Source organism: Xenopus tropicalis, chromosome 2 (genome assembly GCF_000004195.4).
Source record: "Xenopus tropicalis strain Nigerian chromosome 2, UCB_Xtro_10.0, whole genome shotgun sequence".
Taxonomy (NCBI): domain Eukaryota; kingdom Metazoa; phylum Chordata; class Amphibia; order Anura; family Pipidae; genus Xenopus; species Xenopus tropicalis.
Genome location: NC_030678.2, coordinates 90,709,739 through 90,852,667, shown reverse-complemented (window position 1 = coordinate 90,852,667; position 142,929 = coordinate 90,709,739). Strand labels below are relative to the sequence as shown.

The 142,929-nt window shown below is 39.1% G+C and overlaps 10 protein-coding genes across 15 annotated transcripts in view; 8 read left to right on the top strand and 2 right to left on the bottom strand.

Moving 5' to 3' along the window:
• Window positions 1-13,270, top strand: part of mfsd2a (major facilitator superfamily domain containing 2A) — a 19,551-nt gene extending 6,281 nt beyond the window's left edge. The window contains 11 exon segments of the mRNA NM_001079167.1: window positions 469-595; window positions 703-781; window positions 1,150-1,322; window positions 1,954-2,044; window positions 2,135-2,256; window positions 2,638-2,721; window positions 3,193-3,276; window positions 3,979-4,091; window positions 5,406-5,549; window positions 5,816-5,992; window positions 12,730-13,270. Of these exon segments, the coding sequence (NP_001072635.1) occupies window positions 469-595; window positions 703-781; window positions 1,150-1,322; window positions 1,954-2,044; window positions 2,135-2,256; window positions 2,638-2,721; window positions 3,193-3,276; window positions 3,979-4,091; window positions 5,406-5,549; window positions 5,816-5,992; window positions 12,730-12,784 (1,249 nt within the window). The 3' untranslated portion in view covers window positions 12,785-13,270.
• Window positions 13,271-15,918: 2,648 nt separating this feature from the next.
• On the top strand, window positions 15,919-33,071 carry cap1 (cyclase associated actin cytoskeleton regulatory protein 1). Of its 2 annotated transcripts, none has more exons than XM_012956688.3 (13): window positions 15,919-16,179; window positions 19,173-19,271; window positions 19,374-19,474; window positions 21,466-21,543; window positions 22,441-22,584; window positions 23,354-23,439; window positions 26,632-26,737; window positions 26,813-27,002; window positions 29,066-29,256; window positions 30,813-30,936; window positions 31,021-31,103; window positions 32,080-32,223; window positions 32,325-33,071. In XM_012956688.3, exons 2-13 carry the CDS (start codon window positions 19,175-19,177, stop codon window positions 32,406-32,408), a joined length of 1,428 nt encoding a protein of 475 aa, XP_012812142.1. In that variant the 5' UTR covers window positions 15,919-16,179; window positions 19,173-19,174; the 3' UTR covers window positions 32,409-33,071.
• Window positions 33,072-34,329: 1,258 nt separating this feature from the next.
• Window positions 34,330-44,103, bottom strand: ppt1 (palmitoyl-protein thioesterase 1). 2 transcript variants are annotated; one of them, NM_001006874.1, is given in 9 exon segments: window positions 34,330-36,307; window positions 36,953-37,024; window positions 37,111-37,209; window positions 41,169-41,259; window positions 41,335-41,437; window positions 42,467-42,537; window positions 42,671-42,798; window positions 43,464-43,573; window positions 43,712-43,853. In NM_001006874.1, coding segments are annotated over 9 exon segments (900 nt in total). In that variant the 5' UTR covers window positions 43,815-43,853; the 3' UTR covers window positions 34,330-36,184.
• Window positions 44,104-55,897: 11,794 nt separating this feature from the next.
• Window positions 55,898-60,619, top strand: eef1a1o (eukaryotic translation elongation factor 1 alpha 1, oocyte form). Its single transcript, NM_203970.3, has 7 exons — window positions 55,898-56,170; window positions 57,523-57,702; window positions 57,793-58,089; window positions 59,173-59,323; window positions 59,566-59,822; window positions 60,112-60,346; window positions 60,428-60,619. Exons 1-7 carry the CDS (start codon window positions 56,027-56,029, stop codon window positions 60,547-60,549), a joined length of 1,386 nt encoding a protein of 461 aa, NP_989301.1. The 5' UTR covers window positions 55,898-56,026; the 3' UTR covers window positions 60,550-60,619.
• A 17,400-nt stretch (window positions 60,620-78,019) lies between these two features.
• Window positions 78,020-86,123, top strand: rpl11 (ribosomal protein L11). Of its 2 annotated transcripts, none has more exons than XM_012956992.1 (6): window positions 78,020-78,101; window positions 79,116-79,263; window positions 79,754-79,860; window positions 81,251-81,382; window positions 84,107-84,217; window positions 86,044-86,123. In XM_012956992.1, exons 2-6 carry the CDS (start codon window positions 79,140-79,142, stop codon window positions 86,071-86,073), a joined length of 504 nt encoding a protein of 167 aa, XP_012812446.1. In that variant the 5' UTR covers window positions 78,020-78,101; window positions 79,116-79,139; the 3' UTR covers window positions 86,074-86,123.
• An 854-nt stretch (window positions 86,124-86,977) lies between these two features.
• eloa (elongin A) lies at window positions 86,978-107,597 on the top strand. Its single transcript, XM_002933844.5, has 11 exons — window positions 86,978-87,103; window positions 93,322-93,378; window positions 94,243-94,355; window positions 94,800-95,763; window positions 99,484-99,592; window positions 99,689-99,850; window positions 101,184-101,281; window positions 102,894-103,074; window positions 103,371-103,482; window positions 104,500-104,675; window positions 105,915-107,597. The coding sequence occupies exons 1-11, from the start codon at window positions 87,032-87,034 to the stop codon at window positions 105,974-105,976; spliced, it is 2,106 nt and encodes a 701-aa protein (XP_002933890.3). The 5' UTR covers window positions 86,978-87,031; the 3' UTR covers window positions 105,977-107,597.
• Window positions 107,598-107,698: 101 nt separating this feature from the next.
• Window positions 107,699-113,699, top strand: pithd1 (PITH (C-terminal proteasome-interacting domain of thioredoxin-like) domain containing 1). Of its 2 annotated transcripts, XM_002933845.5 has the most exons (6): window positions 107,699-108,040; window positions 108,690-108,733; window positions 109,022-109,099; window positions 110,433-110,537; window positions 111,321-111,429; window positions 113,536-113,699. In XM_002933845.5, the coding sequence occupies exons 1-6, from the start codon at window positions 107,849-107,851 to the stop codon at window positions 113,635-113,637; spliced, it is 630 nt and encodes a 209-aa protein (XP_002933891.1). In that variant the 5' UTR covers window positions 107,699-107,848; the 3' UTR covers window positions 113,638-113,699. The 2 variants fall into 2 exon arrangements, with proteins under 2 accessions (XP_002933891.1, XP_004911675.1); XM_004911618.4 differs by lacking the exon at window positions 109,022-109,099.
• Window positions 113,700-114,101: 402 nt separating this feature from the next.
• lypla2 (lysophospholipase 2) lies at window positions 114,102-121,087 on the top strand. The gene is made up of 9 exons (NM_203956.1): window positions 114,102-114,288; window positions 115,933-115,964; window positions 116,758-116,823; window positions 117,266-117,313; window positions 117,408-117,478; window positions 117,552-117,625; window positions 117,803-117,904; window positions 117,989-118,162; window positions 119,823-121,087. Exons 1-9 carry the CDS (start codon window positions 114,211-114,213, stop codon window positions 119,871-119,873), a joined length of 696 nt encoding a protein of 231 aa, NP_989287.1. The 5' UTR covers window positions 114,102-114,210; the 3' UTR covers window positions 119,874-121,087.
• Window positions 121,088-121,289: 202 nt separating this feature from the next.
• On the bottom strand, window positions 121,290-131,380 carry gale (UDP-galactose-4-epimerase). Of its 2 annotated transcripts, none has more exons than XM_031895856.1 (11): window positions 131,203-131,380; window positions 126,388-126,520; window positions 125,549-125,664; window positions 125,307-125,420; window positions 124,998-125,174; window positions 124,239-124,352; window positions 123,806-123,872; window positions 123,113-123,198; window positions 122,777-122,854; window positions 122,547-122,661; window positions 121,290-121,680 (listed from the first exon to the last, which is right to left on the bottom strand). In XM_031895856.1, the coding sequence occupies exons 2-11, from the start codon at window positions 126,506-126,508 to the stop codon at window positions 121,622-121,624; spliced, it is 1,047 nt and encodes a 348-aa protein (XP_031751716.1). In that variant the 5' UTR covers window positions 126,509-126,520; window positions 131,203-131,380; the 3' UTR covers window positions 121,290-121,621.
• A 100-nt stretch (window positions 131,381-131,480) lies between these two features.
• fuca1 (alpha-L-fucosidase 1) lies at window positions 131,481-141,399 on the top strand. The gene is given in 8 exon segments (NM_001015860.1): window positions 131,481-131,853; window positions 134,113-134,247; window positions 134,337-134,474; window positions 135,261-135,366; window positions 136,467-136,667; window positions 136,759-136,949; window positions 139,711-139,810; window positions 140,394-141,399. Coding segments are annotated over 8 exon segments (1,380 nt in total). The 5' UTR covers window positions 131,481-131,485; the 3' UTR covers window positions 140,535-141,399.
• Window positions 141,400-142,929: the final 1,530 nt, after the last annotated feature.

The window sequence follows — 142,929 nt, the reverse complement described above, 5'->3', positions numbered from 1 at the left end:
AAGTGTGCCTGATTTTTCACTCTTCTGTACATGCACACACAGACTGTACCATAGAGAGGATTCACAAGAAAATGACAGCGTGGTACTGATTCACTGGGTGCATTTGGTAAAACTATGATGCCACTGTGGGGACCCTGAAGTCCTAAGACAGGATGGATGCAATAGCAGTGGTGCAGGAGCATGTTGGGACACAAGTTCCTTTAATAAATGTGCTCTTCATTACATCCATTTTAAAGTACCAGCGGATGCATTAATAAATAAACCTTGTAGTAGAATGCCACCTTAATAATGATGGCTGGTTCGTAGCTATTGCTTGTGTTCCTTACTACATAGGGGGGATTGTGCTATATTGTGCTCATAAAGCAGTCAGCCACACTGCATGCAGACACCCCACTATGAACCTCACCATTTAAAGGGAATTGCTACTGATCCTTCATTAAATATTCTTTCTATATCTCAATTTCACAGGGTGGTCTTTTCTACTCCTTTTGCTGTGGTTTCGTATCTTCTCATTTGGTTTGTACCTGGCTTCTCAGGGGTTTCAATGGTTATTTGGTACCTGGTTTTCTACTGCCTTTTCCAGACACTGGTTACGGTAAGAAATATGTGAGGGGATACAGTGGAATGTTGCATCCTGCTTTATGTAGGAGTATTTGCCCTGGGGTAAAATGACTTCTAATATATATTTTCTCCTTTTTATAGTGTTTCCATGTACCATACTCTGCTCTTACAATGTTCATAAGCAAAGAACAGAGCGACCGGGATTCTGCCACAGGATATCGTAAGTCTCGTCCTCCCTATCTCTCTTTTTCCATATTCAGTACCACAAATGGAAAATCTGGGCATTTTGGAATGCTATATTTTATTCAGTGTTTCCATGTTTTTCTTTTCATTTGGGGAATCTTTCTCGATATGTTTTCAGTTAATCTGCAATATTAAAATAAACATGAATTCTGCTTATTTAAGTCATTCCTCTCTCCTACTTTCTGTTCTATCCTACTTTTTTTAGTAACTTCTAAATATGTTACTGTTTGCCTTTCTCTTGCTATTATGCTGATGGTTTTATCCTAGATTTCTCATAATTCTTCTTTCCGTACACTTCTATTTTGTGACACAACATAAGACTAACAGAATTTCTGTTTCTTTCAGGTATGACAGTGGAGGTCTTAGGTACTGTTCTGGGAACTGCCATACAGGGACAGATAGTAGGCAGAGAGAATACACCCTGTGTAGAGCACATTCGGGAAACTCACCTTTATAATACTTCTGTGATTATGGAAGATCTCAACATTACTCACGATGTGGAATCCCTTTCCAGCACAGTGAGTTTCTGAATGCCTCTTTATAATATACATGTTTAAGCAGTTTCATCTTTGTTTCAACATTTGTGTGGTACTTAAAATTAATTCTCACTTACAAATCTGCATGAGAGACATGAGACTCCTTGAGGGCATGCACATTTTTGTTTTTTTACTGTTTGTGCAGTGAAATCTAAAGTCATAAAACTCCCACATTTTGTTCACACATGGGAAGTACACAGAGATTATTAAAATATGTATTCACATTTATGATTGCATGGGTATTAGGTGCTATTTAAATTAACTGCAGGATTAGCTTGGAGTGAGGTGGTATTTTTTCCCCAATCTCTTCCAGCTGAGGTGTTTGATACAAGGTAAGGTTCAGGGATTGGATAATATAAAGTCTCCTTACAAATAATATGTTTTTATGTATGCATGTTTATGAAGATGACTTCAGTTGAGCCTGAAGTTTTCTTCCATGCAGTAAATCCCTGATTAATAGATTAGATTAGTAGATTTTAGGGGGATAGTGCCTTCTTGCTGCTCAATTACTTTTTCTCTTCCCTATTTTTCAGATTCACCTTCTATCTTAACTTGTAGATTACTGATATGCCTTATCTAACATGGTTCCATTAAACCATTTCTGTATTTACAGAGGGATGCCTACATGATTGCTGCAGGAGTCATCTGTGCAATTTATGTGCTATGCGCTATTATTTTGACTTTAGGAGTACGTGAAAAAAGAGGTGTGCATAATACATGACAATTTTATTATTTTATTTTTGTGCTTCCTGCCTTGCTCTCCTTGCAATACATTTTATTTCTTTACCTTACAGATGCTTATGAACTGCTGTCAGACCAGCCCTTCTCCTTCTGGCAGGGTCTAAAGCTTGTAATGTCTCATAAACCCTATATTAAGTTAATTACTGGCTTCCTCTTCACATCTTTGGCTTTTATGGTGAGATCAATTTCTTTTATTTTTAATAGCTTACGCAGGAACAGGCCTTACCATATGCTGTATTCATACATAGTAGAATGTTTATTAGTAAATATATGGGTAGTTAAGAACTCTGGTATTGTAAATGCAAACTGGGATAAGGACTTTTGTCCCTGTCCTTTTGAGTGGATAGTGATTGGTGGCCTGATGAGTTTCAAACAGTAAAATTGATGTGTCTTTTAGGCCTCCCATTGTATAAAGTAGGCAAGATTTCTGTTGAAAAGTATTCTTGCTGTTATACTGGTATCTGATGCAGTTGTAAATGCTTTATTTGCTACTGAACTGTAGATGCAAACATTCCTAGTTATGCTTGTCAACACCTTCTAATCTTTTGTGTTTCAGCTATTAGAAGGTAACTTTGCTCTGTTCCTAACCTATACCATGGGATTTCGAAGAGACTTTCAGAATATCCTTTTAGTTGTAATGGTGAGTCAATCTCCTGTCTTTAGGTAAAGACCTGCAACAAAGTAACATTTCCAAGGGCATATCTAGACACACCTACAGGCACCACTGCCCTTAGAGATTTTATGATGAAGTGATGATTATTGCATGCTTTACATACACTGTGATTTTCTTTTACCTATATTTTTACTCCATTTCCTTTATTCAGTCATTTGGAGGGGTTGAACTTGATACTTAACTGCATAACTATTCTTTAACCGAACAGTATACAGATCTATTCTGAACAATAAAAGGCACTCCCATCTTTGAGAAGTTCCAAAGTTATTGTTTAAGCAAACATTCTGCAACTCCATATAACAATTTGACCTGAGGTCATCTTTTTATCATTTAACTGATTTTTGAGTGTTTAATTCTATTTGTTTAGGGCTTATTCCTTATGCTTCACCAATTCATTTTTATCTCTTGCCTTATGATGTAATCTGTCTCCTTTCTCAGCTCTCTGCAACTCTGACGGTTCCTTTCTGGCAATGGTTCCTCACCCGTTTTGGAAAAAAAACTGCAGTCTATTTTGGGATCTCAGTAAGTAAAAGTAGAGGTAATATAAACCAGCTACTGACAGTGGGAAGAGAGCCTAGCCATGTACTCAGCACAGAAAAAAAGGCAGGAAACTGGCACAGCTTTTAACTGATCTAAGTAGTGTTACACTGCCTTCTAGTGGACAACGCTATGTATTTCTGTTTCACATAATTGGTTTCTCATTCTAATCAGCATAGTATAATTTAAGGGAATGAAATTCAGGACCTGACAAATCAAAAGTCTGTTACATTTTTGATTTGTAATAGTATATAATACATTTTCAGTAAAAAAAGACATCTAAATCATATGTACCTCCCCAGTTCATCATATTTCCTTCTCTCCACTGCTATCTTAATTTCAATTTTATTTTTGTGCCTTTTGATCCACCCCCAATCTACTGTTCCTTTCCTGCCCTATTTAGTATATATGCCCTTCATACAAAGACAGTACAAGATTACTATCCTAAGCTACTGGCACCCCATACTGCATCACATACTGCATCATATGGGACTAATGCATATTAGAGTACAAGAAATGCTTCATGCATTTAGAAATTTTGCTAAAATAATAGGAGTGAATAGCAGGCAATTTCTTTTTACTAAACACACATGTAAATCATGTCTTGAGGTATAGAGATAATAGCTATTAACAAAATGCAAGTTACACTGTTTATCTCTGTCCTACAATATGAAATCTCTTTTGCAGTCTGTTATCCCCTTCCTGATCTTGGTGGTGCTGATGGAGAGTAACCTAATTCTTGCCTATGTTGTAGCTGTGGCTGCTGGACTCAGTGTTGCTGCAGCATTCTTACTGCCTTGGTGAGCAAGTGTTTTTAATTTTTTTTTTTTCTTCAGAATCATTTCTTTGCCCCTATTTTTTATTTGCCTTCCAATGGTCATATCCTTTCTTCTGCCATCATCCTTACTTCCAGTCATTATATACGTTTCACCACTTTTGATAGGTAATTTTACTTTTCCTTTTTAAGCATCCTACTCCAGGCCTGGCATTCTTTCCATCACCTATATTGCCCCTTTTAGCAATTATTTAAGTGTTTAGAGAAGTGTAATCTGCTTACTCTGGAAAACTATCATGTCTTTGCTCCCATTCATCAAGCCATCCTTTACTAAATTTTTAACATTCAGTCTGCCATTCAGCTTTTGTGTGTATATATATATATATATATATATATATATATATATAACATACAAAAAAGACCAGCGACACTGGGATTTTCTGTATATGCACATTTAAATATATATTTTTTGATTTGCACAGAAATCCCAGTGTTGCTGGTCTTTTTTGTATGTTGTGTTATGTTTTTAACGTGCACCTGGGTATGTAATTAAAGTGGAGTGCCACCCTTCTGGTAATATATATATATATATATATATATATATATATATATATATATATATATATAAAAGGACAGAGAGCCGCACGCACAAGGACTTAGTGATTGGCGGAAAAATTTATTTGAAAAAATCCAACGTTTCGAGTACTAACTGTACTCTTCTTCAGGTTTGTCCCTGAAGAAGAGTACAGTTAGTACTCGAAACGTTGTAGAAGTAGAGAGCCACACACACAGAGACTTTGCAAAAAAATATAAAGTATTTATTGAAAAAGATCTAACGTTTCCAGCACTAACTGTGCTCTTTTTCAATAAATACTTTATATTTTTTTTGCAAAGTCCCTCTGTATGGCTCTCTGCTTCTTTATTATTACTTTTACCAGCACACAGGGCTTTTGATCCTGTATAGGGTGTGCTCCATTTTGTTCGTATGATTTATGAAAGTCTTTTTAGAGTCTGCCTAAAAAATGTTTTTTTTGTAGTGGGGTGCTCAGTCAAATACAAAATATATTTTCAGACTGGCACACCCTTATTAAAATTCTATGTCTTTATTGTAAGCACATTGCACAAAAAAACAATGTTTTGGTCCTCATTAGGATCTTTCTCAAGGATAGCAATTAAACTAACTTAAATACACATCAACAACATATATATATATATATATATATAATATAATATATTATGTATTGTTGTCTGTAACAGCCCTGGCTTTGTGCTTGAACTTACTTAATGCTCACACTTTCTGAAACAACTCTGAATATCCTTCAAATCTTTCTTGCTTTAGGTCCATGCTTCCTGATGTAATTGATGATTTTATACTCAAAAACCCAGATTCTCATGGACATGAACCCATTTTCTTCTCATTTTATGTCTTCTTCACCAAGTTTGCCTCAGGGGTATCTTTGGGCATCTCCACATTAAGTTTAGAGTAAGTATAATAAAAGTGGTAAGGGTCGAACGGAGAGTATTAGAGGCAAATTAAACAAATTAAAACATAGCCTAGAGAGAAACTGTAGTAGAGACAAAAAGTAAAGATTATGACAAGATAATGTATGCAGCATTGTGATAATGAAGAGAAGCAAGAAAATAGAGAATTAGGTGCATACAAAGTGGACTGTGTACAACATGATGATGAATGAAGCTGAAGGCATTTTTTTGTGATCTGGAAGGCTCATCCCAATTGTACAACTCTAGTTTTGCAGGCTATCAGACACGTGCTTGTTCCCAGCCAGAACAAGTGAATTTGACCCTGAAAATGCTTATCTGTGTAGCCCCAGTGATACTCATACTTCTTGGACTTTTACTCTTCATACTATATCCCATCAATGAAGAGAAGCGAAAACAGAACAAAAAAGCCCTACAGCTCATTCGGTAAGTATCAGTTATGTAACTTACAAAAAGCAATAGTCGTACATCTTTGAAATATATTTCCTGAAATGTCAGTGCAGATGTTAATATCAGTGATGTAACTACATATAAGCAGACCCTGTGGGATTAGGGGGTTGCTATTTTTTAACAATAACCCCTAATAATTTTCTTTGTGTATACTCAGGGACTAATAGATGAAAGGATTCAGTGGTTTACTAACACCTTAATCTGTCTAAAATACAAACCTATATTATATATGATAACAGGTAAGATTAGTATTGGGTTAACTTAGTAAATAAGTAAATAAAAAAGAGTCAGTGGCCTAACATATGTCTTGTGTTTATAAATCAGTACCACAGCCTTTTTGCTTAAGAAGGAAAAATGGAGGTTTATTGAATGTTTTGTTTGATTTGTTGTTTTGTATAAAGAGGTACAATCTAGAAGGAAATATTCCAAAAACAATAGCTATAATGTTCTCAACATTAACAAAAGTAATCACAATTAATATCACAAGTAATTATACACTTTCTGGTGTAAATAAACCCCCCACCACCCGTTTAAATCATTGTTGAAGTTGGCAGCTAGCAGTGGTCACATTATAGTGATTGTCTATAGCATCTTAAAGGAACAGTAACACCAAAAAATGAAAGTGTATAAAAGTAACTAAAATATAATGTGCTGCTGTCCTGCACTGGTAAAAGTTGTGTGTTTACTTCAGAAAGTCTACTATAATTTATATAAATAAGCTGCTATGTAGCCATGGAGGCAGCCATTCAAAGGAGAAAAGGCACAGGCACATAGCAGATAACCGATAAAACACTATTGTATTCTACAGAATACAGAACTTATCTGTTATCTGCTATGTAACCTGTGCCTTTTTTCCAGCTTGAATGGCTGCCCCCGTGGCTACACAGCAGCTTATTATATAAATTATAGTAGTGTTACTGTAGCAAACACACCAGTTTTACCAGTGCAGGGCAACAGTGCATTATATTTTTATTACTTGAAAGCTTTCATTTTTTGGTGTTACTGTTCCTTTAAGGCTGTAAACATAAAGGGGTAAGAATATTTTTGCTTTATATATTTATACTGGCATATAATATACAAATAAACAGAAATACAAACTCGCTTCCCTCAGTATTGGAAGGTTTCTTCCAAACCAACCAACCCGTGTCCAGTGTGCCCGTAAGATTAAGCTTTCTGCATCTTCTGCTAACCCTCTACTTTGGAAGTGATTTTGTGCAAGAATAGCTAATCTGCTTTGCTTTCTTTTGTGTGTGTGTGATGCTGGTTATTCCTGTGCCAACATGGAAGATTTAGTACTGAAAGTGTGAAAAGCATTCACACAGTTATTTCAGTGGTAATGTTGCTGGAAAACCTTTTAAAAAAGTCTTTTAAACAGTCTTTTGATTAAAACAGGCACAGGTATTAAACTAAAGCTTAGTATTTAGCATTAACTGCTATAATATTATCTCTGCAATGTTACCATTGTATAGGAAGAAGGCTGCTGTTATTTTTTAGCTAATCAATTGAACAGAAGCATTTCAGTTATTTTTTAGTCAGAAACCAGTTCTCGTTGTCTTCTCAAACTCTGTATTTAACAGTTAATTAGGAAGGGTGCGTGAAACATAATTTTTACTCTCAGAACCTTGGCCATAAAGATTGTCTTGGCCTTGGCCAGGCAGATGTAGCAAATTATGCCGCTTTTAGCAAAATATCAAAAGAAATACATATTGCATTTTGACAAATTGTGCTAAACTCAGTCATGACCCTCATCACTCCACCTAAAACAGTGTAATCTGTTGATGTCACTGCCACATCCACTCATATTATCAGCCTGTCCCCATTAAGCCACAGCTGTTCTACCTTTGAAAAGGTAGTCAGGGCCACTAACCCTGGCAGCCAAAAAACTATTGCTCTGCGAAACCACCATTTTATTGTTATTGTTATCTCATTCAAAGGACTACCTAGTTGCTAGGGAAAATTGGACCAGATAGTTGCTGAAACCAGAATTAAATAATTAAAAAAAAAAAACCAAAAACACAAAATTAAGATTAAATGCAAATAGTCTCAGAATATCAGTGCCTTTATCATAGTAAAATGTAATTAAAAGCTAAACCATTTTTAGCAATGCCAGATCTTTTTTATTACGTTACATTTACGATTTAGAAAATAATTTGACCCACTCATAAAGACAAGCTATCCAGAAGGTCTCGGGTCTTCCCTGGCACACACTTGTCATCCTGACAGGCAAGCAGCCAAACATAACTGGAAACATATTTCCATTTAGCAGGTTCTACAGATGATAAAGCCACCTGGGCAAGAACAAAGTACAAGTGGTAAATATAAATGGTGATATAAATCAGACCATCTATTTAACTGAAAAATGTAAAAAAGATACAAAATAATATAAAAGAATTTAAAAACTATATAACCAACTGGCACTCACTGCACTTATGGCCCATGACTTTATCTTATCTGGTGCAGCAGTCAGGAGAGATGACATGTTTCACAGCAGGCCCTTATAAATCATTCTCCAAATCTGTCTCATTCTAGTTCAGGAAACAGGATACGTAGCTCTCTAAAAGCAAGTTAATGTTATTCATACATAGCAGACAGACAGGTAATACCGAGGTGCACACTACTGCTGATCTGGCAAGAATTTTGTTGCTGTCTCCCTAATTATTATTAATCCCAACAAACACATAAAGGAGAAATACATTTAAAGGTAAAATGCCTATTCTATGACCATCACACATAGACAAATGTAAAACATTGTCTGTTAGTCTTAGAGTACCTATTATATATAAATCAAAAAATCCCCGTTAATTATCAACAGTCAAAACCACATAAAAATTGGAAATTTTCTTCCTATCTATATCTAATGCTTCAGTATATAAATACACAACACAGCAAAACACAATTACATAAAACTACACAAAAAGTGTGCGTTGGGTGGATTCTTTGTAAGGGAGTGGTGTCACAGTTCTTGGTGCTGTGGGGAAGTGTCAGTGGTTTGGGCAAGAAAAACATCAGCAGTTGTTTGCACCTCAGTCTTACCTGACAATTATGCTATGTATGAAGGAAATTATGCTTTGAAGAAGCCTCGAGTATCCTGTTTCCTGATCTGGTGGGCCTGTTTTGGAGAAATGTGATTAAAGGCTTTCTAATAAAGTTGATTTGGAAGACAATGGAAGGCTATTTGCTGCGAGTGTCCAAAAACAAATGGTATATAAAATACCAGAACTCAGCGCTCCTGGTGGAAAATCCTGGAAGAGGAACACTTCCGTGCTGTTTTGAAAAACCAAATCGATGTGCAGCACCCTCTTTAGCCAACCCCTTTGATTGGGTCTCAGACCCGCAGTGCAAAATATAGATAGTGAATCCACTCCCACTTGTACTGTCACTCTATCAGCTTACCAGATGGTAGTGAATAAGGGCCAAACATAAATGGGATAACTTTTGCTTGAAGGGAAACGTTATCCCATTTATGTTTGGCCCTTATTCACTACCATCTGGTATGCTGATAGAGTAACAGTACAAGTGGGAGTGGATTCACTATCTATATTTTGCACTGCGGATCATTTCATAAACGTATTGCACTATATGTTTTTTATTCTTTCATGCGCTTGCATCACTACATTTGTCTATTTACTGCGAGTCCAACAGTGTTCTTGCCAGGAAACTTGTTCTGTGATTGGCAGTTGTGTTCATAGTGTCTATATGGAGGGACCCAGATGGATTGACTGTTTGCCTAAACTTCAGACACATACAGGCAGGTTTGTTGGTTCCTGATAAAAATTACTCTAGTGTTTGTGTTGTCTGAATGTGATCAGGAGAAATTAGCTTTACTGGGGCAGTGAATGATGAACGTTCTCTGTAAAAAGAACTGCAAAGTACTGCATAATAAGCACACACAGACCTATATATATATATAATATATAAAAAGGAGAGCACTCTCCAAAACCAACTCTAAGCCTGGATGCCGGGTTGACATAAAATGACATAGCACTCACAGGACTTATTGAAAAAATGAAAAACAATCCTTTAATTGGATTTTACACCAATAATAGGGTTGTTTTTTTTTCCAATTAGTCCTGTGAATGCATAGTCATTTTTGCTATTTGTGTGTGTGTATCTATATATATATATATATATATATATATATATAATATATATATATATATATATATATATTGTGAGATATACAAGGAGTAAGAACACTGTTTTGTGTATTTTTCACCAGTGTTAAAGGTGGAATACCATTAGCACCAGGTAACATGCTTGGTTTTGCAGCAGATAATGCTGTTTTCATGGTAGCGGCTTAGGAAAAGCTGGATAAATGAGAAAGGAGTAAATGGAGGGTGAGAAGGATAGGTCCTCTATTCCATACTCCATTTAGTATTTTCAGTTGGCCGGATTAGGCTGCAGGTGATGAGTGGGTGATTGACATTGGGGACTCAGAGAGAGGGGTTCACTCTTAGAGCAGGGCACAGAGTAGGAAGGCTGCCTGCCTGTGTAAGGAACTCCCAAAGGGGCTGAGGGTGCTGCCTGCCACTGCAAGGAGCAGAGGGAGCCATAACCAAGTGAGGAGTCACCCAGAGAAGTGTTCAATACCCAAATGAAGGGTCACTGAGAGAAAACTTCTCACAGAGCAGGGCACAGGGCAGGAAGGTTGCCTGACTGTGTGAGGAACTCCCAGAGGGGATAGGGGTGATGCCTGCCACTGCAAGGAGCAGAGGGAGCCATGACCATGTGTATGAGTGCTGGAAGGACAAGGCGTAGTGAAAAGCCAAAGTGTGCCAGAGGCTAGTGAGCTGGTATCGCAGGAGGGGAGAGACAGCAGTGAGTAGCCCGAGTATTCACCGTGGATGTGTGAAAGTCATTGGGAATGGTGAGAAGTCCTGGGAAAAGGTTCCAGAGTGTGAGAGTTACCCTGGAACGTGAGAGCCCTGAAGAAAAGACAAATTATAACCATGTTTGCTGATGAACTGTGAACTGTTATGTTTATGTTGGGAGGAGTGTGCCCAAAATAAACTTTTTAAGAGACAAACGTAATGTCACTTGTAGTGTCCCTGTCTCTTATGCTCCTGATCTGCATACCTGCCTACCATAGTCAATTCCCCCAAAAAATTACATGTACAGGCAGACATCTTGTCACTATATATACAGTGTGTATATATATATATATATATATATATATATATATATATATATATATATATATATATATATATACTTTTAAATATCAGTAGTTGAATAAAAAGCCCTGTCTGTGCTCCCTGCCCTTTCCTTCTACTTCTCTCCCTCCCTCTCTCTCTCTCTTTTTACGTGCTGATGTGCTGTAGCAAAATGAATGAAGTGATTATTAGTTCATGATAAAAAGACTAGCAGATGGGCCATATGAATGACTAAAGAACTTCAAGAGGCAGGCTCATAAGCAAGAAAACTAGTATATTGTGTCTTGTCTGTTATGCCTTTTTCCCATTCTACATTGACATTCCATTTATGTTTCTAGAAAGCTCCAACTCTCTGCCTGTCCCACTAGTACTAGACTAAGATCTAATGAGTTAAAGGAGACCTATACCCTAAATAGAATATTACTAGAAATGCTGTATTTTTATGCTTTTCTTTCATAATCTAAATTTTTGCTCTTCACTCGTGGGTCAGGTCATTGTGGCTTGATAACACTGACCACTGCATATTTCAGTGATAGGCTGCAGGTAGTAGGCAGGGGGTTTGGTTATACAGAGGTTGTTTTCTCTGTTTAATCAAATTCTGTGTATGTAGATATGTATTGCTCTGGTAAGACCTAGGTAAAATAGAGTTTATCCACTTGAATAGGATAACATATTTAACAAGAGGCTGCAACTATAGAATGTACAACAGTAAGCAATGTGACTGACTGAAACAGATAATTCCTTAGGAAGGTTAGCGATTACTCTTACTCTTTCTCTCTTGGGGCAAAGTGCTTACAAAATAAGAAGGAAAAGGAGAGAAAGTTACCATGCCACTAGCCTGAATAACTTTGTGCCAAAAGCAAAGGCCCTGGAATTACATTCCAAGAGCACATGACAGGATAGGGATTACATAGTTATGATTTAATAACCTTTAGTAATAAGTGCTTTCACTATTCAAACTGCACTAGGTCAGTAAAAGCAAACTGAAAATTCCTATGATTTCTGCCTTTGATCCAGGGTGAAACATTTCCATGTCTCACACACTTCCATGAATACTTTGGTTTATTTTGTTTTATACAGAATTTTAATCTATCTGAACTTTTGAATCACATATTTTTTTGTAAGTTATAAACTATTTTTATAGCTTGTGATGGAAAATCTAAAATGTTTGCTTTTTCCTTTTAACTTGCCCTCAACTACCTTTTTCTGGTAGCACAGGTTATGGATTTGCTACATGTGTGTCTACTGCACCACTGTTTTTGCGAGCCATTTAGGCATGTGGTATAGTTAAAATTTAACCAGCTGGTATTTGTAGTTGTCCCATAAGACACCATAGATCAAATTAACGGTCATTACTTTGATGCTGTAAATCACATTTTATAACTTAGGCTTTAAACTTGCTATTGTATTTCCTATGACTGTACAAGAATGTGCAAGTATTTATTAATAATCCTGCCTCTACTCTGCCTACCCATCATAATAATTTTATTCCAGTTTGTATTGTTTATTTAGCAGCTTGAAGTTTTTCTGCTCTTCTCACTTTTTTTTTCCTATCCCCAGGGAAAGCAATCGGGACTCTGATTCAGACTCCTTAGAACTGGCAAGCAATGTATGACCCAGGTCTAGTGCTGTGTTAGTAGTCACAAACAGAAAATGCCAAGAAGGACGCATTACGCCATAGGGGAGTGGATACCAGTCATAACCTCCCTGTGCTGCTTCCTCGGGACTCTTCTTGTTCCTCTTGGGATGTGTAGCATCCCTGGTGCTATAAATGCTAGGCACACACTGAATGCTGCGATCCTACATAATGTTGCACTAACATAGGGATAATGTATTAAATTAATTGTGAATTTTCCAAGTGGTGTTTGTATATAAAGACTTAAATCCCTTGATCTTGTGGGAATCAAAGAATAACAAGGTGCCTTTATTCATAAATATTGTTCACTGTACACATGAAACAGACTTTTGTATATATTTGCAAGGTACGCTTGTGAGACCTTCCTACTTGTCAACAAACACTGGTATTTGATCACATGTCTGTATATATTAAGTGTATGCATTTGTATTTATATGTATGTATTAAAACCAAGTCGGTCCTTAAGTCTCCCTTTTAAGTATGGTTATTTGAATGATTTCAGACCACAAAACACATTTACAGTATCATGCTGTACACATGAGTACTGATTAAGCCTATAGGACCTTTAGTAACCCAGGCATGCAATCATATTGAATGTCATTTGTGATATTGCCAGGCATTGTGAATGGAGAGGTCCATGAATCTGGTTTTAAATTGAGAACTAGAGAACCAAAAGGGATAAACAAAAGTGCAAGTACATTCACAAATTCACATTCACAAATGTTTAATGTATACAGGAAGCACATATTACACCCTAACTGTCCATATTTTGTATAATTAAAATGCAATTCTAAGCAACTGTCCTGTATATATTAGTTTTAAAACCAATGGTATTTTACAATTATTTGTAAATTTATTTACAATTAAAACAGTATTTGCATGGAGTTGCTATTTAATAGAGGAAGCTTAAAGAGAGAGTGATTCATGAAGGATCAACAGAACAGTGTCTGAAAACAAAAGCAATATTTAAAATAAGAATAACAATCATTTTACCAGACTGAGTGGTTAAGATCAAAAAAGGCCATTATTAATTCTTTCAGAAAACGTGGCAACCCTTCTCACAGTAAAGTACATGAGCCGATTTCAGCTGCAGATATGGGTTCTTTTGATTGAGCAGCTTAGCCTTATGGGCACCAACGATGGGCCTCCCCGACCAACATCTGGCCTGAAATTGGGCAGATCTCAAGCGGGCAGGTTCGATTTTTCTGCCTGATCAGGGACCACATCTGCTCATTTATGCAGTCCCCAGGCCGACCGCTCCTATGCCCGCTGTTTTAATTCAATTGTTTGGCCCTAGGTGGGCTATCAGGAGAAGATCTGCTCGCTTGGCAACCTATGGCAATTACACACAGAGATACTTGTAGCCACCTACTTATTGTAACCAGAAAATAGACAATACTGATAATTGTCTCTTTCTGTGTTTTAGTGGAGACAATTCTCAGTATTGTCTATGGCAGGGTATTTTCTGGTGTTTTGTAGCTGCAACAAGTAGCTGGCTACAAGTAGTACCATGTGTCATAGCCCTAAATCTGTTTTCTGGTTGCATTAGTCTAGATATTTTCAGTTGTAGGATAGAAACCATCACAAAAGGAAATAATATATAATCCACACAAAATAATGAAAATTGGCATGCTAGTCGCCTGTGCTAAATTTCCTCTGCTGTGGGCACCTAATCTCCTGCAAACGTGTACTTTTTTTTTCTGAAGTTACCCAAAGTGTGCCTCCTGAGGAAATAGGCACCTTTGGACATACAAAATGGCGGGTATGTTTTCCCACTGACGATTTACATATTGCTGGTAGGAAAACATTTAAAGAAGATTATGCACCCGTGGTAGTGCAGATTTATCACGGGCAACTAATCTTCCTGTGTAGCGCAGAGACACATGGGGCAATTAGTCTTTTTAAAAAGTTGTGGCGACCAATTAGCGCGTCCAAACCAAGCATGATTAGTCACAGCGGCTTGCACATTAATCTATGGCAGTTAAATCAGCAATTAGACGCCTAGTTTTTTAGGGCTCTGGCACACGAGGAGATTAGTCGCCCGCGACAAAACTCCCTGTTCGCGGGCGACTAATCTCCCCGAGTTGCCTTCACCTGCCATCCCACCGACGAAAATGTAAGTTGCCGGTGGGATGGCACACGCGGCGGCGCGACTTCGTGCAAATCGACGAAGTTGCCTCGCGAGGCTTTTTCGGTGATTTGCGCGAAATCGCGCCGCCACGTGTGCCATCCCACCAGCGAAAATATAATATATATTTTTGCCGGTGGGATGGCAGGTGAAGGCAACTCGGGGGAGATTAGTCGCCCGCAAACAGGGAGTTTTGTCGTGGGCGACTAATCTCCCCGTGTGCCAGAGCCCTTATAAGTCGCAGTAACTAATCGCTTTAGGGCAGTGGCACATAAAGAGATTAGTAAGCCACGATAAATCCTTGTAACCGTGGCTGATTAATCCCCCTAATGCCATCCCACTGGCTTCAGTTTAATTTCTGGAAACCGAAGTGCCGCGTATGCCATCTCACTGGCAATTTACATTCTTGCCAGAGGGATGGCATTTAAAGGAGATTAGTCGCCCAAAATAGCGAAGATTTATCGCAGGCGACTAATCTCCACGTGTGCCACTGTCCTTATGTGTCTTCACTAGGGTTGTCCGTGTACTGGAAAATAAACTGGCCTTTCTGTATTTTTATTTCTTCTCTACTAATAACATTAACATACAGAGGCGCTGTTACCATGAGGCGAGTTGAGAAACTCCCCTCATGCGGCAGCGCCCCCAAAGTTACAAAATGCCCTAAACACTCTTAGTATGGCATTCGCCCAAAGTATTGGAGTTCTGCTTGCATATGAAAAATCGCGCGATTTCTTTGATCTCAGTAGGTACTACCACCCGCCCAGTTTGATGTGCTGTCAGTCACCGCTTAACCCCAGCCCCTCCTCGCATCATGTTCGCTCTGTGACCATCTTTGGTAACAGATTGAAGAAACAGATACACACGTTGGTGGTTCGTTCTTGTCACATGACCGGAACAATAAAAGCGTTCCATGAAAATAAAGGGCAATTGTCATTTGCAATGCAGAATACTGGTTTCCGCCAAATAGAATGGCAGAAATAACCCTATCAGACGCAGGCAGGATAAAAAATTACATCGGGTATGGGTTTATCGCACCCCAGTTATATCAACTGTACATTATTGCCAGGACTAAATGTGGACTCAAGGATATGACTGCGTTCAATTTACAGCGAATCGCACACTGGGCTCCTCCTCCAAGATAGAAAGCCCCTCCTTCTTATTATCACACGGAAGTAGCTTGGAAGGAGGCACAGTGGGAAGTGGCTGCCGGAAGTGGGGCAGTTCTAGAGACTGAGAATCGGTGGAGGTGAGTAGGGCGGGGCAGGGGGAACCGGTACCTTATGTAGAGTAGACAGCAAGGTGTTGTGGGCACATTGTGTGTGTAAAACCTGTATGGTAAGTGCTGGCTAGGTAATGTATAACTGTTATATACATTTTTTTATTTTTATGTAGTTTTACTGTATTAGTATCTTCCGGCGCAGCTTTCAGCTTGACTTGAAGCTAATATACACTAATATAATTATTGTAGGTATTGCATTCTCAGTGACTGACACTTTTAGGCTCTTTAGCCTGCTCTGATGCTTGGGAAAAGTAGTTCAGTTTCAGCACTGCCCTAACTGGAACTAGTTACAGAGCCCTTGGCACAATCATGTTGCTGCCCCCCTAACCTATGGGCATAAGACTTTTATATTGGTACATTGTAACTGCTTATCAGCCAGTGCTCCACTGCCTCCCAACCCTTTTGAGTAATAACTAGGCCATTGGCTGCCAGTTGCCAAACATTCTTACAGATGTTGTACCTTGTTTTGTTGCCTCTGTGCAGCTTGAAAAACGTCCAAACTGTATGCCTGATTTACATGTATGAAGCTGCAACTCACACATGTGTCTCTTTATTCTTAGTGTAGGATTCACATTATAATGGACTGGGTAAACTGTGACATTGAAATGAGTTAGAAATATGTCTTGCAACAATGTTGCTTCTTTTGCAACAGTTTTGCTTCTTTCCAGTTATTTGCCTTCAATGAGGCATTTTGGCAGCAGCTTGCACTTCTGTCATTATTATATTTGTTCAGGGTTTTTCTCTGGCTGAATATTTTTAAAATCTCTTGGCCATGTCTTTTATTCATACATTTGCAAAGTATACAGCACTTTATACTGAGTACAGGGGAATGCTTTCTTAGTTTAAAGCCGTAATTTATTCATAGCTTCAAAATGAGGAAATGCAGTTGTTTTGTAAGAATTTGCTCCCTTGCTAAATCAGGCTGCATAAGCACTATTCATTAGCAGTATCTCTGTTCAAATGTTAATTATGTGTTACCTACAATGTATCTTAGACTTTTTAAAAATTGTGGGTCAGTAACTTGTGTTTTAGGATCCAGTCAGGTGTGAAATCTATGAAAAGGTGACCATGATCAGATAAAAAAATAGTGTCATTATTTACATTTTTCACCCAGAGGACTGAGTGTTAATATTACTTTTTTGAGATATGTTTCTTGGTGATACTCCAAATGGTATTAATGCTAACAGAGTTTACTTAATTGTAAGTAATTGATTATAACAGAAGGGCTTGCTGTAAACCTTTGTACATCTTGGTGAATCATCCCTGTACCTGAATACGGATAACATTGATAATGCTGGAAAGGTTAACATGTGGTTTTTGGATCCAATAAGTTGAAATACGGGTGAGGCACATTCTTGTTGAACACAACTGATGCTTGCTACAGATTTTGTTGTGTGGTCTTTGTTGATAACTTCTGTATGAAAGGTATGTTCAGGGTTTTGCTCAGACATGTTGAAGTCGTTCGTACAGGAGCCCTGTAGATGTAAAAGCAGTTATTTTTAAGCTAAAGGTTGTGACCTGCTGCATCCCTTTGTATAGGTTGTCCTAGTAATACTCCATTAAAGACTAGTCCCACCGGAAGTAAAACTATAGCCATAAATATGCTGTAAATGATATCCAGAGCTTAGTGATGTCATTGGTCATAATCAGTTCTTAGCAATATAATTTGTCACATGATTCACTGAACTTTGTTTATTATAATAAATAATGTTTTCCCTGTTGTACCCCATGTTTCTTTACAGTAATGGTCTTTATAGCAGCCTACACTTCTGCAGAAGAAAATGATTATATATATATATATATATATATATATATAATATATAGTTATAGAATTGTTGTATTTAATTATATAATTCTGCAACAACACACAGTTTTGGCAAGTTCATAATACATTTAAGGATTTTCTGTTTCTTTCATATTACTGGTCTCATTGATTATCATTGGATTAAAGTCTACACACTTGTAATAAAAGTTGGTAAATTTTGTTATTTTTATGTCTAAATTGCAACCTGATTCGGTAGAGCTCCTCCCTCTTAAATTCTGACATGGTTTGAAAGCATAGAAGTTGTGGGCTGGTGCTGGGTACTAAATGAGAGTTTTGTTAACCCTGTACTCCTAGGGAGTTCCCCTTTCATTCTCTTTCCCCCTGAAGATAGTAGAATTGCTTGGGGGGACACCAGTCTTAATTAGCATAGGGCTGGTGGCTGTGGAATGCATAAGAGCAGTACTGTGCAATATGAATTCAAACTATTCTACAGACTTTTGTTGCCCTTAAATTCCCTTTTGAACAAAAATTTGGGCTACAAAAACATGCTTAGCTGTTAAATGACTACTTGTTCTTGTGTGAAAAGACATTTTAATGTTTACAAGCGTAATGACAAGATGTCCATTGTCTTATTGAATGTAAAATATAATAATGAGTCCTTGTCTCATTGAATGTAAAATATGATATGTGTAGTTGGATATGAAATTTGCATGTGTTGCTTTTTTTTAAACAATCTTTCTTTATTGTTTTTCTTAACAAGGAAGGGGAAGGGGGTACAGAAAAGAGAAAGAAGGGTGGGGGAGGGCAATGCAAAGTACATTGTGACTGTCTGCATGTGTCACTTGATAGGTTTTCTAAGTGCTGAAAAGGGCAGAACTAGCAAACTGCAACATAAATTGGGTTTATAAATCAGCTTTTCTTATTCTGGATAGCAGTTTATAACCCTATGTTAATGTTAAAACTTAGTTTTTTCTGTTCCACTTTTAGCTATACAAATGTGTGTGCACAAAGATTTCCTTTTTCTCCTTTAAAGACTTTCAGTGATATATAGTTCATGTCATTGCAGTGTTTATCTTTGAAGCCAAGCCAGAGTCATTGGTACAGTCTGTTTATATTCTTGTATTTTTTAGAGGTGACATCACTTTTGTAAAAAACATTATTCCTCTCTTTTTTAAAAATCTTTATGCTCTACCAGTCATGGCAGATATTCACGGCCTAGTTGATCGTCTGGAGAAGGCTGTTGCAAAATTGGAGATTCTTGCTGCAGGTTCTGGTGGGGATGTATCTTCTGCAGGTTAGTGGAATGATCTAGATCAGTTGTATGTTTCCAGCTACTTTCTATTGTTTTATAGGTATAGCTCATCAAATGTATTCTAACTTATTCTTATTCTTGCAGATACAGCTGTATATGTTCAGGCATATGATGATATCATTAATGGACAAGTGGCGGAATTCATGAAGAAAAGCAAAGAGATTGGTGGGGATGTTGAGAAGCAGGTTAGTACAGACAAAATATTTCCAATAAAAAACAATATTTCTGTAGGGTAGGAAGTAAGTTAACAGCTTGTTGTATTGAAATATCCATTTAAGCTTATTAAAGAAATTCTTAGAGGATGTGTAGCATAGGTGTTAAAACATACTCAGTGGGGAAGATTTTGTGTTAATTGTGTATTACATAGCTCTATACAGTCATTTTTGGGGGGGGGGGGGGCAATGATGCAGCAAACTTTTAGTGTGAAGAATGAGTGGTTTGGATGATTTTGTCAAAAGCATAATATTCAATGCTACTGGAATACTAAAACTGACAATTAGTATTTATGCGAGTGTATAGATAGGTCGGGATAGGTGTAGGTGTGTGCTAGGTTTACTTGGAAGGGTTGAACTTAATGGACTTTGGTCTTTTTTCAATCCAAATTAACTATGTAACTATGAATTGCTAATGTGGTGCCGTTATTTAAAAAGGGATCCCGTTCTCAGCCTAAAAAATATAGGCCTGTTAGTCTGACATCAGTAGTAGGAAAACTTTTGCAAAGGGGTAATAAGGGATAGGGTACTTGAATACATTGCAGTTCACAATACTATAGGTTTGTGCCAGCATGGTTTTATGCGTAACAGATCTTGCCAGACTAATTTAGTCGCCTTTTATGAGGAGGTGAGCAGGAACCTAGATGCTGGAATGGCAGTTGATGTAATCTACTTGGACTTTGCTAAAGCGTTTGATACAGTACAACAAAGAAGGTTAATGATCAAATTGAGGAATATTGGCCTAGAACATAATATCTGTAATTGGATAGAGAATTGGCTGAAGGATAGATTACAAAGAGTGGTGGTAAATGGAACATTTTCTAATTGGACCAGTGTTGTTAGTGGAGTACCGCAGGGGTCAGTCCTTGGTCCTTTGCTTTTTAATTTGTTTATTAATGACCTGGAGGTGGGCATAGACAGTACTGTTTCTATTTTTGCTGATGACTCTAAATTGTGCAAAACTATAAGTTCCATGCAGGATGCTGCCACTTTGCAGAGCGATTTGACAAAATTTGAAAACTGGGCAGCAAACTGGAAATTTTTCACGGTGAGGGCAGTGAGGTTGTGGAATGCCCTTCCTAGTGATGTGGTAATGGCAGATTCTGTTAATGCTTTTAAGTGGGGCCTGGATGAGTTCTTGAACAATCAGAATATCCAAGGCTATTGTGATACTAATATCTACAGTTAGTATTAGTGGTTGTATACATGTATACATAGTTTATGTATGTGAGTGTATAGATTGGTAGGTGTGGGTGCTGGGTTTACTTGGATGGGTTGAACTTGATGGACTCTGGTCTTTTTTCAACCCTATGTAACTATGAATGGGAAAATAACTGATGCCACTCCATCTTTTGTGCAAGTACCAGTTGTCTTCTATCCTACCTGCACCTCAAGCAGATGGACACTGGTACTATCAATCATACGGCATGCTGAAACAGATGTGTAGATGTATACACCTGTGTGCCCAATAGGATCATTGCAGGGAGAATGTTAAAGGAATACCAACACAACATTAAAGCTTTCTTTGCCATCTATAGAAACTGATGCATCGCAACAGATTCGCTCATCACTAAACAGTAACCTAACTTTTGCTGCTCCATGATAATAGACCAAAAGTTTAGGAGCTGTCATTCCCCAAATAGGGCCTTTTTAACAATCTAAATGCCGTCTCCAGAATGCTGCACTTTATCCCTTATTTTATACTCTCTTGGTAGTTAACTTATATTATCTTTCTATGTTTATTTATATTATTATAATAAATGTAAAATCAAACATTTATGTGTTGAGGCTGATTAGGTGGGGGTGGGCCACTCCAATGTGTTTTTGAAATTTTAGAGTGGTCCTTTAGAAAGCACTGAACCCCAGCCAAAGGTTATATTAAAAGAGGGATGGAAATTTTGGTTTGGTTGAATTATTTTTATTGTAGAATAAAATCAGTTCTCTCTCTCTCCCCTGACTTACAGGCTGACATGTTTATGTCAGGCATACAATTGCAGAGAGCAATTTTGGTGATGGCCTCTCAGTATCAGCAGCCAGCAGAGGTGAGTGACTTTTTTAATGCACATAAGTCTCTTATACATTTAGAAATTTGTTAGATAAATGTCTTTGCTTTAAAGAGATAGTGACTCCGGAATTGATTGATTGATTTATTTATTTTTACATCATAACATTGTGTTTACATGCTATTTATAATTTTTCCATAATGTATTTGCCAGATGCTTTTACATTACCTATCTGATTCCTCATGTATCCCATAACTGTGCAGCAGTAGTCCGTTAACATTAAAAGCTATAACTGACAGGTTGAGAATGAGCAGTCAGGTTGGCAAAACAGTCAGGTTTAGGAACTTCAGGTTACAATTACTTACAAAAGCAAAAATATCTCTGAAAAATAATAAACATGAGCTATAGGTAACTTTTAATGTATATTAATATTTTGAATAGTAGATTTTTAGTGTCCGTATCACTTTAAGTGCAAATTGTTTAAATCTGTGTATACTTTAGCAAAAGTTAGGACATTTTTTTGCAGTAGGATATCTTTTAGTATCCTTTTTATATTTATTATTATTATCCTTTTATTTACATAGGGATTAAATATTCAGCTGCACTTTTACAAAGATTATACATCATTCACATCATCCTCTGCTACAGTAACTTTCCTGTATGTTTTTAGAGTGTGGAGGGCATTTATTTTGCCTTTCTCGATCCTGAAATTTAAAATACTATCTGGTGTCTAGGGTCATAGACCACTGGAAACCAGAAGCCATTGATTGACTGAAGGGTCTGTATTTTTATTATTATTTGTGACTGTGATTGTAGTAACCAGATTGTCATTTTTTAAGTTGAAGCTGTACAACTTTTTTTAGTATCTAGTTTGTGTTCATATAGAAAGAAAGAAAATCTGTTAAATTTGTTCCTTCATACTCCTCTCTCACATAGAAAGATCTCTCTGCTATCCTTGCCCCCCTCTCTGGAAAAATTCAAGCTGTGCAGGATTTTCGAGAAAAGAATCGAGGAAGTAAATTGTTCAACCATTTGTCTGCATTAAGTGAAAGTGTCCCTGCCTTAGGGTGGGTGGCAGTGGTAAGTATTAATTTCATATGATCTTTTACTGCATGTTATTTCTCTAATGTTAGAGTGGTCAAAGCTTTTTACACTATGTGCAAAGTGTATTCTTAAGTTCAGTCTTCGCTTCCCTCCCCTTAGACCATAGTAGTGTTATGAGTAAATAAAAGCCATTACTGTATGGCTCACCATTAATTCCAAATCATCTATAAAGTAGAATGTCACCACTTGGTTCTAGGTTCCATTAGAAAGACCACATGCTTAGGAACCTATGGTTTAAGGCTATGATCTCCAACCAGTGGCTGGGGAACAACATGTTGCTCACCAGACCTTTTGATGTTGCTCCCAGTGGCCTCAAAGCAGGTGCTTATTTTTGAATTCCTGGCTTGGAAGTTTTGGTTGCATAAAAACCAGGTGTACTGCCAAGCAGAGCCTTCGGTAGACTGTCAGTCCACATAGGGGCTACCAAATAACCAAACATAGCCCTTATTTGGCACCTCAGGACACTTTTCATGCTGGTGCTGCTCCCCAGCTCTTTTTACATTTGACTGTGGCTCACCGGTAAAAAGTATTGGGGACCCCTTGTGTAAGGCGCTGGTTTTTGGACTTCCCCTTTGGTCCCCCAGATTGTTGTGGTAATTTAATAGTGTTTTTATGTAATGGACATATTGGCCTGCATACAGCATTTGTGGACCAGATTATAATGAAATGATCTAATGTGAAAAGAACTATGGGCATTAAGCAAATTGTGCTACGAAGGTGAACTGCTTAAATCTTCTTTTCCCAGGCACCTAAACCAGGTCCCTATGTGAAAGAAATGATGGATGCTGCCACGTTTTACACCAATAGAGTACTGAAGGAATATAAAGATGTGTAAGTTGTCCTTAACACCAAGCCATTATATTAAATATTTAATTTGATAGATCGATTGCTTCTTTTTTAGAATTCATGACATCTATCGTGTAATTTAATTCTGTATATAAAGCAGTGTTACGGTGGTGTCTATTATAAGCCCTTTTTTTTTTTTTTTTTAAAGGGGTAGTTCACCTTTAAATTAACTATTAGTATGATGTAGACAGTGATATTCTGAGACAATTTGCAATTGATTTATTAATTTTCTAATTTTGTTAGTTTTCTGTTATTTAGCTTTTTGTTCAGCAGCTCTTTAATCTATTATTTTAGCTGCTGTCTGATTGCTGAGGGCCTTATTTGCCTAGCAACCAGGCAGTGGCTTAAATGAGAGACTGTAATATGAATAGGAAAGAGATTAAAAAGAAAGATAAATAATAAGAAGCAACAATAAGAATAATAAGAATTGTAGCTTACCTGAGCAATAGTTTTTTGGTTGCTGGGGTCAGCGACCCCCCTTTGAAAGCTGGAAAGAATAAGGCAACTAATTAAAAAACTATAAGAAATAAATAGTATGGATCAATTGCAAAGTTGCTAGGAATAGGACATCCTTAAACAAATTAAAAGTTGACTTAAAGGTGAACCATCGCTTTAAAACGATACTGTTTAGGATTACATTTTGTTCATGTTTTAACCCAGCCTATAACAAAATATTGATGTTATAATATTCTGCCACTTGGTGGTGCCTGCAGTAAAAACTAACAGCAGATAAAGCTTTCTGCTAAAATCCTTGATAACTGTAATTGCTGTAAAGTCTCCAGACACTGGTGAAACTCTCGGTATTCTTTTCAGTTGTTTTTAGATAATGCACAATAACTTGGAGCATATTGCAGACGTATTGCTTCTTAAATGGAGTCTGTTATAATTTGTGTTTATTTGTAAAAGTGTTTATTTGTTGCCTACAAACTGTAGGGCAAAGACACACAGAGCTTCTTAGAAGCAGCTACTTGTCACAACTACTAAACGCCAGAAAATGCCCTGCCATAGACGGTAATGAGAACCCACATAGATACTTTTAGGGCTGTGACAGACGGGGAGATTAGTCGCTGCACGACAAATCTCCCTTGTCGCGGGCGACTGATCTCCCCGAAATGCCATCCCACCAGCTAGAATGTAAATTGCCGGTGGGATGGCATATGCGGCATGGCAATTTGCCAAAGTCACGGAAGTTTCCTCTCAAGGCAGCTTACGCGACTTTGGCAAATTGTGGCGCTGCGTATGCCATCCCACCGGCAATTTACATTCTCGCTGATGGGATGGCATTTCGAGCGACTAATCTCGCCGTCTGTTACAGCCCTTATAAGTTATTATCAGCATTTTCTATTTTGTAGCTGGCTACAAGTAGCTTGGTGTGTGTGTTAGCCCTAAATCTTGTTTAAAGGAACAGTAACACCAAAAAATGAAAGTGTTTTAAAGTAATTAAAATATAATGTACAGTTGCCCTGTGCTGGTAAAACTGGTAAGTTTGCAACAGAAACGCTACTATAGTTTATATAAATGAGCTGCTATGTCAACACGGGGGCAGCCATTGAAGCTGGGAAAAAGGAGAAAAGGCACAGGCACATAGCAGATACCAGATAAGCTTTGTAGAATATAATGGGGTTTTTATCTGTTATCTGCTAAGTAACCTGTGCCTTTTCTCCTGTAAATGGCTGCCCCCATGGCTACACAGAAGCTTTATTATATAAACTATAGTAGTCTTTCTAAGGAAAACACACCAGTTGTACCAGTACAGGGCAACATTACATTATATAGTAATTACTTTTATACACTTTCATTTTTTGGTGTTACTGTCCCTTTAAGAGTCTTCTAGACACTGTCGTAATGGAGGATGAAATTGGCTTTGCTTAGCTTGCAGTATGTTTGGTATTATACCTTGGCATTGTGCCATATGAACAAGCAGGAAATAGATTGCTCATATAAGCATTGTGTGTAGTTCTCGTTTAAAGTCTTCAGATCAGTGAAATTTCAAGAGGATTGCTTTTAGTATCACTTGACCCTTTAGGTTACTCAGAGGATTATGCAGAACAAAGATCATTTAATAATAGTCGCAGGGAATCCCTAACCAGTTTCTTTTTATTGATTTAAAGGGTCTGAAATACTACCAGTCTTTTTAGCCTGTTGTGTCAGTGTGAAATGCTTGAACATGGTTTGCTGCTGTTATGAGCTATAAGCCTGCTGTGAGTGTTCCTTTAATGAGGTAGAATAGTATTGTTTTACCCAGACTGGAAATGGCTAGTTAAGATCATTAAAGAGATGTGTTGGAGAAATGATAAATCAGTTAGTGAGAGGAAGCACATTAATAGAAGTATGTCAGAAGTTAATTGCTTTTGTTTGGAAAGACAGTCTCATGATGATTTATGTTAATGAATTACCGATCTTTATACCAAAGGATGAATGATATGACCAGCCAATAGTTACATAATATAATATATATAATATCTTGGCAGCCTTTATCAGAGTCCAAAGTCATAAATGGGTGGGGCAGCAATTAGAATCAAATGTAGGAGTTAATGGCTATTTGCTATTTTGGATAAAGTTCTATCCCCTTAGGGGGTTATGTAATAAAAGGCTCTAAGTTTGCTCAGGAGCAGTAACCCATAGTAACCAATCAGCAGGAAGCATTTTCTGGTCACCTGTTTAATAGCAGACATCTTATTGGTTGCTATGGGTTACGGCTACTGGGCAAACGTAGTGCCTTTTATTACATATGGGGTTAGTCTTAGTTTATGATTTTGATAGGCTAAAAATGTATTCACTTTATTGCCCCAGCATATTAATATTAGGGATGTGTGATTTGCCCTGAACCCATGGGAGGCGGGTTAAGGTTGAAATTTAGGCAACCGAGTGCTGGTCAGACTGGGGAAGTACACTCCTCCCAAAGATTTCATCTTTTGGAACCAGAGGTACGTGCAGAAGTAGCATACAGGGTGTGAAGACATGGGTGTGGGTCCTACAATGGCAACTCACCATACAATGTATATGTTACCCTGTCATGAGCTAAAGGGGCCCGAAACACTGTTTAACCAAAAAAAGGGGTCCTTATTCTAAAAAGATTGAAATGTTCTGTTACAGGTGTAAAGTAAATATCTGAGTGTATTGATAAGCAGTAACTGCTACCAGGTATGGACCTCATGAATTTTCTTTTGCGTGCAGGGATAAGAAACATGCTGACTGGGTGCGAGCATATTTAAATATCTGGAATGACCTGCAGACTTACATTAAAGAACATCACACAACTGGTCTAAATTGGAAAAAGACGGTGCGTAAGGCTCTCACTTTTTAGTATCGATGGTGTCTGTTTTTGATAAATTACCATTATCCTGTACATTCTTAGGGTCCCAAGGCTTCAGGTGTCGCTCCTACTCCTGCTGCTCCTCCAGCACCCAAAGCAGGTCCCCCACCTCCTCCACCTGGTGGTCCTCCACCTCCTCCTCCCCCTGCACCAGCCTCTGCTCCAGATGATGACAGTGTGAGCCGCTCCCAGCTTTTTGCACAGCTTAATCAAGGAGAGAAAATCACCAAAGGTAAAAAGAGGAATGTGTTCAAGGAATGGAGAGAGAGTGTGAGATAAAAAAAGAATGCTCTATATCAGTGCTGTCCAACTTCTGCGGTGCCGAGGGCCGGAATTTCTCTAGCATACATGGTGGAGGGCCACTAATGGAAACCAGTTTTGACCACTCCCCTTTTTGAAACCACACCCACTTCAAACCACACCTATTTTATCACAATGGTGGTAGCAAAGCAAAATCCCAAATGCTTGGTCCTTACTGTGGGGATATCAACCATCATTCATATGTGAAAGAATTATGTTATGTCATATTAAGATATACCCTTAAATCCATATGCCTCCTCCTCTCCTGTGGATAGCACAGCAACCCCCAGTACACCTAAGTACACCTTAGGGACCATTTAATGGCTATTTCCAACTGCTAACTCCCCCAACAAACCTCTGACAGGTTGCTGCCTGTGTGTGCCATACTCTACCTGCCCTTAGCTGCCTGTGTGTGCCATACTCTACCTGCCCTTAGCTGCCTGTGTGTGCCATGCTCTGCCTGCCCTACCCTTCCTGTGTGTGCCATACCCTCACTGCCCTATGCTGCCTGTGTGTTCCATACTCTACCTGCCCTATGCTGCCTGTGTGTGCCATACTCTGCCTGCCCTTAGCTGCCTGTGTGTGCCATGCTCTGCCTACCCTATGCTCCCTGTGTGTGCCACACAGGCAGCATATTCCAGGCAGTACCTACATGGGTACCTACAGTACCTATGTCTGAGGTGTGAACAGGGGAACAATGGGGGTGATTACAGCCTGAGTCTGAGGTGTGAACACTGCAGGGGTTGAACAATGCAGGTATTAAATGGTGTGAACAACACAGGGGATTACATGTTTAAACAATACAGAGGGATTACAGCCTGAATCTGAGGTGAGAACCATGCAGGGGGGCAGTTAATCTCAGTACTGATACCATTTAAAGCTTACACAAAGGTAAGCCATCAAAGCAGACAGACAGGTGGGGGGCCACACAGAGGGGGGTCACGGGCCGCCAGTTGGACAGCACTGCTCTATATTATTGGATACTCTAAGACTAATGCCACACAGCGCTGATTCTCAGCCTGTGGAGTAACACAGGCTGAGAATTGGCCCCTACACTGGCATCAGCTTTTTCCCGTACCTGGAGCAATAGCATCCCTGGGTGCAGGCACACATGCTAGTATGTGTTTTGTATCAAAATCAGCTCTGTGTGCCTGCACCTGGGCCAACACAATGGCTCCAGTAAAGGCTGATTCTCAGCCTGTGTTTATCTGCAGGCCAAGAATCAGCCCCGTCTAGCATTAGCCTAATTTCCATTTTGTGCAACCTGATAGGCCTTGCCCCCTGAAATAGAAAACTTTTAACAGATGCTGGTAGGAGTATTTATCAGTGAGGTGGGCGCAGAGCCAGGCTGGGCACCTAGCTTAAAGCAAGTGGGGGGAAAACACTAGCTTACAGTTCAGTTTAATCTTTTGTATGGGAGTGTTTCAGCCTTCGTATCATTACAGACTGGAAGCAAGCAGGGAGTGCCTAAGATTGCTTTTTGCTGTTACTTGTTCTTCTGGTTCAGGCCCCACCCCCAACAAGCTGCACTGATAGCACGATCATACAAGGCTCAAAGGAAAGCAGATTATATAAAAGTCTATATAATACAGTCATATGAAACAGTTTGGGAACCCCTCTCAGCCTGCATAATAATTTACTCCACTTTCAACAAAAAAGATAACAGGGGTATGTCTTTCATTTCCCAGGAACATCTGAGTACTGGGGTGTTTTCTGAACAAAGATTTTTACTGAAGCAGTATTTAGTTGTATGAAATAAAATCATATGTGAAAAACTGACTGTGCAAAAATTTGGGTACCCTTGTAATTTTTCTAATTTGAATGCATGTAACTGCTCAATACTGATTACTGGTAAGCACTTATTTATATTGGGTGTATAATAATAATTGTTGCCTAGTATGATTGCACATCAGGCAATGCATTATCCTTTCTTTATGCATTCTTAGCACATACAAAAACTTTACATAGATGTTTTTTCCTCCCTTCTTCTGATAGGTTTGAAACATGTTTCTGACGACATGAAGACCCATAAAAATCCTTCTCTGAAGACTCAAGGAGGTCCAGTCCGCGCCGGTCCCAAACCCTTTACTTCACCTAAACCCACAGGTTTTGGTGCCCCAGCAGCAAAGCCTGTTGTCAAGAAGCAGCCTCCTGTGCTGGAGCTGGAGGGCAAGAAATGGAAAGTGGTGAGTTATGTGATTAGAATGGGTATGTTGTTCATAGCTGCTCTGGCTAAGTGATACATTGACTGGAAAATTGCACTTGCCTGTTGGAACAGGTCATATCGGTACTAATTTCTCCTCATAGAATCCACTCACAGTACATGAACTAGTCTCGGGTAGTTGCAATCTAGTCTCGGGCAATCTTTAATTCCATTTTATGACCTTCAGCTCTACAGTTTTTTCCTATCCGGGCTCTCCTTCAGTGTCTGGTGTAATCTGCCTTTTGTAGACTTTCTCATTAATTTTCATGTCTTCATTGCTGGTTGCAAGGCGATTCAATTACTGGTGGAAAGGCATTTTGGAGAGATTAGATGCCTTTGGTAATAGAGATTTATTGGGCGCAACTAATCTCTCCATGGAGCATTAGCCCAAAGTAAGACAAAATTACTGTTTGCCAGGAACAAACTATATCATGAGTACCATGAAATTTATTTAAATAAAAAAAAGTAGCTGCTACCATGAGGAGGCAGGACACTAAAAGAAAGAAAGTCTTTTGCGCAAGATACGGTCCACAGCAGAGATTAAATATCATAAAAAATGTAAAGGTGGGCCAGATTGAACTGGTCCAATTGTTGGCCCTAGGGCATTTTTCTGGTCTGAATGCACTGAATTGGCATGTTAAATCTGCAGTATATGGGCACATTTAAATCTAATGAACTCTCCAATATAGATAAAGTAAAAATGTTTAGTAGTTCCCTCAGATTAAGACTAGGCCTAGAGCCAAATGGGCTGGGTTGACTCTTCCAGTGTGCTGGTTTCTGTAGATGGCTTCCCCCATTCCTTTCCCAAGGTCTTTTCATAATATGCCTGTTTCTTTCTTCTCTGTCTTTGACTATTGAAAAGATATTTCTGTATGTAATCCAACATTGACTAACTTTAGTGAAAGGAGGCAGCTCTGGCCTCTGTGCTGCACATTCAGGGAGCAGTCTGTGGGGAACACGCTGCAGATGCAAGTTAGCTCTTCCTTTCTAGAGTAACGCATTATGCATACCTATAGGGACACAGAGTTCTATTTTTTCCTTCTGCAGTCTGGAGAATGCACTGCAGCTTTATAGGGGGTACTCCTTTCAGGTTAAACATGCTCTCTCTTATGTGGACATGTGTATTCCCTATCCATTTCTGGAAAAGGATTGTCAGGTTAACACAATGCACAGTTACATACAGCAGTCGGTGACCGTGCAATATTTTACAGTATAGTTGAAGTCAACTACAGCCCTCATCATTCTCCACAAAATCAAAATATCATTGAAACTATACTTCACCTTAGCTATACACTTGGATGGTGTAGCATTGCCGGCTTTCTATTCTTCACTTGCTATGCAGCAACTATTACTCTGAAGCAGAGGGAAGAGATCACTAAACATGACTGAAATACCTTTTCTGATCTCATTTTTGCTTCAATCTACTCCGAACGTTGCACAGTGACCTACTTCTCACATCTCAATTAATGTATTACACAAATCCTACGCAATAATTATTATTCATTAATAAATGCATGCCTTATACATTTTCCTCAACAGGAGAACCAGGAAAATGTGTCTAATCTAGAGATCGCTGACACTGAACTCAAGCAGGTTGTTTATATCTTCAAGTGTGTCAACAGCACCTTGCAAGTTAAAGGAAAGATCAATTCCATTATTGTGGGTAAGAAGAATGGGAAAATTATCTGTTGGGTGGTTTTGTATCTAGTGGTTGTCATAACTAAGGTTTAATCCACTCTTTCCGCAGACAACTGCAAGAAACTTGGGCTGGTTTTTGAAGATGCTGTTGGTATAGTAGAGATCATTAACTCAAAAGATGTTAAAGTGCAGGTAAGTGAAAAATGCACTATTTCATGTGACTTAAAGGCCAAATCCTGAACTAAATCTGGGATCTGTTGAATCCCTAATTTATATGCATTTGTAAGGTTTTTATGCCATCCTGCACAAAAAAGCATGCAGGATGTTACTGTGTATGTAAATGGTTCACCAGTGACTGCACATTATTGTCCAGATGTATTGGTACCCCAATATAAGACTTTAAACTTGGTAAAAGAAAAAGGTTATGAAGGAATTAGTACTTTACACAAAACCATAGAAAAAAATGGAAAACATGAGTTTGCTCAGATAGTAATGTGCGCCTAAGATTAAACCTGTGGCTGAAGGTTTTGTTGCTGTAAGCAAAGTGAGGCGCCAGTCATTTATGGTCAGTACTGGTGCATGTTCATGTTAATGTGTTTCTTAGTATTTGCTTTATTCAGTCACTTGTGACATGTATTACTGTAGGGCTGGGGTTCTCAAACATTTCTCCATCAAATCAGTTAGTTCCCAGGCCATGCCGTCTTCAATATCACTGCTGTAATTTTAAACGTCACAGGTGTCTGCAGACATTACTGTTGAATTTTTATTTTCTTTTTGATTCCTTGCCTCTGTAATATATATCTTACACAGAAGAACTGCAAAGGAGTTAATCTTAGAAACAAAACAAAATTGTTTAAACCCTGAATCAAGGGAGTTTTAGATCAGAAGAGAAGACTGATAGTATGGCTGGCCTACATATTGAGAAACACTTGTAAAGCTAACAATACACAGTAATAGTTCCTTGTTTGTCATGGTTACCAGATGGGGGGGGGGGGGCCAAATCAGCTCGATCCGTTTGTTTTGCAGACATTATAAATGCCCCCATCCAGTCACTGATCTTGTACTTGGCCAAAAATAATTTTCTGGCCAGCCTGGAAATACATCACAACTCTGCCACATGTCATGCTAGTGCTGCTAATAAACTTTACCCCCAATTTTCCATTTGCAGGTGATGGGGAAAGTGCCAACAATATCTATCAATAAGACTGATGGCTGCCATGTGTACTTAAGCCAAGGCAGCTTGCAGTGTGAGATCATCAGCGCCAAATCCTCAGAGATGAATATTTTGGTTCCTACCAGTGGAGGAGAATTTGTAAGATGTTTTTATATTTCTCTGTGGGTGACATTTAGGCATTTTATAATCTTTTTTTTTTTTTTGGTGTATTTTAAATTTTTTTGTTTTTTTATTTATAGAGTGAATTTCCAGTGCCAGAGCAGTTTAAAACTGTGTGGAATGGCCAGAAGTTGGAGACCACAGTTACAGAAATTGCAGGATAAACACGGTTATTTGTCTGCGGGAACAGACCACGGCCTGGACACTGTGTCCTCTATATTTTCCTGTGTTCTCTCTGCTGCTTATCTCGGGGATTATCCTAGCTGTAGCTTAGAAGCCTCTTGCTCACAGCTATCTTCTGCATAGCATCCTGCTATATGACACCTAACTAGTGCCAGAATCCCCTTGAAGAGCGCCCTTGCTATTCACAGCTATACCTATTCCCTTATGCCCATTCCAGTCCATGGGGCTGCAAAATATTTGCTGTTCAAATAGTGGTTGGATGACCAGTAGATGGTTAATTGGACCAAAGTAAAAAAGGGTACAGAGCACTTTGGTAATGGTTTTGTGTATGTTGTTCTCCGACTGCACAAAAGGACTATTGCAGCCCCTATATACTTAATATCTTGAATTATCTTTCCAGCACTTCTAGGGTTTTGTTTCCCCCTTAAGTCTTAAAAAAAAAAATTATGCAAACTTTCCTTATTTCTGACCTATAACTTCTACTGATCCAGAAACTAATGTTATGCCAATGTGTACTGAACATTTCGTGCTAAGTGGGCTTTGACCCACCATTAAGGGAACAGGTGCAGCCCCTGCACAAACTATGGAATATACAATGAGTTTACAAATCAAGCATTTTATTAAAGAATCAATGTTAAAAGAAACTGTCACAATTGTGTTCATTTTGTAGAAAAAAAGCATTACTGCTGGTAGAAGTTGTTACAGTTTGACTTTTCATTGGGTTACATATGTATTTGAAAACAAGCAAAGTACAAATTCAGTTTATTGAAGTATCTGGCACACAAACCAAAGCTGTTATTTTTCTCTGTGAAATAACTGGCATGCTGCTTATGCCATACATTGATGAGTAGTCCATTAATGCAGGACAGGGTCTTATGAACTCAATGCACTAATACATACTATCATTTAGGCAGACCGATTTGTCCTGGTACTTTTGTATATCTGCATGGGAATTTTTCATTCACACCAACTATCATTTTTTTGTTTATGCTACCTAACCTTTAAAGTGCCAGTATAAAGGTGTGTCCTCAGAATTTTTTTTTTTTTTTGTTTGACATCCCCTTTAACATTTTATATCTTATCTTTGCTGCTGCTTGATATTTTCATTTTTGATTGTTAATGTAAGTCATAGCTCAAAAGGGATCAAAACCCTAAAAAATGAGTTGATTTAAGTTTGTTCAAAGTTGACCTTTTTTCAGTAGACATTGCCTTTTAGCTCAGCTGCTTTTCGAAGGTTCAGTGTCAGTGATCCTGTCTGTGCACTCTCTGCACTTCTGTATTCAGTAAAGCCTGGTATTAACAGTGTGATAATAAAAAAAATCTTAGGAGCCGCTTAACATAGAAAATAAATGTAAATTGCGAAAGTGCTTACCCTAAGTACATTTACTTCAATTTATTAAGTTAAAATACCCGTTACTGACAGCTGCAAAAGGCCAAAGTCATACCTGGCAATATAGTAGGCAGAAGAGAAGCTCAGATCTGGACTGGGCTTCAAAATCGGTCCTGGCATTTCAAGCCCAAAAAGCCCCTGCCAGCCCAATACTGACTGCAGCATCTTGCAACAGCCCCTTCTGCCATTTGCCAGAACCCAAAGCCCTTATCTGCAGCTCTGTGTAGCTGCCCTGACAACCAGAACTTTGGGCACTCTGCCTATACACAGAGCAGACACCTGCCTGAAAAAAGTGATTCTTGTCCTCCGTTCCCCCCACCTTCCTTTTCCAGATCCCCTGTCACTTTGCTGGTCAGTGACGCATCTTCCCTCTCAGGTGTTTTGTCAGGATTGAGTAAATGGTAAAATCTTATAAGGCAGGAAAACAAATGTAAACAGTGTGACAGCCTAAACCCAAATCCTGAAGTTCCTAACTAGTGATGGCTCCACTATTGGAAAGAGAAATTAGTGCATGGTTTTTAATTATCCTTTATTTATTTAGCACAAACATTTATTAAAGAATGCTTTTATAGGGTTTGTTCATCATTTACACCAGTCTCTGCATAGTGGAGCTTATAGTTGACCCTATCACATCACATGTACATAAGAGCAGTTTTATCAGGAACCAATGCACCTGCTTGTTTTGGGAAAAGCCCATGCAGAAACAGGGAAATCATACAAACTCCTTGCAGATATTGCCCATTTGAAATCAAAGCCAGGACTCAAGCAGCAAGACATAGCTATATGTTTCTGTAAAGTCTGGAATATCACTTCCTTCAAGGAGAAGGAAAGGCTAATAAAGAGTTAATCTCAAGCTGCAGGCATACCTTCAGATCTCTCAATAGTGCCCTTAAGTCTCCCCATATTTCTCCCGTGGATGATCAGTAGCCTTATAGGAAAAAAAATGCTGAGCTGTGTAAAGAAAGTTCCCATAATGCCTCACTACTGCACTGAGACCAAAACCCGTGTACATGCTCAGTTTGTAAGACTATGAGGAAGCTTCCTGCTAATTGGCTCAGATTCACATTCCTAAGGGGGGGGGGGGAGCAGGAGAGGGGAGAGAGCTGCGTGTCTCTGGCACAGGAAAACAGAGACAACAAATCTTTTGACAGGGGACAGAGTGCAGCATTTCTGTGAGTGCTTATGGCTGTATTTACATAGACCTTTCTGATAAAGCTTACTTAGTTTTTACCTTTCCTTCTCCTTTAATTAGCTGCCATTAAAAGAACCAGTGGCTTAAACACTAGTTTAAAGGTGTTATTTCAGAGAATATCACAGGCCGATACATTTTAAAGATCACAATAAAAACAGTGCAGTTTTTCAAAAATATCTTGCTTTTTTTATTGGTCAGTTAAAATGTATCAATCTACAGTACAGATGCTTCTCTGGCACTACTGTTAGAAAAGAAATTTACATCTACATTAGTAAATAAAGACATTTTATCTTACAAGAGCCCTGACTAAAGTGCCTTCATTTAAAGGACATGTTTCAGAGGGTCACTATACCTCCCATTCTTCTATAGAATACCTTTTCCGACATTGTTTATAGTATCTCTGTCACCCAATAATTGATATTTAAACTGGGCTTTTAGCAATATCTAGGAGGGCAACTAGATATTCTCCCCAGCTTTCAGCTAAACTGATCTTTAGGCTGGGCCTTGCTGGGCCTTACTGAAGAAGGGTGGAAAAAAAACACAGGGAACTGCTACTCTACAAGTTATGGGAAACTCAAATGTGGCTGTTATGGAAATTGCCATAGCATAGAAATTCCCCCTGCAATGTAAAGTCCCATTATGGGTCAATTTATCTAGCAATGCCTCTTTTAACGGATTATACAATAAGTGGTCTGTGGAAATGATTGCTTAAGCTCCCCATACACGTGAAGCTTTGCTCGCTTGGCGAGGTCGCCTCGCGATATCGGTCACCTACGGGTGGGCTAATTCGATCGTTTGGCCCTGGGGCCAAACGCTCGAATTATAATGGCGGCAATGGGGCAGTTGGTTCAGGGGCCACATCAACGAGCCGATGCGGTCCCCGATCTGACATTCTTTTAACCTGCCTGATCGATATCTGGCCAATTTCAGGCCAGATATCTGTCAGGTATGGCCGTAGTTTCTGCCCCTACACGGACCGAAAACCTGCAGAATCGGTCCAAGGGACCGACATCGGCAGCCACAATCGGCCCATGTATGGGGACCTTTAGACAATCTTAAACTGCAAGCTGAGCCATTAACAAAAGGAGAGCATTTCATCTCTTAATATTTTCATTAGACAAATACACAGGCAACATAAAATTAAGCTACAGAAGCCCTTAAAAAATAGTGAAAAATCAGTGCAGAAAGGGAATGATATTCTTGTTAAACCACTCTTTTGAGAATTGTAGGTGATTTCCTTCCACCCCAAGGAACACCAGCCTTCCTGCTTTTTCCATTTCCTTAAGCCCCAAACGGTCCTACAGCAAAAAAAAAAAAAAAAGTTTAGTAAAGCTTCTAGGCACGGCACCACCACTGACCTTAAAGGAACAGTAACACCAAAAAATGAAAGTGTATAAAAGTAATTACAATATAATATACTGTTGCCCTGCATTGCTACAACTGATGTGTTTGCCTCAGAAAGACTATTATAGTTTATATAAGTAAGCTGCTGTGTAGCCATGGGGGCAGCCATTCAAAGGAGAAAAGGCACAGGTTACTTAGCAGATAACAGATAAACCCCCATTATATGGGGCTTATCTACTAGTTATCTGCTATGTAACCTGTGCCTTTTCTCCTTTTTTCCAGCTTGAATGGCTGACCCCATGGCTACACAGCAGCTTATTTATATAGTAGCTTTTCTGTAGCAAAAACACCAGATTTTTGCAGAGCAACAGCACATTATATTTTAATTACTTTAAAACACTTTAATTTTTTGATGTTACTGTTCCTTTAACTGTACAAAAAGCTGAGAAAGCGACAAAAAGACTTTAAAGGGATGTTAGGTATTCTCATTATGTAAACGTGTTTCACTATATTTAAACACAAGAGGAAGTTGCCGAGTGGAACAGTTCCTATGAGCATGCCAGTGAAGCAGTGTAAGTTTTATTCCTGCAGTTGCTTACCTCCATGTACAAATTGCTCTCCTGTAATGTGATGGTCTCTTTGCTTTGTCCTGGTCTGTAGAACCCAAACCACTAAAAACAAACACAATGCTGTAAATCCATCTGACTGAGGATTGCTAGGATACAGGAATACTGTTAAGGTTAAATGGATTTCTTACTTCTGTATCTGGAGGATCTACCATGGTGTCGTTAAGAAATTTCACCATCACAAACTTTTCCAACAGCTGAAGATTCTGTTTGTAACTCACATTCACATGCTAAGAAAAACAGGACATAGAGCTTGGGTTGTGGATGGATACTGCTCAGCAGAGGCATTCTACATTTAAAGACATGTTAACATGCATACATTTTCCTACCTTGTATATAAGTTGGGTATATCTCCCCCACACCACACTGTAAACAACAGCAGCTTTCACCCAGTGGCCATTTTCCCTCTGAAACATTATCATTGACATTTACACCTGCAACCAGCACATGCAATGAAAAATGCAGTGAAGAATGCACAGGGGTCGCCTAAGAACATTGAAAAAACATATTTCCGATGGTTTTAGGAATAATTTTATGGTTGGGGGTCACCACAACATGAGGAACTGTATTAAAAGGTTGCGGCATTAGGAAGGTTGAGAACCACTGTTCTAGGGAAACCAGCAGTGCCATTTAATTGGCTGCTAGACTGGAGGGCGTGTTTGGTAACCTGAGTTGAGAAGAACTGAGCATGCTCAGTAGCCAAAGTCAGTTCCTAAGGGATGGGGCCCAGTGGGTTAGAGGAGGAGAAGGAATCCCAAGTGATTAAGGGGATGCTGCAGCCTTACTATTAACTTTTGAACAACCTGAGTGGCAGGTATTTATAGATTTCAAAGAGGCTGTTCACTTTTGTGTGAGGAGTTTACATATCCTTAAAAATATGTAGCTTCTCTGTAGAGGGCAATCAGTCACATATTTAAGTACAAATCGGTGTGAAATTTAAAATGTTGGGGGGATTAAAATATATATGTTACTTGAATATGTATTGTGGGTGATTCACCTTAATGGTAGTATCAGCAGCACCCTTTTTATATATAAGAGATGGGGACAATCTCTTATATATAAAAAGGGTGCTGCTGATACTGTCACTTGCACAGTTTATTTAAATTCCGTCTGCTGTCACAAAGGCAGCTATGCTACGGTATGTCGTACATAAAAGTATCTAGTGCTAAAAAAGTCACTAAGTGCTAACATGTAACTATCCAAACCATTGGAATGGCCCCAGTTTTGCCCATATTCTCCATAGACTTTATTTTGTAAAATCCAGTGTTTCAACATGTCTATAACATTATCAGACTAAATCATAATAAAGGTTAGACAACACTGTAGTGTGGTACTTGTTTAAAGAAAAACTATCAATGCACTCCAAGCTGAATTCCAACTTCCAGCGAACATGATATTTCAATATCTACAACGAAAACATGCCTTCCAGTCACAATTCCCCATAACGCCAATAGCCATTACTGAAACCACACTGGAGCGATATCTCTGCCGACCCGACTTAGTGAAAGTGCTAACATATATGTACATTGTACTAATTCAAACAAATACCATCCAACAGCTTAAGGTTAAACAACAATGGTGTGAAGACATACCAGATTTAGAGGAAGAGATGTGGAAAGACGTTCTAAATCAGGTACCCCAAATCACCATCTCAAGTAGGGATAGATATGTACAGATTAAATTCCTTAAAGGAAAAGTAACGCTAAAAATTTTTAACTAAAAAATCTATTCTACCGTCCCCCAATAATTGCCCTATCCTGAAAACTATTTGTTATTTATAATGCTTTAGAAGAAAATACCTGTAAAAAACTTGGCTTCCGGTCATTTCAACAAAGGCGATATGGCGATGCCGGGAAAGTTTCAGGGGATATGGCCATGCAGGAGAAAGTATCGGGTGAAGTTTAACTATGCGGCGATCGACTGATCAAGTCTAGCCTGACTCCTTCCTATACAGAAGGAAGGCTAGACTCGATCAGTCAATCGCCGCATAGTTAAACTTCACCCGATACTTTCTCCTGCATGGCCATATCCCCTGAAACTTTCCCGGCATCGCCATATCGCCTTTGTTGAAATGACCGGAAGCCAAGTTTTTTACAGGTATTTTCTTCTAAAGCATTATAAATAACAAATAGTTTTCAGGATAGGGCAATTATTGGGGGAGGGTAGAATAGATTTTTTTAGTTAAAAATTTTTAGCGTTACTTTTCCTTTAATAGAGTGTATCTCACCCAGCAAAGAGTGGCTAGAATATACCCTGGGGCCTCCGACCAGTGCCCTAAATGTCTTAATGAGGTGGGGTCCTTCTACCATGTCTTTTGGGAATGCCCAGTAGTAAAGGGATTCTGGCGGAAGGTGCTTAGCTATGCTGAGTTGGCTTTATCACTTCCCAATATTCTGTCGCCCAGTTTGTGTCTGCTGGGCATACTGGTAACACTACAGCTGGGACCTCCAGCTAAGTTATGCTATCTGCAACTGCTATATTATGCCAAAAAGGCATTATTACTACACTGGAAAGCTACAGGACCACCCTCGCTGAACTTTTGGAAAAAGCTTATAAACGACTCCCTACCAAAGCAGAAACTGGTATACCAAGCTCGCGGATGCCCGAACAAATTCGAGGCCATATGGGGATCATGGCTTATGGCAAACACACCACCTTAACAGATTCTGAACAGTCAGTGAAGGGATATTGTGCTGTTAAAGGAATAGCACAAATGTAACCCTCCGACTTCCCCCCAGCTCACTCCCTTCCTTTTGCTTTCTTTCTCTTCCTCTCTTCTCTCCACTCCCCTTGACTCTCTCTCTTTGTCTGTCCTAAAGGGACTGTTCCTTTAATGTTGTTGTTAAAAATTAAAAATGTAAAATAAAATCTTAAAAAAAAAAAGAAAAGAAAAATGAAAAACTAAGCCCTAAAAGAATATACTGAGCTTACTTCACCAGCCTTAAAGTGATACTGACACGAAAAAACTACTTTTTAAAATATGAATCTACATAAAAAGTTACCTATAGGTCATGTTGATCATTTTTCACTGATAGAGCTGCTTTTGTAAGTAATTGTTCTTGAAGTTCCTAAACCTGACTGTATTGCCGACCTGACTGTCCCTTCTCAGCCTGTCAGTTATAGCCTCTAATGCTAACAGACTACTGCTGCACAAATATGGCAGCCCCCTCATAGAGAAAGATGGGGGATCAGATAGGAAATGTAAAAGCCTCAGGAAATACATTTATGGCAAAATTATAAAGCTCATGCAAAGACAATGTTATGAAAAATATAAAAAAAGGTTTAATTTCTGGTGTCAGTATCACTTTAAGGTTTCAGCATCTCTTTAGCAGCAATGATTCAGGTCTTCAGATTTGTCACAGCAGCTCCCCATCTTGGATTTTGTTAGGAATGTAAGTGACACTCACATGCTCAGTGTTCTCTGGGCAGCTGTTGAGAAGCAAATCTTATTGGTTGCTTCAGAAAATAAGGCTGGCCTGTCATATAAGATGATTCTGCATTGGTTTCAGAGTAGCCATGCAGTAATTATCTGTATTTATTACTATTCTATATATCCAGTGTATTGTGAGTGGGTCCCTATGGTCAGGTAAGTGACAGCAGCACAGAGCATGTGCAGTGAATCAGCAGAAAAGATGGGGAGCTACTGGGGGCATCTTTGGGGGCACAGATCTCTGCTAAAGGAATGAAGGTGCCTTGGGCTGGTACATAAGCTCAAAAGGTAATGGACAATATTTCTACCCTTCTTTAGTTAAGCATTAGTTCTCCTTCAAAAACTTTTAGTAGCAGCACCTCACAATGTCAATCTGGGGTGGACAATTCTTTTCCACAGAAAATCCATTAAAATAATGAATATAAATAACTGGGATGTAAGTTCAAAAGAGACTTTTGTGTTTGTGTTCCCATTTCTTAACAATATTATGAATCAGCCTTAGTACATACATGATTAAGTACATACAGAAAAGCAATGATGAACCTATTGTATGTTAACCACATTTCCTTGGCATCATATATAGCAGTACATCTAGTCCTGTATGCTGGGCAGTATGGACTTCAAGGAAAAGGAAATTACCACAAATAAAATGTCATTTTACTTTTACAGTTTATTGTTTCATTATAATAACTACAGTGTGGTTGATAGGAAAGTCCTGTTTTCAGCAATTTCATTATGCTTTCTTTGCTTTTTACTCACCCTCTCCTGATTGATGTCTGCTAGGAAAATACTGCCGTTTCTGTATTGCTCTTCATTTATTGGGTCATGCCAGTATTCAGCTTGAACCAGACTGTAGTGAGAAGGTAATGTCTAAGTATTTCTGCATATCCTGCATTAGAAATATTTTATCCCTACTTATACTCACTAATCTTGTACTTCTCTAGTGTAGGCACCATAATTCAGGAGTTTTCTTATCAAGTCACACATATGGGAAATTTCTCCTGGACATCGTGGAAATCCATAGACTCCTACATAAGATAGAGAGTCAGCCACAGAAATGTAGACATTACATTAAGGGATGGGGATATAGACAATATATTAAAGCAGATGGAACACAGTATGCCACTGTGGGAACTGTTCTTTTAACTGCAAACAGGGTAGCTTTAGTCTGTGCTTACTGGCGTAGACATGAGGTCAATGTACCCCACCCTACACCAACAGCCATGGTAGCACCAAAACTGTAGTCACAAATACCAACTTTTTATTAAAAAGATCCCATAGGAACATTGCATCTAAGTGAAAGTTAACAGAAATGACAATTGTTGTAGAGCTCTTTTTACCTGTCATGAAATGTGGGGGGGGGTGGCCATATGCCGGGTCTTCCATTAAATGCTGGGGAAGGCTGGCTGACTTTCAGCACTCTGTAGTCAGACTAAGCTTTTGAGCAGTTATATAGCCATAAATTGGGAATTTGGGAAAAATCACTATGTTATTAGGCACCGGGGATAACACACCAGTGAATTACAATATACAAAAATGGTCTGTATTCCTTTAAAAGTGTCCCCAAAAACCTACAGCTGCATCTTTGGCATATAAAAAGTTAACATAAATATAAACATGTTAACAGTGCAAAGCAATGCATTTGAGTTAATGTAACATTTGACTTAGTTCAACAGGCAAAAAGAACTTATGATCAGACAAAATCTAATCAGTGGTGTAACTATAGAGAAAGCAGACCCCACGGTCACGGGGGTCTGCTTTCTCTAAGCCGCTCTCGTGTTTGCAGGGGGGCCTGGCGCATGCTCGATACGCCACTAAATCTAATTAATGTTTCCTGAAAGAAGAACTGTTCAAGAAATCATGTAATTTGAGAACAAAGTCACATGCAGTGCAATGAAGTTTAACCCAAAGTAAATGATTCTCATTTATGCAACTAAGAATTACAACTAATCAGAAATATTCTTCCCGCAACATTAGTTTTCCATTCCCACAATGTCCTGTATTTGAGGTGTATTGGAAAGTTTACTGTAAAAATGAAAAACAAGTGTATGCTATACCTTGATGTTGTCCTCCAATAGAAATCAGGTTTTTCATGGGTGGAGAAGGACATCTCTGAGCCACTGCTCTCCTAAAAGGACATTAAAAGTCACCTCAGTGAGCAACCTGCTCATACTGCTTGAACATAAACCCAATGTGTTACCTGCTCACCCTGCTTTAACATAAACCCAACACACGTAGAAGTACAACAGACTCCAACTTACAAGAACTGCCCTCCCTGGGAAAATCCCATACTGTTGTATCCATTTTTCAGGTTAGGATTTTGAGCTAGCTCTTTACAAACACCATCCACTTGTTCGTTCACATTAAGGAAGAAGCTGTTTTTCATGTCCTAGTGAAAGGTTTAGAAAACAAAGAATGACAAATATTGTAGGTTAGATAGCCAAATAATGTATATAGTGTAGACTAGGTCTACAACAGATTCTGGGCATAGATACAAATGTACACAAACAACATAGTTCCATATATTTATGCTATTTTATTGCATGTTTAAAGTGGTTGTTCACCATTGAATTGACTTTTAACATGATGCAGAGCGTGGTAATTCTGAGACAATTAGCAATTGATCTTCATTTTTTTTATTATGTATGGAGTCTGAATTATTTAGCATTCTGTTCAGCTGCTCTCTAGTTTGGGATTTCAACAACTATCTGGTTGCTAGGGTCCTAATTACCCTAGCAAACAAGCAGTGGTGTAAATGAGACAGGGATATACATAGAAATATACATAGAAAAGTAATAATAACAATAAGTATAAAGGTAAATATTAAAAAAAACTATACAAAATAAAGACCAACTGAAAAGTTGCTAAGAACAGGTTATTCTATAACATACTACAAATTTACTTAAGAGTAAACTACCCCTTAAGAAGGATAAGTTTTTATGTTTGTTTTTTAACTATTATGACACCCTACAAAAGTCAGGTCCCAATGCAATACTTCCTACTGTACATTCAAGGCTTGCAGACGGTATTTGTTCTATCAAACTTTATTCCTACCTCTGGGATGCTGTTCCCAATCTCCAGTGAAAGAACATATATGCCTGGAATCTGCTCCTCCACCATTTTCTTCACTGCCCCCATACTGAAGGGATTGCAACAGGAATCACCTGAGGAACACAAAGGATCAGAACTGAACTGAGCTGCTCTGAAATGTTAATCGCTCCTACTAAGGAAGCTGAGCTAAACTTGAGTTGCTACGAAAAAGTTGACATTTAGTATTAAAAACACTGATGTCAGTCCCTCACCCATTCCGTGCCATATAACTAAAGGTACCGGGTCCGCTTCTGTCTTCCCATTGCACAAAGTCAGTAGCAGAGCTGTCAGTGTAAGAGCCCTACACGCTGCCATTCTCAGTAAACATATAACCGGTCACGTGATAGCGAGCGCTCTTCAAGCCTTTGACTGGAAAGAGGAAGTAGCAGTGCATGGCGCTCCGCTGCTACACGCCCACCATCTCTGGCCTCACTAAAAATTCATAGACTGGGGCGGAAAACTGACAGTGATGAAGTTCTGTTAGACTCTGTTAGAGGCTATCAGGCTAGCAGCAATAACTTGATATTCTTTCGAATCCTTAACCGCGGGTTAATCGAGTTTCACGCATGCGCAGTAACCTTCTATGGAGGGTTTAAAGGGTGTTAAAGGAGCAGTTCGGTATAAAAATGTAACTGGGTAAAATTGAAAAAAAAATAGCCTACGCAAACTAAAAAATGCATACCTCACAACATTTTGAAATTGGAAAGAGGGACAAAAATAAATGCTGCATGCAGGGCAGTGATTTTTTTTGACCTTGCCAGTTTTTGCAACCACGCCCCCTAAATAACACTCCCATTTGAATAAATTTGGCAGGCTATTTAAAGTTTAAACACATTTCTGGGGCTTTTGGGGTCTGGTTTTAGGCTGATGTCAGACATGGCGTATTCTTGGCAAGCCAAAAAACGCTTGCTGAAAATACGCCCTCCGCCTCCTACGTGTGCCTGCACTGGAATGAATGAGATACGCTCCAGCAGGCACATGTAGCCAAAACATGCATAAAAACGCGAGGCTTTGCATTCTCTTGCGTTTTTATGTGTATTTCAGCTACATGTGCCTGCACCCCAGCGTATCTCATTCATTCGGGTGCAGACACAGGTAGGACACAGATACAGTAGCTGGACTATTAGAAATTGCCCTTTAAGCTGCAACTCTCAGTTCCCCCAGAGACATGTTTAACTTATTAGTTATACAGCGCTGTGGAATATGTTGGCGCTTTATAAATAAATGTTAATAATAATAGTTACAATTGTATCTCAGTGCAGGTGGGGCTGTTTACCTTTCTGCCAAAAGCTACTTATTTAATTAAATGCGAGAAAACAATGTTTCGAAGTGCAGCTTAAGCTTGTTAACTTTCTGGGCTCTCTGTCAGAACTACTTTTTTATTAAATTTGTCTCTTTAGAGTTCAGTCCAGCAGATCAAAGGAAAATGAGGGACTTTTCATTAAGAATCCTGGACTGCCTGTCAAAAGAGGGACTGTCCCACGAAAATCAGGACAGTTGGGAGCTATGAAAATGTAATGAATATAGTTACTTAGGCAAAAATTTAATCTATAAAGGCTGGAGTGAGTGGATGTCTAACCCAGTGTTTTTCAACCTTTTTTGGGCAAAGGCACACTTGTTTCATGAAAAAAATCACGAGGCACACCACCATTAGAAAATTTTAAAAAATTTAACTCTGTCCCCAGCAGCAGTGCCCCCCTAGTACACTGGTGCCCAGCAGCAGTGCCCCCCTAGTACATTGGTGCCCAGCAGCAGTGCCCCCCTAGTACATTGGTGCCCAGCAGCAGTGCCCCCCTAGTACATTGGTGCCCAGCAGCAGTGCCCTCCTAGTACATTGGTGCCAAGAGCAGTGCCCCCTAGTACACTGGTGCCCAACAGCAGTGCCCCCCTAGTACATTGGTGCCAAGAGCAGTGCCCCCTAGTACATTGGTGCCCAGCAGCAGTGCCCCCCTAGTACATTGGTGCCAAGAGCAGTGCCCCCCTAGTACATTGGTGCCCAGCAGCAGTGCCTCCCAGTACATTGGTGCCAAGAGCCAGCCCCCCTAGTACATTGGTGCCCAGCAGCAGTGCCTACACGCGACCGCACACAGGCCCTGTTATAACGTTGCGCCCCGTGCGTACTGACGTCACCCGTACACACGGGGCGCAACCAATGACAGGGCCCGGATTTTTTTTTTTAAAGTAAAAATTGCGGCCCTGCCTACGGCACACCAGGCAACATCTCGCAGCACACTACCGCGGAACAGTGGTTGAAAAACGCTGGTCTAACCTAATGGGCAGAGCTCTGCTTCCTCCTTTACAGCTCTCTAAGCTGTTAGCAGTCAGTATGCTGTGCCTGTCATTAAACACTGAGGGGATCAACACTGTTGTGAAATATTTGGGGCCATCTGTGCATGGCATGAAATGCATGCAACCACACAAGCACTTGGGGGGGGCACTCATGTCTGTTGTGAAATGTTGGGTCCACATAGTGCCTGTCATGGCAGGCTGGACTCCCGCTCTTAAAAAGAGAGGGCCAAACTGTTCCTATCATAAAAAGCTAGGGGCCACATTGTGCCTGTGATCCACACTGACTGTCATGAGGGGGCTGGACTCCCACTTTTGAAGACAGGTGGGCCACTCTGCTCCAGTATAGATTTATTGAATGGCATAATTACATAACAAATGTGCCGCTTTATATAACTCTATGTAAGTGACTCATTTAAAGAACCAACCCTTGTCAACTTTATTTCAGTAACTTTTTAAAGCACAAGTAAAGGCAAATTCACTGGGGTACAAGCGCAGTAGAATAAAAACTGGACTCTACTACGCATGCCCCCTATCACCACAATGGATCACTGGGGCATCACATAAGATGGAGGAGAAGCACCGAAGAAGCACCCTGGTCCGGTGCACTTTTCAGCAGACAGAAGCACTGACCCGGGTCCAAAGGTTAGCGATGGTTCACTGGAGGGTGTGTAACACATTGGCATCCCCCAATGAATTTACTTTACTTTTTAAATGCACATGGAGCATTTAGGCATTTATATATTTAAACAAGAAAAATTCATGATTGCCCAGTGGGTACTACATTTGGTAATAAAAATATAATGAAGAATACTGACCTCTGCTGGGGGGGGGGGGGGGGGGGGGTGAGAAGAAATTGCAAGTACACTGTGCTTCCCCTGGCTTTGTAACTGTTTTAGAAGTGACCATAATTTTGAAAGAGGATGTGGTAGCCCTACACTCATTACTTCCCCTTGCCAATTAGCACATGCATTGGACAGTCTGTGCATACCTTGATCAGAGAAGCGGGGGGCGCGGGGGGCACAGCTCTACCTCTGGATTTAGCAGCGGGTATTAAAAATGTTTTTTTTTTTTTAATATAATCAATCAAGGGTCACCCACCTAAAGCTGCTTCCCTAGGTTCAGGTGCATCTAAAGAAAATACAGCCCTGGGAACAATAGATTTCTAACCAAAATGGTTGTCTGTGGATGTCCAAAATGAACAGCAGGCAGGTGGATGGTAGCCAGCTCAGGAGCAAAAATTGGTTGAGAAGGCAAAATAAGATGATTAAGGGCTGTGGCAGACAGGGAAACTAGTCATCCACGACAAATCTCCCTTGTTGTTTCCTCTGAAGGCAACTTCCGCGATTTCAGGGAAATCACGGCGCCGCGTATGCCATCCCACCGGCGATTTACATACTTGCCGGTGGGATGGTATTTCGGGGGGGTTAATCGCCTGCAACAAAGGAGATTTGTCATGGGCAACTAGTCTCCCCGTCTGACACAGCCCTTAAAGGTGGCAAATGATTAGGAAGGAGAGTCTTTCACATTGAGAATTCCCGCCAACAAAAAAAAACTCACCAGTGGTCTCAGCAGATAAGGGTCTCCCATCCATGGCCAAAAACATGTAAAGTTGTCAACTATGGCTGGAATGGGATAACGTGCAACAAATTTAAAATCCATAAAGTTGCTTGTGTTTTCCAAAGAAAAGCTTGGATTACTTGGATTTTCGAGTTGCACTGGTGCTAGTATCTGCTAGGGATTGTGGCTTTTTGGGAAGAAAGTACTACCCCACCCAGATGTGTTTGCTCTGTGTCTCAATTTGTCAGCTTTGGTGTCGCAGAGCCGCATTTAAAAGGTAGATAATTAAATTATCAGTGTACTGATAATTCCTCTACGTAATGGTGCTAAAGTGCTTATCTGGGCACTGGTAATTTAATTATCTACCTTGCAAGACCCAGGTAGCTTCAGTTTTCCTGTTTGTCCTGAGTAGCTCAATAAATTATTAACATTATTATTAACATTTATTTATAAAGCACCAACATATTCTGCAGCGTTGTACAATAAGTGGGTTACATACATTGGACATACAGAGTAACATATAAAGCAATCAATAACCGATACAAGAGGTGAAGAGAGCCCTGCCCAAAAGAGCTTACAATTTTTTTTGTTTTATAGTCAAGCTGAGAGAAGATCTGCTGCTATACAATCCTGTGTCTAGTTGCACTGACAGGCATAGCGTTGGCCTGAGTGTAGTTACACAGAACAGGAATGGCCCGAAAATGCATTCTTTCAGGTTTTTCAGGACAATCTCCACTCCATGTAGCTGCACTCTGGCTAAAGGTGGCCATACATGTTAAGATGCGCTCGCTTGGCGAAGTTGCCAAGCGAGTGGATCTTCTCCCGATATCACCACCTAAGGGTGGACGATACCGGAAAAATGTAGGCTAATTCTATCAATTATAATGATCGAATTATAATGGGAGCAATGGGCGCAGTCGGTTCGGGGACCACATCAACGAGTCGATTCGGTCCCCGATCCTACTAAATCTTTTAACCTCCCGAATTTCAGGCCAGATATCGGTCTGCATGCCCCTTGTTCCTGTCCCTATACGGGCCAATAAGCTGCCGAATCGGTCTAAGGGATCGATATCGGCAACTACAATTGTCCCGTGTATGGCCACCTGTCAGTACAGCTACACACAGGAGCATAAAAGATTGGATTTGCTTCTCTCCACCTGCCTGCCAACACAGATGGTGGAAAGCAGGCCCTAAGCTTAGTGAGCTCTTTTAACCAAAAACTAAGGAATCTCCTGTTTGAAAAAAAAGTGGCCATACGCGGTAAGAGAAAAATCAAGCCTGCCCAATCAAAATCTGATGGGGGGGGGCTGTTGGAGGCTCTATACACAGGCAGATAAAGTGGATGCTGAAGCTCTGTGCAGACGGGGCAAACAGCAAAAAGGGGGCAGTGGGATGTTGGTAAGTGAACAGGGCACTAGGCCAAGTACTGTTTACCTTAAGTGCCAATCCCACTTGACCTGGCTTTGACCTAAGCTAATGGCACACAGAGCGCTTTTGACTGGTGCTGCCATCAGGTGGAAAAGTGCAGTCAAAATTAATAGCATAGCAATGATCAGAAACGCTGTTCTGATGGTACCTGAACATACTTTTTGGAGGGTTAAAAACATTTGTTAACTTTCTTCCTTTAAATAAATTTTGGCATATAACAGTTTTGTTCTTTAAAACCACTTTTCAACTTCCCTGGCTGTATGAAGTGCTTGAAATATGGATGTGTTCTACTCCCCTAAGCTTAAAAAAAAAGGTAGGCTAGAAATGTTGCTGTTTAAATAGGTGACCCATAAAGGCTTTCTGCTTATTGGTTGCTATAGGTGATCAGAATTGAAGCAAATTTTTACCTTTTATTAATTTTTTTTAGTATTCATCCTTATTTTGAGGGGTTGTACTTCCTGGTTCTCATGTGGCTGTCTCTACAGCATCCTAACTTGCTTTATAGTCATACTGTCAGGCTCAAATTCCAAGGCCTAACTAAATTAGGATGCTTATTAAATCTTGTTACTACTTGTGTTACCGTGAATTTTAGAAAAGCAAATTTTAGTTCCTTAAGGGCAGCGCTTCAGAGTGTAGATTGGGGCATTATGTTTTCTGCTAAAAACACAGAAATGGTTGTCAGTAGACACCGAATCCAGGATTTGGCCAGGATTCTGCCTTTTTCGGCAGGATTCGGATTTGGCCGAATCCATGGTCCTGGCTGAACTGGTTCCTAAAACTCACATTTTTTTTTTACCCCTTCCTAATCCTAATTAGCATATTCATTGTATCCCTAGTTGTCATTTAAAATATTAAATCGTTACTGTTCTCAACTTATTCCATTAAGAAGTAAATGTAAAAGTGTTAAGAACCAACCTATGTGGCTTAATTCATCAGTAAAGAAGTTAATAGTGACAAAAAAGGAAAGAATTTAAGAATTATAAGTCAGAGGGGACAGAATCTGCATTTAATGTATACACTATAACAAGTGTTGTAAAACAGCAATCCAGAAGGCAAAGATAGAAAATGAGGAGTGCATTGTGGCAGAGGCTAAAACTAACCCCAAAATGTTTTTTAAGTATATTAACAGTAAAAAGATGCAGGCTAAGAGTGTGGCCCCATTGACTTATAGTAACAATACAGTATGGTTACAATGGATACAGAAAAGGCAAATGTGCAAACCAGATCTTTTCTTCAGTGTATATAGTAGAGGAGCCAGAATGCCAAGACCCACCCAATAGCTGCAATGTTGGCTCAGCTCAAACTAGTCAGTGGTTGATGCAGCATAAAGGTTTACTCAAGATTAATGTGAACAAGGCACCAGGGTTAGATGGAACACACCCTCAGGTGTATACACACTCTGCAGCTCAGTCAATTCTATCCGGGATGGGGCATCCTTGCAGCAGGATCTTGACAAACTGGAAATCTGGGCTTCTAAGTGGCAGATGAGATTTAATGTGAATAAATGTAAGGTCATGCACCTGGGATGTAAAAATATGCAATCCACTTATACCCTTAATGGGACTGTACTAGGCAAATCCATAATGGAGAAGGACCTTGGAGTCCTTGTAGATAAACTTGGCTGTAGCAAGCATTGCCAGGCAGCAGCTGCAAGGGCAAACAGGGTTTTGAGCTTTATTAAAAGGGGCATAGATTCACAGGAGAGGGGGTTATTCTTCCCCTTTACACAGCACTGGTAAGGCCCCATCTAGAATATGCTGTTAAGTTTTGGTCTCCAGTGCTCAGACAGGACATTATGGACATTATGGAATTAGAGAGGGTCCAGAGAAGGGCAACTAAGCTGGTAAAGGGTATGGAAAGTCTCAGTTATGAAGAAAGACTGGCCAAGTTGGGGCTGTTTACACTGGAGAAGAGGCGCTTAAGAGGTGACATGATAACTACGTATAAATATATAAGGTGATCATATAATAATCTCTCTAATGCTTTATTTACCAGTAGGTCCTTCCAACGGACACGAGGGCACCCACTCCATTTAGAAGAAAGGAGGTTCTGTTTAAATATCCGGAAAGGATTTTTTACTGTGAGAGCTGTGAAGTTGTGGAATTCTCTCCCTCAGTCAGTGGTACTGGCTGATACATTATATAGCTTCAAGAAGGGGTTGGATGGCTTTTTAGCAAGTGAGGGAATACAGGGTGGCCACACACGTGGCGATTTCCGATCTTTTGTGCGACCATCGGCCAAACTATTGAATTCGCCTACATGCCTCCCCGACATCGCCAAGCGATCTGCCAGTGTATGGCCAGCTTTAGTTGGTTTTACTGCACAAAATCCTTTGTTTGGAAAGAAAAATAATTAAAATATCAGGTCCTAGAGATAAAGTCATAACATGATTTTTATATACTATCTGTATTCCTTTATTTCAGGGATTCCAGCTGTAGTCTTAAGATTGTAGCAATAGTCTCACAAGATAGATGTCCAATCAGGGCGATTCCGCACCCCTGGCCACCCTGAGGCAGAGTTCCCAATGCCGGCCCCTCACCTACCATTCAGACCTTTGGTGAGGTTGAGGGGGCATATCAAGAGTCAAAATTCTAATTTAAAGATATGAATTTAGACTCTTAAGGTCCCCATGTACGATTCTAGCTGCCGATTCTAGCTGCCGATATCGGTCCCTTAGACCGATTCGGCAGCTAATCGGCCCTTGTATGGGGACTACCGATGGGCCTGCCCGACCGATATCTGGCCTGAAATCGGCCAGATCTCGATCGGGCAGGTTAGAAAATCTAGTCGGATCGGGTACCGCATTGGCTTGCTGATGCGGTCCCCGAACCGACTGTCCCATTGCCGCCAATATAATTCAATCGTTTTGCCCCAGGGCCAAACGATCGAATTAGCCTACACGCTCCCCGATATCGCCCACCCGAAGGTGGGGATATTGGGTGAAGATCCGCTCGCTTGCCGATCTCGCCAAGCGAGCGAATCTTAACGTGTATGGCCAGAGTATTTTTTTTGCTATCCCTGGTAACCTGCAGAGAACTGAAGCCTGAGGGTCTTACCTTGCTTCATGGCAGCAGCGCCCCTGCAAATCAGTTACCCTTTTCTGAAAAGGTTTTACATCAATGGTTCCATTAAATAGTTGTGACTGATTTTAGCTATAAAAGCAGAAAAGAAAGTAGAGGATAAAAGAAAGCTGTCCTAAGAAAAAAATCTTCAATTGTACATACTGCCTCTTTTAGGGCGTTTGTTCTGCGTATCCCTTTGATTAATCCTTCCTGCTTTCAAGCACAGGAAACCACAGGGCACTTCAAAAATGCATTTGAAAAATGTATTATTTACATAAAGAACCCAATGCATTTCAATCGCGTTTTGATCCCCACCAAATTAGTCCTCCAATTCAAGTAGGTGTGTGACATGTGTGTCTATGTCATCCCATATACACATGTTATAAGGTATCTACTGCGCTGTATATATTCCATAAATTCTAGTTTTAACATGAGTATATAAATTATACTAATTAGTATATAAATTATACTATATCACAGCTCTATAGCACCTTACCAAAATATCACAATTATACAGTGCGTTAGCATAGTAATGCATGTAGGCTCACTGAGAGTCATGGCGAGTGACGGTTACCATGGTAACCCATACCATATTATAAGCATTCAAAATTAGCCATCTCAGTATTTATATATAACCCTTCCATTGCACTGAATAAAGGACAGGAGAATCTGACATATGGATAAATGGATGACTTTCTTCCCATACAAAACCCATAGTTACTCTCCATGCCATTGATTAAAGACTACAAAACAAAAATAAAGATTTCAGAAAAAGGACTTTTCCATAAAAAATGTCACTTTTTAGAAATGTCACTGGACATAGAACACTGGTAATAGAACAATTATTTCATGTCCAAAAAACAGGAGAGATTCAGTTACTCAAGACCTAACGGGAAGATAATTTTTAACCTATAAAGTCACTCTTTTCTCTTAATAATTATACATTATGTCCATACAGGACACAGAAACAAACACAGCCCTTTCTTCTGGATCGACCTGTACACATCCTGGCCACAAGTTTCACCTGTGTTTGGTGCTTGCATGCACCTGAATGAACACAGCCACACAGGAAAGAAGGAACGCAGGGTGCAAGAGCCCTTATGGTAGAAGTATGCAGCAATCCTTTCTAAACTAGAGGTTTGCAGCAGAAGTACAGATAACAAAGAAGGGGGCCATAGCTCAGGCAGACATGCTATTTCATTCTTGGTTGCAGAATGAGTTGAATCAGTTCTGGAGATAACAACTACTGTGAGGCTAAGCATAGGAACCACAAAAACATAAGACTTATGTCCCAGGGGGAGATTTAGTCACTGAGATTTTTAAAAAGCGAGTTCCATCAACAAGTCGCTCATCTTTTCCTAACAAGCGATTGCTAGATATTTCAACAACGGAACGATTCTATTTCCCACAAATCCAGGTGTCATATTCCCCCGCACACAATTAGAAATTACATTCTGCGCAATGGGGAAATTGCAGAAACTGCTCAGTGGGTTCTACTTTCAGCAATTCCAATAGTTTTGAATGACAATGCTTTCTTTGTAAAATCGCTCGAAAAAGGGTCTCATAGCAATTCGGAACTATAAGCGATTTGAAGTAGTATCATCGGTTTAGGTACTGACGATTTATATTCTAGAGACAAAACAAGTGACTTGTCGCTGGAACCTGCTTTTTAGGCTAATGTCCCACGTAGAGATTAGTTGCTGCGGTTTTTAAAGAGCAAGTTCCAGCGACAAGTAGCTCATTTTGTCTCTAAGTAATCCAAATGTCTATTCCAAAATAGCACATCACTATTAAACTGTGTGTAAAAACTGGAATAGCATTAAGAAAAAGCATGTAATAATGTTAAGAAGGGTATATCTTAACAGTAGAAAAATGCATAAAACCTGGCGAAACAGGACTTCCCTGTACTATGCATCTATTCAAAGGTTTCCTGTACTGAAGGTGTGGCGCCTTCACCTCATCTACATTACTATAAGTAAAACTTAGAATTTCAATGGAAAGCAGTTTCTTTAGCTATGCAGGCTCCACAGTTTCAGAACAGATCATTTTCTCCTGGGTGTGGAGAACAAATAAAATTTTGCATACTAGTGATGCTGGTGCCTGCAGGCGACATTCCAATTGATTTGATAATTGCACTGCCAAATAGCTGCTGTGAGGCCACTGTTAGCACTTTGGGAATAAAGACAATACCAATAATACATGAAAACTTTGGGTGTCTCCTGATAGAGGCTGATAAATATAAACTTACATGTCATAAAACATGGAATGTTTTATGGAAGTTCAATGGAACATTAGTGTGACCTAAAAAAAAATGATCATGCTAAATGGTAAACCCCAAAAGCACTGAATAATTATGCCCTTAGAAGTTATAAAATCCCTGCAATACCTTTCATTAAATAATTTAAAGTAGTCCGAACTGATTGCTTTTGTATGAAAAACTTTGCTGCAATCCTAATATTTTATTTTTTTTTACATAGTATTCATCTTGTATGTAATTATGCAGCATATGTATACAGGTCAAGGGAGAAAAAACTGATTTTACTACATTTCCAGACATTATTTCTTTGTCCCTGGATATAAAACAGTTTTTTTTACAATTTACTGAATGCTTAGAATATTTACAGTTTTTTTAACCAGCAATGCTAGTTAGTAAAAACTGAAGCTTGTGAAAAATGATGCCTATTGTGATTAAGGTAACATAGTTAATCTGGGTTGGTGCTGGGTGCTGCACCTCCCAGTTTCCACATCAGATCCAAGTCTAATATTATCAAGATTTCAGGGCTGCCATTTTAACCATAAACACTTCACAAAGGAAAAAGATCCCTTGGATAATTCAGATTATTGTTGCCTTAGGGCTCTGGCACACGGGGAGATTAGTCGCCCGTGACAAAACTCCCTGTTCACGGGCGACTAATCTCCCCCAAATCGCTGGTGGGATGGCACACGTGGCGGTGTGATTTCAGTGAAATCGCGCAAGTTGCCTCGAGAGGAAACTTGCGATGCCATACATCTGAGCTGCAGGGATTGTGCAATGTTGCTTTTTGAAAAGTCTCCCTTTAAGGGCTTTATACACACATACAAGTACTGTATTTTAAATTGTATTGCCATGCAGTGGGTTTTTTGTAAATCTCATCTCACAGAAAAAAAAAACCCAAAGGACACAATAAAATTGCAGATAAAATTGGACATACACAATTTTATCTGTTAACACTTTTTTACTCTCCTCCGTATATTATACCAGAGTTAGTATCATGCCATGCAGGAAAATGATTGTCTTTAAAAAGCCTAGGTTAATGATTGTCTGCAGTTAAATGGTGGCATCAAAAACCCAAAACTCATGTCTGGACTGAGATTCAAAATAGGCTCTCATATTTCAGGTTCATTCTTCATATTAAGGTCTCAAAAATGGCAGGATGGGACATTAGCATTCTTAACATGGAGCTAGTTTATTTGTTTAGGCATTTGTAAGACACTCAGGTTACCAATTAGAATACAGAGGAATTGGGTTTTTTAAAAAAAAACAAAAAAACAGAACTGGATCATGACGGTCTCTGAAAATCCACCAGCGAGTCAAATTCTAAATATATATGTATATAGAACATATCTACAATTATTTAGTCCTAATGCATCCAGTCAGTTTTTTTTTCTTCCTTCTTTCTTGCGATTAAAATAGAATATTGAATGCGGCCGGCATCTTCAGAGATCTAGTGCTGCAGCATCCATAGTTGTAAGGCTGTATTTTCTTATCACTTAAAACACTTTATTGATCATAGTTACAGCTATTCGTACTTACATTGTTCGCGTTTAGTATATTATTGTATCCATGCGTTTCAAACTGCTGTAGACTTTATGTTTGTTATTGATTAGACAGTAACTGCGCCAATGCTAAGCCTCCTGTAGCAGAAGCCGGTATAACAACACAAGCCATACAATATAACAACAAAGGAATCCTGATCCCGCCACGTGAACATTTTAGCAACTATTTTTTGGCTTCTTTTAATTCGAATTGGCCAATAAAAACCAACAGGTGCGGGAAAAGCCCGGCGTTTTATTGGAACTTCACTTCGCCCTTCCCCAAAGCCACGCCCACTCCATCCCTTTAAATTCCAGCCGGTAGCGCAGCAATTCCTCGCAGTCTCTGCCTGCTCTGCTGTATTTGTTCGTGGGGGTTGACTGGTGTTCGCTGCCAAGATGGGAAAGGAAAAGATTCACATTAACATCGTTGTGATCGGGCATGTGGACTCTGGCAAGTCAACCACAACCGGGCATCTCATCTACAAATGCGGGGGCATTGACAAAAGGACCATCGAAAAGTTTGAGAAGGAAGCTGCAGAGGTGAGTATGGGATGGAAATGGGGCATGGCTTACTGGCCTGCTTTTAGTAGCCTATACCGGGGATACTATCAGGTGGCTCTTATTAGAGTAATGATTATCTGTATCCTTAAATACTAAACATCGGCAAATACCCCCGAGTCTTTAATGGCCCCAAAATCAAATGTCTTGCGCTTGTTACACTAAAAAGACCAGCTTCACATACATTTTTCTGATTTAATTTTATCATTCATATGCTTGTTAATGTTTACACCATGCTAAAGATCCATATTATAAATCCCCCTCCCCCCCCCCAAAGTTTATATCATGTTAAGTGACCTATTAAAGAATCATATGTATATGTGTGTGTGTGTGTGTGTGTGTATATATATATATATATATATTATTGCCCTTTTACATCCTTTCCCTTGAGCCACCATTTAGTGATGGGCTGTGTGCTCCCTCAGATCACATGACCAGAAATAATGCAGCTCTAACTGTAACAGGAGGTAGTGTGGGAGCAAGAGATGGTACTCTGCCCACTTATTGGCTGATGTAGCCTAGCATGTATGTATGCCTTGGTTTGTTTGTGTCCACTGTGAATCCTATGATCCCAGGAGGTGGCCCTTAATTCTTAAAATGGCCATTTTCTATTTAGGAGTACCCTATAGCACATACTACTAAAGAAGTGTAATATTTATGAAAATGGTTTATTTAGATAAAACAGGGTTTTGCATATAAACTTATGCAATATTTTTAGAGACCTACATTGTTTGGGGGTATAGCTTCCCTTTTAATTTGGAAAAGTTATGCACAATTCCTATATGGAGTAATGTCTTGTATAATAGGGCATGTGCTGCAGCAACTGTAACTTCTAATGTTTTGCTTAGTCCATGTAGGAATCTAACTTGACCTAGAATATGCATGGAATTTGGTACAGTGTATCTAGATTGATGCATCCCCTGCCCCTCTAAGGGCAGGGGATAGCTTTTCTTCTGCAAAAGTGTAGACAACCTCAAGTGTTAACTGTTAACTTAACACCCTTACAATTTGCAACTATTAGAGCTTTGAATAGTTAGGTCCATGCTTTTCCCTAAGGGTAACACTTTGGGGGTGATTAAAAGAATCGTGCTAGCCAGATTTCCTGCAGGTCTGTTGGACAACAAGCTTAGGACAAATGCCATTCAAAGTGAGTGACTTTTAGCCTTTGGTGCACTGTTTTGCCTCTGCGTGTGGATAAGGCGTTCTTTATAAAGACACTGCTTAAATGTCCTACAGTTGTTCTAAAGTTAATTTTCACGGCTAGAATAGATCACAAGCTAAGGCACAATGCATTTCCAGTATGAACCTTGTTTGTTTTTTTGGTTTTTTTTTAGATGGGTAAAGGCTCCTTTAAATATGCTTGGGTCTTGGATAAGCTGAAAGCCGAGAGAGAACGTGGCATAACCATTGATATTTCCTTGTGGAAGTTCGAGACTGGAAAATTCTATATCACAATTATTGATGCTCCTGGGCACAGAGACTTCATCAAAAACATGATCACTGGCACTTCTCAGGTACAGAAACTTCAGGGTTCAGTGTGAGTTGTGTGTGAGTGGTTTGCCACTTTTTGGTCTCTGTAATATATTTTCTCAATTTTCCCCCAGGCTGACTGTGCAGTGCTCATTGTTGCTGGTGGTGTTGGAGAATTTGAGGCTGGTATCTCTAAAAATGGACAGACTCGAGAGCATGCCCTCTTAGCTTTCACTCTAGGTGTCAAGCAGCTTATAATTGGAGTAAACAAGATGGACTCCACTGAGCCCCCTTTCAGCCAAAAAAGATTTGAGGAAATTACTAAAGAAGTCAGTGCCTACATTAAGAAGATTGGCTACAACCCAGCGACTGTTCCATTTGTGCCGATATCTGGATGGCATGGAGACAACATGCTGGAGGCTAGCACCAATGTAAGATATTCTCTTGACCACTTGCATCTGGGTTCCCAGGCATTTATACCAGTTCGAGTTTTGATCAGATTGGTGTTTGTTTTTTTTTTTTTTGTTTTTTTTTTTTTGTTTTTCCCCTGAGGATAAGTGATCTACAAGGGTAGAGTGCGCCTTAAAAACACTCAAAAATCTAGTATCTAAGTACAGGCAAGGTACTGGTTATCCAGAATGCTTGGGACCTGGGGCTTTCTGGATAAGGTATCTTTCTGTAATTTGGATCTCCATAAGTCTGCTAAACTACAATATTGAATAGGCTTGTTTTGCTGCCAATAAGGATTAATTATACCTTAGTTGGGATCAAGTACAAGGTACTGTCTTATTACAGAGAAAAAGTAAATCATGTTATAAAAATGAGAATTATTTTCTTATAATGGAGTATATGGGAGATGGCCTTTCTGTAATTCTGAACTTTCTGGATAATAGGTTTCCAGATAAGGGATCCCATACCTGTAGTACTAGGTCACAATTGGTCTGCATATTTTTGTTAAAGCTCTCTGGTTGCTAGGGTCCATTTACTCTAGTAACCACAGTATCATAGATGAAATAGCTCGTCTAAAAATGACTACATAGAAGTGCACTTGCTGCTTAGATCAGTGAAACTAAAGGTGGCCACACGGCATGATTACTCATCTTGGCAAGGTTGCCAGACAAATAAATTAATTCATTTCCCCCCCCCCCCCCATATGCCCTTGGGTGGGTGATTGTACTAATTCTAATTGTTAGTCCATAGGAATACCCAATAAACGTGATACAAAGTTGTTGTGAGGACCATCAATGAGCTGATGTGATCTTCAGCCAGGAAAATCAAGCCTGCCTGATCAATATTGCCCAATTTTTGGCTAGATTGGTTCCCCCACACTAACTTAATGCACAAGACCATTACATGGCAATACTTAGGTGGACATTCAGGGAGCACAAATTGTGGGGCAGATATCTATAGATCATCCTGTTATATTGTGTACCAAAAGATTATAACTAAAATGACTTGAAACCTACATTGTGTTCTTAAACTCAAATGTTCATATACTATTTCTTTCACACAAGATGCCCTGGTTTAAAGGCTGGAAGATTGAAAGGAAAGAAGGAAATGCCAGTGGTGTGACACTGCTAGAAGCACTTGATTGCATTATTCCTCCTCAGCGACCCACTGACAAGCCTCTAAGGCTCCCTCTGCAGGATGTGTACAAGATTGGTGGTAAGTAGAGTGAGATGGCACTGCCTGAAAGGTCCTGGCTGCCACGGGGGCTGTATTACTAGTGCAAAGAGCACAATAGCCCTCTCTGCGCTAGAGCCAAAATTCTGTTTTAAAGATTTTAAAAAGCCTTTTGCTGCCCTTGGTGACATCTAGCGCTGGCAAGTGTCTCTCCATGGCAGCAGCGCCCCTGGATAGAGATGCAGGTTTTGTAGAACTGTGTTCATGGGTTTTTTTTCTTGCAGGAATTGGCACTGTGCCTGTTGGCAGAGTGGAGACTGGTGTCTTGAAGCCTGGCATGGTTGTGACTTTTGCACCTAGTAATGTTACTACAGAAGTTAAGTCTGTGGAAATGCATCATGAGGCCTTGCAAGAGGCATTGCCTGGAGACAATGTGGGCTTTAATGTAAAGAATATATCTGTGAAGGACATCAGGAGAGGCAATGTGGCTGGTGATAGCAAAAATGATCCACCTATGCAAGCTGGAACCTTTACAGCACAGGTTGGTATTACTACTATTCATACAACTCCCAAATAATTGTTCCATGTAGTGTCCTATAAATCTTAGTATAGCAAGCTCTTTATGTTCTGAAAGGGCCCCTTATCTAGAGAACATTAAATGCAATAAATTAACTTGCTTTTATTTAAGCCTGCTTGCAAACAAGTATATACATGTTCACTAGTGTCCTGTCAGGAGTGACTTCCTGCATCAGCTATCAATAGCTAGCATTTTGTTTGCACAGATGTCTACAATTTAGCAACTTGTATCTAACTTGTGTTCCTGTTAATAGGTAATTATACTCAATCACCCAGGACAGATTAGTGCTGGCTATGCTCCAGTCCTGGACTGCCATACAGCTCATATTGCCTGTAAGTTTGCTGAGCTGAAGCAAAAGATAGACAGAAGAAGTGGCAAGAAGCTGGAGGATGACCCAAAATTCTTGAAATCTGGAGATGCAGCTATAGTGGAAATGATTCCTGGGAAGCCCATGTGTGTAGAAACCTTCTCAGACTACCCACCCCTTGGTAAGTGATGCTACTATTCTTGCTGCTATAATGGCATACTAGCAAGCTAGTTAACTAACTAACCAACCTTTCTTTGTGCAGGCCGATTTGCAGTGCGTGACATGAGGCAGACGGTAGCTGTTGGCGTAATCAAAGGTGTGGATAAAAAGGCAGCAAGCTCTGGAAAAGTGACTAAGTCTGCTGTAAAAGCTGGCAAGAAATGATCTGTGTAACCCTGTACAGTGTAATCTTGGTGTCCTGTAAAAATGAATAAATGTTTAATGATGCCTTTGAGTGACTGTCTTACTCCCTTTTCTCCCACCTAAAGCAAACTTTTTGCCTTTCATGGCTGTTTCCCTAATACCAATAGCCTGGATTTTAGTCTTGAGGATACTGTGCATGGGTTAGTTTGTGTTTTGTAGAGTAGTCTGCATGGCAACTTTAGAACAGTGCAGGTTTTCCAATGGCCACTTAACTGTCCCAACTGCAGGACAATCTGAACAGCACTGCTTTTATTCTTTTAAAATGCCTTTATTGCATACTTAGGGCATTGCAGCATGTAATGCCCTAAGTATGCAATAAAGGCATTTTAAAAGAATAAAAGCAGTGCTGTTCAGATTGGTACACGAACTAAGCCACTTCAGAACAAAGAGCTGCACAGGTATTAAGTCTTCAGCTCTTTGGATTTTGGTGGTTGCACATCAGCAGTAGTATAAGCTAGGAAAACTAAGTGACATGCTGGTGTGAATCAATTTTACCATCAAATAAGCTGCTATAGGGCTGAGTAAGTCCTGATGTGAATTGCTTTCAGCTGCCACACACTAGTTTGAATTACTAAATTAGCCTTGTAGACACTTCTAGTCAATATAGACAATATATTGAGTCTGCCCCTAGGCTAAGGTAACAAAGCAGCAGAGATCATGTGCAGTAGATCAACAGAAGAGAAGATGGGGTGCTCTGGGTTGGAGGTGCATACCTTTAATGGAGTGTTGTTGCTTTGGGCAGGTACAGATCCCAAAAACATTGTAGCATATCTATTTTACTAATTTGAACTTTTGGTTCCTGGTTTTAATCTCATATCTGCATGTTTAATCATGACAGGTGCCTTTTGTCAGTGTTAAACATAATTTGAATAAACAGTAGATAAGCTGAACTGCTAAAAGAACTTGGTGATCATGCTGCTGTCATAAAAGCAAAGGGCACTTAGTGAAATGACATCCAGGGAATTGACAAAATTTGAAACACTATGTGCACTACCCTTTCTGGTAAGACATAGCCTAGCAGCCTTTATTCGAAAACTTAACAGAGAAACTATAAAGCACTCCCCACGTATACCAAGGTGTGGGAACGAGACTTAAATATAACATTAATGGAAGAAGATTGGAAACAAATCTTTAAAACTATAGCTAAATGCTCAGTGAGCAGTAGATTCCAGGAGTCCTCCTATAAATTAATATCCAGGTGGTATAGAACCCAGTCAGGCTAAAATGGGATTAATGCCAAATGATTTATGCTGGTGATGCAATCAATCTCCAGGAACCTTAGAACACTTATGGTTAACATGTACAAAACCTTATTCTGGAAACAAGTAAAGGACATGTGCAAAGAAATTACAGGTAGCCAGATAGACCTAAACACTCCAGCAATACTTCTCTTTCACCAATATGAACCTGCAGCCTGGACTAAAAAGAAACTACTTATGGCGGCAGAATCCACAATTCCAGTACACTGGTGGACCAGTAACATTCCTACAAAGGACCAATGGTTCAAAGTAATCAACAAACTATGCCTAATGGAAGAACAAATAGCATCAATCAGACAAATACTACAACTATCTGGCAGCTTGGCTACCATGGAGAGAATATATTGACAAACAACCACCAAAGAATAGGTAAAATAAAGAAAAGTGGCTACAAATACACATACAAAGCAAATATTAAGGGAATAACTAAGACAGCACAAGAAGATCAAATAAAGAGAACACACCTACCGGATCTATAAATTATAGTTATGTATACAAATTTAAAGTTTTACTTAAAATGATACAAGAATATAAGGTTTAATGGTATCAATAGAAAATATATGTACATGATTAACTAATGTGTAAATTGTATCTTTCTATGAAGACAATACCCAAATAAAAAACTCTGAATAGAAAAAAAAAATAACTATATAAAAGTTATGAGTAAAAATGGCTTCTATTGGGGGGGGAGGGGAAAGCAAAAGGTATGTCTCACCCCCCCCCACTTCCCAAGAAGACTTGCAAGAATGTCAGGTTGACGCATTGATATTTTCCCCCAAAACCCTACTAGCCCTGCCCACCTGTCCACTTCCTGGTGCCACCTCCCAGGCAGTGCAGGGGGCCAGTGGCACTTGGTACACTGCACTTGATAGGAACCAATCAGCAGCTAGGCTGACCTGATAGGGAACTGAAGCCTATTTTTGCTTGTGTGACTGCAGGACTGTGATTGGCTACCTACTGTGCTTGTGGCAGGAACCAATAGGACATGCTTACCCCTCACTTGAAACAGGGGCCAGGGTGGATCTATAGGGAGATCCAATAAGGTGGTCTTTTTTTTTTTTTAAAGAATTTTTAGCACAAAGTAAAACCAGCACCATATATTTTGTTTTTTATTTATGCTACATGTCTCCTTTTAAAGGTGTCATTTTGTTCAAGCATTGCTCTGGAAGAAACGTAAATGGAATTTCAAATAACACAGGAACACCTAATGGCTTCAATGAAAACATGGTTTTGAGTTCTTTCCTTCAAAGGAGTTGTTTACCTTAAAATTAACTTAGTATGATGTAAAGGGTGATATTCTGAGACAATTTTGCAGTTGGTCTTAATTCTTTATTTTGTGGATTTTTAATTGTTTAGCTTTGTGTGAAGTAGCTCTCCAATTTGGAATTTCAGCAGCTATCTGGTTGCTATGGTCCAAAATACTCTAACAAGCAGGCAGTGGTGTGAATTGGAGACTTGATGAGGAATAGGAGTAGCCTGAATAGAAAGATAATTATTAAAATAATAAAATTGTAGCTTCACAGAACAATAGTTTTCTGGGCGCTAGGTCAGTAACCCCCATTTGAAAGTTGGAAAGAATCAGAAGAAAGCGGCAAATAACTTAAAAACTACAGCAAAAAAATGAAGACCAATTGAAAAGTTAGAGATTCTTATTGTTATGGTGTACTTTTTGAATTACACTGTTTACATTACAAATAATTCACTCTACCACTTAAAATGTTGTTCTTGAACCAACAAATATATTTTTTTAGCTGTAATATTGGTATTTAGGCAGCCATCTTAATGCACTATGCCTGATTCTAAGCTATAAGAAGGAACCAGCACTATGCAATAGACCTGCTTTCAGATAAGCTATTGCTTCTCCTACTCAGTCTGCTGCCAGTACAACCCAAGTTGAATAATATCAAAACAGGTTGTCTTCTTGGGTGCTTTTCTCATGATTACCACTCGGTGGGGCAAGTGAGCTTGTTTAGCAATGCAAACACTTTCTAAATTACAATGCCAAAATCTTCTCCAGCCTTCATGAAACACGTTTTTTGGAAGAGTCTGGGATGTTGCCTCTTATATTCAATGTATTTGGGGTTAAAGTTTTCACTGCTCAATGTATTTAATGTATTTGTGGTACCACTACCCAATGTCCCTCACTTTATTCAATGTATTTTGAGTGCCAGTACTTCTGCCCCTCACTGTATAATGTATTTAGGAACTGTTATTGTTCATATATTGTTCATTCACTCAATGTAACATTATTTACAATTGCAAACTGTGTTTATATACCCATTACTGTACTACGCTAATGGCACATGGGGCAGATTTTCCACAGTGTATTTTAGCTGGCAGATAGAAGGCCTGAAGCAACCCTAATTTATTGGGAGGCAGTATAGGCAATTTTGCCTGTTTAACAACTCGCTAAAATTTAGGACAGTACCAGCAATGCTATTAGTTAATGGAGGCACTACCCGTTCAGGCAGTCAAATCCTTTGGCAGAGGTCTCAAGGAGCTGCTATCTTGTTATCTCCAGTTCTGCTGATTGGTTGCTGGGGGAAAAAGGAGGGGTGATAAGACTCCAACTTGCAGCTCAGCAGTAAAGAGAGACAGAAGTTTATTAGAGAACAAGGCACATGGTCGTTGCACCCTGGGTAAGTAAGGAAATAGCTAACATCAAATTTCAAAGTTAAATTTAAAAAAAAAAAAATATCTGTTTGCTCTTCTAAAAACCAGACTTTGGTGCAGAATAGTTCTGGAGCAGCACTATTGATTGATGCGTTTTGGAAAAAAACAAACAAACAAACACGTTTTCCTGTGACAGTATACCATTAAGAATGGCAATTAATGTAACCCTTTTACTGCCAGCCATTTTGGTCAAAGCGGAACTTGTATTGCCAGACAGTTTTTGAACATTTTGCACTGTTTCACTTTAGGGGCCTTTCCTCGGGGGGACTTTTAGTTCAGAACAACCTAATCTTTCAAAATATGGTAGAATTTTTGTGTAATTCCAATTCTGTAACAAGATATAGGCTTCTAAATGTCTAAAAATGCAAAAAAAATAATCAAATTTTCCATAATATAATCACACATACTAGAAACAGAAATTATTTTATGCACGAATATACAACTGATTTGGAAAGTCCCATGTCTCCTGAACGTGCCAATACCAAATATATATAGTTTTATGGAGATTTCTCACTTGTATAGGTCAAAAACTCCCAGCAGTACACTACCAAATTTCCAAAGCACTGCTCCAGAAAGCTGCATACTTTAGATTTCAAGGCCAAAAATTCCACTAACAGAAGGTTTATCCCAGAAAATTGTAAATTTTTGGAAAGAACAGATTCTGGGGAATACAGAATAGGCACAACTGTCTGTCTACTCCAAACTATCAAGTCGCAATGCTTTCCTAAAGTTATTGGTTTTTATCAAAATTTGTGATTTTTTTTTTAAAAAATCGCTTCAAAGCTTCCAGTCTATAGTATCTTATCTCCAACAGGTCATAAAGTAACCAAATAAAAAACCCTAAATATGAATGCCAGGGGTCCACTGAACAGTTTGATGCCCAATATGTATAGGTTTACTTAAGTATGTGGCATGTAGGGGCCCCAATGTGAACAAACCCCCATATGTACTGTCATTTCTGTCATTTCAGCTCCTGCAAAATCAACACATCAAAATCATTCAAATCATTTACATCATTATATGTGGGATAAAGCTACAAAAAAGTATGCTCATCCCAGAAAGTCATATATTTTTGGAAAGTACACATTCCCCCGAATCTAAAATGGGTACCCATGTCTTTCTACTCCAAAGTACCAAGCCGCACAGCTTTTCTAAAGTTAGCAATTTTGATGACATTGCCAAAAATCCCCTCAAAGCTTCCACTTTGCAGCATCTTATCTCCCACATAGTGTTAGGTACCAAGATAAAACACCCTAAATATGAACGTCAGGGGTCCACTGAACAGTTTGATGCCCAATATGTATAGGTTTACCCAAGTATGTGGCATGTAGGGGCCCCAATGGGAACATACCCCCATATGATCTATCATTTCAGCTCCTGCAAAATCAACACATTTACAGATAATGCTACAAAAAAAGTACGCTCACCCCAGAAAGCCATATATTTTTGGAAAGTACACATCCCCCCCGAATCTATAATGGGTAAACATTTCTTTTTGCTCCAAAAGCCTTCCTAAGTTTGCAGATTTATATGACATTTAGAAAATCGCATAAAAATGTTGCAATTTGCCGCATTTTTCTCTCACAATTTCTTGATAAAGATCAGATAAAGGCAAATCACCCCAAATAGGAACACCAGAGGCCTACTGAACAGTTTGATGCCCAATATGCATAGATATACCAAAGTCTGTGGTATGTACTGACCCCAAAATGAAAATAGCGCATAAGGATTTCTCGCCTGCCAAGTCAGCTTTTGCACACAGAGCCCCCTGTCAGTGTATTATGTGCAGTAACCCCCCCTAACTATACAGAGACCCCCAGAAAACCATATATTTTTGGAAAGTACACATTCTGATGAATTCAAAATAGGTAAAGTTATTTTTGTACACCAAAGTTACACCTGGCAAAGCTACGCTAAAAACAGATTAGGAACACTTATACAGGGATAAAATGCGATAAAACCACAAAAATTGTGCAAATCAGTGAAACAACAAAATAAGTCACATGACAGTGTAATTAGTGGTCAGAATATCTGATCCAATAGTCACGCTGTCAAAATAAACAGTTTTTAGGTAAACGAAACTAAAAACAAAGTGGTAAAATGAAAAAAAAAAAAGTGTTTGTGTATACATGTGTGTACATGTGTAAAAGTTGTGTGACAGTGTGTATATGAGTGTAAATAAGTGTAAATAAGTGTATAAAAGTGTGAAAAATGAAAAAAAAAACTGCTAAAATGTGTGCTGTAAGTGTGTATAAATGTATGTAAGTGTGTATAAATGTATGTAAGTGTGTGTGTAAGTGTGTAAATGCAAAAAACAAACAAATTCCTTACCTGTCCTGTCGCCTCCTCCTCCAGTGGGCCGGCGCTAGGGGGGGAAGCAGGAAGCAGCAGACGCGATGCGATCGCGTCTGCTGCTTCCTGGAGGGTCCTGCGACAGATCGCTTCACAGGACCCTGATGACAGCCCCCCTGGCACGTTGCCATGGGGGGCTGTCATCAATAAAAACTCTCTGCAGAGGCGGCACATGCCGCCACTGCAGAGAGAAGACCTTAAATGCCGACGACGTATGGGACACGTCATTGGCATTTAAGCCCTTTTACTGCCACGACGTATCCCATATATAATACTATAACCAGGGCCCCCATGGGGGGGGGGCAGTTGTGCCAGGCCCTGTGAAATCTTACATATGGGAGTCTGTCTGCGTATAGTTACATACAAGTATAAACTTACAGAATTTACGTAACTTCCACAAAAACTGGCTAGAAAGCTACATAACTTGCATATCAAGAATAAAATGCAGAGAATCTTCACAGGGGCAGGGTGAGGCAAACTTCACTGCCCCCAATGAACTGACTGACATTCATATGAACTCCTTATTACAGACTAACATCAGCTGTTTCTATTGGGAGCTATTTATTGAATTATATCTGGGTCTCCCACTTTTCAGCAGGGGAATGACTGCTTATTGGGCCCCACAGCAACATCATTGGGTCCATACGCTTACACAATTTACGTAACTTATCGAAAAACTTGGAACTTAACCCCCAATTAAAATACTGACTTATTAGCACATTAATTATTTTTATGAACTGCTACTGACTAGTTATTGGGCCCCAAAGCAAGATATCTGGCCCCTTTATCTTACGCAGTTTACATTTTACTTATACTAAAACTTATGTAAATTCTATATGTATGTATGTATGTATAACTTTATTTATAAAGTGCTACTTATGTACGCAGCGCTGTACAGTAGAATACATTAATACAAACATGGGATTATTAAGATAATAATAGATAAATACATATATACAAGTATAACAATAAATACAGATACATACAAGATAAATACAGTTGCAATAAGTTAAGAGTCAAAGACACAAGAGGATGGAGGTCCCTGCCCCGTAGAGCTTACAATCTATATGGGAGGGTAACTTACAGACACAAATAGGCAAATATAACTGCTGTAGGTCACAGTGGGTGACATTACAATATAAGTGCTAGTTCCCAGATCAGGTGCTAGGTGAGGGCTCCAAAAGGTAGTCTTTAAGTATAGTTTTAAAAAGACTGGGGAAGGATTCTCTCCAGAGGAAATCAGGGAGGGCATTCCAAATGGGAGGGGCAGCAAAGGCAGAAAGGTTTAAGGCGGGAAACAGCAGTTGTAGTGGGGGGCGCAACCAAACGATTGCTCTTTGAGGAACGAAGGAGTCGGCCACGAAGATACGAAGACACAAGTGAAGAGATGTAGTGAGGAGCAGAGGAATGGAGGGCTTTAAAGGTTAAGGGAAGGAGTTTGTAAGATATTCTTTGTTTAATGGGAAGCCACAATAAGGACTTTAGCAGGGGAAGGGCCTGAACTCTCCTGCATGAGAGGAGGAGAATTCTGGCAGCAGTATTTAATATAGACTGTAGGGGGGAAAGATGGGAGTAAGGGAGGCCGGTTAGTAGCAGGTTACAGTAGTCTAGTCGGGATAGGATGAGAGCATGCATGAGCTGCCTAGCTGTTGCAGTAGAAAGAAAGGGACGGATTTTGGCAATATTGCGTAAGAAAAAATTGACAGGTTTTGACAGTGGTGTTAATGTGGTCAGAGAAGGAGAGACTGGAGTCAAAGATCGCCCCCAAACAACGCGCCGAATCGACAGGGTTGATGAGGGTGCCATCAATAGAGATAGAAAAGGGGGGGGGTAGGACCAGGCTTAGGCGGAAAGATCATGTTATAAGGCAAAAGTTACACTATTACTGGATCACCTTACTTGAGACCCGAAACAAAGTAGCCAGTCTGACTCCTTGTCAGCAGGATAGCTGCTAGGCTGATTTTGAAACAATTGTAACAACACACACAGCTCCTGGGTGCAGCTGCTGGCTTACAAAACAGAGTAACAAGTCTGTAACTTGTTGGCAGCATAAAAGCTGCTAGGCAAACATTTTGAAACTATTGTGACTACTCACAGCTCAGCTCCCAGGTAATGCTGCAAAGGTACTAGCTTTGTGAGAGATTTGATTGAACTGGCAAAGGGGAGTGCACGCAGGTGGTTTATGAAACCTATGCCTGACTCTGATAGGCTGCGTGGCCAGTGCATGTTAACTCATTCCTCACCAGCCAGCCAACAACTCACCCTGCAATCCTAACATTACCCCCCTCCTGAGGATGGCCTCTGGACGTTTTAGGTCTTGGTTTATTAGGAAATCTATGATGGAAGTCTTTAATCAACTTATTGGCATGTATGTTCTCTGCCGGTTCCCATGATCTTTCTTCTGGGCCAAACCCTTCCCAATGAACCAGGTACTGGAGATGACCTCGAGAAATGCGTGAATCCAGGATTTCCAAAATCACAAGCTCTTCCTCACCGTTAACTAAAATTGAAGCAGGAGGGGTCATATTTGGGTGCGAAAATCGTCCCTTTTTTATGAATTTGCTTTTAGCTGTTAGTAAATCTGTCAGTGCCATCAAACCCAGCCCCACAGTGACAGGAGCCTTGGAATAAGGATTTTAACAGCAGGATTTTGCATTTTATATGTCATTTGTCATTTCACTTTGGTGGCATTTCCTGAGGGGTATTTTTACTTTGCCCAGGGAAACTATACATCATTTTTTTTCAGGACAAGCTGATGGGCTCTCTAATGTTTTCTATATTTCTGTGTAATTCCACTTCTGTAACGAGATTTAAGGGTCTAAATACCTTCTTCTCTAGCCCCTACTCATTACTGGGCAGCAGCAATCCGGCCCACACACCAACATGCCTGGTGAAAAGAGGTCCAACAGGACTAGGATCCAGCGGGTTTGTATCCAGTGCCCTGTTGGGCCAGTCCAACCCTGTACCCCAATATCCCAGTTTGGGTGCCAGTGTGCATGTACTGTTTGCTGATTACCAAGATGGCTGCTGGGAACAGGTGGGGTATCAATGCTGTCAGGCAGCTCTGTAGTTCTGGACATGCTATGGGGGCACAGATAAGTGGGGGCACAGATAAGTTGGGGCAAATGTCAGTGAAGTGATTAAAGAGGGGGCACTGCTGCTAAAACTAAAAATTTGACTGGGAGGCTTTACTTTACCTTTAAATAAAAATGTTTACAATAAATTCACACAAAATGTTATTATTGCCTCAATGATTAAGCTAAAACTAGCATAACAATGTAAATGTGAGGTAAAAACTTTTTATATATAAGATATAAATGACACTTTTTTTTAATCAGTGTTTTTAAACAGTGTTTATAAAATGTTAATGAGGCTTTTTGCACCTATTGTTCTAGGGTTAGATAGAAACTTGTCTGCTAATCCCCATTAATATGTTAATGATCCCCCAATGGGGCCCCTACCTTAGGTGTGAAATGGAGACTGGGGGAAACCAAACAAAACAGAAGAGCTTAGAATTGATCTGACAGAGTTACACTGAGCTTTACTCCATTTTGAAAATGTCGGGGGAAAATGTCGGGAGAAAATTCCGTTAAAACGTTGTATAAATGTCGTTTAAACGACAAATTCACAAAAGTGTCTGTAAACTGTCTTTCTTTCACCAAAAATGGAAAAGTGGCGGTTGAGTCGGAATTTAGGCGGATTTCTGTTTGTGAATCTGGAGAAAGTGTTTTCCACCAGTTTTTCCACCACTTTTACTCCAAAAAAGGGCTACATCCACTTTTGTGAATTCCCCCCCATGTCTTTTCTGGAATAGGCAAGGGTAGCAGTAAACCCATAGGTGCTTTTTTGGGTACCTTGCTTCGGGCACAGATGTGACAAGAACGAACAAAGTCAATAACATCTTGTTGAATACTAGGCCACCAAAAGTTTCTCAATGTGAGTTTCAAGGTTTTGGAGATACCTAAATGACCTGCAATTTTGGAGCTATGGGTCAACAATAGGACCTGTTTTCGGCAGGACACTGGGACAAACACCTTCTCTTCATGAAAAAGAAAGTCGTCTAGTGCCTGCAATTTTCCAGATGAAAGTAAAACTGGAGTGTCTGGATCAGTAGCATATGCACCTTTAATAATTTCCCAAAAGTTAGAACATGGAGCAGAAAACAGAAAATGTTCCTTGTCAATAATTGGAATTTCAGATTTAGGCGATATAGGAGGATATAGGAGTCAAAGTTGGTGGTCTGGAAAGAGCATCAGCTTTCCCATTCTTCCTAGCTGGACGGTAGGAAATTACAAAGTCAAACCGTGAGAAAAACAAGGACCATCTAGCTTGACGTGAGTTAAGACGTTTGGCAGATTTTAGGAATTCCAAATTTTTATGATCAGTGAAAACCATAATAGGATTCCTAGCTCCCTCCAAAAAATGTCTCCATTCTTCAAAGGCGGTTTTAATCGCCAGTAATTCCTTGTTCCCGATATCAAAGTTTCTCTCTGCCTTAGTCAACCTTTTTGATTTAAAGGCGCAAGGATAAAGGAGAGATTTCGGCCATGATGTTGGGAGAGGACTGCACCAATAGCATAATCGGAGGAATCTACTTCAACTATGAATGGTTTCTCCAAATCTAGATGTTTTAAAATGGGTGCGGAGGTAAACAATGACTTTAATTTATCAAAAGCAACTTGTTCCCTGTTAGACCACTGAAAAGGGACCCCTTTTCGTGTAAGATGTGTGATAGGAGCAACAACTGAAGAAAAACCCCTAAAGAAGCATCTGTAGAAGTTTGCAAACCCCACAAACCGCTGAACTTCTTTGACATTATTAGGGATTGGCCATTGTAACACTGCCTGAACCTTATCTACATCCATTTTTAGCCCATGAGGAGAAATGGCAAATCCTAAAAATTGAATGGAGGTAGACTCAAATTGACATTTTTCGAGCTTAGTGTATAAGTTGTGCTTACACAGTCTTGACAATACCTCCTTGACGTGCTGCTGATGCTGCTCAAGTTCATCTGAGAAAATCAATATATCATCCAAATAGATGATTACAAATTGGTCAATGAGGTCATGAAAAATATCATTAACAAAAAATTAAAAAGTTGCGTTAGTTAGGCCAAAGGGCATGACCAAATATTCAAACTGCCCATAGCGAGTACAGATAGAGGATATCTGTTTTTACAGGTTATCTTGTTTAATTCCTGGTAATCTACACAGGGACGCAGAGTGCCATCTTTTTTCTGAACAAAGAAAATAGGAGCCCCTGCAGGTGAGGAAGAGGGACGTATAAATCCCTTTTTAAGGTTTTCATCAATGTATTTTTTGAGCTCCTTTAATTCAGGTTCTGATAAATTAAAAATCCTTCCATAAGGAATTTTTGAGCCCGAAATCAAATCTATAGGGCATTCGTATGCCCGATGGGGAGGAAGTTTATCTGCCTCTCTTTTATCAAACACATCCTCAAACTCTTTATATTGGGAAGGCAAAGTGAAATTAACTTGTATCCTCCCTGAATGCTCATCTTCAGATAACTTGGGTAATTTAGCCTCTTATACTAAGGGGCACATTTACTTACTCACGAATGGGCCGAATGCGTCCGATTGCGTTTTTTTCGTAATGATTGGTATTTGGCGATTTTTCGGAAAATTGTCGCGACTTTTTCGTTGCCATTCCGAATGTTGCGCAAAATCTGGCAATTTTTTCATAGCGTTACTACTTGCGCGATAAGTCGCGACTTTTTCGTAGCCTTCGCGCCGAGTACGAAAGATTCGGATTCATTCAAGCTTCAGTATGGTGACTTTTCTTGGGCCAGGTTGGAGCTGCAGGGTGCCATTGAGTCCTATGGAAGGCTTCCAAAATCATGCTAAGTCTGAAAGTTTTGCCCGCCGCTTACGAGCGCTCAATACGAAAAAGTCGCAACAAGATACGAGCGCATCGTAATGGCTACGAAAAACTAGCGTTTTTTCGCGCAAATCATATTGGTAACGAAAAAGTCGCGACAATTTCCGAAAAGGCGTAAAGGCGCCGAAAAAAATCGCAAAAAATACGAAAAAGTCGCAAAATGTTCGTTTTCCAATCGGAATTTTTCCAATTCGGATTCGGATTCGTGGGTTAGTAAATGTGCCCCTATGAGTTGATCGAAAGGTGATCTGTTACCCAGTTGATTATGGGATTAACTTTTAACAGCCACGGAAACCCCAAAATTACATCAAAAGGAATTGAAGGCAGAATGTCCAAAGAAATATTTCCCACAAAAACTTTATTTGCAAATAAGGAAACATCTGGTAACTCATGAGTTACTGGACCCAAACACAAGTCAGAACCATCCACCACTTCAATCGTCAGTTGAGAGGGCTTACATATTGGCTTGAAGTCAGCCTGGGTCATTAATCTAGATGAAATGAAATTGCCTCCGGCCCCTGAATCAATAAGGGCTCTTGTTTCAATCTGCTTGCCTGCTTTCTGCAAGACAACGAATAAAGTAAAATATTTAGTATTCTTTAAAACATTAGGGGAGACATTACAAATCTGGGGTACATCTGCTATACCTTTCATGGACTCATTCCTTTTAGAATAGGTTCCACTGGGTTTTTTGGGACACCCAGCCGAAAAGTGACCCTTCACTCCGCAATACATACTGAGGCGCTCGGCTCTGTGCTGATTCCTTTCCTCCAAAGAAATAGGACCCCGGATAAATCCCACTTGCATAGCTTCATCCCCTAAAGCCACATCTTGAGAGACCTCACCCTGACCAAGGCTAGTAATAGGTGTTGGCAAGGGCCTTCCAGGTTTCTCATGGAGCCTCTCAGTGAGACGCCTATCAATTTTGATGAACTGGATAAAGGAGCTTAGGTCCTCTGGTGCATCAACTCTTGCAAGCTCGTCCTTGATTATATCTGTCAAGCCCCTCCTGAAATGGAAGCTTTGCGCAGTCTCATTCCAGGAGGTATCTGCCACCCACCGCCTGAAACTAGCGGCATACTCTGCCACAGTCCCCCGCCCCTGGGACAAACCAAGTAAGGCAGCTTCAGCTGTGGCCACACGGTTTGGGTCATCGAAGATAACCGCCATGGCCGCTAGAAACCCATTAAAATCAGACAACAAGGGGCTTTGTTGTTCAATAAAGGGAGAAGCCCAATTTAAAGCTTCCCCAGACAAAAGTGTCAGGATCAGCCCCACTCTATGGGAATCAGTAGAATACTGCTGGGGTTGCAGCTGAAAAATTAGCCTGTGTAACATGGCTGCTGAACCTGTGCTTGCAGACTAGACATAGCTTGAAACATTGATGCAAATTGTTGAGACAAATCCGCAATAGCTTGACTGGTCTCAGCTGGATCCATTTTATGGCCAGTTCAATATGTTATAAGGCAAAAGTTACACTATTACTGGATCCCCTTGCTTGAGACCCAAAACAAAGTAACAAGTCTGACGCCTTGCCAGCAGGATAGCTGCTAGGCTGATTTGGAAACAATTGTAACAACACACACAGCTCGGCTCCTGGGTGCAGCTGCTGGCTTACAAACAGAGTAACAAGTCTGTAACTTGTTGGCAGCATAGGCAAAAGCTGCTAGGCAAACATTTTGAAACTATTGACTACTCACAGCTCAGCTCCCAGGTAATGCTGAAAGTTTGCAAAGGTACTAGGTGTGTGAGAGATTTGATTGAACTGGCAAAGGGGAGTGCACGCAGGGGGTTTAAGAAACCTATGCCTGACTCTGATAGGCTGCGTGGCCAATGCATGTTAACTCATTCCTCACCAGCTAGCCAACAACTCACCCTGCAATCCTAACTGATCATTAGTTCAGTTTTTGTTAGGTTCAGTTTGAGGTTGGGTTGGTTAATCCAATTAGAGATAGCCAGGAGGCAGTTAGAGATTTGACTCTCAGTTTCAACTGTTAACGAAGGGGTTGAAAAATAAATTTGGATATCATCGGCATACAGGTGATATTTAAAGCTGAATGAATGGATAAGATCTCCCAAAGACAGCGTGTAGAGGGAGAACAATCAATGATAGAAGAGAGCAGGGTCAAGAAGGTGGGAAGGGGTTAAACTTAGGAAAAACTTCACTGACCCCCAACAAACTGAATGAGTTAGCACATTAATTAATGAATATATGAACTGCTTGTTATAGAGTAACATCAGCTATTTATATTGCACAAACAAGGGGCATGACCAAAAACATTTTGGGACTGCATGCTTGTGTTCATGCCTTACAAAAGCCTGTGCAGAAGGCATGTGCAGAAGGCTCTCCACTTCGACTACAGTAGTCAAAGTAATGAGAGACCTGAACAGGAAGTGGGGGTGGAGCTTCACGCTGAACAAAGAAGGAGAGGAATCGAGCAGCTTGTAACTCAGGAACCAGGTCAGAGAGAATGAAGGGACAAAGGCAGACAATTCTGGGATGCTATTTAGAGTAATTTTAATAATAGAAAAAAAAGGTTTACTTATTCTTTTAGAAATGGAAGATATGCAAATGATGATCAAAAGTTTATTTGGGAGGGAATATTGTGCCATCTTTCTGATTAAAGTAAATGATTAAAGGAACAGTAACACCAAAAAATTCAAGTGTATAAAAGAAATTCCGATATAATGTACTGCTGCCCTGCACTGGTACAACTGGGGTGTTTGCCTCAGGAACACTACTATGGTTTATATAAAGAATGCAGCTGTGTAGCCACGGGGGCAGCCATTCAAAGGAGAAAAGGCACAGGCACTTAGCAGATAACGGATAAGCTCTGTAGAATACAATAGTGTTTTATCTGTTATCTACTATGTAACCTGTGCCTTTTCTCCTTTTTTCCAGCTTGAATGGCTGCCCCCGTGGCTACACAGCAGCTTATTTATATAAACTATAGTAGAGTTACTGTAGCAAACACACAACTTTTACCAGTGCAGGGCAACCGTACATTATATTTCTTTTACTTTAAAAGAAATATACTGTTCCTTTAAGTAGGTAGAAGAGGAAAATAGGAAATACCACGTGGAACATTTAAAAAGCAATATTTGCAAGCAGTGCATGTCTTTAACAGTAGTGTGTACTACAAGGTATTACTGTACTCCAGGTGAGGCCTTTGTAAGCTTATTAACACAATTATGCCTTGCTTTAAAGTGAACTGACATTAAAAACTACTCTTCAAAATATGAATGTATATAAAAAGTTACCTAGGTCATATTGATAGTTTTTCGCTGATAGACCTGCTTTTGTAAGTAATTGTTACTTGAAGTTCCTAAACCTGACTGTTTTGCCAACCCGATAACCTGTCCCTTCTCAGCCTGTCAGTTATAGCTTCTAATGCTAACAGACTCCTGCTGCACAAATATGGCAGCCCCCTTATAGAGGAACATGGGGAATTAGATAGGTAATGTAAAAGCATTGAGCAAATACTATATGTAGCATGCAAAGATGTTTGATAATTTTTTATATAAAAAAAAGTTTAAATTTCTGGTCTTAGTATCTCTTTAAATAAATTCTTCTTGCAAAAAGATTGAATAAAAGATTTTTCAACTGGCTTTGACCAGTGCATTCCAGATGTTAATCCTCAAGACCTGTATGTGCTACGTATTATAGGCAGCTGGTTTTAGACAACATACTTCTGATTCAAGTCAATTAGGAATGCACCAAATCCAGGATTCAGATCAGGATTGGCCAAGATTCAGCCTTTTTCAGCAGGAATCGGAGCCAGGCCTATCCACATGCCTGGAATTTGAATCCTTAAAGGACATGTAAAGCCTACATTTGCCTACAATGTATATCAGTTGGGCACATCAACCCAACGCAAATGGCATTATTTGTACTGCATTTATCCCATCCATTTGCCAGCACCATCACATTCCTAAAGCAAATAATAGCTTTCACCCTGTGGCCATTTTTCCTCTGATACATAATCAGTTACATTTAAATCTGCAAACAGCCTACACACACAAAGGTACATTTCATCAAGAATACAGGCTCACACAGGCAGAACTGTCTCTGATAAAAGTTCTGCTTTGTTTAAGCTGAGTTCAGGAGAGAAAGTTAGGAGAAAAAAACTGAAGCAGACAGCTGAGTTTCTATGGGAACTAGCAATGCCATCTCTTTACTGGCTGCTAGACTGGAGGGCGTGTTTAGTAATCTGAGCTTAGAACAACTGAGCATGCCTATAAACCAGAAGTCAAAGCAAAGTCCTGAGGGGGAGGGGGGGAGGCTACAGGAGAAGAAGGAAATCTACATGATTAAGGGGATGTTGCAGCCTTACTATTAACCTCTGGACAGCCAGTGTGGCCAAATCCTTCATAAAGAATTCAAGGTTCGCGAGATCTCAAAATAATGGATTCAGGGCATCCCTAAAGTCAGTGCTAACAGCTATTTACCCCAGGGTGATGCTCCACTCTAAAAAAAATACACCAGCCCTGGGTACTTTACAGCAGAGTATGCACCTGCCATCTCATACTCTGTTCCCAGGACTTCCTTATGATTACTCAACCTGGGTGCATGCACAGTACAGAATTTAGTGAAGTTGTTCTATAGTGCAACATGTGAAGGGAATGCCTGGGAAATTGGAAGAGAGTGACAACTAAGCTCCCTACTGTTAGAAGCCAGCCTAGGGCCCCTAACTGTAGGAATGCCAGCCCAGGTTGGCATCTAGAAGCAATGAGGGCACCAAACAAACTGGAACCCCCGGTTTTTTATTTATTTATTTTACTTTATTCTCCTTTAAATTGTAAGAATGGTTTTTGTATTGCACTGGATAACAGAACAATTACTCAGATTCCGATAGGTGTTTTTACTTCCCACACTAAAAAAGACTACAGAAAATACCTATTATAGACTGAAAAAAATCCAATCCAAGAAATGGTTTATAAAGATCAATACACAAAGAAGCATGATCTGATATTGAAATAGAATCCATTCGTTCTACAGAAAACAACTGATTATTGCACACCCCAAACAATAATATCAAAATCTAAAGGAATAAGAACATCAATTTACCTATAATGTACTCAGTTACTATATCTCAGGGAAGTAAACTCCCATTCCGCTAGGTGAATCCAGTCACAACCCTGATTGTCCGGCACACGTAAAGTTAATCTCATGAGCGAAGTCTCGCTGTGACGTAATGCGTCGGGCCTTACGCACTATATAAAGCAGACTCTGACTTCTCGCGATCTCTTCCCATCTCCCAACATGGCGGTGAGTCTCAGATGTGGAAGCTTTTGCGCCGGGGAATTTAATCTGTCGCCATCAATTTCATAGGCGCGTCTCTATTAAATATACTTATGTAGATCGTATGCTGGCAAATCTGTTCGCTCGATGATCTAGTTATTGTAGCGGCCCGTTTACACTGACAGATTGTTGGAGGATCATTCTGGGCCGGGTGTATACAGCCATAACTGTGTATGCCGTGTATGTCTAGCATATAAGGATCTTTAGAATATGCATAACTGTTTTGGTACACGGTCTGTTATGTTTAGCGTCGACTGTCTGCTCTTATTTGCTGAGCTGCTACGACTTGTTTTATATGACTGCGCCTAGTAACAGGCAAATGTGTGACTTTTAGGCAGGCTGAATCATTAAAATATTGATATGTATGTAGGAGTTTTAAGCACGTTGTGTTGTCGGACAGTATGGGACTCTGGTATCCTTGGTGGTTGGTCAGTGTGTCTGCCTGTTACACCTAACTTGATTGTATAGTGTGTGCTTTTATAAACCTCATAGTAAATCCAGGGGACTTATTAAAATACTTGAATCTTTTCACTGCTTTTTTTCATGTAGACGTTTAGAGGAATGTGGTAATGTTACCTTGGCCTGTAAAATAATGTGTTCTTGGTTATGGGAGGAATTGGGAACTCCTTAAATAAAATACAAGGAAATGTAATATTACAAACTGAAAGCCCCTAGTAGTTTGTGACCTTATGGAAGTTATTCCCTGCTTACTGTCCTGTTGACATCTTTCAAATACATTAAATGAATATTTAGCCTGCTAGTTGACATTATTGTGAACTGTTAAGCCTGTATGAAAGCTGAATTGCAATATCAGTGTAGCAGGCATTTAAGATACAATATATGCCAAAGTATTTGGCTGACTATTTGACCAAATCTAATCTTTTTAAATCTTGGAAAAATTGACCGTTTGCATCTCACTTCCACTCATCCTGCCTCTTAAATTTACATTTCTTTTAGGGTTTGGAGTTCGTTCTGCCCTATTCTTAATATTCAGCCAAATTCTGGATTCATGTATCCCTAATAATTTTTCTTCCCTTCCTCCAGGACAAATCTGACAAAGAGAACCCTATGCGTGAGCTGCGGATTCGTAAGCTCTGCTTGAATATCTGTGTTGGTGAGAGTGGTGACAGACTGACCCGGGCAGCCAAGGTGCTGGAGCAGCTCACCGGGCAGACTCCTGTCTTCTCTAAAGGTAAAGAAACCATCACTTTAATTCTTTTTTTAAATGATACTGTCAGTGATATGTCCCAACATGCCTTCAATAGTAGCTTGCCATCTCATTTACTGTAGATGTCGCTATTGAGCACTGTTACTGCAAGTAACTAAAATTGCAGGCCTTTTACCAATTTTGTCTCCCTTCTGTTCATATGACTGTGCTGTAAATTACCCCTTTTTTTTAAGAGCTTATACATATGGCACCCCTGTAGCATGTGTATTGCCGCAAGGCTATGTGAGAAAATCTATATAGAAGTTTAATAAATACAGCTGAACTGTTGACTTCATATCAGATGGATGTCTAATAGGGAAAACTTTTCAACAAAATCATTTGTTTCTTGGGATTGCTATTTTGTTTGGTGTTATAACCTGTTGACCTAAGTGCATGATTCTTTTCCAGCTGCCCCTTTGTTAGATCTGATACATTTAGCAAAGCTGTGCTCTTACAATAGCAATTTGTTTTGCAGCCCGTTACACAGTGAGGTCTTTTGGCATAAGAAGAAATGAGAAAATTGCCGTACATTGTACAGTACGTGGAGCCAAAGCAGAAGAGATCCTGGAAAAGGGCTTGAAGGTAGGATCCTTGCTAACTTAGTTGCTTGCCTTAACTGAAACCACTGAATTCTACACAACATACCTTTACAACTTGGCTGAAGTGCGCTTAAAATGGCGTAAAACTTGGTTTAGTTTCATATCTGCAGCACAAGTCCGCAATATGGAACTTCATGCTGTTGCAGACCTTGTTTTGTTTGCATGTAACACTGTAGGCACCCAGTGCACTTCAAGCAGTCTGGGTTTAAGTCAACTGTTTGGTGGATTCTTGGACACTTCACCATTTCAGTTGTTGTCCTGCTTTGTAGTGCTATACCCAATGTGTCATACTGGGTAAAACTAAGGCTGAAAAACAGTGTAAGAAGCTGTGTAAAATGGCACACTTGTCAAGGGGTGTGTTTTATGCCACTCTATATTTGCATTTCATGTCATTCATGCCACTACAAACCTCGTATAATGTATTAAAGCCAATGGAAAAAAAATTCAAGCGTCAAGTTTCAGCAGAAGTAAAGAAGTAAAAAAAAAAAATGAATTATGTATTTTCCAGTTTTCAATGGGCAGCTTACATTTACACCAGATTTTGGGGAATGCATTTTCTGAAGATCAATACATAGCTTGATAAAAAAAGACAATTTATGTAGTGATGACTGGAATTGTTTGGTGTATTTGGTCACTGGATATGATAAAAGGCCCCTTGACCTTGGTACAGGGGCATAGCCTAAAGATAGAAGCAGAATCAGCTGTAAGACCATAATTTGTATGCTCCAAAGCGCCAATTATCACATTCACTTTGGACCTGTTGATATGGGATATCGGTCCTTCATAAAATTCTGTATAGTAGTGAAATGTCAGTAATGATAGATTCGACTGTTCAGATATGTAGTTCTAAACTTTTAAGAAGGCAGAAAGTTTCGATTATTGGTGAGGCTACATGATACCTCAGGGTTGTGCTCTTGCAGAAGAATACACTGGCCCAATATATATTCTGAACAAGAGGAGTTTTTACACATCTGTATGATCACAAGCAGGTAGCATTTCCACCTTTCGAAAAATGTAACTGGCTGGTGACTTAAAGGGGCTGCACAGCACCTCATAGGTGAGACAAAGTAGTAAACGGGTGGGTCCATTACTGCATGGATATGCCTGGGTTGATTCTGATTTGGAACTGGAGTTGACTGGGCCTTAAGTGGGCAGAGATGCATCTTAATGGTATTACAAATTTTCCAGCAGTGTACTTGACGGTGAGTATGTAATACCAGCTATGGCTGTTAAATACTGGCCAGGTGGCAACACTACATGGAGGTCTGCTTCCTTTTTAGACTGAGTATTGCATATTTGTTATCCTGCATAAATTAGTGGACAATGTTCTTGTAATTTATAAAAGGTTCCTTAATGATTTTTATTCTCTCTAGGTCAGGGAATATGAATTGAGAAAAAACAACTTTTCTGACACAGGGAACTTCGGTTTTGGTATCCAGGAACACATTGACTTGGGGATTAAATATGACCCAAGCATTGGTATCTATGGATTGGACTTCTATGTGGTATGTGCATCTTGGTAACAGCTTTTTAAGTATATCTAAATCTTGCCATACATATCTAAATTCTGGCTGGATGGTTTGGCTGATTCTTGTGGTTTAAAACCTGGGCATAAAGGTGACCATACACGGGCAGATTATAGCTGCCGATTCAAAGTCTTATTTGGTAGGTTATTTGCCAGTTTATGGGCACCCCTGATGGGCATACCAGACAGATTTTGACTAAAATTGTCCACATCTCGATGGGCATGTTTGTTTTTTCCATTGGATTGGGGATCTGATCATCGATGCAGTCCTCGGCCCACCAGCTCCTATGCCTGCTGGTTTAATTTGATTGTTTGGCCCAAGGGTCAGTCTATCAAATAAGCTAGATATCGCCCACCTTAAGGGTCAAGGGGAAGATCCATTCATTTGGCAACCTTTTGCTGTGTATGGCCACCTTAAATTTTGACAGTCCATCTTAAAATCCTGTTCAGTCAGTCTAAATGGCAACTTACCTGCAGATTCGCCATCTATGCATGTAGATGAGGCATCTGCAGAGGTAAGTGGGCAGTTGCTGCTCCTAAACCGTCTGCTAGTTTAAGATAGAGGCCAAAATAAACAAAAGGGTACTATAGCCAAATTAATCACTATAACCCATGTTTAACATTAGCCGCATAGGGCTTATCAGAGAAAATAGCTCTGTGGTAGCTTGCTTTCCCTAGCTTCTACCTCCTTTCCTAGTTTTACAGATGCAGCCGTTTTATGCTTGCCTTTTGCCGGTTTTAGCTGAACTGTGTAACCGTACCAACACTAAAGTCTCATGTAAAAAGCTAGGTTTGTGTTTCCACTCTTATGGTGAAGATAGATGGGGTGATTAGTTGCTGTGATTTAAAAAAAAAAAAAAAAAAAAAAAAAAGTTGCAGTGACCAATTCCGCTACTAAAGTAGATGTGACTTGTAGCTGTGTTGGTACCTTTGCATGCAGTGATTTTCATATTTGAAGAATGGGTAACATTGCAGTAATTAGTTGCCGTGGCTGGGCAATTAGTCAATGCATCTAGCTTTTTAAAAAAAAAAATTGCAGCAGCTAATTTCCCAGTCTGTCTTTGCCCTTAGAGAAGGGGGGGGCAAAGTCACTGGGAGCAGTGAAACTGACAAGCACTTGTACTTGACATTTTCAGCCTGACACAAGCATTAAGGGTCTGAATATGTTCAGTAATAGGGCTGTCTAACATATGCTAAAAGTGAATTTAGAGGCCCAATGGTGGTTTCAGGTACACTAGTTTGTAGGGGGAAATATGACTTTTTGGTAAAAAAAAGTTCTAGAGAGTGCTATGGTGCCTGCAATGGAAGGGAGCTCCTGGTGGTCATTTAGGTAGTAATACAAAAGAAAATTACAGCACTTGCATTATACGCATATGAAGCATAATGAGCCACACATGACACATAATTAGGGAGCTGGTAAATTTGACCATTCAGTGCATGCATGTAATCAAAGATTGCTACCTTCTGGTGTGGGGTGTTTAGTGCTCTGTAGAAGCATTTATTAGTCAAAATAGTATTGTTTACCCTTATTGGAGTGCTGGCTTTATTAGAAAAAATATCCTGTAAGTTTATATAGTGAATAATGTCCGTATTTTATAACGGGGTACAAGTCACTAAGCATTCAGTGCTTTTAGTACAGGTAAAGGAACAGGGAGTGCATTTATTATAATACACATTTTGTTTAGTCATGTGACAAATTATAATGGATGGCATCAAGCACAGTTGTTGGATATATAATTTACAGGATTTCCATGGCTCTTGTGTATTGTATCCTTCTAATAAAGAGCCATTAATATTCTGTAACAATTTAAAAAAGTGGTTCTCAACCTTCCTAAAGCAGCGACTCTTTAATACAGTTCCTCATTTTGTGGTGACCCCCAACCATAGAGGAGCGGTGTCTCTGTTCCTAGGACCATCGGAAATGTGTTTTCCGATGGTCTTAGGTGAGACCCCTTTGAAAGGGTTGTTCGACCCTCAAAGTGGTCCCAACCCACTGGTTGAGAACCACTGATTTAAAGGATATTACTGAATATTCATGGCTCTTGTTTATTATAAGGATATAATACACAGAATATCCTGTAAGTTAACTCCTTAACGGTGCTTAGTGATGTGCTCCGTTACAATCAAGCCCAGCGATGTATTCTGTCACATGACTTGCTGAAACTTGTGAATTACAATAATGTACTCCTTGTTGTGAAAAAATATATTTAGAAGTCACCATGGAGTTCTGTGACCTGCATGAAAACCTTGTGCTTGTATTTGGTCAAGAAGCTCCTTGGTGACTTATTTTATAATAAAATACTATAAGGGTTTAGCTTTCCATTTTTATTCCCCCCCCCCTTTTTTTTTTTTTTTTTTTTTTTGTAACTATTTGCAATTGAAAGCATTAAGTCTCTAAAGTGCGACGAATGTACCCCCTCCTAAAGAAGTGGTAGGTCAAGGGAGCGTTATACCAATATTGCCCACTTTAGTAAGATTTGCTAAGAGTATATTCGCATGTTAGCAGCAGTGTTAGAGGTGAAGCTCCAGATCCCTTAGTATATATAAATAGTGAAAGGGAGGGAAGGAATGTGTACTTCATGCTTTATAGCTGTGTTCTTAAACATTGAGTTGACAGTGCACAATTACTGCAATGACTGTAATGAAATGCAAACTTGTCAGCCTTGATTTTTAAATAATTTTTTACCAAATTTAATATTCACAGGTTCTTGGCCGACCAGGATTTAGCATTGCCGACAAAAAACGCAAGAGAGGCACAATTGGAGCAAAGCACCGTATTGGAAAAGAGGAGGCAATGCGCTGGTTCCAGCAAAAGGTAAACTTTCAGGAACATGCAAGAATGCACAAATAAGTTGGAAACACTGGTTTATGTACTAATACTCTACCAATCCCTAGCTGTTCTTGAGTTCCAGCTCATAAGACAGTTGGTAATTCCCTGGAAGGCACAGGGTATGAAAGTGGTTTAGATTCAGGTCAAATGCTCGGCTATTTTGCTGCAGAATAAACTGCACTTCTTTTGACTTTGAACCTGGGACAAATGCAATATTAATTTTTGTTTGTTGCCCGCTTCATCAGTCTCTTGAAGACTGGACAGAAGTATTGTGCATAATGGACAGTTTGTGTATTTTATAATGAAGATTCAAAAGTGTGACAATCCCCCTGTGCAATCTTCTTGTCCATTACATAAGAGACTGTCCGCATTAGATTCATGTGTCTAATGTTAGATTTAATGTTTGTACAACAGGAGCAATTCTGCTCTTATTGGAGTGACCTACATAATTATGTCCCTCAACTCCATGCTTCTTGTGCTCCTTCAGAATGAGGAGGGTTTGCATTGCTAATGCAGAGCACTATTGCCCTATCTGCACTGGCCCTGGTAACCTGTGGGCTGCTGCTGCTGCCGCCTGAGGCAGTTTTTTTTTGCAAAATCCAGTCTGTGCATAGGCAAAACTAGTGCCTGTCAGTGCAATTATACCTTGGGGCAAATGTAAGCAGATTTTCTTTTCAACGCAGGCGGAGAAATAGCTTGGTGTGGCAATAGCCTTATTGCTTGCCTTTCCACTGAGGGAATCTTCTTTTGTTAACCAACCAGGTTGGGGTAGAAATTTACCATGGGGAAAAAAGGAAAAGCTGCACTCCTTTCTCTAAAAAAAAAAAAAAAAAAACATGATTATAACATGATTGGCTACTTGGAAACAAACAACCAGACGTTGATTAAACCCTTCATCATAAGTTGGTGTAAAAATTACCCAACTGTAGAGCAACAGAACAAAGTAAAATGGGGGGTAAAAAAACACACTAACAATTTAGACAATATTAAAGATTCCTAGAATACAAGTATGGGACCTATTATCCTAAATGATCGGGACCTGGGGATTTTTTGGAAATCAGCTGGGGCTCATTTTAAGTAATACTTCTGATTAATATGGGTATAGGACTTGTTATCCAAAATGCTTAGAACCTGTGGTTGTCTACTAAAAAAACAAAAAAATTTTAAATAAACAAATAGGATTGTTTTGCTGCCAATACGGATTAATTATATTTTAGGATTAAGTACAAGTACTGTTATTACATGTTAAAATTTTAAATTTGATTAAAATTGAGTATATGGGGCATTGTCTTCCTGCAGTTTGGAGCTTTCTGAATGAGTTTCTGGATAACTGATCCCATACCTGTATCATCTACACTGTGCTAAAAGCTCATTTTAAGGAACAAAAGTATTTTAACCAAAATCGGACAACTGTTTCCTTTATGGGAAAGAGAGGAAATAAAATATGGTAGTATTTTAAGAAAATGAGAATTTAGGCCTCCAGGTTGCAGGGTGAGGTTTTTTTTTCTACTCATGCTCAGTGGTAGTTGCATAAGTGTTTGTGATTTCACTAAAATTGGGTTCGGGAGGCAATAAAATTGCTTAGTGTGCAATGGGAAAAACTGTTCCGATATACAAAGTCCCCTGATCAACTGTCCTAAAACGACCCCAGTCACTAACCTATAAGTAAAACTTATAGGGTAGGTGTAGGTACACAGTATATGTAGGTGTAGGTACACAGTATATATACACATGGATTCTGTATAGCTTTAAAATATCTTTCTTTAAGCAGTTGTTTAATAGTGTTTTGTTTTTTTTTTGTTTTTTTTCAGTACGATGGCATAATTCTCCCTGGCAAGTGAGCTGGTTCAGTCTCAGAAAAAAATCAATAAAACTTTTCTGATAAAATTCATTTGTGTGTTTTTTTTTCCTCATCTCTTTTGCTGGAGTTTAAGGGCTCATCCAAGATTCAGAAATAGTCTCTTGTCTAGAGTAACTTCAGGGCTGTGCTATACACATGTAATGATTGTTTCCAATGTTGAATATATTTCAGAAAGCCACCACTAGTAAGTTATAACTTTTACTCACTTACATGACACTCAACCCCCCCCCCCCCCCTCAAACTGGTCAATTTATGCACTGCCGACTGGCTGCTGACGTGTGGATAATGGCATAATTACAGTGCAGCACATTGCCATAGTAGCGTTCTTCCCAGCTGGGCTTGTGGGAAACAGATGTTTATCTTCTGCACAGTGTCTGCCAGAGGTGGGGTATAATAATGTTTCAATGGAGGACATAGAAAGTTATGTCTTACCAAAAATAATCTCCTTACCTTAATAGCAAGGTGAAAAGTGAGAGATTTACCAAGTACTAGCTACAGTGAGCAGATCAGTAGAAAGACCTATGGACAAATACAGACATTTATTAAAATGTGGCTTCCAGTTATTTTAACGGAGCCGTGCAGCACAAGGCTATTACGTGTTGATGAACTTTCTGTTCTCGATAACTGCACAGCAACACGTTCTAAGAACCTACTCTACACCCTCTTAATGTATGTGATATCTTAACCCGAGTTGGCAGTTTCAAATGGTTTGGAATGGTAGCACAAAATTGTTGAGAGCTCAAGCTTCGCTTCGTGTTTTGTGACAAACATTAAATGCCAATACTTAAGATGGCGGAGTTAAACAGGCTTATATTTTTGCATAAAGCTAACGTCAGACCTGTTTCCGGTTAGCGTGCTCTAGGAGCAAACATGACTGGGCGAGTTTATGGTAAACGCAGACTTGAGCGTTTCCGGCTGAGACAGTGCCAGTTCTAAAGATGGCGGAGTCCGTGCTGGAAGTTGTGGAGAAGCTGCAGTCTAGATTATCGCTCAGTGCTGAGCCTAGGAAGGTAATAAGAATACGATCAATACCAGATATTTATTAATGTTTTATATCGAAGGGAGTCTCGGGGTACAAAATCGAATTGAACATCTGCATTTTTGCGTTTAAACGTGAGTCTGAGATTGCCTTTATGGTAGGGTAAAACATAGGGATTGCATTAGTTCGGTAGTGCGTGGCAAAGTTAGATGGTCTAAAGCGACTCTGAACAAATTATGAAGAACATGCTATGTTTAAAAATGAAACCTTTAGTAAAAGTCGGATTAGTTTTATTGGGGCTAAATATTGAGCTGCAAGGAAAGAGGAGCTATGGGGAAAACCAATGCTGTTTATGCATATGCAGCTCTCTTGCAGTGTGCGTTTAAATGGGTTTATTGGGTAAAATGGTCACATTCGAAAATAATTTTAGTGGATAATTTCACAAGCATACTTGTATGATACCATGCTATGTTTTATAGACTAAAAGTGTAAATGACAAAGTCCTAGTAAATTGCGTTTGGATACTCCCTCACTCTTGCAAGCTACATCTGATACAGCTACAATGGGGTCACTAAAGCTGGCCATACCCGCACTGATACAATCGTACAATTGTTTTGACTGTGTGTAAGTCACCCTGCAACTCTGTACTTAAAAGGGGCAATGAAGCTTTTGTAGGATTTATATAAATAAACACCTAACTATAGCAGCCCTTTCTACCTTGGTGGATGGTAATTCAGGGTTTTCAAATGTATTACAGTGCATAATTTTGAGATTGATTAAGGCAATATAAGCCCTGAAAGAGTATTGTTTACTTAAAATGTCACTGTACCTTCATAACTTAATTTTCTTTTGTATTTACCTAATGACGATAATGTATAGTCTCCTCCCGCTACTCTTTATGACGGTACTCCTGTCTCCTTACAGTCCAGATAGATGCATCATTTTTACATAAGCTCAACTGAATGTGCTAATGTGTCAAAAAGGTGGGATTTTTTTTCCTTTAACAAGGTCAGTAATCAAAGTAAACTGTTTTGTTTGTCATTTATAAACAATGGGCAAACTTGCAGTATAATGGAAACCAATCAAATTTGTGTTTTCATTGCTCTTCTGGATGGTTACTGAAATTAAAGGGTTACAGCTGCATGCAAATTTTGCTCCTGACCCCATGAAGAGTTGTTTATCTTAAAGGAACAGTAACACCAAAAAATGAAAGTGTATAAAAGTAATTACAATATAATGTACTGTTGCCCTGCATTGCTACAACTGGTGTGTTTGCCTCAGAAGGACTACTATAGTTTATATAAGTAAGCTGCTGTGTAGCCATGGGGGCAGCCATTCAAAGGAGAAAAGGCACAGGTTACCTAGCAGATAACGGATAAACCCCCATTATATGGGGCTTATCTACAAGTTATCAGCTATGTAACCTGTGCCTTTTTTCCAGTTTGAATGGCTGCACCCATGGCTACACAGCAGCTTATATATATAGTAGCTTTTCTGTTGTAGCGCAACAGCACATTATATTTTAATTACTTTAAAACACTTTAATTTTTTGATGTTACTGTTCCTTTAAGTGACAGAATTCAAACTTATAAAGGAGCATAACACTACTAAGTTTACCCAGAAGGGCTGAGGCAGTCATCATTCATCAATTAAAGTACATGGTAACATAAATATCAAAAGCAGGAAGTTTTAAAGCCTGTGTAACAGGTCTGTGTCAAAGTGATATTAAATTGTAACCAGTGTTGCAAAGACATACCTTTTACACTGACAGAATTGTAGCATGACTGCATTCTCAAACAGATCTTGTATATAGCAGGATTATTATAAATTTGCACTTTCAAATGTAATATATAATCATTTCTAGAAATTTAGTGAAATATAAATAACAATAAAGATTAACCCGTTGTCTATTTCAGAAGCAACCTAAGATGAGATGGCTACTTTTAAATAAAAACTCTACCGCAAATAGACACAACTTTGCAGGGAAATTGCCTTACCAGAGTTTTTACATGATTGACGTAGGTTGCAGTTGGAGGGTGGGGCAATTTGGGGTTGTTTGCAGCCTCACTAGCATAAGATTGAGACAAAACACTGCTCTGCGTATCATTAACACCATTGTCATAAAGTTAGTCATTTGTACCTGAAAACAATGTATATCAGCTTAATTAGGTAGGGCCAAACGATTGAATTACAAGAATATGACCGTCTGAGTGAGAACTGCAAATCTGCTGAACGAAATATTGCCAATTTAAGGTTAGATATTGGTCGGGTAGGCCTGTCGGGGGGGTCTCCATACACAGGCAAATAAGCTGCCGAATCGGACTGAAGGACCCGAATCGGCAGCTGAAATCTGCCTGTGTATTGCCACCTTAACTTCAATTTTGTATTATGGTTAGTTTTGTGCTTGCAATCAGATGATTGTTTGCTTCTCCCTCAGAATAACATTTCTGTAATGTCAAGGGCTAGGACACATTGAGGACGCATTTTGATTGGCTGTGAGAAATGCCTGCCAAGGATAACTTGTTATTGACTTGAATGTGAAGCATCGCGGGTTACCCCTACACAGGAACTTTTCACCCAAAAATATGGCAATGCCTGTTTTACATTTGTGTTTCCTCTGCAGGAAAATCTGTACCTGTAACCATTAAATTAATTATGTTTTTACTGTTACGTCTTTATGTAGCAGCTGTCAGAATGCCAAGGATGCTATTGCCAGGATGCCATGGCCAGGAATCTGGCTACCTGTAAAATTCAGCATTTAGGTTACTGCAGAAATATCATATCAAAGATATGCAATTTACCTTGGAGTGGAAGGGGCATATTGTTAAAAAGACAAGATCGATGGGAAAAATGGTTATATGGGCTGTTCATACTGAGACTTTCTGGAGGTGAACATTGCCTTTTACAAGGATAATTAGCAGAATAGAATGACAGAGATAAGATAGCTTAGCATGGCAACGGAAACAACTAAATGTACATTTTCAAAATTTTTTTTTTACATTTTTATAAAAACTGGACCATTAATCATAAAAATCTTTAAAAAGTAAAATGTCTGGACGATAATATTACTTGAATTATGAACTAAATCATCTTTTTACAGTCCTTATACCAAACCATATGTTTGTATTCATAACTGGATAGGGCCTAACTGAATGGTTTCTAATCACCAGTTTGTTTCTGAAACGAACCACAACACACAAGTGCAGTTTTAATTACTTTAAAACACTTTCATTTTCTGTTGTTACTAGCTTTTTTTAACACCTAAAAAGGAACGCAAGAGCCACCCATGTGAGATTAGAGCTTAATACATAAAAACTCACCCACTTTCTATTAATTCCATATGGGATTTTTTAGAAGTGTATTTATCAATAAGTGAAACCTAGAACTTACCATTTGATAAATACACATTTAAAAATCCCATAGGAAAGAATAGAAAGTGTATGAGTTTTTATGTATTAAGCTCTAAACTCAGTTTTTAATAAATCTGCCCCTAGGGTTTACCACAGAAAAACTCACCAACTTTTTATATTCATTCCTACGGGGTTTTTAGAAGTGTATTTATCAATGGGTGCAATTTAGAAATAGCCTTTTGATAAATACACTTCTAAAAATACTAAAAATCCCATAGGAATGAAAAGAAAGTTTTTCTGTAATAAGCTCTCATCTCACACTTTAATAAATCTGCCCCGTGGCGTCGCACCATATTCAGCCAAAGTAAAATGGATTACTGTATATACTCGAGTATAAGCCTAGTTTTTCAGCACCCAAAATGTGCTCAAAAAGTCACCCTCGGCTTATACTCGAGTCGGGTGCCATGGGTCTCTCTATACTAGCACCCTCTCTCCTTTGGTGCAAATTAGGCCACCTGCAACCAGACCCTCCAGTGCCCTGGGCTGCTCCCAAATTTATCTTCATCTACCATCCTCACCTGTCCCATTCTGCACTAGACATTTCACTTTATATTCTATATAAACTATATATAGGTTTTGAAGGATTTTGAACTCTTTGTGTTTTAGCTTGGTTGCTGAGTACTCTTAAGGTATCATTGTTGATAAAACAATTGTTTTTGTTGACCCTCCACTTACAGAGCTAGTTTACAGTTTTTATTTGAAATAAATATTTAAAAACATATACCCCACTGATGCCTCATTTAATGTAATTTTATTGGTATTTATTTTGATGAAACTTAGCAGTAGCTGCTGCATTTCCCACTCTAGGCTTATACTTGAGTCAATACGTTTTTCCAGTTTTCTTAGGTAAAATTAGGTACCTCGGCTTATATTTGGATCGGCTTATACTCGAGTATATACGGTACTCCCTTTGGCAAACCCAACTAAAGAAGCCTGGCTGATTACAAAGGCAGTGCCAGAGCTGGGGCTGATTTTAGCAATACTTCAGATTGATATGAATATGGGACCTGTTATCCAAAAAGCTCAGGGCCTGTGGTTTTCTGGATAAGGGTTCTTTCCATACCATGTATAAATATACAAAATTTAAACAAAAATTAAACCCAATAGGATTGTTTTGCCTCCAATAAGGATTAATTTTATCTTAGTTGGTGTCAAGTACACAGAAAATGGGTTTTCAGATCAACAAACAAGAATTAATTTCCAAATCATGCTGTGAGTGTGGCCCTTTCCTGTGTAGGGTGAGCCACTCACTTCCCATATGCACATATAGAGGTTACTGAAAAAAGATGTTAGCTTTTTAACAGGCTACCAGTTAATGCTGTCTGCAGATTGGTTGCTATGAAAAAGACTAACAATCATCCTCCTGCAGGCTGGTAGTCTACATGGGGCTATCAAACATCCAAACACAGCACTTTTTTGGCACCCCCAGGAACTTTTTATAATGCTTGTGTGGCTCCCCAGCACCCTGAGTCATGTTTGCTAAGGTAATTTAGAGCCTAGCACCCAAATATGTGCTGAAGAGGAGAGCTACTAAACAAAATGCTAATAATAAAAATTGAAGACCAATTGCAAATCTCATCTAATTGCAAGTCTCAGAATATTACTATCATACTAAAAACTACTACATCATACTAAAAGTTAATTTTAAGGAAAACAATCCCTTTAAGGAAAGGTCAATTTACAAATTTTTAAATTTGGGATTTTTACCGAAACTTGATTATGGGAAAAAAATCTTGCTAAAACTTGATTCATTTTTTGTCACAGTAGTGTTTTTTTGTTTGTTTGTTTGTTCCTCATGCGCTTGCATAATTAAAAAACAAAATAAACCCCCCTCAAAATGGAAAAACTCACTACAAAAACCACATCATTCTTCATTTGTAGAAAATTCACAAATACACATTTTGATTGATAAATCTTAAATATTTGAATTAGGAAAACTCAAAATTGAGCAAATTATGATTTTTCACTGCAGTTTTCTGGAATCGTGGAAAAAAAAACCTCAGATTTGAATTTTTAAAGAATACTGAACATTTTCAGTATTCATGTTCAAAACCCTTTAGTTAATAGAGCTTCTCCAGTAGAAAACTGCAGCGAAATCCATTTTTCAAAAAAACAGGGTTTTTTTTATATATAATTTTGAAATTTCACATTGGGCTAGCCATATTCTCCATTTCCCAGGGTTCCACAGCCATGTGACTTGTGCTCTGATAAACTTCAGTCACACTTTACTGCTGTGCTGCAGCCGATCAGCAGAACAATGGGAAGGTAGCAAGATAGCAGCTTCCAGTAGATACCAGAATACCACTCAATAGTAAGAAATCCAAGTCTGGCTTGGGACTCCTCCAGTTACATGGGAGTAGGAGAAACAATAGGTTATCTGAAAGCAGTTCTAATGTGTTGCGCTGGCTCTTTCTGAAAGCTCAGACTCAGGCACAATGCCTGCCTACACACCAACTACAGCTAAAAAAAATACATTTGTTGGTTCGAGAATAAAATTGTAAATGGAAGAGTGAATTATTTGCTATGTAAACAGTGTAATTTAGAAATAAAAAGTACACCATAAAAATCAGTATCCTTTTAATAATTTACCCAGTAGATTTGCAAATTAAGCAGAAATGCCCCCACATAATTTAGAAATGGGGCAGTTTGAAGTCCTTATATTATAGAGATGTTTTATGATGTTTACGATTAATTTTAGTTTGTGTTCTTAAGTGTATTGTCCCTTTGAATATCAGATGTTAGTTCAATGAATGATGCAGTTGTTTGATTCATCTGTTAATTTTACACCAGTGATTCAGTAAAAAGATAACCTACTGTGAATTGTGTTCTTCTTTTACAGTTGCAGAAGACACTGAAGAGACTTGGTGATCTGCCTATTACTGTTGATATTTTAGTGGTAAGATGTGGGCAGTTTTGTGGCATTTTTTGTCTGTGACTTTTTGCACTAAAAATTTGATACGAGTTTAAAAAAAAAAATTGATGGTTAGTAAATCACATGTAAGTCACATGGCTCTAAAGATCTGGACAACTGAATGTAACAAGACCAGACTTGCTTTACCTGGCGCTATGGTGGGTGTAGAACTAATGTAGTTTTCAGCAACAGGTATGCACAGGTAGAATTTGGTAGGATGTGTAAACCCTACATTTTCCTACCATGTGTATAAGTGGGGCACATCTCCCCCACCTAAACCACACCTTTTGTACTGCATATATCCCCTTCATTCGCCAGCACCGTCACATTTTCCTAAAACAAAATCTTCTGTGACATTTACATTTGGAGACAGCACATGTGCACTGTAAAGTTAAGCAATGAAGAATGCAGGCTTACACAGGTATTGTTCCTTTAAACTGTGCTTAGGAGAGGAGGTTAGGAGAAAAGACATGTTTCTCCAACACCTCTAGAGCAGAGTTTCTATGGAAACCAACAGTGTTATCTCTTCATTTCCTGCTAGATAGGGGGATGTGTTTAGTAACCTGAGTTGAATAGAACCGAGCATGCTCAGTTAGCCAGGAGCCGAAGTCAGTTCCTAAGGGAGGCACCAAGTTGGTTAGAGGAGAATAATGGATTAACCAGAGTGGCAGGTATTTAAGATTTCAAAGAGGCTGTTCATACATGTTCATACATTTTTTGTGTGTGTGGGGGTTACATGTCTCATAATGTATTCTGTTTCACGACATACAGGAATTTTGGGACAATTGCTTTTAAAGGCAACAGGCAAATGCATTGAACCTACTAAAAAAACTCTCTTTTTTCATTTAGGAGACTGGAATTGGAAAGACTGTGAACGGCTTGCGAAAGCATGAATTTGTGGGGGATCTTGCTAAAAATCTGGTTGCTCAGTGGAAGAAGCTAGTGCCCCAGGAAACTCCAAGGTGAGAGTATTTACTAAGGTTATTCAAGGTAATCCAATACAAAAGGCCTCATTTACGTCCAGTCCAAGTGAAGTTGGGGGTCCAAATAATTTTCCTGCAGTCATTTTCACATAAAACCACTTTTATTAAAGGCAAAAAGCGTTCCTTGCACTTCTGTATAATTGCGCTCGGCTCTGTTCAGCCCTTTCTGTCTTCCATTCCAAATCGAATGCTGCTGCACCTGTTGATGCAAGGGACCCTGGATCTACCACCACCTCTTGACCAGGCGATAGTTCCAGGGTTCCCTTTGCACCCAGCGTCAATAGGAGGAGCCCTTGTTCCTAAGGAATCAGGTGGAGCCATCACTTGCATGGCAAACTGAATCTTGTTGGTGGCTCATAATTATCTGTTAATTTGAAGCCTCTCAGATTGTTATAAATATTTCAATTTATTTTACCTTTTTAGAGCCCCAGACTCTGATGAGCGGGAACACAATAAAAGCAGTGTCAGGAAAAGACCAAGGTCTCCATCTCCTCAGTATGATGAAGAGGAGGAATATGATGAAGAACTTCAACCAGTTTACCACAGCGATGCTAGGCACAGACAACCTGTTGAACCACAGAGAGAATTCAGAAAGGAGGAAAAGCATTTGCGGCACTGTTCTGATCATGACGACTCGGATAATGGTCAGGCATATTCTCCAGAACCCAGTTACAGCCCCCCTATCACATACAAAGACAGATCAATCCAAAAACCAAGTAAAGATCACAAATCATCTCACAAGGAAAAGCACCAACTGGAAAACAGGGGTCTAAATCTGGAGAAAAAGAAAGATAAAATCCGCCAGTTCGATATACAGAAAGAATCCACATCCTCTGCGGGAACTAGCCATGAAAAGCTGCTGTCCCCTCTAACTAGAGACCAACCATGTAAGAAGGAGAGGAGCAGACATAGTGAATCTAAAGGCCACTCCATCGATTCTGTAAACACCAAAAAACATAGCCACCAAGATAAATCAAAACAAGAAAAGCATAGGTTGGCTGTGGACATGCAGGACACGGAGACAGGAAAAAGACAGGTGGAGAGATATCCAGAGTCGTCAAATGAGAAGAGGGAGAAAAACAAGGGCAAGTCTGGAGCACAAGAGAAGAAGGCCATCAAGTTATTTGTGCCACCCAGTGACCCAGATATGGAAGATGAGTTTGAGAAGCCAACAATGTCTTTTGAATCATATCTAAGTTATGACCAGCCCCAGAAAAAAAAGAAAAAAACAGTAGTGAAGACTGCAGCTGCAGTACCTGAAAAGACTAAAAAGAAGCAGAGTAATAACAGGCCAGACAGCAGCAGGAATAAGGACCTTCCCAAAAATAAAACAGAGACTTCTAACAAAGAAAGGGACACTAAGAAGAAAGAATCCATATTAAGCAAGGTCAGATACATCATTCAGAGTTGTCTTTAAATAGCGTTTTCGTTTTTTTGCAAAAGTTGACTAATCCTTTCATTTTACTGTATACACTTAGGGGCACATTCATTAAAGTACGAATACGAATCACTAAATCCGCTAATTTCTCATGATCGCAAAAGTCATGAAAATTCCGTTTGTTTTAATACGAAGATTTCGTACTTACGATCCGAAAGTTCCAAAATTTTCGTATTGAAATGATTGTTTACGATTGGTGATCCGAAACTCACTAAATTATCGTATCCCAATGATCGTAAAGGGCGGAAAATTCTTCCTGACTTTGAACATTCGTTGCATGTTTTTGGAAGCCTCCCATATGACTCAGTGGCACTCTGCAGCTCCAGCCTGGCCCAAGGAAAGTCATGATACCAAAGCTTGAATGAATTCCGAAACTTTCTTACTTGATGCGACAAATATGATTTTGTCGTGCAAAGTACGGAAAAGTCACGCATATTAACGAAAATATCGTAGAGAATACGCAAAAGTTGTAAACTTTAGAAAAAATACAAATTTTTTGTAATCGGACCTGTGGTACTTTAATGAATGTGCCCCTTAATCTCAAGATAAGCTAAAGATTTGTTTAAAAAAGCTAACAACAATAACAAATCTTAAATATGCTGTTGCGTAAGTATTCAACACCTCCTATTTTGTATTGGCACCTTTTGCACAGTTTTAATTATTTTGGGGTACTTATATTGCACTTTGCTTGGCATTAATTTTTGCCCATGTTTTCTGGCAAATTTACTCAAGGTTGTTTCGGTTAGCTGGATGACACTTGTGCTTTTCAATATTACCAGTGCCAAGAATTATGAAAAAGGTGCTAAATTGTGCAGTTGCAGCTTTTAACTGCAACCAGTCAACAATTAGATTTCAACCATCTACTAGAAGTTAGTGAAAGCAAATTCCTGCTTTAACTTGGTTGCTACTGTCAGCTATTTAGCACTTATCTACATTAATGAGCCCCAGGACTTAAACTATTTTAACCATTGTAGGGCATTTACCTAATGATTCCTGTGCCTCTTCAGTGTTAATTTAGCCTTGTGTTTGGGATTACTTTTCTGTTGATGCTGACAGATGAACTCTCTCCCAAGCTATTTTTTAGCGCACTGAAACGGGTTCACTTGCAGTATTTTCCTGTACTTTGCACCATTGGTTCTTATTATATTTCAGCAAGATACCAACTCCCTGATGAGGCATACCATATGTACAGAGAACCTGTTTTAGTCTGCTATTAAAAATAAACTGAAGGTAACGTCATGTTAGAGAAATGAATTCTGAGTTTCCTTGTATTGAAATAAAAATATCACAAAGATTTAAATGTTAATTGATTTTGTTAATTAGTAAAATCAGATACTCAGTCGAGGGTCAATACTTTGGTAAGTAATTATATACATACATAATTGAAGTTATTTTGAGATATGATGCACCTAGAAGCAGAAGGTACTTGACTAAGCAGAATTGACATTTAAAACCTTTTCCTATATTTAAATAGTAAGCCTATCAAAAAGTAACATATATAATCAGGTTGACGTTCTTAGGAAAGCAAACAAACCCTACTTCAAAATCCTGAAATCCTTGCTGAATGTAGATTGCAATCATGTTACTCCCTGGTTAGTATTTCACAAATTATAATTCATTAATTTTTGGCTTAATAAACATCCAGCCATTTAAATTTCAAAAAATCAGTAATGCCAAAAGTGAAACTATATTAAGTGCCATAGGAAAAGTTGCAACCTTCCTTATGTCTTTATCAAGCCATTTCACACCTCTGGATGTTTGCTTGTGACTTGCACCATTTTATAATGGGAAAAAGGCCACTTTGTTAACCCTTTAATTGCAAGTTAAACTTAGGGGCTGATTTACTAACCCACGAATCCGACCCGAATTGGAAAAGTTCCGACTTGAAAACGAACATTTTGCGACTTTTTCGTATGTTTTGCGATTTTTTCGGCGTCTTTACGAATTTTTCGTTACCAATACGATTTTTGCGTAAAAACGCGAGTTTTTCGTAGCCTTTACGAAAGTTGCGTAAAATCTTGCGATTTTTCCGTAGCGTTAAAACTTACGCGAAAAGTTGCGCCTTTTTTGTAGCGTTAAAACTTAAAAGGTGCGAAGTTTCACGTAAGTTTTAACGCTACGAAAAAAGCGCAAGTTTTAACGCTACGAAAAATCGCAAGATTTTACGCAACTTTCGTAATGGCTACGAAAAACTCGCGTTTTTACGCAAAAATCGTATTGGTAACGAAAAATTCGTAAAGACGCCGAAAAATCGCAAAAAATACGAAAAAATCGCAAAATACCGATCTTTACGAAAAAAACGCAATCGGACTCATTTCGACCCGTTCGTGGGTTAGTAAATCAGCCCCTTAGTGACACTTTTCCAAATGATTTTTCTTAGTTCTGTGTGTGCAAAGGTGGACCTGTAACTGCAATATATAACCTGCAGTTTACCTGATTTTAATGCCATTTTTATACATGCTAAACTCTGCGTTTTCAGCTGCTTTCTAGCTATGAATGCTGCAAATAAATTTATCTGCTGTTATTATTGATTTGCATTTAAGGGCTCTGGCACACGGGGAGATTAGTCGCCCGCGACAAAACTCCCTGTTCACGGGCGACTAATCTCCCCGGATTGCCATCCCACCGGCAAAAATGTAAATCACCGGTGGGATGGCATACGCGGCGGCGCGATTTCAGTGAAATTGCGCAAGTTGCCTCGAGAGTTGGGTATGCTGTCTGAATGATCAATCCACTGAACAGACAGAAAGCATATGATAGGGCAACACATAATATAGCCTCCTTTCTATTGTTCCATTGTTTGTGAAAAGAGCACAGACAATCGAAACAGCAAGAAGTAAAGGGCTACAGCTCTACTTCACTTCCTCGTCTTCTAGTGCACCATAAATTGCCCAACATTGTGAATGATGAAATGTTTAAACGTGCCTGATTCTGAAACAGACTGCTATTCATAGTACATGGGTATCAGTCAGGATCAGCGGACCACCACTGTACAAATAATCATATGAAACTTTATTGGTACGGTATAGTTTTATCCCAATTGAACCCATATGTCTACCCACTTCGCAATAACAACTACAGGGTTCATTTACCAACAGTGAGAGCAAGAATTACCTTTTTAGACACTAGAAATGATGATAAAATTTGCCTTAGTATTAGAGAGGTTGTGGAAGTGGCATACTTTGGCACAATAATACTGATATATTACGTTGTTACCTCTACTTGCTGGCTTATTTACAAGTAGAAGTAATGTTTAACTCTATTATGTTGTATTTCTCTGCATATACTAATGATGTGTAGGTCGTTAAAAAAGTTGGCCCATTGCCAATCCACCCTAGCCCAACACAAACTGGTGAACGATTACTGCTTATATATCTTTGTATGTTTATATATTTAATCAGTGGGCTAGTATGACCCTGATTATAATAAGACAATTATATGCACAAAGAAACTAACCAGTCCGGGGTCACAAATATCTTTTAATAGGCTGCATTCTACTCTGGACCCCAAGATGGTCAGTCTTATCCTACTTATTAATAGGGTTTATTTTCTGTTATATATTTGTATCTGAAAATGATGTAAAGGTAACATCTGTGCCCTAAGACATCTGTTAACCATCCTGCAGTTTTGCGATTAACATTTTTATATCATATATATTTTCCTGTGCAGATAGACCAGATCCCAGTGTTACCTGATATTCCACTGCCTCTAATCCAGCCAAATTACAGACCTCTCCCTTCTATTGAGCCTGTGCCATTCTCTCCCAATAAGCGGAAAGGTGAGTGTGTCTGAGATTACCGTCTGAGATCACATGCATATTAACAATGTTCATTTGTTTTTGCTTCTAGTGTGTAACTACTGTCTTTTACTTCAGCACCACTGATGTCTGCTTATGAAGAAGAAGAATCAGCGGGATTTACAGGACGCAGATTTAACTCTAAAATGCAGGTGTATTCTGGATCTAAAACGGCATACCTCCCCAAAATGATGTCTCTCTATGAACAGTGTATACGTGTCTTGGCCAACAACATAGACTGTGAGTAATGCAAGCAGAGTTAGCTGCTGAGATTTCACTTTTTTTTCACCTTTATATCATTGTTATAACTGTTATCTATTTTTTATATGACTGGCATATGTTATGAAGATCTGCTTATTTGCTGAGGTTGCCAAACTTTCATATCATGCAATGACAGAGCAGGGTCAGGAAGGAGTGTAGGGTTTAAACTTATGGCAGACGTCACTGATCCCCAATGTAATGATTGTTAATTAGCACATTAATTATTGGAACTCTTTATATGAACTGCTGATTACATAGTAACATAGTAAGTTAGGTTGAAAAAAGACATACGTCCATCAAGTTCAACCATAATGCCTATATTTAACCTGCCTAACTGCTAGTTGATCCAGAGGAATCAATCCCATCTGAAGTCTCTCTAATTTGCCGCAAAGGGGGGGAAAAATTCCTTCCTGACTCCAAGATGGCAATTGGACCAGTCCCTGGATCAACTTGTACTAAGAGCTATCCCATAACCCTGTATTCCCTCACTTGCTAAAAAGCCATCTAACCCCTTCTTGAAGTTATCTAATGTATCAGCCAGTACAACTGTAAAAAATCCTTTCCGAATATTTAAACAGAACCTCCTTTCTTCTAAACAGAGTGGGTATCCTCATGTCAGTTGGAAGGACCTACTGGTAAATGAAACATTAGAGAGGTTATTATATGATCCCCTTATATGTTTATACATAGTTATCATGTCACCTCTTAAGCGCCTCTTCTCCAGTGTAAACAAACCTAAATTGGCCAGTCTTTTCTATACCCTTAACCAGCTTAGTTGCACCTTCTCTGGACTCTGCTTGCTACAACCAAGTTTATTATCTATAAGGACTCCAAGGTCCTTCTCCATTATGGATTTGCCTAGTGCAGTCCCATTAAGGGTATAAGTGGCTTGCATATTTTTACATCCCTGGTGCATGACCTTACATTATCCACATTAAATCTCATCTGCCACTTAGCCGTCTAGATTGCCAGTTTGTCAAGATCCTGCTTCAGGGATGCCACATCCTGGATAGAATTGACTGGGCTGCAGAGTTTTGTGTCATCTGCAAACATTGATATATTGCTTATAATACACTCGCCTAAATCATTAATAAACAAGTTAAACAAAAGTGGCCCCAGTACAGAACCCTGAGGGACCTCTCTGAGAACCTTACTCTGAGTTATAGAGTAACACAAATGTTTATATTGCACACACAAGGATGTGGCCAAAATTGTAGTACTGCGCTTGTGTTCATTGGGTGGCCCGTATAAATAGCTGTTTACAGGCCCCAATTTGCATACTATTCTTCTAAATTAGGCTTTTGTTTTTCAGCTATTTATGAAGTGGGAGGTGTCCCGTTTTCTGTTCTGGAGCCAGTTTTGGAAAAGTGTACCCCAGACCAGTTGTACCGCATTGAAGAATGTAACCATGTGAGTGATTTTAATAGCCATGCCAAAGAACCTTTGCAGGCAGACCCCACAATGGATTGTTCAGCTGTCTACAAACTTGGTCTGCTTTGCATTTATAGCCCTTCTGAGAATGTTGGCTGTTTAGAAATGTGCAAGACTTTTTTGAGATTTTATTTGTACATTTCAAAAGCATAATTGTATAAAATATGCATTGGGAAATAAATGCTATATGTGGGGTTAAACAGTCTAACTCATGGGTAAATATGGTGAAAGTACTGGGAGTTGGGGTACTGCCAGCTTTATGCACACTGACAATTGTTTAACACTTACAATCGACAGAAACCAGTTGAAACATATAGCCATACTACAGTACTGTATTGCCGTTGTGTATGTTATTAATAGACCTATTCTGAGCTTTTTAATTTTACTTCATTATTTATTTTGTATAGTTTTTGAACCAAAAAAAAAAAAAACAGATTGGCTTCCATTTTATTGTTCTTGTTATATTACGATTTTTTACTATTCATATAAAATGTTATTCTTGAATCAACAAATGTATTTTTTTTAGCTGTAATATTGGTGTGTAGGCAAGCCATCTCAGTGCATTGTGCCTGAGTCTGAGCTTTCAGAAGGAGCCAGTGCTACACATTAGAACTGTTTTCTTATAACCTATTGTTTCTCATACTCCCATGTAACTGGAGGAGCCCCAAGCCGGACTTGGATTTCTTTCTATTGAGTGCTATTCTGCTATCTACTGGGAGTGGCTATCTTGCTACCTTCCCATTGTTCTGCTGATCAACTGCTGTCAGGAAAGGGAGGGGGGTCATATCACTCCAACTTGCAGCGTAGCAGTAAATAGCAGTAAAGCTGGCCATACACGCACTGATATTATCGTACGAAACAAGGGTTCGTACGATATTCGGTGCGTGTATGGTGAATTGCCGATATGGCAATTTGCAATATCGCAAAAGCCTTCGATATCGGTCGTCTCCTCGATCGGGTGGTAAAGAAAATTTTGATTGTGAGCTGTTGAACGCGCCCGAGTAAAGACAAGCATTTAGGGCTGAATCATCGCATAGGGGTAGAATTCCTGTTGTTTCTACCTCCATATCTGATGATTCAGCTCTGAACTTTAGCGGAGGGTAGGACTGATGGTGCAGGAAAGATCGTAATTGTAACGTGTATGTATACCTTATGTGTGACTGAAGTTTATCAGAGCACAGGCCCCATATGAATGTCAAAATTAAATATAAAAAAAATCTGTTTGTGTTTTATCGGTTCACTGTAAGTTTCTGTGTCCTTATGCTTAGTTTTTTAAAAGTACCCCTAGTTAGGGTAAATGGAACAGTGCCACAGGTGTGCTATCAAAAAAACAAATGTTATTTTCCACTTTTAGATTTCCTGCAGTTAGCAAGTAGCGGTCTTGGTTAACACAGATGAAATTAGTTTATTCATTTCTGAAACATTTTAAAGCATATTTAGTTTCAGAAAATGTGTCATTTCCAGCTAAAAAAAGGCAAAGAAGATTATAAATGATATTAGCAAGTACTAAGAAGTAGTTTTTTTTATTCAAGTAGAGTGTATAGTTCTCTGAATTTTAGCTAAAAGCTTAATCTGTTTTTTTTTTATGTAGGTTTTAGTTGAAGACACAGACCGCCTTTGGATGAATCACTGCCAAAGAGATTTCAAGAAAGACAAGCCAGATGAATATGAGTCTTGGAGAGAGCTGTATCTCCGCTTGCATGAAGCTCGGGAACAGAGGTTGCTCATGCTTACTCAAAACATCCGCTCTGCTCATGCAAACAAGCCTAAAGGTAAAGGGAAGTACCAGGCCAGGGTATATTGTAATTTGAAGCGCTCTTTTATAACTTGAGTTTTTTTATAGCTAGACTTTACAAAATTAGATAATTTACCTGATTGTTATCCTTTTATGACCCATATGAAGCAGCTTTTATGCTATATGCAACAGTTACTGGTTATATTTTAAGTACTAAGTTTTTTCATGTCTCTGTATTTTCTTTTCAGTTTTTTACTTCTTCGCTGTTGATTTTTTTTGTATTCTTTATCTTTGTTTTTTTTTCTAATCTTACTTATTTTTCCAACATTGCAGGCCGACAAGCAAAGATGGCATTTGTGAACTCAGCTGTGAAGCCCCCCCGAGATGTAAGAAGGAGACAAGAAAAATTTGGGACAGGAGCAGCAGCAGTCAATGAGAAGACCAGGTACTAAAAGAGAACGCTGTCAAAAAGTAGTGTGATAGTATCTCTTTAAAATGGGTCTTACACTGAGGATGTTACACAGGACAGTTCATATATTAAAGCCCATGGTAATTATGGTTTGGAAAACTTCTTTTCCTTATGTATGCCTTTGATTGTGAGAGCCTTTGAGCAATGACCTGTAGTTTTATATTTAACAATAAATAACCGATAAATATTTATAACCGATAAATATCGGTGTCAAGCTATATGACACAGGTACCCAAGGCAAGTCCTTGCACCACTAGGCGTCTCCTGAGGCAAGGTGACAAGCTGGGAGGGGAGTGGTGACGTTAAAGCCTCTGTCTTTCCCTCTTCCTCAGCTTGGGCGGTAAAAAGTTCTAGAACTAGGCAGAAGCAAGCCATATATGTATGTGCCTAGTGCCCCACCATTGCACCCCAGACACATGCTTTTTCCGCCTTTATATGTCTCATTAAAGCTACCTTGAAAATATTTGCTATGTTGATAGATTTAAAATTAAATACCCATTAACCACTGCCTAGACAGATGGAAATTTGAATTTTTATCCTCAAGTTATATAAGAAAAGAGAGAGAAAATGTTTTGGGCAACAACACAAGGTACTATTTGTAGATCGGGTTTTGTCATGGCTACAAAAAACGCAATTTCAGTGTTTTAGTAGAGACAATTCCCAGTATTGTCTATGGCAGGGTATTTTCTGGCGTATTGTAGCCGCGACAAAACTTGGGCTATAAATAGCATTGTGTGTCATTGCCAATAAGGGCAAATTTAATGTATCAACACCTGAATTACCTCCACCTGTGTATACAAACAGTCTTATCCATTTGATACTTTGGGGCCTGCTATATACAAAACTGAAGGCCGTCCCATAGATCTCTGTTATACAGCGCAGGGAAAGCACTGGCTCAAGAGAAAAGCCTTCTTCTGGATAAAGTTCATCATTGTGCTGTTTAACATTGTATTGTGTTTGTTATTATCACTATATCTTTCTTTATCTTTGCAGAATTAAACCCTTCATGCCCATCAGTAACACAAGTTACACTAGTAACACAAGTTACACTAGTAACCATGGTCAGTCGGAGGAGCAAAGGTCATTTGAAGGACCAAGTACCAGTAACGCAGTGTCCGCACCAGCCAGTGTTCAACCCAGTTATGACTCACGCAAACCACAAGTTAAAAGTATGTGGAAGGTTCTTTCTTCTTGTTTGGCACTAGTGTAATGTATAGAAAGAAATGTAGCGAGGCCAGTGATGTTGTAGGATATGGCAGTGTTATTCACACAAGTATTCTTCAGACTGATAAATACGAGATAAGACATATGTTTTAATGTTGCTCAGCTTAAAGGAGAAGGAAAGGCAAAGTCACTTGGGGGTGCCAAAATTTTGGGCATCCCCAAGTGACTTTAATCGCTTACCTTCTACCCGGGCTGGTGCCCCTGTACAGAGAGAACAGCACCAGCCCGGGGTGATCGCTTCCTCCTTCCTGATCGATCGCACGCAGACGGCTTTTCACTCTACTGCGCATGCGTTTGTCCAGGACAATTGGCTTCAGTGCGAGTAGGAAGTAGGTTTTCTCCTAACAGGGGCACCAGCCTGGGGTACAAGGTAAGCGATTTATGTCACTTGGGGGTGCCTAACATTTTGGCACCCCCAAGTGACTTAGCCTTTCCTTGTCCTTTAAAAAAATTAAGTTAGCGAGAAGAGGCATCTCATGTTCGTCTGGTCAACTCTTGGTAGGAAAAAGTAACCAACTCATAGACAGCTGGCTGAATAGTGGCGCTGTTGCTTCAAATTTAGTATATTAGCAGTTTAAAAACTGATAATATCTTGAAACCTATAAGACATGTATGTAAAATGCAAAGTACATAATGTATTTTAGAGGGAAAAATTTACTTTTCTTGTATGTGCCCTCGGATAATTACACGTGCATTCTAAGTTACTTCAGACAATGAATGGACTGATATGTGTACCATTTTAATGATACAATAACATTATACATGCTCTGACAACCACTTCCCATTTAACTGAACTTAAATCATGTTAAATATGCTGCACCATGTGTGAATGGCTTCCACAGGAATAGGTTTTTCACAACTGTAGGCTCAGTTGAAATTACCAGCAGGTTTCACTGTGTTTTAAAATTGCAATGTGCTAAATTGCTTAAAAGAACCTCAGCTACGTAAGTGTGTTCATTTGTTATTCTCTATACCTTTTTTAGGGCCCAAATTAGGGTTTTTGTTGACAGTGGTCCAAACTTTGGTGATCTGTTCCTAGCTTTTTAGTAAAAATACTAAGTCCCAAAACCTTGTCTGTCCACACCACCCATATGTGTGCTCCGATAGCCTGAGTATTATATATATGCTACCTTTTTGGTCCTTTGTCATTTTCTCACCCAATATTTCATCTTGCTGTTTTCCAGAAGTTGCACCAATGATGGCCAAAACTATCAAAGCTTTCAAAAACAGATTCTTCAGGCGATAGAATACAAGAATAATGATGGACTCTGTTTTTTTTGTTTTTTTTTGAGAACAGTGAAGACCTTTTTGGAACTTAACATACACGTCTTTCCTCCATATAACTTGTTCCCTTTTACAAGCTGAAGATTGTGTTTTAGTTACAGTTTTATGCTGTTACATTCTTCTATTTATAGCTTTTTGGGATACCATCTGATTTTACACATAATGCTGACAAGGACGGTATCGTCATCATCATCATTGTAGGAAAATGATTATTGTTGTATCATGTGAATATCATCTGAACTAAATTTGTTACCCTGCAGTGGCAGTGTGCTTGAGATCAGTCTGTCTGATTTAAAGTGCTTGCAAAGCAAACATTTAGTCTTCTGTGTTATAACTTTATGTAAAGCATGCATCTGATTTATTTGCAGTTCATAGTCTTGGGGCCAGCTTGGGACATCCTGAAAGTCCATTCTTCCTCTCTCTTTTTTTTTTAGTTATTTAGTAATAGGGAGGAGCCCCTCTACGTGTATTTATGCCATCATGGACCTGTATTTCAGTGTTGCTGTGTTATGTAAATTTGTTGTGAATTGTTCTTTGCAGAGAGGTACTTTGATCAGTATCATAGGATCTAATGGATCATTGTCCTGATATATAAAATACGGCCCCACAGCCTGATTTAGGGAACACATAACTTGTAATTGTGCGCCTGTGCAATCCAGATAACAGATGTTTCCAGTCTAGTATTTTACCTGTATTTATTTGTATTTCCTATACAAGTTCAGTGCATTGAACCTCTGTCCTTGAACAGAGATGCATTACTCGTAATTCACTAACATAGGTGCATTAATTATTGCTTAGCATAAAGGATGGACAAACAAAACAGAAAATATGGTTGGCCAACAAGTGCCATATGCACTTTTGTGCGGGGCCACTAGCCAACACTGAATATGATCATACTGTATTTCTGTAGTTTTTTCAGTGTCAGGCCCATGGCACATTGCATTAAAGTCTGTATTAAAAAATGGCAGTTGGATCCTCAGCAGATTTTCCACCTGGCCTGATTCATTGTTATTATTATTATAATGTATTAATAAAGCACCAACATATTCCGCAGTGATACAATACATACTGACTAAGCCCAAGAATATGTTGATAAAGAAGGCAGTGAAGAAGATAGATTTGATACTATATATGGAGTGAAGCCAGTTCTGCAAACTTGGTTATGAAAGGCTGTACCAGTGACCACATTCAGGCACCTTAATTATGGCAGTAAGTTACAGGCTCAGCATTACTGTACTGGTTGCACCTATGTTTGTGAATTCCACCTTGTGTAACTAACATCCGCTTAAAATACATGATCATTATGTTTTAGTTTGCTATTTTAATTTATTTGGGGGAAGGGGGGAAATATTGCTGCACACTTTATGCCTGGCTTTGAGGCCATACTTCCCACTACTTTTTAGCCTATCCCTAACTATTGCTAACATGTAGGCAATGGGGAGGAGCCGTAATGAACTATAAGGACTATGAGGCGTCTGATTTGTGTAAATAATATTTTGTCGTTTCACTCAGATGAAATATTTTAATTAAACATATAAACAAATGATTTTATCTCGATCTTAATAAAATGCGAACACTGGAAACGTTTTGTTTCAATCACATTTTTGGGTAGTATGACAAATACTTTTGATTGTTAAATAAAATACAGCAGTATCTAAGGCGCTAAACCTTTTACAGTGTTAGAGCGAGTACCAAAATGGCAAGTTTCCGGACACGGTCATGTGACTGTGTGCGACGTATGTGCGTGCGAGTACATAGATGGCGTAATAGAGCTTAATGTTATGAGACGCTGGAGTAGCAAGATGGCGGGATCATTTCGAGGCGGGTCGTGGACATGTCGCACGGGCACAGTCATGGCGGTGGTTGTTCCTGTGAATCCGACCATTCGGATGCCCCAGAGAGGGGTCTCGAGTATGGTTTGTTCCGGAAAATTGATCTTGACAAGCTGCAGTGTTTGAACGAAAGTCGGGAGGGCAGTGGAAGAAGTGTTTTCCGGGCCTGGGAGGAAAGACACGACAGAAGTCTGGTGATCTATAGGCTATACAATAACCACTTTATCTCGCTTAGCAGAAGTTCAGTTGTCATAAACATATCTGATGCAAGTGTGAATAACTGATGAGAAATCATTTAAATAAAAAAATGCGCGTAATATTGTCATTTTAGGTGAAGTTGGTGTGATTTTTATAGCTATTGGGTTTTAGGTGTATGTCACAACAGTATAAATGATTGTGGCTTGTAGGCTTTTATTCTGGAAAGATTTGGAATGGTGTGTGCTGTTTCCCTTGTGCACAAATAGAATTGCCTCTGGCATGGGGACTTGCACAGTTGTGGCTAACCCTGAAAACTCTGCATTTTTAGGTAACAACTGTAAAGGTGTGCAATAGTTATTGCTTTCCAGTTCTTCACAATATTAATATGTCCTTATTATGACTGTCTGAAAGAGGCATTGCTACAAACTTCTAAAATTTGTATGCAAAACACCAAATATATTTGTTCAGATCACTTTATACAATGGCTTTTTCACTTATACTGCTTTACATAGTGTGACATATCACCTTTCCTTTATGTATTGTAGGAGTGTGTACATTTCAAAATGATGTGGAAAGTGAAGTCTTGATTTAGTTATAGAAGTGCTACATTAATTACATGTATTTATGTCAGATTTTATTTTTCAGTTTGTAGAAAGCGACGATGATGAAGAATTATTGTTTAACATCCCGTAAGTATGCTGGTATTAACTAAATTTCACTTATGCTTACTACAGTCCTGTCTTGAACTTTCCTTATGAAATCACCCCCTCCAACCCCCTCGCTTTATATTGGCTTATAGAACAGGTCTGCAGTTTATGCTTTCTAAATGAATTTACAGTAATGGCAGACTTCTCCAATTAGTTGGAAGACCTGTATATGTGGTTTTTGCATAGTTTTTAACTGAAACTTTGTCTGTCTTATATGCTCAGAGCTTTATATTTGTTTGCATTATAAACTCGTTAGACTATTTCATATAGGTTTACAGGCAATGTGAAGCTAAAAGGGATTGTTCTTATTGGAGAAGACAGTGATACACATCCTGCAGAATTAAGACTGTAAGTTCTCATTATCAAGCAAATTGTTGATCAGATGCACATAGTTGTTAAGGCCATGGGATCACTGAAGAGTTTTGCCCAATATTCCCTCTTGGGTTTTTGTAGGCTTTGTTGCCAATACATTCTTTTGGTATGTGTGTGTGCAGCATAGTGGGTAAAGGTGGCCACACACGTAGCAATAACGATCTTTCGTGTGACCATTGGTCGCACGAAAGATCGTTCCCACCCTCCACTGACGTTCAGGGTTGAATTGTCAGATATGGAGGTAGAAACAATAAAAAATTCTACCTCCACCTGCCGATTCAGCCCTAAACGTAGATTTTGCTTAGGGCGCCATCAAAACCTTTTAACCTGGCCCATCAATGAGACAACCGATATCTGCAGCCTTTGCGATATTGGTCGCCTCTTCGAGACGCCATACACGCACTAAATATTGTACAGAACAAGGTTTCATTCTATCGATGCGTGTATGGCCGGCTTAAGATGAAGCATACTAAGTAATTAGTGTGTGTATACAAAATTTTCTTTGCTGGTGTCATATATTTTGTGTGTAACAGTTAACAGGGAATGTGGGTTATGGCACACACATTGGTTTTGATTGCCAGGCAAACCACCTCGTTTGCTATAGCTCTTAGGCTGCAGTTGCACAGAGCATTGGCGTTGTACACAAGAGAAGAAAGCAGATCTGTTTCACAGCTCTCTGTAGCTGCACTGACAGGCACAGCTTTAGCCTGAGTGCAGCTACATGGAGCGATTCTCCCCACCTGCCTACAAACTGCATGTAGATGGAAGCAGAGCCAGTGCACTGTATGACTTTGGCCTTAGGTTTTCATAAATAAATACATAGTAATCGGCTTTAGTTAAGGTGGTAAGGCTTCTGTGAGTGCCTGAAGGTACAGCAGACAACTGGTTTTAGACATAAAAAAATGCTACTGCTTGGCCAGATCCACGCAAGTAATATGTTTTACTCACGGTGACCCCAATGCAAGTCTATGGCGAGGCATTTTTTGAGAGATTTGTAGCCAGCAGTAGCATGTAATTTACCTTATGTTGTCATGTATGCAAACTTTACATTTAGTCTAGAGGGGTATAAACTTAGGTACGCCATCTGCCAAATAAACAAGAAGAGACCACATGCCCTGGAAGAAATATGCACCCCTGGTGTAAACAACAGCTTTAAAATTTTGGGCGCTTTGTTTTTGAAAGGCTTTATTTACCATTAAACACAGTGTGAAGCATGGTGTACATGTTGTCTATTGACTGTAACTTAGTATAAAGATTTTGGGATTTAATTAGCAATAAATACAGCCATTTATTAAAGCCTTTCTTTTAGGTTTAAGAATGTTCCTCACATGAGTTTTGGTGATACTGGAAGAGAAGCTGATCAAACCTTCAGTCTGAATATTGATGTCTCTGGAAATTTAGAGTACCCTACAAAGTATGAATCCTGTATACTGCTGAATGCAATTTTTGGGAATGGAAATAAAGGGGTAGTTTACCTTCTAAAGACCTTTAACTTAAACCTTTTATTTTTTTTTATAAAAAGTTTCATTTTATGCCATATAAAGTTTGCAGGGACAATTTAATTGCATACGTTCATACATTATGCTGCTGAGAAATGAATCAATCGGTGTTCTGTATAACAAAGCAAAATGCAGCTGCCCTCTGTGTGGAAGCCTTAAAGGACAAGTAAATATACTCACTTGGGGGTGCAAATTTATCAAGCATCCCCTAGTGAATATAATCACTGAGAAAAGCACTGGCCCAGGGAATGCTACACCACCTTCTGGGATGTTGCAGGGATCCCTCTGTCAACTGGGATCATTCACATGTGAAAAGCATGTTACTGTGCATGCACAGTAACAAGAAGCTTTACCTTTACTTAGCACGCATATGTTGTGGGCCAGCTTCGAGCGATCCCTGGCACATGATAGAAGATCTGGTGAATAGTAGTTATTTTGTCCTTTTAAAGCCCACCATGAAATTACCAAGTTCCCAGAAAGCTGTTCTACTCAACCCATTAACACTGCATATGATTGATATTCCTTTTTAAGAATTCTTTGGAAAGATACTTGTTTGTGTGTTATATGATAGAGAAGCAACTTGGAATCAGCTGTACCATTCCATTATGTTTCTTACATTTGAGCAGAATCATAGGCACAAAATGCAAGCTTTCTTTAATCACTTTACATTGGGTGACTATTAACTTTTGCTTTTTCAGAATATCTCGCTTTTCAAATGTCTCCCATCTATCTATTCATATCTCTAAGAATTTTGGTGCTGAGAACACAAAAATCTACTACATTGGCCTAAGGGGAGAATGGACAGAGGTAATATTATAAGTATTTGATAAGACCATGGTAAGAAAAGAGTACTATATGCACTGTGTATACAGTCCTACGTTGTTTCACAAGACTAAATCAAATACATAAGAACAAAACACCATGTCATATACAGCTGGTCCTTACTGTACCAATTCCCCCTCTAAGTGTACTGGGTGGATTTTATATTCCAGATAGGCAAAAAAACACAAGCAAATACAGGAGAAATGTTATAAGTAGGGGTGGCAGTAGAACAGAGTCGTCTAAACTTGTACACAAGTACAGATTCCTTTAAACCGTACACAAATATTATGGAGTGTGCAGCTTGTTTTTATTACTATATATGCACACACTTAAACACAATTGCTAACCATGCAAATCTTTATTTTTCTCTGGGTGATGATTAAGGCACTGGCACCCCATTTATTATTTTATTTTTTTTTATCATCCATTATCTCAATAGTGGGCTATGGCAAGAAAGATTAGTAGATTTTTTTTTATATGACTGCACTTTCAGAGCACAGCATGCTTATTATTCCATGTTTCTAGGGGTAATACATTTGAGTTATGCAGTAGTAAAAAAAAAACACTAATATTTGAGTATGCCCACTGTGGGAGGGTGGCAGCATTAGATGGAAATAGATAAAGATCTTAATCAAATTTGTGCAGTTATTTCTAAGTTGCTGGACTTGTGGTTAGATTGGTGAGCCCAATCATCTCGCACCTCTGTACTTGTTTTAATTTTTTTTGTACTTAACAGCCTACTTTTGGCTAGTGTTTGAAAATACAACAATTATTTCATGCATGCAGGTATCGGCATTTTCTTATAATACTTATTTCTATGTGCGTTGGACAGTTGCAGTTGTTTGGTTTAAAAGACATTGTCCAGAAATGCCCATTTTAAGGTGACTGACTGTGTACACTTCTAAAGCAATGGGTGCAACCAATTTGGAGCAGGCTAAAGATTACAGGATGAATACCATATTTGCAGAGCTATGCAGGTTATGTCAGTGGGGTAATTCCTAATAGATCTAGTCACAGTGTGACAAATATTACAGCCCATTTATCAACATACTGCTCCAGTGAATATCAATGGATATTGGCAATACAGCATTCCATCAATGCCTTTAGCATTCTCCGGTTAATGTTAATGTTGCAGGTAATAAGTTACTGCTCTATGAGTGGGTATTAAACGTATGTCTCACTTTTTTAAATATTTATAAAATTCCATATATTCCATAAAACATTTCAAAGCGCATTACAATAAATGGATGTATACATAGAAATACATATTTACATACAAAGCTGCCAATAACTATGAAAAAAGGTGCCTGTCCGAATGAGCTTACAGTCTAAAAACTGAATAGGCCTTGTACTGAACATAGCCTATTGTTTTAAATAAATATGCTATATGGCCAACATCTTATTTCCAAACAAGGAATTAATATTAAGGGGATTCCACCTCCTATAACAGCCTATACTAGGAAGGCTTTCCACTAGGAATTGAAGCAATATTGTTTGGCTTTTCAACCACTGGAGCATCAGGCATCAGTCTTTTTATCCCATGTGTTTAGTTGGCTTGAGTTCAGGGCTCTGTAAAAGCGAGTCAAATGTTTCCACTTTCATCTTGGTAAACCTACTCTGTCCAGAACTTACTTTGTGTGTTCGGACATTATTCTGCTGCAACAGGAAAGCATGGTCCACAAACTCTGGAATCGTCAATAAGTCATTATACAATGTTACTTCAAATGCAACCAGGGCTCCTTGCACAAATTTTAAAAAACAACCCCAGACCAAAAAAGTTTAATATAAGCATCATCTTCAGTCAGTTCACAACTGGTGCATGCAAACGCAGGTGGAAAACATCCAGTTTGCGCAACAGTCTTACAAAAAGTGTCATCTGGAAGTGCAGTCACACATGCTGTGCATGACATCTCTTCTGTAACATAAGGGTGCAGATCCACAAATTATCCTATTTACAGGGGCAAACATTTCTGGGAATAAAATTTCCAATGCAGTTCCTATTTATTGTGCTCTTGTCTAGGCAAAGTGTAAATAGTTGAATACTCCCCTTTTAAATGTACTTCGATTACAAAAAGTGTGTGTTTCTTTCAGGCTCATCGACATGAAGTGACTATCTGCAATTATGAAGCTACTGCAAACCCAACTGATCATAAAGTATCACAGATCACACCACAAACCCATTTTATCTCTTAAAGAATTTGTATTGTGGACTATTATTATGAGCAAAGATCTCAATAAACAGCTGAAACAATAAATGATTGTATTTGAGTACTTATGGATTGTAAAAACATAAGGCATAATTGGTTAGGTAGCTTCAAGGGAGGGTCATAGTAAAGATTTTTTATTTATTATATGTCAGAATAATTATAAAATGAGCTGGGCAAAATTCCTGACATCTTCAAAGATTAACAGGATTTTTTTCTGATTTGCTGGATATGTTATTTTCTACGTTTTATATAGTCTAGGTGACAGGGATTTTTTTTATTTGTTTTAACAAACTTTAACCCAACCAAAATCTTTATTTCCGTGCGGAAGTAAATGCGCATAATCTGCGGGCTTTGTAGAATTGTCAGGAAATGCCCCACTGCATATGGCGGCATTAATAGGATGGTAAAAGGCTTGCGTGACGGGGGCGGCGTAGAGGGGAAATAGATGCGGTCACGTGATATGCGCCGGGGTTAGAATCGTTGAGCTGCTGCAGCTCATTGTTTTTACTGCCCGGGAGGTCAGGGGTCACGGGGGCGGTGTGTGTCATCACTCCGGTGTATGTGCGGGAATAACATGTCTGTACCGCTACTCACCGATGCCGTGACCGTGCCTGCGGGGGAACGGGAGACCGGGGCGGTGAGACACTTTCCTTCCTATCTACAAGGGCTGTGTGGTGGGAGGGATTATGGGATTTACTAGGACATACACTTGTATGCTTACTGCTATAGTCAGAGATGTAGAACGTGTCGCCCTCCTGTTGGGAGAGGTGTTGCAGTGACTGAAATACGAACACCGCATAGGGTGGTTGATGGAGGAAGGGCGCCACCTTTGTCCCCGCATTGGGGTATCATGGATAATAAAGTATGCGGAGTAGGTGGGGCTAGACGGACAGCTGTGGACATGCACAATTTGGGCAATTGCCAGTTAGTACTGCAGCTTTCCATAGCTTATAGCTAGCCAGAAAATAAGCTAATTTTATCAACTGGGCAAATGTTATATAATATATAATGTATCCCTGCCTAGAATATTGCAGTCATGGGCTGGACAGTATTTTGTCATGGGAGCTTAAGTTTGAAACGTGGATCCTAGAGCAAAGCGTATACATTTTAATACAGTTCTAGAATTTCTGTGTGCCTAAGTCTTGTTGCTCTGGGCTATTGTGTCTGTATTTGTCCATGTTTTAGAGTAATATGCCTTTATTCCCTTGAATATTAAAATGTGTCTTGGCACATCTAGAATGATTGGCAAGAGTGTGTGTAAATAGTGTTTTGTTAGCAGAAATGCAGCCCATTTAGCTATAACACATTTCCTGCAACATATCACTGCATAAAACACCATAACCAATGCTTTGCAAAATATAAACAACCCCTACTCTTTATAAAAGTTACTGACCAAAATCTGTTTAAAACTTACCTATGTGCTTTCCAAGTTGGGGGGGGGGGGGGGGTAGGTTATATACTGAATAATAATAGCAGCATTTTATTAGGACAGGGGTAGAGGGCAGGGATTTTTTTTCCTGGGTATTTAGAGCCTGGATCTACTCCCCTTCTGTAACAATATTAATGTAATGTTAGATGCTGGGAGCCCACTCAACCCTTACCAGATTTGTAAGACAGCCTCACAGTGTATGCAACTGGCTGTACACTCTGAAATCTACTTGTTTTGCTCTTTTTTTTACATTTCCAAATGAGCAGATCTATGATTGGATCATAATGCGGGCCTAAGAGGACCTGTCATGTAAGGGCTGCATCAAAATAGCAATGGAGCCTTTAAGGGGATTTACAAATCTGCCCAAATATTACCTAGATATATTTGTCAAACAATCCCTCCTAAAGGGTCCCCTTCTTAAGCTATCAAGCTGTTTATTTTGCCTGTGTATGCTATTGTAGTCTACAGCATAGTAAACAATGAGGTGAATAGTATTTTCTCAATTTAAAACCTCCAGCTTTAAATTGAAAAAATACCATATTTATAAGTAGTCACGGAATGCAATTTATATTCCTTTTAAATGGTTAATTAATAAAACAACTTTTTTGTGCAGCTGTTCTTCCTTCCCTACATAGTTGCAGTTGTACATGCTTGGGAGTTACCCTTTTGCTAACCTAGGCCAAGGCATTCTCCTTAGGAAGACATGTGCCCGCTTTCTTGGTCTTGGTAGTTAAAACCCAGAATAATTCCCATAGCAAATCTGATATATACTGTCCACCCATCTATGTTCTGTAATCCACTAATGTAAAGTTTTTTCTTTTCTTTTTTTTTTTTTTTAATATATATAAATAGGTGATATTCCTTCATGGACTTGGTGACACAGGGTAAGTGTGGGTGCACAGGTCTTAGTGTACCAGTTTAAAGATACCCCCCTGTAAACTTTAGCCATTGGATACTGAACATGTCCCTCCCTGCCGTGTGGGTTACCCTGACTGTCATACTATCTGTTTACTCTTTTTTACATCCTATCTTTATTATTCTGATCATACATTTTGACTTTTCAGTCCGTTCTATGGAGGAAATCAGAAGATGTTGTGAAAACTACTACCCTACTGTGTCAGTTTGATATGTTCTTGTGGAGTTTAAGGGGTCACCACTATTTGATTTTTACCATAGGAAGATGCAATTGTACCAAGCAGTTTTTCTGACACAACTTCTCTGTTATGCACTAAATATATGTTTCTAGCTGCCCTTAGCTTGGGTCCATAATATATGTAACTATATCCCTCTAGCCTGTACCGTAGACAGGGTAAATTTACTTGGGCAGTGAAAGTGACTGTACAAAAGTTGCTGCCACAAGACATTAGTTCTGCTACTAGGACTATTGGTTAAAGTAAACAGCCATGCTGAGTGTCTTCAGGATGCTAGGTTTACCCAGTAATGATTATTGCATAGAAAGACTAGAATCTCAAATCTTTCCTTCCTGTCTCCTAGCCTGCACACTAAGCCAAGCTCCCGCCCCTTCTGTGTCCAGGATTTTAGTGGAATTTTATGAGTCCAAGTTTTATTTATCTGCCAATGAGTGTGAGGAGCAGTCATTATTTTAGCCTTTCTAGCAGCTAAAGATGGTGTGCATGTATAAGAGAATACTGTATTTGTTTTTTTTTTATTCTGCAGACATGGCTGGGCCGAGGCACTGTCAGCCATCAGACTGCCACATGTGAAGTATATTTGCCCACATGCGTGAGTATTTCATACTAACTCACTATACCATTTCTATACCTAAGGTGGCTATACACGGAAAGATCAAATGAGCAGATCTTCTCACAGTATGCCTATGTAATCCCCAACCTAATGGAAAAATCAAACCTGCCCAATTGAGATCTGCCCAGTGCAGAGACAAAGAGTGGATTTTTCCACAAAAATGCATACTCATGGCAGGCCTATGCGAACGAGTGTAGGCCTGCCAATTGGCCAATATAGACTTAGGCTTGCGGCACAGGGAACAAATTCTCCAACAGTATTTTTCATCCCTTGGACATCCACCTGATATTTCAACAGCTGAAAAATACTGCAAGTGAATTTTCCCTCTGTGTCATAAGCCTTATTATAGCTTAGTGCTTCTTGCGTGTTGTCTGTGAAGGAGTCACTTAACATATACTTTGACTTATCTTGACCTCTGTAGGCCCCGTATTCCAGTCACTCTGAACATGAAGATGGTGATGCCTGCATGGTGAGTGTTTTAGTTCAGTTAGATGCTTTAAGATAAGCTTTGTGTTGCAAGGGTGCCTTTGATGTATATAGTTTGTCCTGCTTTCTTTGTGAAGGTTTGATCTGATGGGTCTGAGTCCTGATGCTCCTGAAGATGAGGCGGGAATCAAGAAGGCAGCAGAGAGCAGTAAGGGGCTGTCTTTTAATGTATCCTAGTCATTTTTTGTAGATCACTGCACTGAAATGCTGTGTTCTTTCAGTTAAGACTATCATTGAGCATGAAGTAAAGAATGGAATCCCGGCCAATAGGATTGTCTTGGGTGGTTTCTCTCAGGTATTGTATAGCTGTGTGCTTGGGAACGCCTACTCTGACACAACAGAAATAGCTAGTGCTTGACAGCCCTGTTTTCTTTCTGAAGCTTATTTTAAGAGCAACATGTACAGTTATAACCTAGTGTGTTTGTTGATAATGCCATGTTCTCTGGAATAACTGCTGATTTTTTTGTTTAAGGGAGGGGCTCTTTCTCTGTACACAGCCCTCAGCTGCCAACACAAACTGGCTGGAGTAATTGGACTAAGCTGTTGGTTGCCTCTTCATAAGACATTCCCTCAGGTACAGAGCAAAAGGTTCATTAGGGTTAGGTAGTACCTGGATGCTTTCTATATAATATGACTTGCAAAACAATCTCTTTTTTAGGCTGCAAGTGGTGTAAATAAGGAAATATCTGTTCTGCAATGTCATGGAGAAGCTGACCCTATGATTCCTGTTCGCTTTGGAAACCTCACCTCAGAGAAGCTGAAATCGGTGTTGAACCCTTCTAAAGTCCAGTTCAAATCATACCCTGGAGTCATGCATAGCACCAATCAGGAGGTAAGAACTCCATTTGGTCTTCTGCATCAGGGCTTTCTAAAGTTATTTGTAAATGTAATTGCAATTGAAAGTTGTATAAGTCTGTCCTTTGCAGTGCCGTTTTTGGGGCTTCTATTTGTCACCCCTGGTAACTGGACACTTAACTCTGCCTGAGGCAAGGTTCCCACCTTACCTTATGGTAGGAGCGACCCTGGTCCTTTCTGCGCCACTGGATCTGACTTTTAAAACAATCCAGCAGGTCAGCTCGTCTCCAGCCAAGAGTCAATTTCCACAATAATCAAGCTAGTTTTACATGTATTCAGTAGTCAAGAACCACAGTACGGAGCATAGCAAGGGACCATTAGATTCAATTTAAGTAGTAATGACATTTACAATTAGGTTTTAAACCATTAAAATGTGCTATGATGGTACACTAGAAAGTTTCTTTGAATTTTAACACTCACTTGTTTTTGTGTTGTTTTGTACGTTTTCAGATTAGAGAGAAGCAATCTGATCAATAATTAGAACAAATGGGCCAAATAAAGAAAATATAAATGTCTGTTTATAATGTCGTAGTAAGAGGAATATCCCCTTTAGTGGCACTAAATCATTAAAAGACAAAGAAAGGTAGAATTACTGGTGGGTGGCAAGTTTTTAGGTGACTCCCCCAGGCCTGTGTACTTCTCTACAGAGCATGATACTTCCAGGTTGTTCTGGTGACCAAGGAATCCTTTTTACTTATTGAAACTGTATTGCATGTGAGCTTGCCTAGGGTGGCCTGGGGAAGTCTAGAATACCAGAAAAAATTGTAGCAGTGTTCAGAGAAATGTACCTTGGGACAGAAACACCAGCCTGGGGTAGGAATAAGGCACTCACCAATGATTGTAATTGCTATACTTTGCACCCACCCCCAGTGGTTATACCTTTCCTTTTAATATAGAGTATTCTGTTTACATTTCAAGTTCTGTCAAGCTTTATGAATAAAATAAGAGGGCCAATTTAGATCTTCTCCCCAAAAATCTGTACAGAATGCCACAATCCTGAGGCTTTACATCTTGCATGGTATTTTGAAGCTGCAAATTAGATATTGTTGTGGATTACTTCATGTCAGAATTAATGGGTATTGGCATGAGTAGGTTATATCCTACTAATGCATATTCAGGCAACATTTGCACCTGTTTCATTCTCACAGGGTTTCCATTAAGTAAGACTAGGGAAGCTGTGGTAATTCCTGTCAAATGTATTACGTGACATAATCCTTAATCAATGAAATAAATAGGATTAATCCATGACACTATTGTTTATATGTATAGTGAAATGAAGAATAATCCATGACACTATTGAATATATATATAGTGACACATTCCAGACTTTTGCTCAATATATATATATATATATATATATTTCCTCGTTATTATTTATGTGGTCCTGTGAATATAGATCTGAACCTGAATAGTTTTTGCAACCAGCCCCACTTTAAGCATCTACTGGTGCAAGTCCTTGCTCACCATGCCCAATGAATACTACCTGCATTGGGCAGCACTATATTCATATGGGGCAGGCTTGGAGTGACACATAAGCATCCACCATCTGGCTCCCCTAACATGCATGTCATTTAACATTCAAGTTAGGGAGTGGCACTCACTTTCATTTCTTTGTGTTTTTCTTTTTGTGACTGCAGGAAATGATGGCAGTGAAAGATTTCTTGGAGAAAGTGCTCCCACGAGTGTAACACTTTGGTGACTGGATTCAGGAAAAATGTTACTTAGCATCGCCTCAGTGTTTCTTTCTCACCTAAAAGATTCCTCATCCTTTTATCCACACCCACACTGGTTTGTGACATAAGTATTTTTTTTCTGCCAGCTGTGACTGGAACTGTTTAAGGTACTGTGTGAAGGATTACACTCCTGCACCCTACAATGGGTTTTGGTGCAATGCAGGACTTCACACCACTGCTGCTTCACACATCCTCCTAGTATTGCATTTCATGTCATTCTGATGTAACGGGTCTTCTACTGGTAACATCAGGAAGCTATCATATACCTCTGAGGAGCAAATGAGTATTGTGAAAGATACAGTATGTGAATGTACCTTAAACCCTCTATCCTCCTTGGAGCAGAGCTCAGGCCTTTAGCAACAGTTTCTGTACCTTGGTGTAGGTACTCTTCCACAGCCAACTGTTGTCCCTGCTGCACCCAAACATTATGCTGTTGGAACAGTCATGTTCTGAGCTTGATTTAAATAATAGACCCTAAATAGTTATTTCTGAAGTTCCTACAGCTGTGCAGATGTATCGGTTATCTTTGTGTGGTGTGGGCTCAGATGGACCAATTCTGATGATTTGTTTGATCGATAAATGTGTTATGTGAATAAATAGGAATGCTGGAATTTTGAATAGGTAAAGGGTCCAAATGTTTTACCTGCTTGTAAGATAGATAAATTGAGAACAAACTGTACGTACGTAAGGCAGCATTAGAGATTATTGCAATTGGTCACAATAGCCATCTGTAACCACAAAAGTATTTGTGTTAGCAGTAGTTGGGCTGGTACTGGCCTGCATATTCATTTAAGTCTTAGGATAAATTGTTTTGTCCTCATTCTCCTGTGATCAAACTGGAATGCCTTTAGGTATTACTGAGTCTTCCAGTGTCCCTAACTCTCTCCTTAAAGATTATTGCCTTGTCAGTAAGGGGTAAGCAGGCCTAAATCATTCTCACTTGTGTCTAAACATAGGTCACGTTTCCAGTAGGGTGACAGTGTTACCTATACCTGAAGTATAGTGTTCAGTAAAAAAGGTATCTAACTGCCTAGGAATGGGTTAAAGGTTTTCTTGGGAATGCTGTTTTAAGCAAAAAGCTTTCCTTGTGTCCATGTCTCATCTGGTTCTAAACAGGGAGAGATAATGCTGTTGGATGCTGAGCTGTTTAATAAACACACTAGTACCAATTTCTGCTTTCTGGTGTATTTCATTAGCCTTATGTGGCACAAACGCATTCTGCCCAATTAAGTCACAACTAGATTTGCTTAATCATAAACTCTATGCAAACCAACTTCCTTAACGCTAAAAAAGGTTAAACAACAGCAAATCATGTGACTGTGGCAAGATTTGCTTTTCTGGCAGTTTGGAAGTCACGCACAGACATTTGTGTTTCTTTGAGGTTACCATTTAATAGAAAGTTTTATTCCGTAAATATATGCAATGAATTATACACTGTCAGCTTAATTCTTTAAAAAGCTGAAGGTTTTAAGTAATGTTTGAATTTCCTCCTTATACATTAAAAAGTGTACACCTGTGAAGTAGATCACTTGAGGTTAGTATAGCACTGACAGGTACAGAGGGTATAGGAGAACCTGAGATCTCATTGAATCCATCTAAAAGCACATGGTGCCATACATTCAATTCCCTCCTTTTTCATCTAAAATATAAATAAGGCTTATCTACACCCAAAAGAATATGGAAAAACATCCTTCAAGAGATGATCAGGACTCTGTGCTAAAGCCTGTTGGATTTTGAGATTGCCAGCGCCATAGATCTTCACCTGGAAAGAGATTTATATTTTTAGCAACATAGTTATTCAGAAAAATACTGGCCCTTTCCCTTTCCTCATCTTTGAAAATATTTTAAATCAAAGAGTAGTTTTAAGCTAGTTAAACAGACTGTGACAATCCAGTTGCCTCTCTTTTAGAACAAAGGAGTATAAGTTCATGGAAGAGCTGCAATCCTTACCCATTGGATCAAGACCCCTTACACCAACTAATATGTTACAGAATTGATGTAACGGGTCGTGCCTAGTCTGCAGCCAAGCCACTTTATGGCCAGTTTGAGTTGTGACATGACAAATGGGCAGCTTACATCACACAATATAATATCAGTTTTCCCTCATTTGGCTCTAAGGTTTATTTTTATGTACCATCTAAAAAACTGTGTGAAGAAAAATCCCTATGATGAGGCTACTCAGGGCCAGAACTAGAGGTAGGCAGGAAAGGTATGTGTTTAGGGGGCTCAACAGCAGTGGGGGGTGCCAGGCATGTACCACTTCTGTCTACTTGCCCTGCTAGGCCCTCGTCCCTCCACTGACTGAAGCGTACCCCCCCACACAGTCATTTATGAGCACGAACAGGAAAGGCGGGGGGGGGTGGTTAGGTGGCCGGATGGGTTGCCTAAGGTGTCTTGCTGGGTTGGTCTGGCTGGGGAGGCTACTACATGGTGGTGGCAGGCAACATCTGTTACACTCCGAAGTCCTCTGAGCACAGCAGCAATTAGGGTGCCCTCTAAGCCTAACAGTAGATTGCTTTTTTCCCTGTTTTTAAATTTCAGATTTTACATTTTTTTTACCCACTGCAAATTCACATCACATTTTTTCCTTTTCATTTAATAGTAATACCGTAACATATTTATACTTACACATCCTGTCTAGCCCATATTCTGCTTTCCAGCCTAGCTCTGCTTTGGCCAGTGCAGGATCTGCATAACATGTAGCAATGTCACCTTCTCTCCTTGGGGCTATTTTATATTGTATCTGCAAATAAGTATAGTTTAAATACAGTATAAATTCCCTTATGAAAGTCTGATTCATTTTTTACATCAGAGCATTCATTAGAATAATCTTGTGAATTAAATAAGAACCTAATTACCTCCTTCCCAGAAGCCTTTTCCATTGCTTTCACCATCTCAAGAACAGAATATCCTGTACCAGTACCCAGGTTGTATACCTGCAGCAGAATATATAAATAGTCAAAGCTAAAGACAGATTACTAAAATGCCTGTTTCTCTTTGAGGTTTTATACACTGTATAAAAAAAAACTAAACAAAAAAAAAAACTAAAGAATAAGGGTAAGTCCCATGAAGCTAGTACAAACTCAATATAGTGTTTTACTTCCCTGGATTTGTTTTTCGGCTGCTTTATATACCATTTACAGTTTTGAGCTTTACCCTTAAAATTCTTTTAAAATAAATGACTTTGCACTCACCTTACAACCACTGGTGGCCTCTAGCTTTTTAAGAGCTGCAATGTGCCCTTTAGCCAAATCCACAATATGGATATAATCACGAACACCTGGAACAGGGTAATGGAGAATGGCATGGTAAAGCAGCACAAACTGTACTTCTGCAGAGCATTTGTTTGAAGCTACTACTAGACATATATAGTATCTAGCAATGCAATTTATTCTCTCAGTTGATCCTTACTTTGTAAAGGTTTTAAAAGACATGTCGTGGTGCTATATGTTTGAATGTTAGCCAGTCTACAAGAACAGGAAATCCTGTCATCTGCCACTTACCATCTGCATATGCAGAAAGGAAGCCCTATCACTGAACCTTCCTTCCATGCTTGATAACCAACCGAATCAGTGCTCTGCAGCCATACACATATGGGACCAATTCATGAAAAATGCAGTTACTAAGACAAATGTTTGCAATGTAGGAAAACAGAATGCTTCTTAATCAGTTCATCCCTGCTAATAAAAATCTCAGTGGTATGAATGATGTTGGTGTTCTTTTTTGGCTGCGAATTTCAGATCTTAAACCTAATACTGCACTGTTGTCCCATTGTTAAAGGGGCAGTATTTCACTAATACACTGGTTAATGGCCACATCTTAATGTAATTTGCAGTGGTTATTCTCTTTATGTTTTGTAAGTGTTTTTTTGTTACATTATCTCTTACCAGTTCCGTCTGGTGTGTTGTAATCATTCCCAAACACATTCAGGAATTCTCGTCGTCCCACTGCCACCTAAAAGACAAATATTTTCTTTGCTGAGATCTGGTAGGTAATACAATATTGGATCCTGGTTTGTGGAATCTAATGCTTCATATAAAAAGGGTAGCTAACATTGTTGTTTTGTTTGCCACCTTTAATTTAGTAATATATAATATCAGTCAAGGTGGTAGCCTGCCAGATCAGAGGTATCTGAAAGGAATTAGGTTGGATCATAACCAGATGGGCTGGGGGGTTGATGGCTCTACTGGGAGGAACTGAGCTGTAATAACAGGCCTTGGCTCAAACAACAGTTATTTTATGGCTGGGCCAGTGAAACGGTGCTAGCTAGCAAGCCTAGTTTCTTCAGTCTGCCTCCTCTTTACAGTATGTAAAGCTGACCTGTGAAACGTATGGCATCAAGTTATTTGGTATTCCTTGGGGATCCTCTCCAATTCTTCCTGATACATGAGCTCCAATAGGGTTAAAATACCTAAGAAGAATGGCACACCAGTCCTGGTATTGAAAAAGAAAAATATGCAAAATTAAAAAAGGCAACCTTTGATTTATGCAGGAAAGGAAATAAGAATTTACAGCAGAGGCCCCCAACCTTTCTTACTCGTGAGCCACAGTCAAATGTAAAAAGACTTGGGGAGCAACACAAGCATCATAAAAAGTTCATGGAGGTGCCAAATAATGGCTAAGATTGGCTATTAGGCAGCCTCTATGCACACTATCAGCTTACAGGAGGCTTTATTTGGTAGTAAATCTTGTTTTTATTCAACAAAAACTTGCCACTTAGTCAGGAATTAAAAAATAACTACCTGGTTTGAGGGTACTGGGAGCAACAATCAAGGGGGGTTGGTGAGCAACATGTTGCTCATGAGCCACTGGTGGTTGGGGGTTCACTGATTTACAGTAATGGGAATCAGAATGCATTTGATTTAACATTTAATAGTGTAATTGTGACAATTTCTGAACAACCCTTTTTTCCCCCCTTCTCGCCAATGCTAGATCAATAATCTAGACAAAAAGTATATATTACTCCAGCAGCCAAGCCATGTTTAGTTTTGAAGTTTAATATAAAACGTGAGTGAAATTATTCTTTTCCTTCCCAAATGTCTCATACGCCATCTGCATGTTTTTTTATTCTGGACTCACCTTCTCAGATTTACATTGGTCTTTGATCATCTCCTCAATAAAATACTTTGTTTTCCCATAAGGGTTGGTACATCCTCCAACAGGATGGCTTTCATCTATAGGTAAATAACTAGGATCCCCATATACAGTAGCAGAACTGCTGAACACTATATTCTTCACTCCATGAGAATTCATTACCTGCAAATAAGGTATGAAAATACATGTCTGAGTGGCATTTCATCATTTTAACAGTAACATATAGCAATACACAAAATATATACACCGTTAATTCATCCCCTCTTAACATTCAGATTAGCTCTCAGCACTCACCTCTAGTAGCTGGATAGTGCCAGTCAGGTTCACTTTATAATACAGCAGTGGTTTCTCTACTGATTCCCCAACTGCCTTTAGCCCAGCAAAATGTAGGACTGCTGAGAATTTGTGCTAGGAATAGAAGACCAGACAAAAGTTGGACAAGTGAAAATAAGGTATTTAAAGCCATTCTGTATTATCACCCTTTGATTATGCATTCCATCACTTGCACATATAGGATACTCTCAAGACATATTTACCTTGCTAAACAATTTGTCCAAAGCAGCATGATCTAGCATATCCACCTCCTCAAATTCAATTGTCTTTCCAACAATATCCTGCACTCGTTGCAAACTCTCTGGCATATTATGGGCACCTTACAAAGAAAAATGCAGATTATTATAAAAGGTTTTGTACAATGATATGCTCACACTGACATGATATACTGCAAAACACATGGATGTTAAATGTCACCAAGGAGTTCTGTAACCTTATAAAACATAAGGCCACAGTCCAAGTGCCTTAATACAGGTCACAGAATTTCTCTGTGACTTTTAAATGTCATTACAATTTTCATCATGGTGTTTATTATAGCTTACAATACATGCCTTGCAGTTTGATATTGTAATTTTTGAATAATGGTTATTTTCAATGGGATGTAAACCTTCTAAGACAGTTGGTGGATAACAAATTTTGACATTCAACCAAACAAACTTGAGATCCAAAACAGAAATCTTGGGGTTCATGAAATAATTGAACTTGTTGTAAATGGGGAATCTGGAAAGGAGTGGTGGGTGGTTAGCAGGACAGAAGCAAGTTGGCAGCGTCTTTGGGTGCATAAGTTCTAAGACAAGGAACCTTTTACCTTGTGCTTGTGTGGGTCAGCTCTCAAGTGCTGCTTGAGAGCTGACCCACAGCTGATTTATGCGGAATTACCCCACTCCCACCAAACAATTTATAGACTGTCACTCCCCAGAAGCAGCAAGAGAGAAATTCTTGTGACATTATATATGTATTATTAGAATATTTGGACATATCAGTTTATAGTGATATGCTATCCATGTATTACAGAAACATATTTCACAGCAAAAATACTCACCTCGGATAGCATTGTGGAAGTTGTCAATGACAACAGGGTTGTATCCAGCCTCTAGCAATTCTAGCACACAGTGACTGCCAATATATCCACCACCTCCCGTTACCAGCACCTTTCCATTCATGATCTTGATGGCCTGAATAAGAAATGTTTCAGACATTAGATACATAAAGTAAGCAGTCTCTAGCTTAAAGATACCATTGTATAATATAATTAGAAATATGGAACAGGCAGTTTGACCTATGCTTCAGGACACAGTGACTCCACAAAAGAAGCACTGTCTTCTAACCAAATGCAACTGCTGTGGTCAAGTTTAGAGATTAACTATTTGGAAACATATCACAGCATGTTAACACTGTACCCACTGCCAGCAGACCCTTGAGCTAAACAAACTTAGGACCAATATTTAACTTATTCATAAACTGTACTAATATGAATGCCAAGCAAAGAGAGCTATATGTTCCTAAAATGCTGCAGAGTGCCAAAAAATCTTTCCTTTAGGAGCATTCAAGTTTGACTCTAGTGCATCAAAATGATCCTATTCCATACAAAGGGTGTTTGCCTGGATAACCTGGATGTCTCAAACTGTATAGACTGTGTTATAAATTATATGATCTCATACAAACACTAACAGGCTAGGCGGCAAAAATTGATGTAATGAAAATAAGGTATTTATTGTAAGATAATGTGTTTTTTTTAATCATATACATGTTTTGAGGTGTGGCTCTCAGGCTTGGAATTTTAACAGCTAGCTGGTTGCTAGGGCATAATTAGCCTGGCAGCCAGGCAACAGTTAGAATGTTGGAATACAAGATGCATAGTAAAGGAACTAAATACAAATATAAAATAAAACTAAGAATAATCATAATTCTGAAGCCTTACAGTAAACCTCATTTTTGGTTGCTGTGGTCAGAAACAACTAAATAATAAAATATAAAACAGGCAAGAAATGGGCAGAATAAGGATGACAATTTAAAAATGATTGAAAAATCAACAACAAAGTGTTAATCCATACCTAACCCTTAGCGCACACATTTATATCAGATAGTGGCATTTAGAAAAGACTGAGAGTAATAAGATTATGTGTGGGTGGGGTCAAACAGGTGCAAGAGTCAATCCTCTCCCCCCAGCAAGGTTTGTTACTGCCACTCCCTCCTGTACCTGGGACAACCTGAATCTCCTCTTCTGTTCCCTGCACGTCAGCACCCATCCCAACTACTCCCTAAGTTCGGTTTTAAAATGAGTGCTGCCCATTCCCCATGCAGCTTGTCAATGATCTCCTTAGCTCCCCTACGTTCTTTGCCGCAGAGTGGCACCCCTGTCTAACCATGCTCCTCTGCACCACGCACCCCGCTGTCTCGGTTTTGATTCTGAACCATTTCATTCAAAAGATATTAATATAGGTAGAGTGTTAGCTCTTCTATTCAAGACCATTATCCTTTTTATACTATATCCAATTTCACTGTAAATCCCGCCCTCTACTTGGAAGTTATTAACGTACTGTATACTACAGATATATAACCCCATTCTCTCCTAAGGATGCTCTCGTTCCTGTTCATTGTGTCTATCCCCCCATACAGAAAACTATCCTACCTTAGTATGAGGGGTCTCCAGACAGCACTCGCCCCAGCAAAACTTTCCAATCACTCCGCTTCCTGATAACCTCCCGGGAGCGCCCAGACGTGGAAGTAGCAGACAGAGTTATACCGGGGGAGGCGTGGCTACCATGCTATTATGAATAAGTCCACTCATTCCAAAGCTCAGAAAGAGACATGGAACGTCCCTACGTCAAGCCTCTAAATGTGCAGCTCCGCCTAGCCCCGCCTCCCATTCAACCGCTAATCCAGCATTCCGGCTACGTGGAACTTCTTCCGTGGCGTCATTTTAAACTTCCTATTGTAACTAGAAGAAGGCTTTTACCCCTAAACTGACCAATCTAATAGAGGTATGACAACTGTCCAACTCACATGTGGACGTGCAAGTTTATATTCTCGTTATGGGCATGGTGCCGCCTTGGCACTGGCCCCAGACCCGAAACATACATGCACGTAAAGTCACATCCAGCCTGTAACGTTACTTCCACCTATGGCAGGCCGTCAGGTACTCCTCTCCCCTCAAGGTGTGCCACCCGGATTTAGAGCACAGTTATTCATTTGCTGCTGGGGGGATTTTTTTTGTATAGACCAGGCACCTGTATAATACACATATTTACCATAATGGTAAATGACATTTACCATGGTATGGTAATAAATTTTATTTGGTAATTTGTATTTACCATATAGATACCTATATAGACTGCTGCCCCCCTAGGCATGGGGGTCTGGAGAGTCTATATTGTAAATATGGCCCCGGCAGACACAACTTTCCCTTTTTGCAGTAATGTATACGGGTGCAAGTGGCCTGGCCAGGTCCATGTTGTTGGTCACAGCATTACTGTCAGGTGAGCTCTGTGGTCTACAATAAAATCGGTAGTTATTTGGGAATTTTTACCTTGTAAAGCAAGTTGCGGTTAAAACTTTATGAATCAGATGAAAGGAGTGGTCAGACCAGAAATCAGTTGGCCAGCTTGAATATAATATATGGATAAACAATCCCTGTTTCAAGTGCAGGCATTTTTTGGTAGCTGTATGCATAAAATTTGTCCGAAGTATATTAATATAGGTAAGTACAGAGAATTTATTGTCTTTGTCTCTCTCATTAGGGTAAGCGATTCAGTCGCCGTGATAGATCTCTGCTATCGGAGGCGACTGCTGCTCCGAAATGGCTTTACACCTGCAACAATTGGAATTAGTATTCCAAAATTGAGCAAAGTTTCCTCCTGCAGGCAAGTTTGTGCGACTTCAGAAAACGAAGCAATGCAAAGAGATTTTTTTGCCAGTGGAAAGCCGTTTTTGGAGAGTTTAGTCGCCCGCAATAGCAGAGATCTATTGCAGGCAACTAAATTGCTCTGTGGATTCTTACCCTTATAATCACTGGGACTCAAAGGGATTTGTTAGCAAAATCATTGCATATTAATTTGTCAATGTATAGCCACAGAGACCTTACTCAAGTCTTTTTTATTAAAGATGGCTCCCATAAAGGCTATCTTGAGCTTTTTTTGTGTTTGAGATGTTTTTGCTTAAAATAAGCATTAACTGCAGCACATAACTATTTTTTTAGTCCAGTTTGTACCAGCTGTTTCCACCATACAGTAATATTGTTCCAAATTACCTTCAGGCTGAAGGGTTTCGGCATGGGCACCTGGACTCCTCACTAATGGTTTTGGTGAGTTCACCCCCAGAGTACTTAGTTTTAGGAAACCTTTTTTTTGTTTTTTTATTAACGCACTGGTGATGTGACAGAATAAGAGATAAAAACACCAGATTATTCTGGGCCTGGCCTTCTTGCTTCCAGGAGCAGGCCATCAAATGATGGTGTCACAGAGTCTCCACTGAGGATGCAGTGGTTACCATCCTTTTTGTTAAGACACAAAAAAATTGTAGTGCAGTCAACCAGAAGGGACACAAATGGGCATTAATGGTTCACAAAGACAGTCCTAAAAAATTGATAGTGAGGTGGAGAATTTGAACATAAAGATACTGTAGATGTCCCTCACATCAGCAACTTACATTCTTCCATTCCTTACGGAACCTTACACCTTGCAGACATTGCAACACAGCCTTTCACAACTCCAGTCTGTTCTAAATGCTGTTGCCAGATTCATTCATCTCAACGATCCACATCAACTGCTCCCTATACATATCCCTTCACTGGATCCTGGTCTCTTCTAAAATCAAATTTAAATTACTGGGGCTCATTTAAGGCACTTATCAATGAAGCCCCTCTCTATATCGCAAGTCTGATATTAAAATACACTCCTTCATGCAACCTACATTCTGCTTATGACCTTCGCCTCTCTTCTCCTCTCATCACTTCATCCCATTCCCGACTGCAAGACTGCTCTCTGGCTTCTGCCCGTCTCTGGAACTCTCTGTCTAAGGGCTCTGGCACACGGGGAAGATTAGTCGCCCGCGATTAACTCCCTGTTCGCGGGCGACTAATCTCCCCGAGTTGCCTAGCCCTGCCATCCCACCGGCGAACATGTAAGTCGCCGGCGGGATGGCAGACGCGGCGGGGCGATTTCCGGAAGTCGCCGAAAAAGACTCACTAGAGGTTAAAAAGAAAGACTAGATAACCTATTCATCGATGCAACCTAGCCTACAAACTATATATTATATAGGTAACAGACTCAAGCAAGTTCCAGGGGGAGCGTTCCCTTGAGGCTGCCATACACGGGCCTATTTTAACTGACGATATATTTTAGACCGATTCAGCAGCTTATCTGCCCATGTATGGGCACCACTGGTGGCCTCCCTAACCGACATGTAGCCTGAAATTGGCCAGATCGTGATCAGGCAGGTTGGATTTTTCCATTGGATCGGGGACTGCATCAGCTTATTGATGTTGTCCCCGAACAGATGGTGCCTATGCCCACTGTTTTAATTTGATCATTTGGCCCTAGGGCTGATATCGCCTACCTGTAGGTGAGAATATCAGGAGATCTGCTCACTTGGCAACCTTGCCAAACAAGCAGATCTTACAGTGTATGTATGGCCACATTTAGGTGGTGCAGCTGTTTGTCAATAAAGCAATCAATGTTATAAAAAGTTTTGAAAGTTGGAAATCTGTTTTACAGAGACTCTGCAGAGAAGTTCTAATTCATTTTTCAAATTACTTAAAATACATATAAACAATGGGAAAAAAACGCTTTTTAAAAATATTGTTGTAAGGACCCTTAAGAGCAAGTAGGGGCGCTTCTGAATGCTGCATAGTAAGTACCTGAGGCTAAAGAAGGATGTACAGCGATGAAATCCTTTCACATGAACAGTCGTACGTGCTTACTATAACCTGAAGGATGTCCTAAATGTACACAGTGGGATAATCGCATAATAGTTTTTGAGATGTTATTGGTCTACTAAACTAGTTCCTCCTGCAGCAGCACTGAAGCGGCACTGTGTGAGGCGGTTTGAAACGGTTGCTAGGCGGGCTTTAGAAGGGGGCGTGGTCTCACATATAGTTCCGGTCTCATGACAGTTTCAGATGTATACAGTCTGTGCCGGTGATGACAATGGAAGCAGTGCGGGGCTCTGGAACCGGTGGGCTCCTTTTTCTATGTGCTCTGGCCACTGTCCTGCCTTCTGGCTCCTCGCGTTACACTCCCAACTGGGAATCTCTGGATGCTCGGCCTCTTCCGCCTTGGTTCGATGAAGCCAAGTTCGGAATATTCCTGCACTGGGGGGTGTTTTCAGTGCCCTCATTTGGCAGCGAGTGGTTCTGGTGGAACTGGCATGAGCGCTCGGACGCCTATGTCAAGTTCATGGAGCAGAACTACCGGCCCGGCTTTACCTATGCAGACTTCGCCCCTCAGTTCACTGCAGAGTTTTACGACCCTGATGCCTGGGCGCAACTCTTCCAAGCAGCGGGGGCCAAGTGAGTTTTAGCTATTTATTGCTCGGCACTTGCTTTGTCTTTGCCCCAAATTATGCTTTTGAGCCGCGAACATGCATGGTGCTTAGCAATGCTGTTTAGCTCATTTCCTTGGTATATGTATATAATCATTTGTGTAACAATAATTTAACTGCCAGTCTGATAACCAAAATGTATGAACTTCACCATTCGTGTTGTGGTCCTAGCCTTCCTGCATTGCCATTGGGCTCTATGTCTTATATAGTTTGGGGGCAGAAAACAGTATGCATTTTGAGCCTAAAAATACCTGACAAGTAGATTCACTGGATTATGGGGTGCTATATGGAACACTATGGGGCTTGTGTATAACTTCAGGCAAGGGACAAAGCACCTCTAAACAAATCAGACACAAGGCACAAGCAGAGCACTGGTATGTTCCTCTTATGGCTGTTGCTTCTAGGGCATTAATAGGACCACTAACGTGTGCCCTTAGCCTTAGTGTGTTGAATACAGCAAATATGTATTTCTTTCAGGTACAGAAAATATATTTTGTGAAAGGAAATGGTTATTTTATCCCTTTAAAAGCCCTGTGCTGCCCCTGAATTTGCATTGTCTTCAGACCATTTGTGCAAGAGTTATGCAGACTAATGTATATTGGCTATTTTTACAGCTGCTGTATCCCACTCGAGCGCAGAGGCAGTCAAAATGCACCATAGGTTGTATTGTTCTATTGTTTGGCGTCATGGCATGTGATCCTTTTATTCAGAACTTCCTGGTCACACCTTGTTTTTGACTTTAATTTTTGCTCATGTGATTGAGCCATTGCAATACTGATAATTTTCAGAGGCAAGACTGTAACAACAAGCCTGTTGTCCCTGTGACTGGAGGGGGGTATTCTGGTCTCTTAGTGTAAAAATTAAATGGGTCCCTGACTCTTGTAAAAACTTTAATTTACTTGCTATTATTACAGAATGGCTTTTGTCTGCAAAAAAATAAAAAATTCTGTGGACCCCCATGTATCCATGTGAAATATCTTGTAGATATTGATATGCTGAGACAATTTCAATTGGTTTTAATTTGTTTTTTGTTTTTTTTGTTTTTTTTTTTGTGGTTGTGGACTGTATATGCTTGGAGTGTATGTATTGTACTGCAAGGATATCCTGCTACAATATATCCTGTCTGTAGACTTCCAGGTTTCTGTGCCAGTATATTCTCTGTTACTGTTATTTAATTGCATCTGTATTTTGTGTTGAAAACGTTATCATTTTTAAATACAGTCCCCTAATTCAGTAAAATTAAAAAAGGCACTCAGAATGTGGAAAAATCCTTGTAGAAAATGAGCCCCAGTTCATTCTAAGCATAAATATTGGCTAGCACCTGTTAGTGACAGATACAGATTTATAAAGCTTTAATACCTTTTAGCCCAATGGTTATGCATGAATCTATTTTTGTTCATAACACACAATGGGAACAATTTGGGGGTAATTTCAGTAAACAATGCAAAGCTGTACTCCAATCAGAAATATGTGTGCATTTATTGTGGTTTTCTTTTTAACTTGCAAGGTTACATTTTGCTGTAAATGAATCAGTACTTTTAGTCAAAGTTTTCAACATGGCTTTGTGACAAAATGAACGCTGGGCTTTAGTCACTCCTAAAATTAAATATACAAAAAGGTATTCTGTGTTTGCACCATAAAATATAACTTTTAATAAATACTAATTAATAGACCAATTTGTTAAAATAACTGATGACTTAATCGCAATAAAAATCAGTCTTCCTATCAACCCTGTAGGTCAATTAATGTACCTTCTACTCAATCGGGAAATCAACCTTATACATATTAATACAAGGAAATCACTACATTACTAAATGAATTGTTCTATTTGGCCTATGAACTTTATTTAATATAATCATGTATAAGCGTGATTTCCATGATCTGGCAGCCGCGTTTACCACCCTCTGCTGTGTGGCAAGAACCCCCACCTTGGAATCGTGCTGTTTTTTGATAGGTTAGTATGTGCTGTCACACGCTCACCAAAGACGTGATCTTTCAGACTGGAATAGCAAACTGTGCCAGCCAATAACTTATGCACTTGCATATAAGCCTCATGATGTGATGGCTGTAATCCAATGTAGTCAGTTTAATATGTTTAAAACTTTATCTGCAGATGCACCTTATCAGCCACTTTCTTTTATTTGCATGTTCCCCTGTCAAAGCATATTTGTTTAATTTTAAATTGACTTCTGGGCAGTCTCTAAACAAGTTTTGTTGCTTTGTTGAGGTATGTTGTCCTGACCACCAAGCACCATGAAGGTTTTACAAACTGGGGCTCCCCCGTGTCTTGGAACTGGAATGCAGTAGATGTTGGGCCACACCGTGACCTGGTTGGGGACTTCAGTGATGCGTTGAGAAAACGGTTTGTCACAAAAATATTCATGGTAAAGTTATAAATGTTTTATATCTTTTTTTGTCGCCTGCTTTAAAATTACCTTTCTTGCATTCTAGGAACCTGAGCGTTGGTTTGTACCACTCTTTATTGGAATGGTTTCATCCCCTGTATCTACTAGACAAAAAAAATGGCTTCAAGACACAGTATTTTGTTTTTTCCAAAACAATGCCTGAGCTCTATGACTTGGTTAATAGGTAAGGCCGCACAGAAATAATCTTTGTTACAGTGTCTGTCTGGCTAATTTCATTGCATGGCACAAAGCTCTGCTAGGGACATTTTGTTCCTCAATTTAAAGTGCTGATTTCCTGGAAACAAATTCCTCTTCAGTCTGCTGGTAGGTTACACAAGTTACTGGACTGTGACAAAGTTTCTGACACTTTATATTACACATTGTCTATCCCATCACAGCACTGCATCTACATTACTGGACATAGAACAAAGCATATGAATACACTAATGATTTTATGATTTGCTGACATAATTGGCAAAAGTCCATATCATATAATCCCATCTGTAGCAAGTCACAGCTGTCTAGTCTTTACCTAGCGTGGTGGATGCACTGTATGTTCCATTCACAAATTTCATCAACAGAACTGGGGTTTTTAAATACACCCCCCCCCCCCCCCACTTTTTTTTTTTTTTTTTTTAACCTGCTTCACTGTTAATGTCTTTCCTTTTATGTAGCGCCTTGGTTGCAGGATTCTGATGATCACAAATACTTTTTAACTTTTAACCCCACTTGTTAGCGCCATGCTCCACTCTATACCTACAAGCTTTTAGAATACAATTCATTTGTGGAAGATCTTATTTAGGATGTCCTGAAACTATTTACAGTTCACCAACTCATTAGGTTGTTTTAAAGGGGATATGTTGGATATAGTCAGGAGTAGAGATTCAAATGTATGATTATCATGTAAATGTTAACATGTGGCTGTAATTCATTTCTTATCATTGCAACTCAAAGTTATTTTATTTATCAGGTATAAACCAGATCTGATTTGGTCAGATGGAGACTGGGAGTCCCCTGATACCTACTGGAATTCCACTGACTTTTTGGCTTGGCTCTACAATGATAGTCCTGTCAAGGTACTTGCTTCTTACTCCATAATTGTCCTTTATTGTATACTTAACAGAAAGGGTTTTGGTTTTTTGTTTTTTTTTAATAACCTATATGTCACTTTGCCTTCTTGCCTTGCTTCTTCTGAAGAAAATCTGTGGTGACAAAATACCAGTCATAGCTATAAACAATTTCTCAGTATAGTATATTGGGAATGGCTGAGTGACATGCTTGCATTATTGTCTCCCAAAAAGTAATGTTCATTTATGGTAATAGTTCACATATGCTATACTCATGGAAGTCTGCACTTGCTGAAGAAAGGGAAAAACCAATCTCATGCAAAAGATAAATAAATGCTTTTAACAATTCCCTTTTATTTTTTAGTACTGTATATACTCAAGTATAAGCCTAGTTTTTCAGCACCAAAAATGAGCTGAAAAAGTCACCCTCGGCTTATACTCGAGTCGGGTGCCATGGGTCCCTCCAAACTAGCACCCTCTGTCCTTTGTGTGCAAATTAGGCCACCTGCAACCAGACCCTCCAGTGCCCTGGCCGCTCCCAAATTTATTTTCATCTATCATCCTCACCTGTCCCATTCTGCTCTAGACATTTCACTTTATATTCTGCATAAACTATATATAGTTTTGAAGGATTTTAACTCTTTGTGTTTTAGCTTGGTTGCTGAGTACTCTTAAGGTATCATTGTTGATAAAACAATTGTTTTTGTTGACCCTCCACTTACAGAGCTAATTTACAGTTTTTATTTGAAATAAATATTTAAAAACATATACCCCACTGATGCCTCATTTAATGTAATTTTATTGGTATTTATTTTGATAAAACTTAGCAGTAGCTGCTGCATTTTTCACCCTAGGCTTATACTCAAGTCAATAAGTTTTTCCAGTTTTTTTTTAGGTAAAATTAGGTACCTCGGCTTATATTCGGATCGGCTTATACTAGAGTATATACGGTATTTTAAAATATTTCCTAATATGTACTTTTTTTTTAAGTAAATTAGTTTATTTACCTTGTTACATTTCACAGTAGCAGCTCATCAAGCCTGATCATGTATTGGCTACAAGTACCCTGAAGTCAGATAAGCCTAATATATATGTATATATTCTCCTAGGACAATATCGTGGTAAATGATCGTTGGGGCAGCAATTGCTCGTGTTATCATGGCGGATACTACAACTGTGCAGATAAGTTTACACCAAGCAGTTTGCCAACACATAAGTGGGAAAAGTGCACGTCTGTTGATACATATTCTTGGGGCTATAGGCGTAACATGCAAGTCAACCAGATAATGAGTGAAAGGAACATAATTGCGGTAAAACTTTGTCATAAAAGCAGATTATTTCTGACCATTGCTTTGTTGCTATAACATTACAAAGGGTCGTCTTCTGATTTGTTTCATGCAGGAACTGGTGGAGACTGTGTCCTTTGGAGGAAACTATCTCTTGAATGTTGGTCCCAGTAAGGAGGGGCTCATAGTGCCCATTTTTCAGGAAAGGTTATTGGCGGTAGGAAAATGGCTAAAAATTAACGGAGAAGCAATTTATGCATCCAAACCTTGGCGTGTACAAAAGGAAAATTCATCAGTTACCATTTGGTAAGTGCTTTGCATGCAATGCCCAAATGTGCCTTAAAACATTGGTTAACTTTTTCTTTTTTATATAATAAGATGCTTGTATGCTTTTCTTAACATTTCTAAACACTAAAATTTTAACAGATGTACACGCAGCCCAGCAATACATTGCAAAATTTTCAGTGTAAAATTATTAATTAAACAATATAGACATGATTATAGTTCACATTGCAGACTTTAAAGTTATTTGCATACATTTCAGTTTCACCATGTAGAAACAACAACACTTTCAATACACAGTCCCCCTTATTTCTGGGTACAATAATGTTTGGAACAATTGGCTTCACAGGTGTTTGTGATTACTCACGTGTTGCATTGCTCCATTAGTGCAGGAATTAGATACCTAGGCTGCTTCTACCATTTGGAGTCGCCATATATAATATATTTATATATATATATATATATATATATATATATATATATATATATATATATATATATATATAATATAGTTGCCATTGTTCAGTGTGAGGAGAAAAGCTGTGCCAACAAAAGTCAAGGAAGCTATTATGAGGCTGAAACACCAGAATAAAACCATTAGAGACATGAGTCAAACCTTAGGATTACCAAAATCAACTGTCTGGGATATAATTTAGTAAGTGCACTGGTGAGCTCTGTAATCGCAAAGGGACTGGTAGGCCAAGGAAGACCTCCACTGCCAATGACAGAAGAATCTTCACTATAACAAAGAAAAATCCTGCCTGCGGCATAGAGGTGGGACAGGCAATAAATTATTGCAATTACTTTCAATTTTCATTCATTGGATTATACAAAACTTGCTTTAATAACAGTGCCCACAAATGGCACCTGCCTGCTTGCTCTGATTGTGAATTCCAATTTTAGGGGCAAGAAAAGGAAAATATAGTGGTGTTTTTTTTTTTTTTTTGTTTGTTTGTTTTTAAATAAAAACAATAGGCAGAATTATTATAATTTTAACACTACTCCTTAAATCTACCCTATGTTAGAAGGGAACTCCAAATATATCTGCTATCTATTGTGTAAATCTGCAAAAAGCATTTATAATTTAATACAATTTTCTTCCAACTCTTCCTCAACCCTGTTGAAAAACCATACACACATTTTTGGGAAGTACAAATTGACGTTATGACCAAACAAAAACATGTGACTAACATTGCAAGTAAACAAAAATGTGAGCAGACCTCTCTGCCAGATCCTAAATTATGAAGGTGACGTGTATTGAGATATTTGCACATTTCGGAATTGTGGGTTTTTTTCTTAAAATTCCTTTCTAGGCCTAAGGCATATAACAGCTCCTGTGGGTGAATTATTACTGCCAGTGTCTGGGGTTTGATCAGACAAAGGCAAGCTGAAACAACTCCTTCCTGTATTGCTTTGTACAAAAAAAAATATATTTAAGGGGTAATATACAATTATGTTAAATAGTAACTAAACCATCAGATATGTAGCGTCAGATGATTGATGCTTTGCAACAACTGCTAAAATTCTCAGCAGCAGGTCTCCTGAGCATGTGCAGTGTCACTGACTCTCATAAAATAGCCTTACAAAATTCAACTTTGAAGTCCTGGTTCATTGCTGTTATAAGGCTGCTGAACAGGGCCAGACTGGGAGTAACAAAACAGCTTTGCAAAAAACCAAAGCAGCCCACGTATAAAACGTGCACTGGTCTTCTGAATAGGTATAGGTGAGGTATTGCTTTTAGCTTCTAAGAGCAAAAGTTTTTTGGCTGCCAGTGTAAGTCACCCCCATTTGACAGTGGAAAGAGGTAGAGGAATGTAACCATTTTGACCAAGTTGATATAACTAGAACATTCTAAAACACACCAAAGACATGTTATACCTAAACTCAGTCACGCTCACTTGTTGTTAGAGATGCCAGTAAAACAGCAGACCATTATCTCAAAGTTAAAAAATACACTAACCAAGAGCTCTGTAGCCTTATCACTCCTCTAATTTATACTAATTTGATAACAGTTCTCATTTGTAATTGGAGCACTGGCATTTTTCAATGATGAATTCAATGAATTAACTTTTTAGATTGATCTGGTAGCAACTATTGTTTTTTTACATATTGAAGTTTAGTGGGTTGAATTTTTTTAATTTCAATTGAGCACTTTATTATGTAGATAAATTTCAACTGAAATCAGCGCAGGTAATTAATGTTACATTATTCATCATTACAGATTGGTCACTAATTAATTGAGGCAGGTATTCTCGTATTAGCAATTAGGTATTTACACTATTGGAGGAATTTTTACTCACAAGCTGGGCACTAAGCACTTTTGAATTAAAGGGGTTGTTTACCATTTTTTATTTGTATTTTTTTTTTTTTGCTATTTTACTACTTGTTCAGCAGTTTGGAGTTTGAGCAGCTATCTGCTAGGGTCCAAATTACCTTAGCGGCCAGGAAAGAGTTTTTATGAGAGGCTGGTAAATGAATAGAAGAGGGCCTGAATAGAAAAAACAAGTTATAAAAAGTAACAATGAAAATTAAACTGTAGTCTCAGAGCAATAGTGTTTTGGCTGCTGGGGTCAGTGACCCCCATTTGAAAGTTACAAAGAGTTATAAGAAAAAGGCAAATAGATCAAAAACTATAAGAAATAAATAAGACCAACTGAAAAGTTGCTTAGAATAGGCAATTCTATAACATACTAAAAGTTAACTTAAAGGTGAACCACCCCTTTGAGTAATGGAAACATTCGTAGGGGTTGATTTTAATATTTTTAACATGTGTTTTGTTTACTAGGTACACATCTAAAGGTAGCAGTGTCTACAGCATATTCATGTCCTGGCCAGAGAACAATACACTAAAGCTGCAGTCACCTAAATCAACATCACAAACTACAGTGAGTATTTACATGCATCCCTGTGTGAAATATTGACCTTTTTTGTGTTCCACTGGTGCATCACAAATAGAAACTTGGACCTAACAATTTTTATTTTTAAATTATTCATTTTATGTTTGAAACAACAAAGTATATTTTTTGAGCAATATGGGCAAACAAACTTTTCCATAGTAAATGAATAAATCAAGAAAATGAAGTGGTTGTATCTCCAACGATCAATGCAAAGCTCCTTCAGAAAAACAATAACTGTAAAATATCAAACTTGGGGAAAAAGCTAATAAAAACTCTCCTCTGCCCCTGTGCAAAAGTTGCACAAAAAATATATTTTATTCCTTCTCACAGTTAAGCAACACTTTTTTATTTAATATATGTTATAACAAACTCTTGTAGTTATCTCTTACTCTTATTACTTGGCTTCAGGGCCAGAACTAGAGGTAGGCAGAAAAGGCACATGTGTAGGACACAACAGTGGAGGGAGGTGGGTGCTAGGCACATGGCTCTTCTGTCGCCTGCCCCTACTCTGGGCTCTTGTTTCCGCCATTGTGTTTTTACAACTTTTAAGATGTGTGTTAATGTTTTGTAGGTGACCTTGTTGGGGATGTCTGGACAACTTACCTGGAAACAAAGTCCTGATCTTGGATTAATTGTTTCATTGCCGCCATTACCTCCAGGAGCGTTCCCAGTGGAAGCTGGCTGGGTTCTTAGACTGGAAGGAGTTAATTAGTGTTGCCTTAAGGGATATATCTGTTAATTATCAAAGAGCAGAGCAGCACCACTTTAATGAATGACATTTCTATTTTAATTGGGATACAAATGTTGGAGAGGATAATATTGATCTATCTGATTTCTTGCACTTTTCTAATGGAATGAAAATATGTAAAAACGTATTATTTCATTTTTTTTTTTTTGTAAAGTAGCCTTCTTCTGTGACAGAACAAGGTGAGGCATTGCAAGTTGATTCTGTGTTATAAACATGCTATAACACACTGTTTTTCTCTTGCAGATTGCACTGTATTCAGATCTAATTGTTTTGCCTGACTTATGCCTTATTATTTGGGACATTCAGTCCATTCCTGTGTATGACCTGATTTTTCAGATCACCTGCATTTTATAGTAAAACTGTAGGGGGTGACATGGTACTGCTTCAGGTACCATGTGGTTTGATGAGCTTCATTTTATGGTACTGCTTCAGGTACCATATGGTAAGACATAGCCTTATTGTCATTTTGTAAATGTTTAACCACTTTTTTACTACTTTCTATCTTGCAGACATTATAAAAAAAAAAAGTACAAGAGTGGGAATAGTTCCTAGGCTGGTATATCATTCTTATAATGGAATGTAAACTGGGCATTTGCTTTATTAATTTCTTTCTATTAGCCAATATAGAAAAGTTATCCACTTACACTAAAGAAGGCAGCAGGTGAGTTCAGGGGCACAAAAGAGGCTTGCCATTCAATTTGTCCTTTTAGAAACTCATTAATTGGCATGATCTCATTATTTTTTGCACTGTAAAATGGCAGTGCTTTGACATTGCAATGTTGCTGTCACGCTAAACAGAAAAGGCAGGTACAAAAAAAAAAAAAAAAAATCTTATTCCAAGCCTATATTGAATATGTTTTTCATAAACCTGTGGTTCCTGTTCTGTAACGTAATCTGCACAAATTCTTGCACTGTTTAGGAGCTATCTGCCCTACTAATATAACTTCCTCATTATGTGGGACAGTTCCCCTAGCTTTTTCTGCAGGTTTTGACTAATCGGCGATTTAGGTTTTGGTTTTTGAATTATGCACTTCATCAGAATTCATTTGTGAAATGTAGATTTATCTTATATGACAAAATGTCAACAAATTATTTTCTTTTGATGTTTTTGGTGTAAGAGGAAAAGAAACTGCAAAATAACTTTTGAAAATCCTGTTTCTATTGTAATAAAGATACATTTTTCATATAGAGATGGTCTTTACTTTGTTTGCATTAAGTTGGGAAATGTTTCCAGCTGTTTTTTTTTTTTTAATCAATCTGTTAAAACAGCTGTCCATCTTTCAGTGGCGCAGGTAGAAAAGACTTATACAATCACAACAGCAGCCCCAGCATAGGACTCTCTCCCTATATCTAAATTCATAACCACAAAGTATGGCAGTACTACTGTTTTTGCTGCAACAGGTGTAGAAGCAGCCAGTGGTTTAACAGAAAATAAAGTGACCCTAGAATGCTGTCATTAATTTCAAAAACTTACAGTGACATATTATTTATCATTTACACACATAGGTGCTAAATTCTCCAAGTGCAGTTGGCCATAGCATCACATAGGTTGTTCAAAACTAATTGCTAATTGGTTGCTATTGGCATCTGCATTTATGAACATAGATGCCAAAGTGCACAAGCCTGGCCCATTATTTTCAGGCACATATACACACACCAAAAGAATTATTAGGAACACCTTACTAATACGGTGTTTGACCCCCTTTCGCCTTCAGAACTGCCTTAATTCTACGTGGCATTGATTCAACAAGGTGCTGAAAGCATTCTTTAGAAATGTTGGCCAATATTGATAGGATAGCATCTTGCAGTTGATGGAGATTTGTGGGATGCACATCCAGGGCACAAAGCTCCCGTTCCACCACATGCCAAAGATGCTCTATTGGGTTGAGATCTGGTGACTGTGGGGGTTTTAGTACAGTGAACTCATTGTCATGTTCAAGAAACCAATTTCAAATGATTTGAGCTTTGTGACATGGTGCATTATCCTGCTGGAAGTAGCCATCAGAGGATGGGTACATGGTGGTCATAAAGGGATGGACATGGTCAGAAACAATGCTCAGGTAGGCCGTGGCATTTAAACGATGCCCAATTGGCACTAAGGGGCCTAAAGTGTGCCAAGAAAACATCCCCCACACCATTACACCACCACCACCACCAGCCTGCAAAGTGGTAACAAGGCATGATGGATCCATGTTCTCATTCTGTTTACGCCAAATTCTGACTCTACCATTTGAATGTCTCAACAGAAATCGAGACTCATCAGACCAGGCAACATTTTTCCAGTCTTCAACTGTCCAATTTTGGTGAGCTCGTGCAAACTGTAGCCTCTTTTTCCTATTTGTAGTGGAGATGAGTGGTA

Coding starts and splice junctions, on each gene's coding strand:
- eloa (XM_002933844.5), top strand. CDS start 87,032: ATGGCGGAGTCCGTGCTGGAAGTTGTGGAGAAGCTGCAGTCTAGATTA. Junction 103,075..103,370: donor TCATGCAAACAAGCCTAAAG/GTAAAGGGAAGT, acceptor CCAACATTGCAG/GCCGACAAGCAAAGATGGCA. Junction 104,676..105,914: donor ACGCAAACCACAAGTTAAAA/GTATGTGGAAGG, acceptor GCTGTTTTCCAG/AAGTTGCACCAATGATGGCC.
- eef1a1o (NM_203970.3), top strand. CDS start 56,027: ATGGGAAAGGAAAAGATTCACATTAACATCGTTGTGATCGGGCATGTG. Junction 56,171..57,522: donor TTGAGAAGGAAGCTGCAGAG/GTGAGTATGGGA, acceptor GTTTTTTTTTAG/ATGGGTAAAGGCTCCTTTAA. Junction 59,823..60,111: donor CTGGAACCTTTACAGCACAG/GTTGGTATTACT, acceptor TCCTGTTAATAG/GTAATTATACTCAATCACCC.
- lypla2 (NM_203956.1), top strand. CDS start 114,211: ATGTGCGGGAATAACATGTCTGTACCGCTACTCACCGATGCCGTGACC. Junction 117,626..117,802: donor TCTTGGGTGGTTTCTCTCAG/GTATTGTATAGC, acceptor TTTTTGTTTAAG/GGAGGGGCTCTTTCTCTGTA. Junction 117,905..117,988: donor TTCATAAGACATTCCCTCAG/GTACAGAGCAAA, acceptor TCTCTTTTTTAG/GCTGCAAGTGGTGTAAATAA.
- rpl11 (XM_012956992.1), top strand. CDS start 79,140: ATGCGTGAGCTGCGGATTCGTAAGCTCTGCTTGAATATCTGTGTTGGT. Junction 79,861..81,250: donor TCCTGGAAAAGGGCTTGAAG/GTAGGATCCTTG, acceptor TATTCTCTCTAG/GTCAGGGAATATGAATTGAG. Junction 84,218..86,043: donor TGCGCTGGTTCCAGCAAAAG/GTAAACTTTCAG, acceptor GTTTTTTTTCAG/TACGATGGCATAATTCTCCC.
- gale (XM_031895856.1), bottom strand. CDS start 126,508: ATGAATGGAAAGGTGCTGGTAACGGGAGGTGGTGGATATATTGGCAGT. Junction 125,175..125,306: donor GCACTATCCAGCTACTAGAG/GTGAGTGCTGAG, acceptor CCTTATTTGCAG/GTAATGAATTCTCATGGAGT. Junction 123,199..123,805: donor CAACACACCAGACGGAACTG/GTAAGAGATAAT, acceptor ACCCTGTTCCAG/GTGTTCGTGATTATATCCAT.
- ppt1 (XM_031895869.1), bottom strand. CDS start 43,814: ATGGCAGCGTGTAGGGCTCTTACACTGACAGCTCTGCTACTGACTTTG. Junction 42,799..43,463: donor TTGGGAACAGCATCCCAGAG/GTAGGAATAAAG, acceptor ACCTTTCACTAG/GACATGAAAAACAGCTTCTT. Junction 37,387..41,168: donor CAGACATCAATCAGGAGAGG/GTGAGTAAAAAG, acceptor ATAATGTTTCAG/AGGGAAAATGGCCACTGGGT.
- pithd1 (XM_002933845.5), top strand. CDS start 107,849: ATGTCGCACGGGCACAGTCATGGCGGTGGTTGTTCCTGTGAATCCGAC. Junction 108,041..108,689: donor AAAGACACGACAGAAGTCTG/GTGATCTATAGG, acceptor TTTATTTTTCAG/TTTGTAGAAAGCGACGATGA. Junction 108,734..109,021: donor GAATTATTGTTTAACATCCC/GTAAGTATGCTG, acceptor TATTTCATATAG/GTTTACAGGCAATGTGAAGC.
- cap1 (XM_012956688.3), top strand. CDS start 19,175: ATGGCAGATATTCACGGCCTAGTTGATCGTCTGGAGAAGGCTGTTGCA. Junction 22,585..23,353: donor CCTTAGGGTGGGTGGCAGTG/GTAAGTATTAAT, acceptor TTCTTTTCCCAG/GCACCTAAACCAGGTCCCTA. Junction 27,003..29,065: donor AGGAGAGAAAATCACCAAAG/GTAAAAAGAGGA, acceptor TTCTTCTGATAG/GTTTGAAACATGTTTCTGAC.